Genomic DNA, 123,013 nt, shown 5'->3' on the forward strand with positions numbered 1-123,013 from the left:
CGTTGCCTGCGCCCAAGAGGCAAAGGCCTCCCACGCAGGCAGCACCCGCTCCCACCTGGAAGCCTGTCACGGTTCCTATCATTCCACCATTAGAGTCATTTCATTGGATTTAAGGCGGCAAGTTTCAAACTGTGCCCTGCAGGATGCCAGGATCCCCTAAAGTTCCTCGGAAGCTGGGACAGAAGGAAAGGGGACAACTAAAGGTTACAGGGTGTCAGGCTCCCCCTCAGTCAGATTCACAAAGATGAGAAATTAAAAGCCCTGGAGAGATCTAAACTCTCTCTTACTTATATTATCCGAGATTTTACAAGGCGTGTGTATTAATTTTGTTAAGAGGCAAACATAAACCAAATTGGAAACGATCTTCCTGGAGCACTCAAGCAGGCAGGGGCCTCAGAAGGCATGTAGCATACGGCCTCCTCTTTGCGGGTGGAGTGGGGGGGTGCCCCGCAGAGCCAGGGGTCTGCTGGGGTCTCAGGGTTAGCTCACTAACACGTCCCAATGGGGAGGCCTGCCTCAGTGTATCCAATTAGCTCTTATACCATGTTGCAAGCTGTACAGTTCTAGAAAAATGCATCGGGTCCCCACTCTTATTTCCTTGAGGGCCTGCAGGGGAGGGGCTGCTGAGGAAAGGATGGGGGGGGCCCTCAAAACCAGCTCTGGTCGGGGGCAGGAAATTCCTCCAACTCTCTGCAGGAAGGGGGCCAGGATGGAGAAGGGAGAGGAGGGTGTGGAGACTTGTCGGCCTCTGGCTTCCACAGGAGGGAAGGAGAGACGCCCACACAGGTACTCTGGACATCACAGGTCCTGGAAAGGCTTGGCAGAAGCCAAGTTCGCTTCTTCGTTTTACAGATGGAGAAGCAGGCACGGGCATTATCTTGGCCGCGCACGGAGTCTACAACATCCCTGGTCACCAGGCTCCTGACCGCTGGGCTGTGGTTTCAGGACAAGGAGGGAACTTGGGCTGAAAGAAGCCAGGTATCTCGCAGACAGGGAGGGCGGTCGAATGGTGAGACCCTGGTCACTAGGGCGTTTCACGCCGAGACTCCCCAGTGGGTGTTGGGGCCCTACGTGTAAGACCAGGGGTGTGGATTTAGAGCTATGGTTCTTACAGCTTGGGACCAATACAAGTTTTGTTTTGTTTTTTTTAAGCCAGAAGATTAACATAAAGACTGCCACTTTTTTTTAAAATTTTACCAAGTAAACACTTTATCAAAAATCCCGCCATCTACTATCACTGTCGTTTCATTTGTACACGTACAGGGAGGGCATAATCCCAGGGTAAAGGTTGATTCTATAAGTGGAAAAGATTCTAGTTTTATATAAAACAACAACAAAAAAAAAACCCCCACAAACTCACTACAATTTCCTTATTCTTATCACTTTGTCATATACCGGGGGGACTGGACCAGATCCGGTCAGCATGCGGGAATCTGCCCTGGAGACATGCCTGGTGAGGGTTCTTCCAGCTTGGTAGGGACAGAGTTCTAAACTGCGGTGCCTGAGAATGTGTCTTTGGCCCCTCACACGTCCAAAGCTATTTCTTGTTCCTAGAAGCACAGCGGAACTTGAGACAGAAGCTGAGAATGCCTCTCCCTGTCCCTGGATACAGGGGCAGAAAGAAGTGTCTCGATCGAGAGGTGATGCACCTGTCCATAAAGGGCCAGATGGCAAATATTTAGCGCTTTGAAGCCTCCGTGGCAACTACTCACTTCTACTGTTGTAGGGCAAAAGCAGCCACGCACAATACGTAAATAAATGAGCAGGTAGTGGCTGCAAACCAATAAAACTTTATTTATGGACACAGAAGTTTGAATTTTATAAAATTTTCACGTGTCCCAAGATGCCATTCCTTTGGCTTCTTAAAACCATTTGGAATATAAAAGCCATTCTTAGCTTGTGGGACACACAAAAAACAAACAAACAAACAAACAAACAAAAACAGGGGGCAAGCTAGATGTGGCCCATGGGCCGTAGCTTGCAGACCTCTGGTCTAGACTGGTGTTCTCGCCCTGAATCTGTCACAGATCGGCGAGGTATCTTTGGGTAAGTCCCCTTGCCACTGTGAATGTCAGTCCCCCCACTGCTTACAAACTGATGCAGTCCAGACTCCAGACAAGGGGGCAGGTATCTTCCAGAGACTTTGTGGGCAGCTGCCCAATGGCTTCCACCTCGACAAAAGGGAAAAAAAAAGGACAAATACTCTTTCCAGGCCGTGCCACGTACCTTCTCCTGAGACAGAAGGCTTCTTGGGCTTACAGACTGGGGGTCGTCCCCTCTGCATTTTGGACACATCCGATCCTCGCCATTCCTGGGGACACATGAACAAAGCCTGCTGAGTGAAGCATTCGTGGCTTCTCGGCACCAACCTCCATTCTTGTCGCTGCAAACGCCCAGGCCGTGCCCGGTTTCACAGCTGATTTCAGGTGCAGGTAGGTCCGCAGCCCCAGACCCACCATTCCCAAACTTCAAGAGTACTGGGCACCCGGTACCTTCCCATAGTTCGCAGTGAGCTCAGTTAGCTGCTACACCTGCCCTGGGGTGACTGGAGGCTATCATCACCCTTATCTACCCCACGTAGTGTGAGCCCTTCTGTTTCACGGCAGAAATATTAACATGCCCCCGTCCCCGCTGGAAGAATAAAGTAGTAATGCACTGACTTCCTTTTCTAAAATCTGAAAAAGTCCCGAATTCCAAAATATACCTGAGCCCAGGGGTTCCGGTAGGGATTTGTGGATGTGTGGTTATATTTGCTCTTCCCGGCTTCCTCTATTAGGCTTTGGGTCTCTTACTTTCAGTAATTCTGGATGAGCACAGTCAGAATAAGAAGGGGCCTCAGAGAACAACCAGCCTGGGTTTCCTAACCAGGAGTGGGTGTCAGACTCTGAGCGCAATGACACTTGGATCTATGTGCTTTGAGAAAGCTCCCGAGGGGTTCTGAGCCACAGTGAGAGCCACCCGTCAGGCCCAGCTTACACGGGAGGAAAACGAGGCCTCGGGGACGTATGGGTTGGCCAGGTGCAGACCGATTCAGGAGCTGGGCAGAAGAGACCCGTTGCAAAAAGCCTGAGATGAACCCCCCCAAAATCAGCTTGATGGTAAAAGCAGTCAAGCTTTGCTCCCCGCCTTCCCCCGCCCCCATTCCCCGCCTGGCTTTTCCACAGCCACATCCTCCCCGCTCCTCACAGCCTCCCCAGGCAAAGCCCCAAGCAAAGGTCACGTTGGCGCAAGGCAGTTTGGGAGCACGTTGGCCAGGAAGCTGACCGGGGACAGGCTGCCCTAATCTCTCCATTAGGCCTCATTGTCCCCATCTGTAAAACAGGAGAATAACGGTATCCACCTTTCCTGCCTTCTTGGAAGAGCCAAGGAAACAGTGCTTAGCACACAGCAGGCGCATAATAGTTGCCTCGGATGGGATGTGGATGATCATATTGTCACACCTGAATTATTTATATTGTAACTACAAATATACACGTTTTTACATATTATATACAGCATGTATGATGTATATTATATGTACTTGATACACATGTAAAATGTATATTCTATGTAAATACATGTATCTGTATTTATATGCGGATATACACAATCTAATATACAGAAATAGATAAATATAGATGTGTATAAACATAGACATCTGCTTCCCCTTTAAAAGCACTGCCAGCACACAGTATAAGGAGGTGGGTGGTATCGTGGAAAGAGATGTATTTTATGGCACTTTGTCATTTGCTACGGGAGCTTATGCTCATCCTGACAAGAACTCGCTCGTGCGTTGTTGGTTGGGCCTCGTACCAATCCCGGGAGGCAGAAAAGAGCTTTGCAGGCATTTTACAGACGGAGAAGCTGAGGCTTCGAGATGTTAGGCACTTTGCACAGGCCACACAGGCAGAAAGTAGCCCCGCTGGCTGCAGAGCCCGCCCCCCCCCCCACCCCCTGCCCCGGGTGGCCTTCTGCAGGGGTGAGGACAGCTTTCAGTGCCTGCTTCTCTCTCCACCACCAGTCAGAAGGGCCAGTGGCATGGACTGCATGGAAAGGGTGTGGAAACTGAGGCCCGGCCAGGTGGTCACCTGCCTAAAGCCATCGGTTCCTCTCACCCTCTCCTCCTGTCAGGGGTCCCTCCCTGCCCACCCACCCTTTGCTCCTCCGACCCCTCACCTCACGTTCTCAGAGAGACAGGCAGCACAGCAGAGGGCCCTGGGCTCTGGTGGGTCCGGGCAGGCGGTGGGGGGCCACCCAAAGGGAAACTCGTTCTCATCAGGGGCTGGGCGGGGGCTGCTGGCTGAGCCAGAGGCCATCCCGGGGTCCCAGGCTGGCCTGGGGGGCCCGTCTACGCTCCTCTGGGGCGGGGACCGGGCCTGTAAAGTCTGTGCTGAGAGAAGAGGTGAGTTCTCTCTGGTGAGCAGGAGTCTGACAACTTTATCTTTTTGCTGGCTTGTGTGGTTCAACGTCACGGCTGAGTCACAGCAGGGATGGGGCAGGAATTACCCTTTGTGGTGCAAAAAATCCCCTGGATGGTGACTGAAGGCTTTAGGAGTGTCCAGTCATTCTTTAAAGTGAGAGAGAAAAGAAAACAAGTCAGAGAGAAAAAAGAACCGCGGATTTTCAGGAACTGCAGTGAAAAGTTCCCCTCTCTGAGCACCTTGGGCTGCTTCCTGCTGGCTTCCTCCTCCTCCTCCTCCTCCTCCTGGGGACTTCAGTGGTGCGGTCACAGCCGGTGTTCCCTGGCACCCTGACGCAGCCTAGAATTCTCGGTGAGGGTGCTCACCGCCCCAGTGGAAATCCCCAGGGTTCTGAGGCTGGTTCAAAAATGCAAGCTCCAGGCGCTTTAGCTGTGCGCTGGCCAGAGTGTCTCAGGTAACAGTCACTTCCTCACAGTGGGTCTTCTTAACCTCATCTGTAAAAAAAAAAGGAGTCGTAACAGGTTGTCTCCAAGGCCCCTCTGGGCTCTGAGATTCTGGAAGCCGGTGGCCAAGCCACCGGAGGCAGCTGAGAGGCTTCTGATGCCCCGGCCCTGCCCGTGGCATTCCTCGTCAGTCACGGTGATGACACAGGGCTCTCCCCTCCTTTGAAATTAGGCCTCGGGACCATGATCTGGGCCCTCCCCCCCACAATGCCCCACTCAGGAAGTCATAGGTGGCCACATACTTGGGTCAGGCGCTACCACGTCCTGGCTCTGAGGAGAACAAAGCTCGAAATAAATACTAGGTCGCAGGGAGTTGGGCTCAGTGGCCAAGTGGGACGGAGACCCATGGCTGTGTAGGAACTATGGTCGCTGGTATGTCTTCTGCATCCTGGGCAACATTTTCCTTCCTATTCCATAGAGCAACCTGCTGAGAATCCACTGGCCGCATATAGGCACAGAGGAACGAGATGCCTGGTCCAAAGTCAAAGCCCCCAGTAGTGGAGCATCAGCAACAGGTCTGTGGGACTCTAAGGTCCGTGTTCTTTTACCCAAGCGCGAGGGACAAAAAACAAGGCAACTTGGTGGCGCTTACAGAGCTGGGATGGAGGGCAGGGATCCCAGCCTGTTTTCTCACCTAGATCCACATCTTCCTATCCTGCTGGATTTTGCAAACTTTCATAGTGATTTCAAATCATGGGCTTTGAGGTCTGACAGATGGGAGTTGGGATCCTGGGTCTTCCATTTACTAGCTTTGGGTCCTGGGACATGGCCTTTAACTCCTCTGAATGTCAGTCTGTGCATCTGTGAAATGGGGATAATAGTTTCCACCTTCCCCGTCTGGTGTGATGGCGGAATGAAGTGAAGGGTGGGAACCTGGCGTGGTGCATGGCCCAAGGGGACTGCTTGGAAGGCTTTGGCATGGTGTTCCACTCAGGGCCACTATGCTCCCAGCTCTTCAAGATCAGGGAACAGAATTAAGATGGTAAATTTTGCTTATATAGCGTTTTCACACCCATCAACTTTACTTGAGCCTTGTAAGTGGGCAAGGCAGGTCAGATGTTGTCCTCTGACCCCAGAAAAATTCAACTGCCCCTCTTCGCTGGAACGACATTGGGGCTCCTGGCAAAGAGGGCATGGTACCCTACCACGGCAGTGTAAACTGGGACCTCCCTCTTCACCAGGGCCAGCCATGGCCTGGCCCTCTCAGCAAACGGCCTTGAGGCCTACTTCAGAGAAAGGGAAAGGCAGTCCCTTAACCACATACCCCAAACCTGCAAACTTCCCTGCATCCCCGCCAATTCTCTCTTTCCCTTCCTTCGGCATAGACAGGCACTTACCTCCCATCCAAGTTCTGGGTCCCTCTCTCCTAGTCCCCTTTCTCTCCTCTCGGTCTTCCAATGCCTCCTTTTCTACCAGCTCTTCCATATGAGCATCAAAATATGCCCAAGTTGTTCCAATAATAAAAGTGGAAAATGATCGGTACGGCATTTTAGGGCCACGTTAAGTACTTTCAACTGTCTCAGCTAATCTTCACGTGATCCTTAACAGGCAGGCATTGTCCATCATCATCATCATCCCCATTTTACAGATCAGAAACTGAGGCACAAACTGGTTAAGTGACTTGTCCAAGATCTCGCAGATAGTGTGCGGGGACCCCTGACCCCAGAGCCTGTGCTTTAACCACATGGTCTGCTTTAAACTGCTCTTCACCCTTACCCCAAAGTCCTCCCCTGCGTCGACACTCTCTCCTCACTCTATCAGAACTTCTGGAAAAGACTGGCTGCATGGAGAATTCCTCACTCGAATCTCCGGGAACCATCTCCCCAAGATTCTCAGCGTTGGAGTCACCAAACGCCCGGGGCCTGTCCCGGCTATCCAACCTGCCCTCTGGCCAGCACCTCACACCATTGGTGGCTTCTCCTTTCAAATTCCCTTCCTCCCTTTGGCTTTCGCACCCTCTCCGTGTACCTCCCACCCCCCACTTCTCCGGACACTCCTTATCTTCTCCTTGACCCCTTTCTCTTCTGCTCTGAACCTCCACTGGCCCCATCTCCATGGCTCCACCGCGGGATCTGCACGGTTGGAGTCTCTCCGCGCCGCATACACCCCCTCCTCCCAGCCGTCCACTTGCCCTTTCCGGCGCCCTTGACCAGACCCCTGGGTCTCCGTGGGCTGGCCCCAGGATGGGGTTGGGCGCTCGGCTTTTCGATCCCATAGCGTCCCCCACAGCCCCCTGCTCCATGAGGCCGATGCCGGATTGCCTGTCTGTGCCCCCCAGCCTCAGTCGTGCATCCCTCCCGCCCCCGGGCAGGTGACTGTCGCCTCGCCACCGCCACATCAGGTGCGTGCCCAGTGCCGAGAGCAGAGCGGCGCCCGCCACTCCTCGAGGAGGGGGCGAATCCCCGGGGCTGCCCCCGCTGCCCGCAGGAAGGGCTGGGGTAGGAGTCCGGGGGCGGGCTCCGCAGCCGCGGCGTCCAGGTCACGGGCCGCGCCGGGAGGCCTGCGCCTGGGGAGTCCCCCGCGCGAGCGAGCGGGAGTCGGGGCGGCCCGGGCCCGGGAGCGCGGGGGCGGGGGCCGCCGGCAGCCCCGGGGCGGGGTGGCCTGGGGTGGGGGCGGGGTGCAGTGCAACCAACCTCGGCGCCGCCGTCGCCGCCGTCGCCGTCGCCTCCCCGCGGCCCAGCGGGAGCTTCCGGTGGGGCGCCGGGGACGTGGCCCGGGAGGCGGAAGCCGGGAAGGCCCGGGGCAGGTCCCCGCGGCCCCCGCCGCCCCGGGGGCCGGGCGCCTCCCCGATGGGGAAACTGAGGCTCGGGGTTGGGGTCTGCAGCGTGGGCGCCGGCACGCGGCCACGGCCCTTCTCCCCTGGCACAAATGCGGGACTCAGAAAAGCATTCGCGGAGGAAACGAATGCGCACCTGGGGCTCGCCCCCCTGCCCGCCCCCCTCTCCGGCTTGCCTGAAATCCCGCGTGGGGACGGGACGAGCAGCAGCAACACCCCCAAGCTTGGCTCTCCTGGGTTCGCGCCAGGAGCCGGGCCCAGGGCTCGCGCGGCTGCGGGCTGCCCGGCGCGCCGCGGTCCCGGTTGGCGCGCAGCGGTCCGCAGAGATGCTGCAGAGCGGTTCCGAAGGCACGCGACCAAACTGGATGTTTTAAGGCACCGTGTCTGGTTTCACCTACATACGCACGCACACCAGGCCACTTACCCGCCGTGCGTTTGGGTGCATCAGTCAAAATCGTTACGGAACTTAGTGGAATTTTTAAGAGATACGAACGGCCTTCGGTTTTATGAATTTGACGAAGGCTCCTTCATCACGCCTCTGATAGCTGCAGGGCTGTTAGCTGAGGGAGGAGTGAGGCTGCCCACTTGGTTGGTTTGCTTCGGTTTTAGTTACTGGGAGAGGCATCTAGTAAGTTCTCTTTATGTGTCAGGATCTCTCTTTTTTTGGTCTGATACTTAACTGTGTTTTTATTTTAAAAGAAATTTAATGTTTGTTTGCTTATTTATTTATTTATTTATTTATTGGGGGGGGGAGTGAGCGGGGGAGGGGCAGAGAGAGAGAGAGAGAGAGAGAGAGAGAATCCTAAGCAGGCACCCACCCTCAGCCTGGAGCTGGAGGCGGACCGATCTCCCCAAGCCTGGGATGGTGACCCGAGCTGAAATCAGCCTGATGCTTAAGCACCTGTGTCCACCCAGGTGCCCCCCCCCCCCCCCATGCCCGGGGTTTAGTTTTTTAACCTGAGATGTGTTTAAGCCTCCTCCCCAGGGCAGACCTTCTTCTAGCTTCTCAGGGAGTAGCTGATGCTTCAGGCAGAGAGCTGTGCTGCTGAAGGGCGAGCCTTCAGGTTCTCCCTGGAGGGGACACACCTGCTCAAGCAGAGGGTCTCAGGGGCTTCTAATAGTGGCAGTCTGTGGGAAGTTTGACCAGTGGTGTCCTCTGGAGGGTCCTTCAATCCTGAGAGGAAAGGATTGAGTTTTGCATCTCTGGTTTAAAAACTCATTGATTCGGGGCATTTGGGTGGTTCTGTTGGTTGAGCGTCCGACTTCAGCTCGGGTCACGATCTCACGTTTGTGAGTTCAAGCCCCAGCTGGGCTCTATCCTGACAGCTTGGAGCCTGGAGTCTGCTTCGGATTCTGTGTCTCCCTCTCTCTCTTCTCTCTCTCTCTCTCCCTCCCCCACTCGTGCTCTGTCTCTGTCTCTCTCTCAAAAATAAATAAACATTAAAAAATGTTTTTAAATTAAAAAAACCGATTCCCGACTCTTAGTCCAATCTGGGAAGGATTTGGGACCTGTGAAAGCCATTCTCTGGTCCCACCTCTCTCCCAACCACCTCTCCGCCCCCCAAAACAAAGCAGTGTAAGTGCACCAGCAGCCTGACCTCACTCTCTTCATGTGTCACTTCCTGTTTTCAAATTAATGAGCTCATTTGGTGGAAATTCACCAAGGGAAATAGTTTAATTTTGGAAAGTACCAAAAACTTATCTGTAGTCATTTGGCTTATTCTGGGGGGCTCTTGAAATTGAGGGGGCCTCACCAGAGGACCTCTGAGTGCTCAGGGAATGGCGAGGCTGAAGAAATTGAAAGCCAAGCCCCATGAGGCTGAATCTGACTCAGAAAGGAAACGAAACCTTTTGGAGACCACTCATCTCTACCCGGTAGAGAAAAAAAAATTTTTTTTTTCTAAAAATAAGTTTAAAAAGAAATGTAGTCCGTCTGGCTAAGCCCTAAGATCTGGTGGTCTGAGCATGAGGCCGCGACTGAGGAACAAGAAAGAGAACACAGGGAAGTAGGGAGGGTTTGAGCCTCAGCGGTTCCTTTCACATCTGTATCTGCTGGGTTCGTTCTAAGAGGCACCAAAAGACTTCCATCCTCCACTTCTGCCCCAGACCTTCAGCCACCAGGCTCTTGATATTGAAGTTGCCCTCCTGCGCTCCTAGCCTTTTGAGCTTGTGGCTCCTGAAAGGAGCTATGTGCTGAACGATCAGAAGGACGCTGGGTAATTAAAGTTTTGTGAGCCGTGCTGCACTGTTCGAGCACATGTGACAAGCCCCTTACGTGTCCGACCACCTCCTGGCCTGCCCTATTTCCTAGAGCAGAGATTTTTAATCCCTTCCAAGATGGAGAATAGAAAAACGGTAAAAGCTGACCACGCTCTGACAACTTGGTACTGGGAGGAAAGGGACTGTAATCTTCCCTCTCTCTGCCCCCACCCGAAATCTCTAAGCGATATGCTGTAGGATATATTTATATACTGGAATGAGCGCTGGATTAGAAGTCAGACTTGCGTTCCGTTTGGTTTTTCCTCGCCTCTAACCAGTTGTTTGGGATAAATAAATGAATGCTTAAGTCATAGTCCAAAAAAAAAATAGTTCATAGATTTTTTTTTTAATAGTGGAAAATAACCTTAAAGACCATAGAATGGGTTGGGTTTTTTCAAACTTGTATTAGCTCTAGGACTGTGTCTTTGAATGCTTTCTCTCATGGAACCCAAATAGATAAAAATGCAAGAAGCAGAGACTGTGTCAAACAGAGCAGGTGGCCCGGAGCCTGTGCACTGGGCTTCTGTCCTCCCTAGCCTGACCTCTGGGCTCTGGGGATGTGGTTTAGAAAATCATGGACCTAATGAGATGTTCTCAGGTCCCACATGCGGAAACCGGGATTCTCTCCTGGTCTGACTTGCCTCAGCTGTCCCAGGCTGTTCACCCTGAACTCTGACAATTGTGACTTTGGAGTTTGGAACTATGGAGTTTAGCTGCTGGTGACCCAGGGCATTAGGGGAAGGGAGACGTTATCCTGGACTGGGTCATCAGCCTTCTGGGGGAAGGCAGGATCAGGTGTCAGCCTGAGCATCCGGAGGCTTGGGGTCTGTGGTTATGGTAAAAATGATAACAGTGACAAGAGGGGAACAGATACCCTCAGGGATCCTTCGCACACCATGACTTTTAGTTTACAGAATCCAGGTCTAGGGTACAGGTGTGTGAAGTGGGGCCACCCGACTCCTTGTTCCAGACCAATATGGCAGCTCACCCTCCAGCCCCTTAATTCTGGACATTTCTTTAACAAGAGACACCTTAATGTCTTCTTCAGGGAGAGGAGAGGAGCTGAGTCATGGTGATCCATTTAAAGGTCGGGGGGAATCTTCCTGAGGGCGGGCTGGTAGAGGAGAAGGAACTCAGAGAGTCCATTCTGGGGCAGGATAGAAGGTGTGTCACAGTTGCTGCAGACATTTTCATCGACCTCACCCTGCGTATATTTACTGAACATTTACGTGGTGTTAGGCCATAAGCAAGGCCCCACTCTACCGCTGTGAATGACACAGACATGGCTCCTACCCATCATGGCTACCATCTGGATGTACATGAACCAACTGCGTGAATCCAGTCAGCTAATGACAGCCAACTGGGCATGCTGCTGTTTGTCAACAACCCTTAAAATGTGGAGCCCAGGAGGGGCTATCCTCCCTCTACTTCTAAATACTGAGGGCTCCCGATTTTTCCCTTATATTCCTTCTTTTCGTTGCCAGTAACCTGCCTTGTTCCTCGCATTCACAGCCTGTGTTTAGTAAAAACACTTAGTGAACAGCTTTCCCGTTAGCATTATCTTAATCCCCTCTGATAACTGCTGATTCCTGCGCCAGGAAATGTAATTAAACAGATGATTACAGGCTAGCAGTCACCTAGGAGAGGAGGAGACCAAATTATACTGGGTGCTTCCACCCAAATTCCATACTTCTCCAGGATAACTTCTGGACAAGGGATATCAGTGACAAAACAAAGAAATACACCAAATGATTCTGTGAAAACTTTAGCCTCCCTGCTTTGGTGCGATGACGAAAAATGTCCCCTGAGTTTTCTTCCCTCAGCCTCCGTTAACACTCTGTAGGAAAATTATAATACACTATAATAATTATAATACATATAATTTTTATAATAATATAAAAATAATTATACATATAATTTTTTAAAATTTTAAATAATAATATAAAAATAATTATAATACATGTAATTTTTATAATAATAAAAAAATTATAATACACTATAATTCCTACTCCGTAGGAATAATATAATAGGCAATTTACAACATGTGCCTATTTACAAGTTTTTTTTTTTTTCTTGTGGCCCCACTAGAGTATAGGAGTTATGGGAATATAGGAAATTAGATGCATGAAAGTAGGATTGTATTTGATTTCTTCATTATTGTTGTCGGCTTAGCACAGTGCCTGGCACATGGGAGGCGTTCGATAAACATTTGTTCCATGGGGACTACTGTGTAACAAACGATCCGTACACATTTTCAGGGAAGGCGAGCATCGTTAATGATGCATCATCAGAACACATTTCAGTATCTTAGACTTGGCCGTTTTTAGGGTGTTGTGATCACAGAGGTAGCAAAAATTTGATAAGAAATCTGGGGTTGTTTGTGGAAGGGAGTTTTTAAGTCTGGCGATTTTCACCATCTTAAAATGGTGAGTTTTCCACTCTCCACAGAGTTTCAGGTTGTAAGGTCAGGAACAAAGTGCCTCTGAAGTTCCTTGAATTGCAGGCTTCACAGCTGTCCCTAGGGGGTTCCCAATTATTTGTGGGACTGGCCACTTTGAAACCGCAATGGGGATTTCAATTTATGACACAAATGCCAGTGATACTCATGGGGATAGCGACGTGGTTTAGGCAAAGAGCTTGACCGATGGACCCTTTGATAAGGACAAGCTCCTAAGAGGCCAATAATGAGGAAGGCAAACATCTTTGGATTAATACTAGTCACCTACTCCCTCTCTTCACTGTCTCTGGTCACCTGTGTACCCCGCTCTAAAAGCTTGGTTTTACGTGTGTTAAATTCCTTCTTTCACAGAATCTGGCCATCAAGACTCTCCTAAAGGTGGACACCCCGGGCCTCCAAGGCCTTTTCCTGGGTTACAGACACACTGCTGTGCCTTTACACATGCTTTTGAGAGATTGGGTTTCCCAGGCTCTCGGCTGGTGCAAAACAAGAAAACTGGATGTTTTAGCTCAACGGCAGTCAACCTCAGGCTGAGGAGGGGCATATCCCACTCCGTCCTGAGGACTCAGCCTGAGAGAGAAAAATCAGGCAGTGGGGAGAGCTTTTGCTTAGGATTCAGGACTGTGGGGAAAGTCCCATCCACCCTTGGGCCTCATTTTCCCCCATCTGTGAACTGGGAGAATGACCTCAGAGGAATCCTTCAGGGCAAACCCTTTAGCCACTCACGCCCTGGGGCTGGAGAAGGGGTACCGCTCTCCCACCTGTCTAGGGGCTCCTTTCCCCACCTGGACCAGGACCACCTCTGTAACGGATGCTGGAAGCTTCCACCAGATGCCTCGTCTTTTTGGACTCCAGACTTTTTTTTTTTTTTTTTTTTAATAAGAGAAAACAATGTGAAAAACCTCCTCTGATGACTTTCTTTCAGAGCTCGAGCCAGATGAATTCCCAGCACAAGCCAAGACTTGGCAGCAAGAATGTGGGATGGGGAGTAAGAGGCTAAGAATCACGGCTAGAGCTAGTACTCCGTCGAAATAAGAAAACAATGCCCAAGCTCGGGGCTGGGGAGGGTTGTGAGTGTGGGGTTGGTATTTGTTCATCTCTTCTGACCTTCTTATCTTACAGAAGGGAAAATGGGGGCCCGGGGAGGGGAAGGAGCTTGCACAGCAAGTCACAGGTCCAGAGGGGTCTTCCTCTATGTTCTGGTGCTCTTTTGTCCCAAGATGTCTCAGTAATGCCTCGTCCTGTCTTGTTCCAGCCTGCATGTTGCACACAGTGGGAGCCTGGTAACTATCTGTTATGAGGGGCTTATTTGCCATCTTAAGAGGATCCAGGGATAGGAGGAGGATATCCGTCCTACCATTCATACCTGTAGGTTCCCAACGTGAGGTTTAACAAATCCACTTTTAGCTTAAACCATGAGCCTCTTTGCTCATTTTATTTTATTATTTATTTTTTTAGGTTTATTGATTTATTTTGAGAGAGAGAGCAAGCAAGGGAGGGGCAGAGAGAAGAAAGGAGAGAATCCTGAGCAGGCTCCCGAGTGTCAGCACAGAGGCCGATGCGGGGCTTGAACTCTCGAACCTTGAGATCACGACCTGAGCTGAAATCAAGAGTCGGATGCTTAACCGACCGAGCCACCCAGAAGCCCCTATTATTTATTTATTTTTAAAGTGAGCTCAGGGCGCCTGGGTGGCTCAGGCGGTTAAGCGTCTGACTTCGGCTCAGGTCATGATCTCATGGTTTGTGAGTTCAAGCCCCGCGTTGGGCTCTGTGCTGACAGCTCGGAGCCTGGAGCCTGCTTCGGATTCTGTATCTCCCTCTCTCTGACCCTTCCCCTCTCACACTGTAGCTCCCTGTCTCTTAAAAAGAAACATTAAAAAAAAATTAAAGTGGGCTCTATACCCAACGTGGGGCTTGAACTCACAACCCCCAGATCAAAGGTCGCATGCCCTACTGACTGACTGAGCCAGCCAGGTGTCCCGTGTTTGCTCATTTAAAAAGAACCATAGTATATACATTCAGCAACACTTTCTGGGGGAGAGCCCGTTGTCTTAATCATTTGGGAGCTGTAACTGACGCATTTAGGAAATGTAAAAATCGAATAGGCCAGAAAAGCCATTCTTTCTGGCTGCCATCCTCAGGTACTATCGTTGGTAACCAGTGTCCGGCCACACAGCCTGAGCCTTGGGTAGGGTCCACAGGCCTCTCGGCCCCTCTGACGCCTGCAGCTGGAGCTGCCCGGGGAGGCTGGGGCCCTGGCACCAGCCTCTGCCCAGTGTTGCTTCTCCTTTCAGAGAGAACATGTCTGCACACAAGCCCTCCTGAACCAGCTTGGAATCCCTCCAAGGACAGACCTGGAGACCAGCCAGGAGCGAGGGTGCTCCTGGGAAGGACGCATCCATGGGAAGCAGAGACCGTGGCAGGCTTGCAGGATGGCCAGGTCTTCCGAGGTTTGAAGAAAGACTGGAAACCTGGATTTTTATGCAGAATGTCCTGATTTTTAGAACGCTCCGTGAGCCGAAACACAAATCCAAACTGGATGAGCGTCCCCACAAACTGTGGGCTCCTACTTGCGCCCCCTGATGAAGCCTGGCACACACGAGACCTAGGCAGGCAAGCCCTGCCCAGAGCTCACCCAGACTTTGCACGAATTGTGTACTTACCCAGGTGCAGACCTTGCAGGCACGTGATGGAGAGAAGTCATCAGACGTTTACATACACTCACTATCTCCTACGACGTCATTGTAGTCTGTTAACTTTCCAGCTAAGGAGACTGAGTGTCATCTCCAAAGTCAAGTAGCTAGCGTGTGGCTGGGCTTGCACCCTGGGCTGCAGACCACAAAGCTAGTGAATGGCCACCCAAACCGCCTCCCAGGTGCCTGTACTCCCAACTGAAAGCCTGCTGATTTGCATCCCTTGCTAAACTCAGCTCCTTGCACTCAGGGACTGTGTCTCATCTGTCGCTGCGTCCCCATCCCCTAGCACAGGGCACAGTGGAACATAGATAGTGCTCAATAAATACTTGGTTGGGGGGGTTGTCCTCAGGCAAACAGACAAGTGTGCATAGAGAGTCCCTACGAACCCACGTACAGTCTCCTAACCCTACCATGCCCAGGAACATCTGGACACTCAGCCTCCCACGGGAACACCCCCCTGCCCCCGTCCCCCACCTCCCAGGGCATCCAACTGAGCTGGGCCTCCCTGAGCCCCCCTGCCAGCCTCGCCCAAAACCTTCACAAATCGTTTCCTGGAAATCTCAAGGCGGCTGTGGTGTTCTTTTTCCCTAACTCAGGAGACAACTCAGCAGTTTTGTTTTTCAAAGTCTGGGACTCATAAACCTGGAATCCTTTCTTCGTTTTTTCCACTAGAATTTTCCTTGGCTGGACGCCTCTCCCCAGGGCCTTGGCCAAGAGGTTACGCTCAGCACGCCCTCTGCCGGGCTCGGTCCTCCCAACCCAGTGGGCAGTTGCAGAGGGGGAAAGACGGGACCTGTCTCAGATGCAATCACTTTACAGAGGGGGAAACTGAGTCAGGCGGTGGTAATGGGGTGAGGTTGGGGAAGGTAGGCTCCTTCCAAGTGTGTGCCAATGTGTGCTACAACTAAGTGGCTTTGTGATTTTAAACTTAACAGAAGACCATCGGGGAAGGGAAGGGGAAAAATAGTTTCAGAGAGGGAGGCAAACCTCTAAGAGACTCTTGAATGCAGAGAACAAACTGAGGGTTGATGGGGGGGGGCTGTGGGAGGGGAAAATGGGTGATGGGCACTGAGCAGGGCACTTGTGGGACGAGCACTGGGTGTCGTATGTAAGCGATGAATCACGGGAATCTACCCCCGAAACCAAGAGCACACCGTATATGATGTATGTTAGCCAACCTGACAATAAGTTATATTTAAAAAGAAAATAAACTAAAAAAAAAAAGAAGAAGAAGAAAGAGCTTCCAGAGCTCAAACATGGCAGAAAAAGCTCTCTGCTCTCGCTGGCCTCTGCGTGGGGCAGAAGGCAGAGGTCTGGGAACTTGGTCAGTTTCAACTTTTTCCTTGACTCCCCATCATATTTAATTGGCAAGGAAATCAAGACACGGAGAGAGGTTGGGGGAAGGAGCAGGAGTGACATTCTCTGAGTGTCGGCTCTGTGGTAGCTGTGTGGACAAGGTCTCTCGCTTAATTGTCACAGCAGCCTCCTTGCTGAGGTAAGTGGTTTTGTCTCCATTTTACAGGTTAACGCATAGAGGCTGAGGGAGGTCTCGAGATCGGAAAGGGTAGGGGCAAAGCTGGGGTTTGAATCCGAACCTGCTGTTTTCTTGGCTTTGCAGGCTTCTAGATTTTTCCCATTTGGCTTCAGTGGGCCCAGGGTGAAGATTTTGTGGCTGGGCTCATGGACACAAGGTTTTTATGGCCCTTCTGCTCAGAAAGGGCGGCCCTCCCCTAGGCCTCTCGCAGAGGGCAGCTTGGGGGGCCCCAGGGCAATGGGCTGGGCAGCTCCGTCAGGCTTGAAGCTGAGGGCCCCAGGGCTGGAAGGAGGGTCCTGGGACGAGCAGCTGTGCCAAGACCCCTTAACTAAGAGTAAAAAGAGGATTGGGTGTCTTTATAAACTGAACTCAGGAGAAGATCCAAAGGGCAAGGGTTTTCCTGGAAAAGAAAGCAAGTCCTGGAAGGTTTTTGTTTTGTTTTTCTTCTTAATGGGACCCTGGTTAATGACTCAAGGAAATGAAGAACACATTTCACCAAGAATTAGTCACTGCCTTTCTCAACCCGCCCTCCATCTTGTTGCCCCGTTGGAAACCTTCAGGACTGACTTCCTGCAGACAAAGATCCAAACCCCTTGTCTTGTTCATGTCGGGTCTGGCTCGGCCTTATCTTTCACTTGTCCCGTTTAAACAAACTACTTAGTGGTAATCTATACACTCCTCCTCGATTCTACCACTGGGCATGTGTCCACACAGTTCCCCCTCTCTGAAAAGACTTCATTTCAGCTTCTGCTTGTCTTCCTCCTTCTTTAGGACCCAGCTCAGAGGCTGCTTTCTCCATGGAACCTTCTCTACTGCGTCCAGCAGGGACTATGCTGCCTCGGGCTGGCCTTACGGATACATGTGCCAGTTCTCCTCAGAGACCGGAACTCTTGAGAAACAGTGGTGGAGGCATCTTTGATTCCCCTGTGTGAGCACATGTGTGTGTGCGCGCACGCGTGCACACACACACGCGCGTGTGCCCTTCATACTACTTAGCGGTATGGTGTAATGGCAAAAGCCCCAAGACCCTTGGGGCTGCCTTTAGATTAGAGCTGAACAAATTTTGTGTTGGAGTGAGCTCTTGTGTGGCCCCCTTTCTCAAGTCAAGAAAGCGGGGCTTCTTTGCACCTGAAACTAATATAATATTGTATGTTAATTATACTGAAAGAGAGAAGGAAGGACGGAGAGAGACAGATGTTCCCTGGAGTCTACTCAGAAAGCTTAATATGTGTCTATGGTAGTTTGAGACGGGGAGACAGGGGGACTGGCATCTCACAGCCACCATAGAAATCAGAAGGATGAGAGGGGCGCCTGGGTGGCTCAGTGGGTTAAAACATCCGACCTCGGCTCAGGTCCTGTCCCCAGCTATAGCAGTCCTACCTGCAGCAAGCCCTGTTGGAACAAAAGGTGGAATTAAAAAAAAACATTTTTTAAAATGTTTATTTATGTTTGAAGGAGAGAGACAGAGCATGGGTGGGGGGAGGGGCAGAGAGAGAGGGAGACACAGAATCTGAAACAGGCTCCAGGTTCTGAGCTGTCAGCACAGAGCCTGACCCGGGGCTTGAACTCACGGACCTCGAGATCATGACCTGAGCCGAAGTCAGACACTTAACTGACTGAGCCACCCAGGCGCCCCTAAAAGGCAGAATTTTAAATCAAATTTGGGATTTTGCTTTTGTCTGGGACTGAGCATCTCATTTAGGAATAGCATTTGTTTGGTGATTGAAGTGGTCACCGGACTTTTCATTTCCTGGGAGTGGCAGACAGGTTGGAGGATGCTTGAAGTCTCATTGAAGGGCAGAGAAAGGGCGACCCTCCTTCGGGGGGCTGGGAAATGAAATTAAGTTGATTTATGATTATACACTGTGAGTCTTACTCAATGGATTGATTCTCTTCGCTATTGTAAAGTGGGATGTCTTCTTCGGTTACATTTTTCTACTCACCAGCGTTTGCTTCTATCACTTCTTCCAAAGCAGTTAAGTCCCCGTGCTCCGCCTAGATAAAGTCACTTAACGGGCACTAAACGTTGAGCTGGGCTTCAGGCTTCAGATACCTACCTTGAGGAAGATTTTAAGGAGCCTCATGTCCACAGGCCAACAGACTCGGTATCTATTTTCCTTTGCTGCACGTTCCTGTATGACAATCAAATTCTGATTCTCCTGTTCTAGTAAATGTAACAGCCTTCAGTTTATATCTGCCCTGTGCCAGGTCTTGTGCTTCGGGATACAGAGAGGAGCCCCTGTCCTCAAGGAGCTCACATAGCGATGATGGGACATGGATAAGCCATCAGGACACTCGGTGTGTGGTGAGAGTTCCAGCATAGGTGTGCTCACAGAGGGTGGCTTACTGGAGGTTTCACCAAGTCTATCCCTTTTTTTTTTTTTTAATTTTTTAATGTTTATTTATTTTTTGAGACAGAGAGAGACAGAGCATGAGCGGGGGAGGGGCAGAGAGAGAGGGAGACCCAGAATCCGAAGCGGGCTCCAGGCTCCGAGCTGTCAGCACAGAGTCCGATGCGGGGCTCGAACTCACGGACTTCAAGATCATGACCTAAGCTGAAGTCCGATGCTTAACCAAATGAGCCACCCAGGCGCCCCTCGCCAAGTCTAACCTTTGATGCTGCCACAATGCTTGGCCTGTGGTAGACACTCTGAATCAGACAATTCGACACTTACTTCTCATCCGCACGCAGATGGTCGTTACGTAATGGCAGTCGCTGGCTCTGTGTGCTTAACAGTATCATAAGCATTTTCCAGGTTCCTACCTGTCTTTAGAATGATTCTCTTTCAGAGGCGACCTACCATTTCATAGAATGTGTATGCCATCATTTATGTAATCGTTTCTCCCTTTCTAGGACATCACTTTGTATGTCATGTAGCTCTATCGTATAAAGTACTTCCCAAAAGGTCGGCGCCTTACTTTACAGACCACAGTCTTAGACGCGTATATCCCATGGCTACTCAGTAACTCCACGTGGGCATCTAAAAGGCTTCTCGTGTAAACATAACAAACAGAAATCCTACTTCTCTTCTGTATGGTTTCCTAGGGTCATAGCCAAATATCACAAACTGGATGGCTTAAGACAACAAAAATGTATTCTCCTGCAGTTCCGGAGATGAGAAGTCTGAAATCAAGATCTCGGCAGGATTGGTTCCTCCCGAGGGCTCTGAAGGGGGACCTTTGCTGTGCCTTTTCCTGTCCACTGATGACGAGCTGGCAGTTCATGGCATCCCTTGACTTATGGATGCCTCACTCCAATCTCTGCCCTCTCCTCATGTGGCTGGCTCTCCTCAAGTGTCAGAGTCTCTACATGCTCTTCTCCTTTCTGTGTGTCTCTGTCTCTGTGTCTGAATTTCTCTCTTCTTATAAGGACGCCAGGCATGTTGGAGAAAGGGCCTACCCTACTCAGCAGGACCTCATCTTACCCTGACTAGTTACATCTGCAATAACCCGATTTCCAAATAAGGTAACGTTCTGCGGTGCTGGGGGTTAGGATTTCAACATCTCTCTCTCTCTCTTTTTTTCTTAATGTTTATTTATTTTTGAGAGAGAGAGTGAGCGAGCAGAGGAGGGGCAGAGAGGTGGGGGACAGAGGATCCGAAGCGGGCTCCACACTGACAGCAGAGAGCCCGATGTGGGGCTCAAACTCGCAAACCATGAGATCATGACCTGACCAGAAGTCAGACACTCAACCAAATGAGCCACCCAGGCACCCCTCAACATAGCTTTTTGAGGGGGACACAGTTCAACCCATAACGTCTTCCCTTCTCATTTCCCAAATTTTGATCTTCTCCTGTCTTCCCAACGGTAGCTCAAGTCGAGGATCCATGAGTAATCCTGACTTCTCTGCCTTCATCACCCCATCCCAATTCCTTCCACAAACCCTTCTAGCCCTGCCTCCAAAAATATCGCAAATCCATCAACTTCTCTTCTTCTCCGTTTCCACCATGCCGGTTCAAGCTACTATCCCTTTTCACGGGAACAGCGGCAAGAGCTCCTAACTGCCCCTTTCTCATCCACAATCTGGTCTCATGCCCTTGCTTAGTATTTATTATCTACTGAACAAAGTTCAAACACCTCACCCGTGCTTGCAAGATCCTATTGATCTGGCCCTTTCCCCTCCTCCGAACTCATTTTGGATCACTTGCTTTCTTTGATCAGCTTTCTGGCAGTTCCCTGGAACACTGGCCTCCTTTTCTGGAATACTCTCTTCTGGACCTTCATATGGCTGCCCCTTCCTGTCCTGAGAATCTCAGCTTAAAGGTCATCTTATTTAGTGACATTTAAGAGACCATCCCTGGCCACCTAATCAAAAGCAGCCACCGAGTTATTCTCTACCACAGGCCTTTATTTTAATTCTCTGCAGAGATTTTTGTAAATAGATTATTTTTCTCATTTATGTAGGTATTTATTGTCTTTTTCCACAGTTAAAATGTCATTCCTAGGAGAGCAGGGACCTTGTTTATCTTGGTTCCACCATCTAGAACTGTGTCTGGCACACAGGAGGAACTCAATAAATATTTATCAAATGAATAATTAATCCCGCACAGGAGATCTTTGTGTATGAACTCCCCCTCTCCCTACCCACTATTGGAAATTTATTTTATTATAAATAATCCAAGAGGAGGAGGATTCCTGGATCAAGGGATAGAAACATATTTTGGCTCATAAAATGTATTGCCAGAAGTGGTTTGCAAAGATGTAAGGTCAGTTTTCATTTGTTAGGCAACTTTTTGAATCCCAAGTGCCAAGGTAGTGATTTTTGGTGTGTGGGGGAGGGAGGGACGGAGGGCGCGAGACACAAGTTGGGATGGCAGGGATGGACGGGTGGGTCAGGCCTCAGCGGCAGCAGGGACCAACCATTATTCAGCGGGCCACCCATTCCAGGAGGGTCAACAGCCTGGCTCTACAGACCTGCCTGGAGCCGCACACGCAGGGGGCCTCACCCGCTGCATGAACTTGGGTGCAGCTGCAGGAGCCAGCCTGAGCGGAATAGCTGGCAGTTACACCTGCCTTTTGGTACAGCGGGGCCTAGTTCTGGAGGCCAGGTCGGGAAGCGGAGAGGGTGTGGAAGCCGAGCACACACAGTAGGGCTTGCGCCCGGTATACTGGAGGCCCCTTTGCAAAGGTTATTCCTGGATTGGAGCTCTTCTTCTTAGAACCTGGAGTCTGGAACTTTCGGCGTCTGGGCACCTGCTTTGCACAGTTCTGCACACAGCCGGGCCCATTCAGCAGTGCCCTGCCCTGCCTCCTAAAATTGCTGCAAGGGCTAAAATAGCAGATGTGTGTAAGGCTGGCACATAGTCGGCGTCATCCAAGTGTTGGCCATTACTCCTCCTAGCTCTTATTCCTCACGGGACGACCGTGAGCTTCCTGATGGCAGATGCTATATTTGAGGCAGAAGAGTCTAGTGCTAATGGGTGAGGCTGCCTCAGTTCTAAATCCCGCCTCCACCACCTACGAGCTGAGTGATCACGGGCAAATTTCTTAATTTCTCTGTTCCTCAGTTTACCCCTCTGTAAAATGGTAATAATGAAAGTACCGGCCTCATTGGGTTTCTAGCGGATTGAGTTGATGAATGCAAAAAGCACAGACAGTGCCTAACATATAGACAGCACTTAGTGAGCGAATGGATTTAATGAATGCTCTGATCTGCCCTGAACACATTCCGCAAGGGTAGCCTACGTTTCCCTTAATGACCCCCTACCTTCTCTTTTTTTTTCTTAAGATCTCTCATTGTTGCCTCGTGTTTCTCTGGCTGCCAGAATCCCTCAGCCTTTCCTGCAACCCATTCCTGAAAGGCCCAGGCACCATTACTCTTAACTAAAGTGCTGGCTGTTAAGGGGTTGCTTCCGCTCATGCAAAAATCCTGACTTTATGGGACACTTCTAGAACCTTGCTATGTCTGAGAACCAGCACTGTAGGCATCATCTGGGAAACGCAGAATCTCAGGGCCATTGCAGACCTACAGAATCAGAGCCCGCATTTCCACGAGCTCCAAAACAATTCCTCTTAAACTTTAATGTGCCTCTGCTTTTCCTGGAGATCTTTTTAAAATACAGATTTCTTGGCTCCACTCAGAGTTTCTGTTCAGTAGGCTGAGGTGAGGCCTGAGAATCTGCATTTCCACAGGGTGATGGGGATGCTGACCTAAGACAGCCTCTCGGATCAAAGGAATAAAGCCCAAACAGGAAAATTTGAGGCCCTGGGGGAGACGGCTTTTTAAGACAGCAGACCGCTTCCCAGTCTTTTAAAAGCACGTCAGGCAGCCTCTGCCTGTGGCATCTTAGCACAAAGATGCTTTTGATTATTAATGCTATTTCCATATTTATTCAAAATCCTACAGCTTATAAATTCTTTCATGTGTTTGATCTGATTTCATCCTGCAACCACCCTGTAGATTGAGCCAGGAGAAAGGCTCACCTCGTTTCCAAAAGAGAGGACCGAGGCGCAGAGAGTTACGAGGGGTAGAAACCCCACAGCCGGCTGGCTGCCGTTGGCCACCACAGACTGTGTTCCCTGGGCTGGCACTGAGGTACTATTTCTAATCCTCGAAACCCTCCGAGGCTGACAATGCTACTCTGTCTTCACAGAAGAACGTTCAGGAACATTCCCGAGGTCACAAACAACAGCAGTTCTACTTTTCACCATAGTTACTTCCCCTTAGTAACAGGTCCTGTCTCTGTCTCTTACACACACACACCTGACCACCCCAACTCCAGCCAAACAGAAAACCCTCTTTCTAGGATAGTTCTGACTTCTCACATCTCCTCTGTTGAAACTGTTAGCCCTGGGCCCCACAGGGGCTCTGACCTGTGCTGGCCGGTGAGGCCCAGCTGGTGGGAGGGGACACCAGGCCCTAACAGGAGGGAAGAGTGTACCTCGGTGGCTAAGAGCCTGGGCCCTGGGGCCCAAAAGATGCCCGACCACTTGTGAAGCTGTGTGACCTAGGGCAACGCGGCCTCCCAGACCCTCGGCTGTTTCCTTCCTAAAAGTAAGAATGGTGACAACCATCCCAGGGCCGTGAAATGTCGATAGGTGCTCCACGAAATGCAATCAGTGTGGCGCGGGGCAAGAAACGTGTGAACGTCACCATCTGTGGCGTGCCAGGGATGTGTTCTTAGCCACCCCAATTACATTCGTCATGCCAGACCCTGTGCGCATCACTTTCTGTGGGCTCTCCCGCTGAAATCTCGCAGAAATCCTCCCGAGGGTGAATTCTTAGTGCTCCCGCTTTTCAGATGTGAAGACAGAGGCTTACGGAAGTAAAGCAGATGCTTTCGTTTCTACTAATGACCTCTCCGAGCCAAAGGCACATTGGGCATCCTCGGGGCAGACCTCCCACACCGAATGGTTCCTGTAACACTCCTGGAAGGGGTTAGTGACGGGACACTTGGTCCCTCCATCAGAGCCTAGTCTGTCCTTGAAGGGCTCTGGTTGGAAGAAAATGCTTCTCTGGAGGGAGCCCAAATCAATTTCTCTGTAACCGCCCCTCATCTGCGTGGCGGAAAGAACGCTGGGCTAAGAGTCGGATGCCCTGGGCTGGTGTCCCAGGCCTTCCACTTAACAGCCTTCTGACCACCAGCAGGCTGCTCCTCTGGGCCTGTTTTCCCAGGTGAAAATGAAGGAATTGGATGCGATGGGCTCTAGGTCCTTCCTGGCTTGGACATTTCAGATCATATAATTCGTGAGTCTCCGTGTGTGTTATGCACACATATCTGATTATAATGATGGAAACAGTGAAGGAGTGGACATTGTGTTCCAAGGAACAGATCTGCTTCTGCCAACATGTCTGTCAGGGTGGGGACCCTGCCAGCTGAGAAGAATCCAGAAGGTTCTTAGAAATGGAGTTCTCATCTTGTCTTAAAACAAACCCCTCCCTCCCTCCTTCCCTTCCCCTTCCTGCACTTCTCCACCCTCTCTCTTTCATTCTTTCCTTCCTTCCTCCTCAATTCCTTTCTGATTCAGAACCATAAAGCCACATTTCAATCTCCCCATCAGAGTTAAAGATCATGTCCCTGGTGACTCATTTCTCACATGACACCAAGCGTGCAGAATCAGTTTGTTTTCAGGAGCAGAGAAACCTATGCAAACATGACACGGAGCTGCCTTATGTCTCTGAGAGCCTCTCCCATCGGGCAGCTGAAATCCCGGCTCCTGAGGCAGGCGTTGGGCCCACGCGTGGACTTTCACAGGGGCTCCTGGAATCAGGCACAGATCTGAGCACTGTTTGTGAATGTGCATTTTCTAGGAAAAAGAGTCTATGCGAGAGAAGACAGCTGGGTGCTGGATTGGTAGCTGGGCTTGGTGACCGTAGGAGTTGACCTGGTATTCAGAGTCAGGCTATCCTGTTGTCTGTGTCTGATGTCATGGAACACAAACATCACGCAAAATGGATCAACATGGGAAAAAAAAAAAAAAAAGCCTAAACTTTGCCATAATCATGTTTGAGCAGAAAATAGGAACAGTATCCAAACCACAAAAACGAGCAAACATCTCCCCCTTTCCTGGCTAATGTGAGTGACTGCTACTTCTTTTCCTTCCACTTAGATAAGAAATCTGAGTGCTCCCATTTTTCAGATGTGAAGACAGAGGCTTACGGAAGTAAAGCAGATTACTCCTGCTTCCTGACAGCGTCCAATCCGGAGCAAAGCCTTCCTTCCTTAAACCCTCCCTAAAATAATTCACCACAAGCCCAAATCCTGTAATAAGTCCTATCAAACATCCTTTTCTGAGAAGTTGTATGGTTCCCGTGCTGTGTGTTCTCTTTCATTGCAGAGTCAATGACCTCTGCCTCGTTCGATTGGTTGATGCAACATCTCTTGTCTGTTTTACTACAGTGGCCTCCTGCTGCACTCCTCTGCTCAAAACCTCGCAATGGCTCCCCTTTCCCTCTGAGTAAAGCGTAAAGCAAATACCCTGTCCGTGACAGGCCTGATCTGGTCTCTGTGCAGTCTCTGGCCTCATCTCCACCCACCTCCCCTATGCCTCACTCTCCTTCTATTACACCAGCCTCTTTGCTCTTCCTGTAAGACACCAGGCCTGCTCCTGCTTTGGGCCTGGGTACTCAGTGCTCCCTCTGCCCGGAACACTCTTCCCCTAGGTGGCCACCTGGCTCCCTCTCTTGTCACCTCCAAGCCTCTGCTCACGTCTCACTTTGAAGCCCACTCTGACCAGACCACTCTATTGATAATGGAAACCCTTCCTCAGCTACTCCCCAGCTCCCTTACTCTGTTCTCCTTTTCTTTTCCTCATAGTTCTTGTCCCCTTCAGACAGTCAGGGCCAGGTGCCCAGGTATTGTCTTTACTGTTCATGATGTGTCTCTCCATCTGGGATCGAAGTTCCATCAGGGTGGGGATCTGGGTACCAAGCGCCTAGAGTTGGGCTCAGACTACAATTAGCAATCAGGGCATGTTTGTTGGATGTTGCTGAATAAATTAGCATCATCGGGGCTGGGAGGTAAGACTGGACATGACTTTGGCTCAGGATTCCTCACTGAGGAAAATGGAGTGAGGCTGCCTGTCTCAAGCTTGGCACACTGTCAATTCCACATATTTTCTTAAGACAGAGTTTCCTAAACGTCAATCTTGTGCATGCCAACCTCATGATTTTCCCAAGAACAACCTATACTTTTGTTTACTTAAAACTTTTCCTTAAATAGACTTATTTTTTGACCGATACATTTATTTTTGAAAAAAATTGTATATCGTGGTTTTGAGGTGCTAGTTGTATTTTTTCTAATATATGTTAACACAAACATATAGCTGAATCGCTATATCACGTACCCGAAACTAATATAGCCCTGTATGCTAACTAACTGGAATTAAAGTAAAAACTTAAAAAAAACAAAAAACATCTAGCCATTAAAATGAATAGCGTTCGTTTGTAGCATCTAAATCTTCTTACTGCCTCCAGTGGAAACCTGCCTTATGCTTTTCCCTTCAACCAGAAAGATCCTTCTGCCTCCCTCTCCCTACCCAAATCCCGCCCAGTCTTTAGGAGGTCCGCGGAAAGCCCTCTAGCTCACACACTCACTCACTTCTCTGAGCTCCCTTCCTACTTCCAGAAAGAAATACATGCCTTGCTTACATGCCATGTGGTTTTGTTTTCTGTTTCCCAACATAAAATTATGAGATACCTTTTTAGAGCTGTAGAAAGGCGTTTGAATGTTCCACTCCCTTGTTTACAGACCACCGAAGAGATGAGAAGGTTTGTCCCAAGTCCCTGCAGGGGCAAAGCCAAGACTAGAATTTGGGCTTTCTGATGCCCCATACTCAGCGGGAATCCGCAGACACTTAATGAGTCCCTGTGACACGTCCAGCATTGTGCCAGGCACCAGAGACAGGGGTGAACAGAACAGATCCAGACTTGCCCACACAGAGCGGAGGATGGAGCTAGGAAGCTGCACCCTGAATAAACAATGTACCTGCTTGGAGACATAGTTGCAAGTGCCTTGGAAGAGTGCTCAGGGTGGAGCAGGGACCCCAGCCTGTTTGGGGGGTTGTGAAAGCCTCATTAAAGAAGTATGCTGGTGGATTTCTAAAGGGTGCCGGGCTAACTCAGAAAGTTTTGATTTGATGTTTGAAAGCTCTGAGGTATCGTGGGTTAATTAGGCCACTGTGGCCCAACCTATTTGCCACAGTGCTTGGGGAAAAGAGAGACCCGTGCCTCCCAGCACTGCAGCGGCCGGCTCCATACATCCTGCATTCGGCAGGAGGGGGACAGGAGACGCTTCAGGTCAGCTCTGGAGGGGGGCCTCATCCCTTGCTGGCAGAGAGTCGGGGCATGGTTGTTTTTGCCAAGGGAGTGCCACAATGTGAGCCTTGACATTAACGAAAATAAATTCTCAGCTCCTGGAAGTGGAAAATCTTAGTATTACTTACAAGGCACACTGCGAGCCTCGTGTAGTTCTGCCTAACTGGTAAAATGCAGATTTTACAAAAAGGGAATGTGTTACAGTCACTGTACTGTTACAGCCAGAGTTTATCATCCTGTTTCCTGGTGAGATTTCAATGGAGTTCGTTAAACTATACCTAAGAAACTCCAACTGCATCCTACTTTGGTCTTAGAAAATTAAACCTGACAAGCAATGTGATGGTCATGATGTGGAAGAGGGATGTTGTCTGGACAGAGGGAAAGCCTTGGGGTTTGGTCTCCACTGCTGCCCCTTACCAGGCTGGGAAAATTGCTTCACTTTTCTGAGCTTCCATTTCCTCCTCCATAAGTTGGGGATAATAATAATCCCTGTACCTTGTGAGATTATTGAGACATTAAATGGGAATCTATTGGGAAAATTCTTTCCTAAGATCTAAAGGTCACTTAGGGGCACCTGGGCGGCTCAGTCGGTTAAGCGGGCAACTTTGGCTCAGGTCATGATCTCTCAGATCGTGGGTTTGAGCCCCATGTCGGGCTCTGTGCTGACAGCTCGGAATCTGGAGCCTGCTCGGGATTCTGTGTCTCCCTCCGTCTTTACCCCTCCCCTGCTTGTGCTCTGTCTCTCTCTTTCTCTCTCAAAAAATAGACATTAAAAAAGAAAAAAAAGAAATGAACATCCTGTTATAGACCCTCTTTTAGAAAAGTTTAAACACGGCTCCAAGACCTGGTTAGGGCCCAGCAGGAAGGTCTCCTGATCACCACTTGGCTTCTCCTCACCAGGTGCTGCACTGCGGGCTGCCTCCCAGGGTGATTATTGCTGAGGGAGACCCTGGGGGAAATGGACAGGTGCTGGGAGGGAGCGGAGGGAGTCGTGGGACCCCCACGGGGGGAAGGGGAGCCACAGGGGCGAATGCTCCCGCCTTCTCAGTTTGCTGAGGACTCTGAGGCTGGGCCTTCTCAGGTCTTTGTCTCTCAACTTGCCCATCTGTGTGGGTCCAGCTGGCCTCGCATAAAATAATAGGCCTCTTCGCTTTTTCCCACATTTTGAAAGCAAAGTCAGGTTTTAATGACCAGCTCTCTGCCCCTCGGTATTTTCTTTCAAGCAAAGGCCATGTTATTGTAAGATACTCCATTTCAATGGGGGCTATTCTTTGGTCCCCGGCAGACATTCCTGAGCGGTAGGTTTTAGGAGGTGGTCCAATTTTTATTGCTTCTGGTGTCCGATAACCTTGGAACGGGTGTCTGTCTCCATGCCCCCTAAGGCCGTGTTATTTCCGAAAGTTACAGCTCTTAAAATCATCCTCTACTAAAAGCAAAGTGCCACTAATTCTAAGTAAAGTGAGCTTTCCAAATAAGACCAGCTGTGAATGTTAAAAAGAAGAAGAAGAAGAAGAAGAAGAAGAAGAAGAAGAAGAAGAAGAAGGAGGAGGAGAAGAAGAAACAAAAGAAAAGGAAGACACTTCCACAACAGGAGTCCACAGTGAAAACCCTACATGATTGAACTTCCTCAGGGGTTTTCGCAGCCATTTAGAAAAATGTCTTCAGCAAACTCATCTAAATTAGCCAAGAACGCCTGGCATGATGGGCACATTGCGTTTGTAGGCCAATATTCAATCCAGGTGGACGAATCCAAAGGGTAGAGGTACCTGCCGAGAAAAAAGGAAAATGAATAGCGAAGAGCCCAATTCAAAGGCACTCAGGCTGCTCACCCCATGTGTTAGCCGGACTCTGCTGGGCCGGCCTCCCCCTGGGAAGGGCCACAAACCCTCAAATCTCACGAAGCTGCTTGGGGCCCCACAATTAAAGGCGGGAATGGCATCTGTTTCAAGATCTATTTTTTTAAGAAGAGATCATAAGATGCATATTTAAACATCTCCCTCTTTACAAACAGAACAGTCTGAGAACTTATTGAGGGGGCAGATGTGGCGGAGAGGGGGTTGGAGGGGCGCCTTCAGAAACACCTACACACCCAGGTGCTCAGTCGGTTTGTCCGTCATTGAGTTCCCGGCTACCCTGATGGTTATAAGTAGTTCTTTGTTTCCAATTCTCATTGTTTCATTGCTTCTTGGCCTTTTGGCTAAGGTCAAGTGTAAATTCACATTATTTTATTTATGCTTCTAATGGTTTGTTGGTTAATAGCAGGACACATGAGAAACGTATAGTGTATTTAAGAATAAATTACACCTAGTTTTGAAGGAAAGATCAGAGGGACTCCAAAATGACTTACTTGAAACTGAAATTGTATTTTATCTGGAGGGCTTCTTTACCCATAATCAAATATTGTCTTCCTTTTTCCAGATCAGCGTTAGCACACGTTGCCTTTTTAATGAAGGTGACGTCAGAGTCTTTCTGGGCAACAGCTTCTCCTGAGAGGCACACACATGTAAGGTTATCACATTCATGTTATAATGTCACGATTATAAACTCTCAGAATTCTAGTACCTCGTGGCTATTTACTCAAGAGTATATGTTTATCTCGAGTGGCAATTGGAAAGTGACAATGTCTATATGGTTAAGACTCTGGAATCTGGAATCAGGCTCTCTGGGACAAACCTCAGCTCTGCTGCTTGCTGGCTGTGTGGACCCGGACAAATGAGGCTCAGGTCCCTCATCTGAAAGATGGGAGTGACGATGAAACCCACCTTGGGAAACTGATGTGAGATTAAATGGGTTAACATATATATGAAAAGTGATTAGAACACAACAAGTGCTGTATAAGTGCTTGTTATTGTAACTCCTGTAGAAACAGGAATTAAAAGAACGTCTCTATAGTTAAACAATCTTAATCCCCAAAATACCAAAAAAGTATTTGGTAGCTGGCAATGGACAACTTTGTAGAAAAATGTAAGCCGTGTGAAGGACTTGGAAAATTTTAAGGAGGATAACTTGGGATTCCCAAAGAACTCAGAGATTGGCAAAAAGCTATCTCTCCTACCTGGAATGCATTCCTCCCCATGTTGTCCTGTTAAATTTCTACCCATCCTCAAACACATCATCAATTCTCAAGGTATCCAGTAAACACTCCCAGAGGCTCTTTCTCATAAATATCTCTCTGTCTCTCCCTTACTCCCATTATACTTGAGCTTCTATCACAGTATTTCACCCCACATGTATCTTCAGCTAGGCTGGAAGCTTCTTGAAGCAGGGACTGGGCCTGATTCATTGCTATAGATTCAGGACTGATGATCAGTTATTAAACTCTGACAGAGTTATCCTAAGCATTAAATCCTGAAAATCTTCTGAACCTGTACATAATAGTAACTACATCAATGGCAAACTTTAATTAGTGTTCTTTAACTAGTGTGCACACATCAGCTCTCCTGATGACCATTAAAACATACATGACTTCCCCTGGCAGCAATATCTAAACAATATTCCCAGCACTGTTTACCAACTCAGCCCCTGTCACGGCCTTATCATTATTTTTAAAGCCTCTGGTTATGGAAAATTTCAAGCATATTCAGAAAGAGGGAATAATTAACCTTGGCTCAACAATAACTGATCTTTTTTTCTTTTTTTCCCATTTATATCTTCACTCCAAGCACCCTGTGTTTTGGGGGAAACACCAACTTGTCATTATCCTTGAACTGTATAATTGCTCTCTGTTTTAAATAGTTTAGGTTTTAGTTTGGCTTATTGTTAGTGTGCAGCAATTCTTGGGTAAGTGGTAAATGTGTGATGTTTTGATATTTATAGACATTTAAAATTTGTATATATTAAAAAATAAACACCCAGAAAGAAGAGATAATAAATTATGCAAAATTTTCTTAACATTTCCTTTTAAATGTCATAAATGTGAATCTTCTGAATGGACAGGAGAACAGAAAAGAAATGATATTAAAAAGAACTACAGCTTGGGGGGCACCTGGGTGGCTCAGTTAGTTAAGTGCCTGACTTTGGCTCAGGTTATGGTCTCATCAGGCTCTGTGCTGACAGCTTAGAGCCTAGAGCTGCTTCAGATTCTGTGTCTCCCTCTCTCTCTCATTGCTCTCTGCCTCTCAAAAAATAAACATTAGGGGCACCTGGGTGGCTTAGTTGGTAAAGTGTCTGACTTCGGCTCAGGTCGTGGTCTTGTGGTCTGTGAGTTTGAGCCCTGCATTGGGCTCTGCTCTGTGCTGACAGCTCAGAGCCTGGAGCCTACTTTGGATTCTGTGTCTCCCTCTTTCTCTGCCTCTCCCCGCTTATGCTCTGTCTCTGTCTCTCTCTCTCTCAAAAATAAATGTAAAAAACAAAAAAAAATTTAAATAAATAAGAATAAATAAACATTAAAAAAAATTAAAAGAACTATAGCTTGGGAATCATCTGATACTGCACAAAATTGAGAACAGTCTGGAATGTCTTTTGATTCTGTGCAAGAATCGGTGCAAAATAAAACAAATAACTTGCATTTCTGTAATGAAAAGCACTTGATTATTTCAGCAAAAATAGGAATGGCTTATTATTGCTTATAATGTGAAAGCTGGATGCAATTGGTGCTCAAAAGTTGGGCTGTGAAACGATCGAAGTGCTAAACACCTGTTTTGTCAGAATGACGATCATGGTTCAAATAAACAAACTTTGTGATCATCAATGAGAAAAAAACAGAATAACATGCTAAATCAATTTCATACAGTGAAACATTTGAAACAATAAAAACCAGAAAAGCATTTTATCAGAGTATTGATCCACCAAATAAATATTTGGAAAGTATTATTAGAATCCAACTCTAGTCTATGGCTAACAATGATCAAGCATTTTCAGACTCAAAACTCTTGATAGAATATCAAAAGAGAAAGAAAATCAATATAAACATATTGCGATTTAGATTTATGGTCCTACTTATTGTAAAATTTATATCTACTGAAATGAGAGCACAGCTTTTTGGAAAATCTAAATAAGGTGATAAAATTAAATTCCAATATTTTTTTATTAAACTCTTTTTTAAAATGTTACTTGTTTATTAATTAATTCATTAATTAATTTAGAGAGCACATGAGAGTGGGGGAGGGGCAGAGAGAGAGGGAGACTCCCAAGCAGACTTTGCACTGTCAGCACAGAGCCCGATGTGGGGCTTGATCCCATGAAACATGAGATCATGACCTGAGCTGAAATCAAGAGTCAGACGCTTAACTGACTGAGCCACCCAGGCGCCCCTTAAATTTCAATAATTATTGAGAAAATCAAGTACTTAACATCAAAAGTGTTTAAAATAATGTAAAAAAAAAACCTGCCGACTTCGAAGACTGCTTAATGGGTTTTATTGATATCAAGGTACTGGAAGGAATAACTGAACAACTGTTTGAGAGAATGGAGTCAATGAGGAATATTCATGTGAACTCCTTACTGGTGCAGATGCAATGCCAAAGAGGAGTCTGGGCTTCAGCAAAAATTTGGAAGTTCCCAGCTGTTCAATTTGGCTTTGACTGAATTATGTATCAAGTAGATATCAAGTGTCTCTGGACAATATAAAGATACGAGCCAAGCAAAAGATCACTTTAAATATTGTCTTAATAAATTTAGTGTTTACTACCACATATCTAATACACACTAGACAGAAGTAAGTAATAAGAAGAAAGCTTTAAAAATTGTAATAATGAAAACAATTGCAATAATCAAAATTGGAAAAATATTGGGATTTTGATGGGCAGCTGGTAGTGCTAGAATCGTGAAGGCAGTTTGGAAATTATAAGTTTGATAGATTCACTTTGATACATAATTATGTACACAATTGTGTTATAGGAGCAAATATTTAGAAAGTGGATAGATATACTTTTTGGTGATTTGCTTATGATAGTCTAGCAATTTTGTCAATATCATCTTTAGCTGTTCAAGAAAAGATATTTCAGTTTTGATAAGCTCACAGATTACAGAATGATAAAACCATATAAAAATAAGTAAAGGAAACTACAAAAGTGGAACAAGAGCTGTTATAAAATCAAGAATGATCATAAATTTGACATAAAACAAAATAAAGTCAATTTAAGGGAAAAGCGAATTTATGAAAATATTTTTGTTTTAGTGACAAGAGTTAAAAATATGACAAACTTTTCAGTTTTTTAAAAAATTTATGAAGTCTACAGTTTTGCCTATGACATTTGGAAAACTGAGGGTTGAAGGGGAATAAAAATGAAGAAAATTGGGAAAACTAAACATGGCATTTCAATAAATTGTTTTTATGATTTAGCTGATAATAGAGATATGTTGAACATGAAAAATGTCAGACAGTATCCAAAGGACTAGAAACATTTTGAATGTAATTACTACCAATTTAGCTTGAGCTGAGAGAGACTTCATTACCATGAACAATACTGTCACTATAGGAGAAATTACTTATTGAGATTATAGGTTGTGTAAAGACTATCAATGCAATAAAGATGTAATTGGAAATGTTTGAGGTGGTTCCTCATTGTCAAATCAAAGCTCAGATGGGCAATTCTGTAGTGAGGCAAGCAAAATAAAACTGACAATTTCTAAAAATAAAAAACTTATTTGGAATTATTAGAATGATTTAATGGGGGCGCCTGTGTGGCTCAGTTGGTTAAGTGTCCAGCTCTTGATTTCGGCTCAGGTCATGATCTCACAGTCCTGAGGTTGAGCCCCACATCAGGTTCTGAGCTGATAGCACAGAGCCTGCTTGGGATTCTCTCTCTCCCTCTCTCTGCTCCTCCTCAGCTTGTGCGTGCGCACATACTCTCACTTTCTCTCTCAAAATAAATAAATAAACATTTAAAAAAGAATGATTTAATGAATCATTTGTGTGGTAATTTATGTAATTTGACAAGCAGCATTATAACATTTATAGCTTAGTTTGATTAGAGAATAAAAGGGAACATATTTTTAAATGTTTTATGTGTTATTTTACATACAAGTTCATTTTATTCTATTGGTTATTGAAACTCTCATTTATCTTCACTGAGCCTCTAACCCAAGCCTTTGCACTTCACAGATGTCCTTAACTGGTTTCCCTCTTTCTATTTGTGTTCCCTCCAACAGAAGAAAGCCAGAGTTATCTTTTCTTTTCTTTTTTTTTTTTTTTTCAATTTTTTAAATGTTTATTTATTTTTGAGAGAGAGAGAGAGCCAGAAACAGAGTATAAGCAGGAGAGGGGCAGAGAGAGCCAGAGATGCAGAATCTGAAACAGGCTCCAGACTCTGAGTTGTCAGCACAGAGCCTGACACGGGCTTGAACTCACAAACAGTGAGATCATGACCTGAGCCGAAGTTGGATGCTCAACCGACTGAGCCACCCAGGCACCCCCAGAGTGATCTTTTAAAATCATAAATCAGATCATGCTATTTGCCTATCTCAAACATTTTATTAGCTTCCCTTTGGACTTCTAGAATAAAATCCAAATTTCTAGCCATGCCTTATAAATCCCTGTATGACCCAGCTCATGTCTATCTCTCAGCCTCTTCTCACGCTAGGCTCTCCCTGTCTCATTACAGCCCAGTCACCCGGGGTTCATCAGTTCCCTGATGATTCCTAGTTGCTTGCTGTCTCGGGCCTTTGCATATTTGGTTCCCTCTCTGCCCCGTCCCTTTAATGGCCACACCCCTAAACGATGCCGTCTGTTATCACAATACAGAAGCTTCCCACACTAATTCCATATCTCAAATATAGTGCTGGCTATGATTAATAATTGTTTAATTTGTTTTTTTCATTTCCTTTTTAAAAACACGTGTCTCCTTATATTATGGAATATAAGGTTTATGAAGACAGGAACTCTGGTTGTGTTATTCAAGTTGTTTTCTCTGTGTCTAATAAAATGGCCCATAGTAAGTACTAAATATTGGTGGAGTGAAAGAATAAATGAATGAATTCTCACCAGCTTTGTAGATATCCAGGAGGGTTGCCGTGTACTTAACAAAGACATTTTCTTTGGTGATGGATGTGATACGAACTTTATAAGCTGGTAGAAGAAACAACACAAGAATTCATGCTTAATGTCACTAATGCCGTGTCCAGTAGAAGCCAGAGTTTGTCAAACAAATGAGAAAGGAAGCATAGCAAGCTTTTACGGGCACCCTGAGGTAAATCTCATTTCTTTCAAAAGGCCTTCCTAGATTCTGATAATGACTCATGGTTCCATTCTACTTAGAACCATTTGCCCTCGCCACTGTTACAGAACGGGCTGATCGGGATAAGAGCAATATTAAATTAAAAGACAGAAGCACACTAAACAGACAAAAATATGCCTTTGTTAGATGGAGTGTTCAGATTCTGATCCTTTAAGATTAGTGGGGTCACACCCATGGGGAACGTGGAGGAGATCCTTCTCCATAGGCCCACAGACAGTTTATCTACCATTCAGGCCTGCCCTGTGGGCCTCCTGTCTCCTTGCCTTGATCCCTTGCCTACCTCCACTGGCTTTGATCTTTGGGTTTTGACAGGATTCCGTTTTCTGACTCATCTTTGCTTGGATTGACAGCTATCTGACACGAGACATTCTCTATCCTGGTTTCTCTTCCTTTAGGCGTTACCTTTTAATCCATGGTATTTGATCTCACTTTTGGAATGGGAAGCTTAAAGAGATCTATCCCATCTATGTGGCCTAAGAAAAGATCTCACTTTTGCTTTGGGTGGGGTTGAAGTGAATGATCTGAAAGGTTTGCCCATTTTGGGGATTCTAGCTAGCGAGCTAGATGAATGAACTCATTGTGCCAGAACAAAAGCTGAGTGAATTAGTAGTTTAAAACAGATTTTAAAATGTCCCGAATTTCAGATTTATGTCTCTATGGTGCATATGGGCAACGTACCTGCTCTGGACATAGGTGGAGAGAGGGAAATATTTTATTTTGTTTTTATTTTATTATTCTAATATCAACCCATAGTCTTCAAAAAAGCCAGATAAGCCTTTTCTTGAGAATAATAAACTACATCCAGATTGCATTTATTCTATGTGTTAAAACAGGTTTTTGATATTCAAGAGTTAAAATAGTTCTAAAATGGAGGGAAGAAATAATTTGGTGAAATTTTTATTTATTAAACAATATAGTATTCAAATCTTAATGTGTTTTAAAACCTGCAGTGGGTCTTGGCTGAGTTAGGCAGCTTTTTTAGCTTTTTAAAAAAAATCAAGATGAATTCTAAAAAAAGAAAGACTATAAACCATACCCAATTCATCCTGAGATGGCTGCATTTCCACTAAGAGAGGTCAGTATAATATAACGGAAATGACACTGGAGACCAGGATGCATCCTCATTTTCCTACTGACTTCTTGCATAAATTTGAACAAATTACTGAGTCTCCCTGAGCCTCAGTTTCTTCACTGGCAAAATGTAGATAATTCTCTGTTACCTCAAAGAAGTCTTAGGGGACCCCACTGAGGAGCCATATATGAAAACAGTTGGTAAACACAAAGTGCTGATTAGATGTACTTACCTTTCATTTATAAATAACACCCTACTTACACACACACATGGTTTGAGATAGTGTACAAAATGCTCTCTTTCTCTCTCAGAACAAACACACACACACACACACACACACACACACACACACACACACACACACACCAGAAATAAATAAACACTAGAAACTATGGGTAGAAAACAAGACTACAACCATACTGGGCATCAGATTTAGCTCTGTGCTCCGGGTAAACAGAAGGAGATGCTCCTTTTGAAGCGAAAGATTGCAGTTCTGCATACATTTAAAATGATTTAGTACCAATATTTTTACCTTGTCTTTAAAGGGAGTTTGAAAAAACTCCAAGCCCCCGAACCACCTTTGTCTCTCCCTCTGCTCTATTGACTGGAAGAATATGCTAGTGAAATCTTACATCTTCCTGGCTTCTCAAAAGTTTTCTTTAACTATATTTTAGTTCAGTTTAATTCAATATGTTTAATTCAATGTGATCTATTGGAGTAAAGTGTCTTGGCCAGGTGTGTACATCACTCCAATCATTTTAAATGAAAGTTACATTTCTTTCCTGAAGGATGAATAATTTTGCATGTTAATGCCAAAAATTGATGGCATTTTCCTTCAAGGGAACACATGGAGTACAGTATTCACAGATATAATCATTGTGAAAGGTTGTTGATCTTTCTAACTGATCACGTATTCATAACATCTCATGTTTAATGGAACTCTACATTGAACCTTTGAACTTACCATAGGCAATGTCTGGTTTACAGGCTGTTTCTTTTCTAGCATCTGCAGAGATTGTCAGATCCAATTCTGTCTGCATCTGTCCGCAGTCAGCTGGATTTTGCGAAAAGTGCTAAAAGTTAGGTTAACGTAAAGAAGCAGCCACTCCCTTTGCATTAAACACAGTTCTCATGAGTCCTGAGACAATCCAGTATAACCTTACAAATACCAGACACCTACAACCTGTCCATTTTCTCCTCTTCCACAAAGTAAAACATTATGCAAAGCAAAACCAAAACAGACACAAGCACAAACAAAATCTTGAACATGAAGGCTTAGAATGGGCAGTCACTCCACATTCAGTTCTTTAGAAATGTATATGTTTTCACGGAAGAAAGGAGGAAAATTTTCCCATTCCCTTCCTGCCTTGAAGGAACCAAGATGATAACTGGACTGATTTACGGTTATAAAATGGTATAGTAGGTACCTAAGAAATGTATAGATGTTAAGGTTTCTGAAAAACAAAATAAACCCCAAACCAGCTCAGACCCACATGGAATCGGTTGTTGACTGTTGTTGGGTTCTGGGTCTTTTTCTTGACCAAGAAGACTGTCTTAGGTTTACAGAAGACTGAAGGTAACTGAACAATAAACAGAGATGTCACAAAGTGGGAAGGACAAGGGAAAAAAAAAAAGAGGAGCTAGTGGCTCAGTCTTGAGCCTCTGTTCTCTTAGGTTGTGGTCCTATTACATTAAAAAGACCATGTGAAAAGTAAAAATTTCACATCATGCTATCCCTCTGATATCCAACAATTGTCTAGAGGGTGTTTCTCCCGCTCTGTATAGTAGAAGCTATCAGGATGTTCACGAGTTGTTGAGTAGTTTTATCATATTAAAGGAATCAGCTTTCAATCAGCTGAGATTATATGTCTACTTCTGAGAAATGAGTTTGTCAAATAGCTTCCCCCAGATTAGCCCTGGATTATGAGTGGTTGCTTTAAACAAGCATGCAGCCTAAACATGTTAAATGAAGTTTACCTTCTATGCATTTGCATGTTACTCCTTCACAGACTTTCTGCAGTCTGGCATCGAATGGGTTATAGAACATGGTGCACTGCTTATCTGTGGCAATGAAAACATAGTTAGGAGAAGTGGCTTGATTAACTCTCAATACATTCATGGATCAGTGAGTCTCCCATGGGAACTTGGAGATCACGTATCCCAAACCTTTCGATTTTGTAACTTAGGTGCAGGGAGGTTAAATTGTGAATTGCCTCTCCTGGCATGGGCCCCTTCCACCCTCCCTCAAAGACTTGCCTTTCTATGCTTGAAACTTACTGTTCCATATTTATTTCTTAGAATTAAAATATTTGGTGCTTCCATAAATGAGAGGAAATAAATTGTGTTACACGAGAGTCAATCGAAAGAGCTGTAATTGTTTGGGCTGGAGAAGAACAGGGGAAGTGGGGCTGAGTGTGTTCCATGTGATTCCAGAAGACACAACTAGAATGAATGGATATGAGAGTTTGGTTCATTTTAAGAATTTTTTTTTTTTTTTTTGGAATAAGTAGAACTGCTTAATGTGGACTTGTCTGCCCTGTGACCCAAAGAGCTCTCCAATCACTTAGTATTAGAGGCTGAGTGATCAAAAGTGGGGGTCATTCACTCAACATTTATCAATACGTGTTATATACTGAACACTGGGTTAGATGCTGGGGGCACAAGGACGAAAGCCTTCCATCTGGGTTTGGTGAGAAAGACATGCAAACAGATAACAACAAAGCAATGTGACAACTGCTACAACGGAGCCCTTGGCAAAATGTGATGAGACTATCAGTGGACAAGGTGATTCTTGGAGGATGAAAGAAATAGGGGGGCGGGGGAAATGGGCTTCTCCAAAAACGAGAGATGCGGTGAGTAGTGTAACGAAGGCAAAGTCATCCTCTGCAGAAATCTTCAAGTCAAGCTGATTACCTGGTCTGTGGTATTCATACACCGTGAAAGTAGCAGGATTCAGAAACCCAACTTGAAACAGCTCAAATATCCGGAACCGAACACAAAGGAACTCATCAGAAGGAATCTGTCCAACAAATTCAAGGTTTGAGGAAATTAATGGGAGAGAAGAGACTCAGCATTTTTAGCCTGTAGATTTTGGATAGTGATTGGAAACGGAGAACGGTGGGAGGCGGAACTTACCGAATTCAGTTGCAGAATAATATGTCCATCTTTGATTTGGTAATCAGCTAAGAGTTGGTCTACCCTTTCCACAAGCTAAGAGAGGAAAGTGAAGGCTTGAATTTAATTTCATGATCTTCAAAAACATTTTTTTCTCAAAGTTGATCTTTTTGTTTAAATGCTTTCATCCAATATTGGGATGTTAGACATGGGGATGTAATCCACTATTCAAAAAAGCTGAAAAGCAGCTCCTCTTCTTGAAGAAGTCTGGACATGTTATCATATGCACTCACATTTTGTTCAGACCATGCACACATATGTCCCCACTTTACTTCGGAAAATCAAAGCTTAGGTAGATTGTGGGTTTGGAAAGAATATTCTAGGTGGTTCCATGAAAGTGATATATTAAAAGGAAAGAAAATAGCTTTATCTGTAAAATAATGCAGTAAAGAAAACCAAACATCCATAACCATATGTAAAAGACACCATTTACAGCTTTTAAGTCTTCCTGGTTTGCACCGATTCCAGTAGGCAAAGAGATATCCATCACTGCATGGGAAGATCCCGATGATGATTCTTCTTTGCTGGGCTTGTAGCTAAAACAAATTAGAGATTAGGAAATGCAATAGATACGTGGACAAGATTCTTCAAGAAAAGGTCTTATTTCTTAGTAGGCTTTAATTTTTAATTTGGGCCTCCACTTCCTTGCCTCTCTACAATACATGCATTGCAATCTCTAAATTTTAGAGTTGCAAGAGACTTTTGAGTCATCTATTCTAACTCTTGCTCACTTGGCAAATACTTTAAATGGACCACCATTCTGGAGCTGGAAAACATCATAGAAGTCATTCAGTCCAAGCTCTTTAATTAACTAGTTGAGGAAACTGAGGATGAGAGTAAGGTACTTGTTCAAGGTCACATGACTAGTTCACCCCACAGCTGCATAAACCTCTTGATTTCTATTCTAGTTCTTTTTTTCTAACAGAGCACATTTGAAAAAGAAAATTAGTTCTATATTGGAAAAAGACTCAATAAACATGTTTAGGAAAAGACTGGAAGGAAATACCTAAAATGTTAGCAGCTACTTTCTCTGGATGGTGAGATTATAAGTGATGATCTCTTTTTCTTACCCATGCTTTTCTGTGTTTTCTAAATTTTCCACAATAGATAATTTATTCTTTAAAAAAATTTTTAATGTGTATTCATTTTTAAGAGAGAGAGAGAGAGAGAGCGCGCACAAGCATGGGAGGGGCAGAGAGAGGGAGACACAGAATCTGAAGCAGGCTCCAGGCTCTGAGCTGTCAGCATAGAGCCTGATGCGTGGCTCGAACCCATAAACCACGAGATCATGACCTGAGCTGAAGTCAGGTGCTTAACCAACTGAGCCACTCAGGTGCCCCAATAGATAATTTATTTTAAAAAAGTGTTTGAGGACTATCCTTTGCTAGGAATTGTGTTTGGGAGGAAGCTAAGGAAAAAGGCAAAGGGGGTAAAATGGGAGATTTAGTGTTTAAGTTTTTTTTGTTTTTCTGATAAGAGAGAGAAAAAAAACACTGAACTGGGGAATCAGGAAACTTGGGATTCACCCAGTTCTGCTGAGACATTTCCACAAATTGTTCTCCCTTTCTAGAGCTCATTTTCTTATTTGTAAAATAAACTGTGAAGAAGAATGAACTTGTGTGTTAGTTTTATATTTATAATTCCAAGGCTTCGTTTTGAGTGGCAGAGGTTGATGCTACCATTAAGCAGAATTAGAAGATTTAAAAGGGGGCAAGTTGGCAGGTCCGGGACTGGGGCCCAGGGACAGGGGCAGAGTGTGGTTCTGCAAAGGTTGAGTTTCAGGTCCCAGCTTCACCTCAAGATGCTTGACAGGTAGCCAGACTTTTGAGAGTGGAGCTTAAAGATCAATCAGGATTAAAGGAAGAAACGGGGGAGACAGTGTCGTAGGGGGGCAGATAAATTGATCTCACCTGAAGGACTGAGTTTTAATTAAATGGGAGGTTTTATTTGAGATAGAGGTGGCAAGGGATCTCTTTCCCCCAATTGCACCTAATCAGGGCAGACCCCCTTAGATGTCTTGCATGTAATAGTTACCGTAAAAGACATTATAAAATCTCTGGTTACAGAAATTTAACCCCATTCTTCACCAAATTAACAATTAACAACAGACTGTAAGACAACGTGGAACTGTAAAGTGATATCTGGACATCTCCCCGTAACTGGGCGGGTGAGTATCACCAGAAGCAGAGACCCCTTGCTCACAGATGCAAATCCTCTGTCAACAGAATGGAAAAGGGCCTCCTGAATGGAGAATGTCTATGAAAAGTTGCTGGAGCCTTGATGACTGGTTGCCATGGTGACTGTTTCAACCATGGAACAGAAACCTTCCTTTCAAGAAGCCCCTTGCCTGCTGCCAAAGACAGCAATCTCCCCCAAAGGCATTTTGTTCAGAGAGGAGAGAAGAGAAATCCTTTTTTTCTTCTCTTATGGATACAACAGAGAGGTTATAAGAAGCTAAATACAGGAAAGAGACCCCCTGAATACAGAAACTGTATGCTGGTGTGGTTTTTTTTTTGTTTTGTTTTTGTTTTGTTTTGTTTTTTGTTTTTAATCAGGAGAGAGAATATTGGATGGCAGAGAATTTTTCACAGAAATAAGTACTACACAGTCACTTCTGGACTTTATCCAACCTCACTTCAGCTTTACAGAGCCAAAGCATATTCCACCTGGCTTTTTTGAACATTCTGTTCCGAATTTGTAAAAGTCAAAAAATAGAAAATTCAATATTACATCTCCATTTGCCTTCTTTTGTATGTTAGCAATCTGGAATTAGGCTTCCTGTCAATGAATTCAAATGAATGAGTTTGGTTTTTTTTTTTAAGTTTAAATTTTTGAAAGTGAGAGAGAAAGCATGAGCAGGGGAGAGGGACAGAGAGAGAGAGGGAGAGAGAGAGTCCCAAGCAGGCTCCACGGTATCAGTGCAGAGCCTGATGTGGGGCTTGAACCCACAAACTGTGAGATCACCACCTGAGCTGAAATCAAGAGTCGGAAGCTTAACGGACTGAGCCACGCAGGTGCCCCTCTCATGAATGAGGGTTTGATAAGAGCCTTTGTAGGTATTGCACAGCTGTGGAACATAAGAATTGGAAAACACCTGGGGATGAGATAGTTCGGTATCCTTGCCCTACAGAAGAGGCCCAGAGAAGTGAGCTGGTTTGCTACAGGTCACATGAGGACTTTGCAGCAGAGGCTACCCCCCAGGTGGCCTCCTCCACTATCAGAGAGCCCTCCTTTGCGCCCACTATAGGGTCCCACGCCGTGACTCTGGCTTTGCCCTGAACAAGTTTGCTCACCTCTCCCTGTGACAAGTATTGTGAATATAAAGACAACTCCCCCAGAAGAAATGGCAGTTAGGAGGAAGGGAAAGGGGAACCTTCTTCACAGAAAGACATGAGGGAATGAGGAAGGATGTCTGAGAGGGAACAGAGGGCAGAGACTGGACAGGGATGGAAGGAGATATCGTGAGCAGACTGGCCAGTGAGGGAATCCTGAAGAGAGACAGATTGGGCAAGCATTGGCAATGGCTGGGAAGGAGGCAGTGGGAAGCAGTGTGCTGTTCCTTGAGGTCAGTGGGCTCAGGTTATACTGATTGGAGGAGGTGGCTCAGATCCTGGACTGGGTGTCAGGGTCTGCGGCTTGAGGCCCTGGCTTTGCCACCAACTCTGTGACAACTTGGCAGGCTACCTCACCTCTTTGTGTCTCTGTCTCTTTATTTCTAAACTTTTTTTTAAGTTAATTTATTTATTTGGAGAGAAAGAGAGAGAGCATGAGCAGGGGAGGGGCAGAGAGAGAGGGAGAGAGAGAGAGAAAGAGAGAGAGAGAGACAGAGAGAGAGAGAGAGAGAGAATCCCAAGCAGGCCCAGCACTGTCAGTGCAGAGCCTGATGCAGGGCTCAAACTCACAAACTGTGAGATCATGACCTGAGTCGAAACCAAGACTCAGAGGCTTAACGGACAGAGCCACCCAGGCGCCCGTCTTTATTTCTAAAATAAGGGATTACAATATCATCCCTAAAATCCTTTTCATCTCAAATCTATGACACAACGCGATGGAATTTCTGAGTTATCCATACTGAGTGCTTTGACATCACATGTGATGATCAGTAAAATCAGCAGAGTACCAACCACAGAAATCAGCTATTGAGAATATGAAGAATAAGGAAACAGAGCCCAACAGGAAGTGCTGAGGGGTAATGAAAGGAAGAAGGCAGAAGCCTGCGCTCGAACATGGCTTTGCCACTGACTGATTCACTCTATGTGAGCACTAAGATACGTACACATAGAATAATGGCCCCTGAAGACGTCCACGTCCTAATTCCCTGAACCTGGGAATACGTTACCTTATGCAGCAAAAGGGACTTGCAGATGTGATTAATTTAAGGGTCTTGCAATCAAGAGATTATTCTGGATTATCTGGGGGGGGGGGGTGCCCAGTGTAATCACTAGGGTCTTTATAAGGGAAAGAAGCAGGGGAGATGGTGGCCTCCAGCATCTGGAAGAGGCAAGGAAGTGGATTCTCCCCTAGAGCCTCTAGGAGGAAGGCAGCCCATTGATTTCAGGCAGGACTTCTGACCTCTAGAATTGTAAGAGAATAAATCTGGGCTTTGTAACCATTAAGTTTCTGGTAAATTGTTACCAAGGAGCAACAGGAAACTGATACAGTGGCCAGTTCAGGGCTCTTGAGTTAGCCTGCGGAGGGCTGGTGGCTCTCGACACTGGCTGCCATCAGGATAACCTCTGGGGGTGAGGCTAGAGTTTTGGATAGTTCTAAAAGCTCTCCAGCTGACTTCCATGTGCAGCCTGAGTTGAGAACCACTGGCTGATAATGGCTAGGGAATTTTCTGGGGGAATGGGATCTAAGTAAGAGAGTAGAAGCTGCTTATAAGAAAATCTTTTGCTTTTTCTTTTCCTCATCCTTCTGTCTCCTCTCTACCTTTCTGGAAGACAGAAAAAATAGATATTATAGTGTTTGAATTAGAAGAAGGCCAAATGTGGGAGGGAAAACTATGAGCAAAAATGAAGCTGTTCTACAAAGTAGCTAAGAATACCCATTATGGGGGCACCTGGGTGGCTCAGTCGGTTAAGCGGCCAACTTCGGCTCGGGTCATGATCTCGTGGTCCGTGAGTTCGAGCCCCGCGTCGGGCTCTATGCTGACAGCTCAGAGCCTGGAGCCTGTTTCAGATTCTGTGTCTCCCTCTCTCTGACCCTCCCCCATTCATGCTCTGTCTCTCTCTGTCTCAAAAATAAATAAATGTTGAAAAAAAATTTTTTTAAAAGAATACCCATTATGTTCTGCATTTTAACAAGCACACAATTTTGCATCTTCTGGCCATCTTAAAACTCCAAAAGATGTAAAGAGATAATACCACGGCACAAGTGAGGCCCTGAGTCTGTGCTCCCCTCTGTGGAAACAGGCTTACCTGGCACATGCTACTATGCGTTTGTAATCTGAGTCGCTGTAGCGTCTGTAGCTGGAAGCTGCGCATAAAAAAACAAGCAAACAAAAAATGAGAGTAAACCATTCTTAGCTGTTTTGTGCCCTGTCGCAACAGAATAATTAACGAAAAGGTCCCTGAACACATTTAAACATGATTTTTGACTTGGAAGCTGGCGCTGCTGGTGATTTTAATGGCAATTCATGGCTGCTGACAATACCAATAGCTGTGACAGTTCCCTGCTCTCAAAGAAGTTATGATTTAAGGAAGGAGTTATTGAAGGTAACGTGTTTGCAGAAGGTTGGAGGGAGAAAGGGCCGATGCTTGGATTCACTGGTGGCCGGAAAGTTTCCTGTAGGAACAGGCCTTTGAGCCACAAATGGAAGCTATCAGGGCAGAGGAGAGCATGTATCCTGACCCCAGAGCCAAGGTTAGAGGGGTACTTCAGGGTGCAAGGGGGCTTGCTTTTGGAGTGGAGGAGAGAACCAACCCACCAGGAGAGGGATGTGAAGGCCACAGGTAGAAAAAAAAAAGGCACACAATTACAGCGTGTATCGTTCTGTTTTACCTTCTATGTCTTGGGCTTCAATTTTCAAATGAAAGCTGCAGATTTCCTCAGAAGTACTGGTTTTCTGAACCACAGTTGTTACCTACGTTGGGACGTGTGAACAATAGTCTATTTAAAACAGGACAGGGCAGCCACTCTGGAAAACAGTGTAGAGGTTCCTCCAAAAATTAAAAAGAGAACTACCCTATGCCCCAGCAATTGCACTACTAGGAATTGATCCAAAGGATACAGGAGTGCTGATTCAAGGGGCATATGCACCCCAATGTTTATAGAAGCACTATCAACAATAGCCAAAGTACGGAAAGGGCCCAAATGTCTATCAACTGATAAAGAAGATGTGGTATGTGTATATATATATATATATATATATATATATACACACACACACACACACACACACACACAAATATATATAATGGAATACTACTTGGTGATGAAAAAGAATGAAATCTTGCCATTTGCAACAACATAGATGGAACTGGAGGATATTATGCTAAGTGAAATAAGTCAGAGAAAGACATATATCGCATAACTTCACTCATATGTGGAATTTGAGAAACTTAACAGATGACCATGGGGGAAGGGAAGGAAAAATAAGATAAAAACAGAGACGGAGGCAAACCATAAGAGAGACTCTTAAATACAGAGAACAAACTGAGGGTTGATGGGGATGGGCTAAACGGGTGATGGGCATTAAGGAGGACACTTGTGTTGTATGTAAGTGATGGATCACTGGGTTCTACTCCTGAAGCCAAGACTACACTGTATGTTAACTAACTTAAGAATAAAAAACAAAAAACAGGACAGTGGGGAAGGCATCATGGCTGTACTGTTGCTGCAGGTGAAATGCCCAAAGTATTGACTCCACAATCCAGTACAAATGGGGTGTAGCAAAGACTCATTTCCCAACAGCTGGACTTTCAGCGAACTCTATAATTTGAAACATACCTGAGAAGCCCAAGTAGGCAAAAAAAAAAAAAAAAAAAAAAAAAAAATGACATCTAGCCAGGCAGAATCTTGCCAAATCCCATGTGGTCAAATCTGAGTACTTTACTGTATAGAAAAGTTCCTAAGCCTCTTGTCCTGGAACCTGTATACTCTAGTTTCATGCAAAACACTTCAAGGCCAGGAAGTATGGTTTTCTCCTAACCCCCATGCCACCATAGTAAATGACAAATTACAGGTGTGCAGGGAAGGACAGAGGCGCTGCCAGAAGTAGATATACTGAGAGCAACTACAAGTGACAGAGAAAATGCACAGTCTGTCTCCCCCACCAACCCAACCATGCAATCTCATAAAGTCTTAGACGGAATGGACATGCCAAAGATAAGAGTGTAACTGAAATCATCAGTAGAGTGTTAACTGATGCTTAGAATATGTAGTTCATCTTAGCCATTCGGCAGTCAGTCACACGTTTCTCTAAGCTGTTTGTGTATGTGCATGCAGTCTACAGTTAAAATAATAGAAACTTAAGTCCTTACATATATTCATCAATCTGCAATGATGCTGGAGAATTGCGATGTGACTATGTTACTAACCATAGAAAGCAGGGATATGTATGTGTGTATAATCACATACATGCATCATATGCACATACAACTACAGAACCGTAAAATTATATATATATGTATAATTATATATATATATATATATAATTTCCACAAATACAAAGACTATATACGTACAAGGATTAACATAGCCATCTGCAAAAAGAAATTGTGAGGACCGCTACTGAGACAGCTAAAAAGAACGAGTAAATGAATCCTACTTTAGTCCTGGTTGCCCAAGCCTAGATCTCTGTAACTTTGTGGCAAAGTCCCTAACTTTCTTTCATGTTACTTAGTACAAGCAGACATATGGTTGAAATCGGCTCTCAATGAAATACTTACGTGCACCGTAGCCACGCCATTGCTATACCCAGTACTGACGACGAGGTCATCATTGAGGGGCACCTGGAAAGGTGGATGAGAAACTGTGTTTGTTTTCTTCTTCAATAGGGAGAGAGGACAGAACAATGAAAAGTAGCCTGACACCTGCCAGCTTCCTCTCTCTGGGCTTCTGTGAGATTCAATGGATAAGACAGTGGAGATCCTGTGCACACAGACGCTAGAAGTGCTGGAAATTCCTTTTCCCTTGTCCGTATGAATACCACGTCTTGAGCTCTCCTGAGCAAGCCCGCAAAACCAACACAGCAGAAGCCACTTTGGGTTATGTTTTCATTTATATATGGTTATGATAGAACTGGATCTTTATCTCCTTTTGCCAACGGAATAAATCCCTTTCAGTGCCTCAGGAGGAGGCTCATCTCCTCCACTTCCACTGGTCTTTTATTCAAACCCCGTTGCCCCATCCGGCACCTCACTTAAGCCTGCCAGATCCTTAGGTGCTGACACTCTTCTTCCGTCCTTGCAGGAGGAGAGCGAAGGTCAGGACTGGGTTAAGAAAGCCTCCCCTCCGGAGAAGCTCTGTTGTACAAATGCTCCCTGATGTGTGGAAGGCGTGGGAGAGGCCATCCTGAGCAAGAGGCCCAAAGAGTAGGTTTCTTGCTCGCTCCAAGGCTGCGGGCTGCCCCTTCCCTCACTTAGCACACTAGTGCAAAGGGGATCCGGTGTGCATGAAGAGTTGTCAGCCCTTCCTCTAGATTTTAGTAAATGTAGATAACAAGGCCAATTCTCTTGTTCTCCCTGATGGAAGATAGCAGCATTTACTGAAAAGCCAGTGCATCAAGATGCTGCATGAGGAATGGGTTCTATGAACTTGAGTGACAGATAGGTTTGGGAAATGAATACTGTTGCCCTGCCCCCGTCCCCATGTCCCTCCATTGCCCATTCTTCCCCAGGGTCACCACAATTCCTCACATACATATGAAGGGTGGGGTAGGAATCCTCTATGAACAAACTTGATTAACTTCATTTAAACTAGAGTGTCCCACACTAACTTGACCACCAAACCTTTGTTAGGTAATGCATTTCAGGAAATGCTGGCATAGAGATATTCCAGACTAGATACTCATAGCCTGAGTTTTATACAAAGACAGCGTCATGGGCTGAGTTTTAGTTATTTAAAAATGGCAAGAGGCCCTTACAGCATTAGCCCTGTAGAGAAGAATTGACTGCGGTTACATCTCTGGTGGGCCTACCTTGCCGCTCAGGTCAAGAGCTCCTCATGAGATCTTACACCATTGGCTTGGAATGTGAACCTCTGGTGAAGTCTACACGCTCCCAGAGAAAGGAGACACATTGCCAACCCTGGGGGCCATAAGCACACGTGCCTGCAGAGGCCCAGGCACCAAGCAAGGGCACACAAAGAGCGCACACACACACACACACACACACACACACACGTCACGTGACTGCCAGAAACTGGGACCGGCTGAAGAGTGCTTGCTGTGGCCAACACCCTGTTGCCTGATCGTCCAGTTTTTTAAGAGTTTGGAGGCAGATTTTTATTTGAGGTCTCTGGACTTTCAAGTGTTGGAATAGGTCTATATCTCTGTCTATATATCCGCATCCATACCTATCTTTTTTTTTTATCTGTGGGCCAATTATTTTTAATTTTCGCGTTCAATTTTATTTCTCATGCCTACTTACTTCTCCCAACCATGGATTTGTAGAGCATGTAGACAGTTAAAAACTATTTCCAGTCATCTGTGTATTTAAATATGACCTAAAAGAATCTGAAATGCGGTAATTAGAAAAATATATGTTAGCAGCCGTTTACTAGCAGCTACTCTTATCGACACAGAAACTAGTTCTTCCAACGTGTCCTTTACTTTGGGAAATTTTCACAGGCCATTGAGGTTTTCATAAAAAAAAAAAAAAATCCAGCAGGGGTACATGGGATAAGCTGTCAGGGGACCCAAAGGCCAATCCCTCAGTTTGGCCATACTTTGTGTGTATGACAGGCCCACGTGGAACCACTGGTGGATGTCCACACGTGTCTTCCCTCTCACTCTACCACTGCACCTTTGTGCATACTGTTCTCTCTGACTAGAATGTTTTCCCCCTTTTCTTCACCTTGCTAACTCATCCTGGTTCTCCCAGATTTAACCTGCGCATCTGGATGCACTTGACAAATTCCTACCTCTCACCTTGGGTCAGGAGGCCCTGCTCTGTCCTTCCATGTCCCTACCAAGGCTCTTATTTTTTTACTGTCTGTTAAAACAGCAGTCTCCCCGAGTACCCAGTTTCTTCATACACTTTGCTTTTGAATTCCCAGTGCCCGGGACATAGCAGGTACTCAATGTATTTTTAAGTAGTAAATAGATACATTTGTAAAGTAAGAGGGGAACACATGACTTCAAAGGGCCCACCCACTTATAAAATTTTATAAAAAGTCCTTAATTTACCTCTATTGGCCTCCCAAGGAAATTCGTCTCTGTCATCTTATAACGGTGGAGGTCACCTTTATGCTTGTAAGAGACATTGATGTCCATGTTCAAGTGGAGTTGTTTTATCAGGAGTGAATATTCCGTCAGGCCCTCGATGGCATTAATCGTATCCTGTCAGCAATCAGCAAGGCACAAAAACAGGTTTAGCTCATTTATATCTTCCCTGTATTTACAAATCCGCTTTCTTATGAGAGAGTGAGGATGCACTGACCAGTGGGGAAACTCCAGCTGACTGAGTGAAACTGGTGAAGGGCTCCTAGGTGGAGGTCTCTCCCTCCCCAGTAGGGATGCTGCTGTTGGCAGGGAGAGGAAGGAGGTGTGGCCTCAGTTCCAGGCTCTCCAGGTGTCCTGGGTGCATGACCTCAGGCCAGTCACTCTTTGCAGAATGCCTCCTAATCCTTGCATGACTGTCTCCTTTTTATCCTTAAGTCTCACCTTAGATAACTCCACAGTGAGGCCATAAATACGTTCTCCCTCTCTATTATTCCGTTTTCATTTTCTGCTTCTACCACTGTAATGTAAGATTTCTTGGCATCCATTACATTTAGTAGCTACTGAACAAGTATTTGTTGAAGGAATGAATGGGTGAACTTTATTTTTCTAGGTCTCCTCTTCCTCATGTGCAAGATTGGGAAATGTGACTGACTAGATCAGAGGCGTCAAACACGTGGCTACCCCGTCTGCCTGTGACATGGCATGATAATCAATGGGACACTCTTCCCTGCTAAGCCTACACTTGTCTCCAAGATGAAATTCATTTGCCTCCTCAGATTACATAATCACTAAAGTAACCTTAAAGGACCCCTCTAGCTCTAAATTTTATAAACACATAGAAACACATTCTACGATCATCCAAACATTCAAGGAACAGAGAAGATGCTAACGTTTGAGCTCATCTTTGAAACCAGAGCATATTATACAACTACATAATAACTACAAAACATACATACATAAATGAGTTTACACTGGTAGCTAGGCAAACCGTAACAGTCAGTATTTCTCTCACTTTTTACTCATTTTGGGGGGGAGGGAATCTCAGTACTTTGGTCCACACGGTGGCCTCTGTTCATTACATAGGATGTGATGGAATCACTGATAACCTTACTAGCCCTTCGTGATCATTAAGAATCATAGAGGAAGTACTGGATTTAGAGTCAGGAGATGTGAGTTTTGATTTTGGCTGTGCCACTAACTCCATGAACGAACCTCTTGGGGCTGACTTCCTCCGCTGTAGGAGAAGGGTGTCACTGCAGATAATCTCCAAGGGTCTTTTGACTCTAGTCATTTATTCAGATCTTGGCGGGAGGACGAAAGCATGGGCGACAGAATGAATGTGGCACATGTCATGCAGGAGGAGGGCAAATGGCTTCAGGAGGGTAAAACCAGACAGAGAAATGTTACCTGGGTTGAATAAAAGCCGCCTCCGTACCTCTGCTCTTCAGATAGCCATCTGATGATTGGGTTAACGTAATTTATGTCTTTCAAGCTCAGACTGGTGAGTAAAGCGTAGGCAGTGGTTTCTACCACGTGTGCTGTACTGGGGTTAGGTGTGGATGTGCTTTCCTGTTGAAGATCGTCTTTCCAGAAGCGATAAATGACTGGATCGCCTGAACATCAGCAAATCACATTCATTAATGTGATTAAAAATGTGAATTTGAGGGGCGCCTGGGTGGCTCAGTTAGTTAAGTGTCTGACTCTTGATTTTAGCTCAGGTCATGATCTCACAGTTTGTGAGACTGAGCCCCATGTCGGGCTCTGTGCTGACAGTGCGGAGCCTGCTTGGGATTCTTTCTCTCCCTCTCTCTCTGCCCCTCCCCTGCTCATGCTTGTGCTCTCTTGCTCTCTCTCCCTCTCTCAAAATAAATAAATAAATTTAAAAAATACATGTGAATTTGATATACTTCTAGCAGGTTTCTAGACATTTTTACTGGTAGTGGCCTTCTGATTTCTAGAAGTTTCTTACTCTTTTGTAAGAAGAACTTCTTCAAGGTGACCAGTACATAATAAGATCTCTTAATACAGTGCTCTTTGTCTTTACTCAAAAAGGTCATCCTGCAAAGCCCGCATGTACTGGGGAGAAGCAGTACTGTAAAGGGAGAAGTGTAACCAACTGGTAACCAGTACACCCAGGTTCTAATCTCTGCTCTACTAGGAAATGACCATGTCATTTTGGAAGAATTCTGTTTTGTTCTGTGGGACTCATTTTCTAATACCTAAAGTGTACGTAGTACTTATTTCCTTGTAGTGAAACTCAGATGAGATTCCAGATGTAACTTTTTATCAACCAGAGAGCACCATACACATAGAAAGCTTTATTGTGATTATTGACACGGTGAGATAAATTGGAGAACTTTTCTCCCTGACAGAAAAAAAATCTACAACCTAGAAATTGAGATCACACCCAAAATCTTAGTTCATTCTTTTTTAATCTCCTCAAGTTTAAAGCACTAAAGATAATTTCATATATGTAGCACTTTTCATAAATTAGGTTCTAAATTATATTTGTTATTGCTGTAGTAATTTAAACTGTCACTTTAAGTCCTTTTTTTGTGCAAATTATATTTTAAAAAACAGTGAGGCATATTTGGAAATTATTTTTGAAGATTAGTCAAAATTTTGATGTATCTGTTTACAATTCATAATTACATTATTTACATGACTTTGGGTAATGCTTCCCCTCCCTCTCAGAGACTCAGATTTGCTGTATTCAGAATAAAAGATTTGGTTTTTAAAGATATTTGCAGCTCAAACATTATTTGAATTATTAAGATCTCTTCTAGCTCTTCAATTCTATGATTTTATGATCCCCATCTTACAAGACCCAAGACATTTCTTTTGTGTTATTTTAAAAGCACTGCACAAGTGGTTTCGAGGTGTATTTTATGATTCAGTCATTTTTAAACGATGACATAAATAAAATCTTGTAAACAGTGACACACCTTGTGCTAGATTTATTAAGCTTTCAGAAAACCTCAGCCAGAAGAGGGCTCAGAAGTACCCAACCATATCCATGCTGGTACGGGCACACTGGCCAATGATCACTGCTACCCTCTTTCCATTTCTTTACTCTTGACCTATAGGAAGTGGTATCTTTATGTTTCAAAATGAAATACGTATATAGCCAACTCAGTACAATATAAGCCAGAGTGGAAAGTGCAATAAACTGGTAATCAGTACACCTCTGATAAAAAATCCTCCAATGCCTTCCCTTTTCACTCAAAGCAGAAGTTAAAGGTTTAGTGCTTCCACTGCCCCCCTCCCCTCCACCCACCCAGTACCTTGATGTGAATGAGACACAGGCACCCTTTGCTCTGGGCAGAAGCAGACCCAAACTAGGATGCATGGCTAGGGGGGTGCCCGGGCTGGATTTCAGCCTCAGTTCACTGGCTTGGGTGGGGGCTGTCTACATTGCACAACTGTATACAGGGGTCTTGCAGAGCTCCTGTGATGACCTCCAAGGCTGTATATGACCTTCCTTGTCATTCATGGAGCTCCAGGCACCCTCCTGCCTCAGGCATTTGCACATGCGGCTTCTCCATCAGGAACATTCCTCAAGATATCCACCAGCTTGCTTCCTCACCTCCTTCAGGTCTCTACTCAAGTACCACCTGCTCAGTGAGGCTCAAGCCTGACCACTGTATCTAAAATTACAACCTACCCCTTCTCCTTGTCTCCTTTCCCTGCTTTATTTTGCTTCATATCAATCACCCAACCTATTCACTGTATGCAGTATTTCACTTACCATGTTTGTCCGTCTCTCCATAACTAGAATGTAAGTTTCACAAGGACCTGGATTTTTTTTTTTTTTTTGCTTTGTTTTGTTTTATTTTGGTCTGTTGCTTTATCCCCAGAACCTGGAACAGTATCTGGTACATAGGAGGTACTCAGTACATAAGCTGCGTGAATGAATAACAGCACTTAATATATCGTATTGTGACGGTTGGTTTCTCGAGGGCAGACACCGTGCCTTACTCAACTTTGCCTGCCCTAACCTCCTTCACAGAATTGGCACACTCTACATGCTTAAACGCTTGCTGAAAAAATTGTGTGAAATAAGTCATACCTTTAACCAAAGCTTTCTTCTTCAGGGCTGAGACAATTGAACGAAATTGTGGGTGGGTTTTATCTCCCAGGGAAAGAGCGTAAGCAGCAATGGCCAGTGTAAAGGTGCTCTGGGCTGAGAGGGTATTTTCAAGCAGAAAGGTGTCAGCTTTAGTGATAGCCGTGTTGATTTTCTGGAACAAGAGCAGAGGGTACCTAAGTTTGTCAAGCCTCAACCTGTCAACTGATGGGAACCACCCCCGGGGGGGCACCATCCTGGGGCAGGCAAGGCGAAGGGTGGAAAGAAGACTGTCCTCATAGAAGTGGATGGTGTCTCACTGGAACAGATCCCTCTGGGAGAAGGAGCAGAGCCTAATCTCAGAAGGGGAAACATGCTCGTCCAAACCGGGTTAGGCTTTTTGCCCCTGGCAAAGGGCATCTCTGGAGACGTTTTCGCCTTTAGTTTCTGCTTCCCGCAGCAGATGCAGCCCCTGGGAAGGAGAAGCCAGGCCTAGACTTTCACCACTCCCCCTCAGCAGAGCTGGGACAGACTCACATTTTCAAACAGAGTTTTACTAAAGAAAACCATAAATAGCAGGAAAAGAACCAAAAGCTACCAAAGTGCTTTTTGATCCTAAGAATTCCTGGGAACATCGTCTCTATTACTTGGTCCCGACTTAAGTGCGTGAGGAGGAAGCCGGAGTGATGTCGTGGTCAGCTCTCCTGGCTCCTCCCGTCCCAGCTCCACTGCCCCTCCCTCATGCACCAGTGGGTGTCAGCTTGTCCTCTAGGCCCCTGGGAACTTGTCCTTGTTGACTATTTTGCCTCGTTAAGTATAAATAACAATTCTCTTGGAAAAAACTACAAACATTATTTTGTTCTGTGGCTGAAACCCTATAACCCCCTTTGGGATTTTCCATGTCTGTTCTCTATGCTGGTTTGAAGGACATGTCTCATTCGCTTCCGATTTGTAAGCAGGCACGTTTGGCCTCAGTGTGGGATGGTCTCTCCCCCGATCAGGGAAGCTCCTGCTCCCTTGGAGTCTTTCACATTGATCCACGCAGGCGAATCCTCTCCTCTCTCCCCACAACTTCCAAGCAAATGAAATGGCACAGCCCAAAGAAGCAGACAGGCTATCGTGTGTTCTCAGAGGTTCCACAATACGAGATGCCTTGGGTGTAGGGTAACAGTCACATCCGCATCAGAACATTACCAGAGATGCAGGCAGGAGGCAGAGGAGACACCGCCATTTTCCCATGTCAGCCAAAAGTTACTGGTTCTGCTGTCAGCTCCACAGTTTGCTGGCCTGTGACACTGGACAACTGAATTCACCTTACCCAGGGTCTCTAATACCTATCATAATTCTGAAATCCTTTGATCCTGAAACTAAATTCATTTTCAAGGTGGCCCCTCCCACTAAATGGTTAGGAAACAGAGGATGGGTGTTGGAGAAAGGAAACTCTTACTTACCACCAGGGAGCATATATCAAAAGCCTTTCTAATTCCAATCACAGCAAAGGCTGTCAGATATAAGGTGTTCTCCCGGGCTTCGACAGGCAAGGTACCCTACAAGTAAGCAATGTTTTAAAAACAGAATGAAATGGCGTCCTCACAGTAAAATGACCTGGGTCTAATCTCCGTTTTGAGCCTAATCTCGCCCTCTCCCTTCATCATCAGTCCTGCAGGACTGCTTGCCATTTCTCAGCAAGATCTGGGTCTTTCTTACTTGCATATGTTCACGTGACTTTCTCCCCCTCATCTCCCCCCTCTGAAGCTCCGATTCATACCTCTTCACCACAAACTCTCCCCCTCCTTCAAGACTCCGTGAGGGACACCTGGGTGGCATGGTTGTTTGAGTGACCGACTTGAGCTCAGGTCATGATCTTGCGATTCATGGGTTTGAGCCCAGCGTTGGGCTCTGTGCTGACAGCTCAGAGCCTGGAGCCTGCTTCGGATTCTGTGTCTCCCTCTCTGCCCCTCCCCTGCTCACACTCTCTTTCTCTCTCTCTCTCTCTCTCTCTCAAAAATAAACATTAGAAAAAATTTAAAAACTATTTAAAAAAAAAAGACCCTGTGAAAATGCCACCTCCTCTCTGCAGCACTATCCAGCCTCTGTTCTCCCATGCTATTTCCTCTTAGGGCAGTAACATTCCAATGTGATGCTTATAAGACCTTCCGAAGTGCCCTCTATTTACCTCTCCAGCGTTATTTCACGCCACTCACCCCCTAGCTCTCTCAGCCCCAGTTATTTGAGTGAACCTCCCTCCCTCTCCACCTCAAAGTGCCAGGCACACTGTTTGCGTCAGATGGAACATTCTTCCTGCCTCCCTCCTACGTATTTCCCAGGGTCCTGGCCAAGTCATTTTCTTCAATTCCCCCACACCAGATTAGATCCCCTGCTTTCAGTGAAACTGTATTTCCCTTTTCTTAACATGCATCGCACACTTGAAATAACTTGCTCGTGTCTGACTTCTCTGCTAGATCATAAGCTTTATGGCCTCAGCGACCACATTAGTTTAGTTCACTGTTGTGTCTCTACCATGCAGCCCTTAGTTCCCATTCAGTAAGCGTTTCTCGTATGAATAAATGAACACACACAGTTATATGTAGATTAGTGTTGTGAGTATGTAGAGCCTACTTTCCTTACCAGTGTGTGAGCTTCTCTGTGGCGGGCCATCCTTCCCACACCTCCTCCCAGATTGTGCTCAAAATAGACCCTTGCCTGTATTAGGTGCTCAGTGAATGGTTGTCGAATAAATATGGATAGATGGATGGATGGATGGATAGGTGGGCATCTTAAGTAAAACATTTTTGTAGTATTTTACTCTTCAAATAGCACCTGCATGGTGTCAGTTGCCCTCCATTTCTTGTGGGAGTCCTAATCTGCTATTGGTGCAGCAGAGTACCATTATGAGCCCCATGTTAGCCAGGGAGGGATTGGGTTAGGGCAGGCAAAAAAATAAAATAAAATTTAAAAAAAGGCTGTTGAATCTTAAAGAAACATTCTAAGGAGCAGAAGATACTGTAATGACATTTTGGAGAGATACTATAATTGCTTTGTAATTCAAGTTTATAAGTAGATTCTAACCTTAAACAACACTTTGTTGCAGTTTAACAGACTGACCCCAATCTCTCTTACTAACAGGATGTAAATAGAGTCTCACCTTTCATGACAACACCTTGCAGCCTTGACCTGTAAGAGGGCTCTGAACTTCACATACAGGTTCTCTACCAAGGGTGTGGGGACATATTAGTACATTTTGCCTGTTCTGAGATCTCTAGCACTTACACCCCATGAGCCACCAATGCCTGTTACACAAGATGATGTCAAAGACATCACTCATGTGACCTATACTGAATTTTCTGAACTTTCATATTCTTTGCTTGTACGTGACAGGACTTTCTTAAAGGGTTACGTATGTTTTCTCTTCTTGAAACTCCTAAAATAGGATGAGAACAAAACTCAAACTTGTAAATTAAACTGTTGCTAATCTGTATACTTGGTTTCCTTACCTGTAATTTTATTGGTTGATAGCCCGAATTCTCCTTGAAAGATCCATTTTCTAGTTGACAATTCTCCACCAGCCACAATAAAGTATTACAAATTGAATTTTGGTTCTGTTCTATGTATTTATTTAATTGTCCAAGCACTCTTAAAGCAAAGGCTGTTAACCTTTAAGACAAAATCACATGATGAATATTTAGATGTTCAATCCCTATGGGCTCCCAATTTATAGTGTGTTTTAGTTAAAGCAATATTTATTCTTTAAAAGAAAATAATATTTTTAATCATACAGTTCTGAAGTAAGTTGTCACCATTGCACAGAGGAAGAGAAGATTTTAGGAAGATCTCCAAAAGCATTCAGTCAACAAATGTGAACAGCACATCTTTGGTGATTGCAGTATTGTTGACCAGCACACAAACTAAAAAGTGGTGCCTGATGATTAAAAACAAAATTACTCTAAAGTTAAAGACAATAGTGGTGAAGCAAATAGTTTTGAGTCAGGGCATGGACACATGAACTTGAGACACTGAGGAGCAAAATCCTAAAACTCTAGATTGTAAAATGGGTAAAGCGGTCTAATCTAAAGTCTTGTCCAAAGCCTGAATTTTCCTCCCCAACATTCGTGGGAGTGTTTGCCTCGCTTCTCCTTGAGCCATGCCATTGATGCAGAACTCACCACCTCACAAGGAAGCTTGAACTGTCATGATTACTGAGGTGTTTGGTTTTTTTGTTTTGCTTTGTTTTTGCTTTTTGAAGCAATTTCAGTCTTTACTAAGATCTCTCAAAGAATACATAAGAGTATCTAATTCATAAGCCCACAACGCCTCTACTCCCTCCTCCCGCTCCCGTTCTCTCTCTCCGAGCTGCCAAGAGCTGCCCACTCTTCGGCCCCTCAGGTGCTTTTGAAAGTCAGCCCACTTGACTTTAACCCTCACTTAAGAAATTATTTTCATTTTTCTTTCTACAAGGAATGATGCATTATTCTACGTACTTTTTTTGTATCTTCCTTATATTTCTCAAAAAAATATTTTGAAAGTATTCAGGTACTGACCATTTTCTTCTGTGTATATGTTTCTCTCAAGGAACTTGTAGAGTTGGGTCTGGGAAAGTACCCAAATATTTCTGTGTTTCTGGCTGAACTCAGGCTTGCCTAGAACTCTTGAGAGGTATTTACTGAGAGGTGTCTACTGAGAGGTTATTGTATCTTCTGGGGGGAAAGGGGGATTTTCTGTTCTCTAGGCATTTAGTCCCCAGCTGCTGCTGTGCTGGTTTCCAGTCTCACCAACACCAACCCCTTGCATCCTGGTTGGTATCCTCCAGTCGGCATGTTCCAGGGGTCTATGTGTCTTTTAAAATGTGCCACCCACACATGGTTAGACCCACTTCTAAGGTACAATCCATGGGACTTGATCACTGATTGGATATAGAACAAAAAGGAAAGGGAAGATTCAAACTTTAGTATAGAGTATTGCTGCCCACATATTAAGGAAACAAAAACAAAAGAATGAATTTGGCATGGATTATGTTTGAAGGGCTTTGATTCCCAGATCCCTAGAAATATGGATCTGGAGCTTAGGAAAAAAGTTAGGCCTTGAGACATTAATTAGGGAATCACCTGTGTAGAAATTATGGAAATCATGGGTTAGGATGAGATTGCACAATGAGAAACTACAGAAAATAAGAGGGTCAAGAATGAAATCCTGGGGACTGTCAGTAGTTAAAAGGGCATAATATAAAAGTCAGTTATTCCAGATTGTAAAGTTCTTTTTTTTTAATTTTTTAATGTTTATTTATTTTTGAGAGAGAGAGGACAGAGTGTGAGCAGGGGAGGGGCAGAGAGGGAAGGAGACACAGAATTGGAAGCAGGCTCCAGGCTCCAAGCTGTCAGCACAGAACCCATGAACCGTGAGATCATGACCTGAGCAAAAGTTGGACACTCGACAGACTGAGCCACCCAGGCGCCCCGTAGATTGTCAGATCCTTAAAAGTGTTTCACACAGTTGAATCTACAAGGCACCTGGAACACCATGTTTTCATTAAATATTTCGTCAGCACATGATAGCATTTTTTGAAAGCAGATTGCCTTGTAGCCTTTCAATTAATTCCAATGGTCTTTCCTTCAAATCATCAGAAATAAGGAGGTTATCATGCTTCACTGAATAAGCACTTCGTGAGCACCTGCTATGTGTCAGGTATGTACCAGGCACGAGGAACCCTTGGAACTGCCCGTGTGGAGAGTACATTCTAGCGGCAAGATAGACTACATGTGAGATAAGTAAGAATGTTAGTGACAAATTTTAAGGAGAAAAGGAAAGCTTGGGATGAAATGTTGGGATGAGAATGAGATTAGAACGATTAGCAGAGGCCTCGCTGAGAAGGTGACTTTTGGTAAAGACCTGAGGGAGGTAAGGGAACTAGGCACTGATGCCTGGGGAGGAGCATCTCGGACAGAGGGAACAGTCAGTGCAAAGGCCCTAAAGTGGAAGCATCCCGCTAGGTTCAAGGAACATCGAAGAGGCCAGTAGGGCTTGCGTGGAATAAAAGAGAGAAGTGAGGGATGCAGTTGGAGAGGTGAGGCGAGGCCAGACCAGGTAGGGTCGTTCACAGTAAGAAGTCTGGTTTTTACCCAGGGTAAGTTGGGAAGCTCCTGAACCGTTTCGAGTGACGTGACCTAACTTATGTTTTAACAGGGTCACTCCAGCAGCTGTGTTCAGCATAGACAAAGAAGGGCAAGGGCTGAAGACAAAAGACAAGGGGAGGTTAGTGCAATAACCCAGGTAAGAAATGATATATTACTTGGTCATCAAAAAGAATGAAATCTTGCCATTTGCAACAACATGGATGGAACTAGAGTGTATCATGCTAAGCAAATTAAGTCAGTCAGAGAAGAGTAAATATTGTATGATTTCACTCATATGTGGAATTTAAGAAACACAACAGATGAACATAGGGGAAGGGAAGGAAAATTCAGATAAAAACAGAGAGGGAGGCAAACCATGAGAGACACTTGAATACAGAGAACAAACTGAGGGTTGTTGGAGGGGAGGTGGGTGAGGGGATGGGCATTAAGGAGGGCACTTGTTGGGATGAGCACTGGGGGTCGTACATAAGTGATGAATCACTAAATTCTACTCCTGAAACCATTATTACACTATATGTTAACTAACTTGGATTTAAATAAAGTTAGAAAAAGAAAGAAAGGAAGAAAGAAAGAAAGAAAGAAAGAAACAAACAAACAAACAAACAAACAAACAAACAAGAGTGGCTTGGACCAGGATGGTGTGATGGGGTTGGTGAGAAGCAGCCAACTTCAGGATATGTTTTGAAGGTACAGCCAAAAGTATTTGCTGGATCGGATGTGGCTTGTAAGAGAAAGAGGGCAATGAAAAATTACTAGACTTTTAGCCTGAGCAACTGGATGAATGGACTTTCCATTAAGACCGTTATTCTTTAGTTAGTTAGGCAACCATTTTATGAAAATGCAAATCAAAACCTTTATACTCACCAAGTGCTAGCACTGCCACCCTTCCACATGCTGTAAGAAGAGTCAGCATTTCTGTAGGACATGATGCTCACCATCCCTACGAGGCACCAGAGAAAGAACACAGTGCTTCACTGACCTCTATCTCTACTCACAGAGTGCTTTATTAGCTCCTGGGAATGGTAAACTTCCTTCGGTGCTGGGCAGCACGCATGTGCTCTGTGGCCAACGTTAAATTTCTCAAAAGAAGTATGTGAACTGCTTGAATTGGGAATTATCAAGTAGAACATTCTGAGCTCATTCAAGAAGTAAGGAAGTGCTCTGTAGAGTTTGGAAGGCAGATGTCTTGTCTCTCATCCAGGCATTTTGGTAAGTTAAGCCAAAATGCTACAGAAAATAGTGTTTATTTATGTAGTTGCATCTACCTCACGATTCTCTTTTTGTAGAAATGCTTTTACAATTATGTGTTTGTATAATTCATAAAATTATATATTGGTTTAATGGCACCATTGGTTTAAGAACCACAAGATCTTTAGGTATAATGTGTAAAATGGATTTTTTTTTTTTACCTTCTTTTAATTTTTTCCTCAGGTTCTGGTTTTGAATAAGTGAATTAGTAGAAAAAATGTTCCAATTTTTTCCTGCTTCCAGGTAGTGAAAAACATAGAATACTGGGACAATGCTCATCAGTTCTGCTTCTGCATTCCCCTTGGGGAGGTGGGTAAGAATGTCAATGCCTTCCTGACTCAGAACTGTAGACATGACCTCTCCTATAAGCAGTCCTGTAATAGACAAACAAACAAAAACTCAAGGTAGATGAAATCAATTGCTATCAACTTCTGAGTAATGGTATATTTTAAACAGAGAGCAGACTTGGGGTGTCTGGGTGGCTCAGTAGGTTAAGCGTCCAACTTCGGCTCAGGTCATGATTTAATGATTCATGAATTTGAGCCCCATGTCGAGCTCTGTGCTGACAGTTCAGAGCCTGGAGCCTGCTTTAGGATCTGTGTCTCCCTCTCTCTTTCTCTCTGCCCCCCCCCCCACTCTGTCTCTCTCTCTCTCTCTCTCTCTCAAAAATAAACACTAAAATTTTAAAAAAAAATTTTTTTTAAATACAGAGAAGAGCAACTCTCTCTGTTCTTTCCTTTTTATCTAAGCAATTGAATTCCTTCTTAGCTGGGGAGAGACAAAATAGATCTGGTCAGGAATATGGATTTAAAAGAAACACCAAGGAGCACCTGGGTGGCTCAGGTGATTGAACGTCCGACTCTTGATTTTGTCTCAGGTCATGATCCCAGGGTCATGGGATTGAGCCCCACCTGGGGCTCTGCACTGAACATAGAGCCTGCTTAAGATTCTCTCTCTGCCCCTCCCCTGCTCTCTCTTTAAAATAAAATACATTAAAAAAATTAAAACAAAAAAGAAAGAAACATGAAGAATAGCCTTAAAAATAACCACTCAAATATGGTGGTAAGATGGTATAATGTAGTGGGCAGATTACTGCATAGAGGACATGGAAAATTAGTTGTCGTTCAACCTGATAGCTTTAGACATTGTAGACCCTATTAATCAATTGCTCCCACAAAGGAAAGCAAAAGCCTGGACTGTGAGGGCTTTGTCCATAACTCATCATGCAATGTTGGGCAAACCAGTATTTACACATCCAATAGGATTGCACATGATTAGACAAGTTGTTCCCTGGGGTGCCTGGGTAGCTCAGTCTGTTAAACATCTGACTTTTTTTTTTCTTTTAATGTTTATTTATTTTTGAGATAAATAAAGAGAGAGAAAGACAGACATACAGACAGACAGAATCCAAAGCAGGCTCTAGGCTCTGAGCTGTCAGCACAGAGCCCGATGCGGGGCTTGAACTCATGTACTACAAGATCACGACCTGAGCCGAAGTTGGAAGCTTAACCGACTGAGCCACCCATGTGCCCCTAAACATCTGACTCTTGATTTCAGCTCAGGTCATGATCTCAAGTTTTGTGAGATTGAGCCCTGTGTCGGTGCTGATAGCGTGGAGCCTGCTTGGGATTCTCTCTCTCTCTCTCTCTCTCTCTCTCTCTCTCTGCCCTTCCCACCCTCACACTCACTTGCATGCTCTCTCTCTCAAAATAAATAAACTTAAAAGTTTTCTCCAGTACTAACATTCTGTGAGTCCAGGGCTCTCTCTGAGCTAAAATGCAGTCAGGACATTCTATTATTTTAATGATATGTTATTGACTTATAAAGGCTAGGGACGAGGGAAAGCCCACCAAAGCTTCCTCTTCCGCCAATGTACCAGAAAGAAGAGAACCCCTTTGGGACTGATGTTGTGTTTCAGTAGAGCAGTGCACCCCTGGTGAGGCCACGTGTATGTCGTAGAGCCTTGTCTGGTGCAAGAGTGGTCGCTAAGATCATGGAAAGTTTTAGAGAAGTCTTTGGGTCAATGATAGCCCCCCACCCTCCATCATGGGAGCATGAACCTCTATTTAAATCAGGCCAGTGGAAGAAGACGGTCGGAAAAGTGGTTGGAGGTTTGAAGGTGGAAGGGGTAGAGATGGGTTTGTATATGCTGCTGAGGAGAGAGGAGGAGAAACAGAATAATCACGAGGATATTTGATTGTAGTGCAAAGCATAAAGTGAAATGAGAAATGAAAATGGCATATGTCAATTTACCTTTTACGCTCACTATCCTTTTGACTTTTGTTTTGGGGACCAAATCTAACGGTATCCTGTATGGGAACTCTTTTCGTCTAGTAACGACACCTGAAAATTAAAAAAAAAAAAATTAGATTGGGGTGGTTGGGCGGATCAGCTAGTTAAGCATCTGACTCTTGATTTTGGCTTGGTTCGTGATCCCATGGTTCATGACATTGAGTTCTGCATTGGGCTCTCTCTCTGCCCCTCCCTCCCTCTCTCTCTCAAAATAAATAAATAAACATTTTAAAAAATTATTGGATTTACACAGAATTCTTGAGGGAGCACCAGTAGCAGATTATTTATAATATACCAGCTTCCAAGGAATTGTTTTAAAAGACTCTTTTATAATAACATTAAAATCTAAAAAGGAAATTAAAAATAATCAAGGATTTTTATCAGACCCTAGGCTTATATAATCTCTTTAAATAGAGCATTCAATTTAACTGTAAGCTTCCTGGTCATTACAAGATAGGAAATAAATAGGATATATAAATTTTATCCACCAGAAAAAAGGAGCACGCCGTTTTGTCCAAAGAGAGAAAATTATTCTCAGAACTGAAAGCTAAAAATAACTAAAGTAATTCCTTAGTCAAGGGTACATGAGATTATCTCCTTTGGGAAACATGCCCTGAAATTCTTTCCAATCTCGCTTCATTTAACTTAGACACTTTTGCTCTATGCGCAATAACAGAGTTTTAGCATACCTGTATCAGAGCATTTTTCTACTTTAATCGTTGGTTTATTTCACAAAAATGACATTTATCATTCTATTGGTAGAACAAGCACTCTGCTGAGCTCTTAAATGCATTGTTATACTGGATCTTACAACAATCCTGTATGCCAAGTCTATTGTCATTATTTTTATTTTATAGATGAGGAAACTGAGGTTTGGAAAGCAACTTGCTCAAGGTCACAGAGCTGTGCAGATGGGGCTTGGATCTGAGCTCAGGAAGTGTTACTGCAGAGCCCACAGCAGTCATCACAAAGAGACCCCCCCCACACACACACACACTATTGTCTTGCCAAGAAAGCTCTGAGGGCAGGAACCATCTCTTATTAAATGTTGTAATCCCAGCATTTAGCACAGTCCCTGGCACAGGGCAGATGTTAACAGAAAATAGTGACATTTTGCCATTCAATGGACAAGCCAGAGGACTTTGCAGAAGAGACAGGAATGTTCCTCAGGTAACTTCTTTCTTCACTAACCTTTAATAAATGCCGAGGATATAATATTGAAATAAAACTCAGTGAAGACATTTAAGAGATTTGCGGTGTGGTTGAAAGAGCATGGGGTTCAGAAGGAGCTCACTCTATACGTGACACGGGGCAGGACACTTCAGCTTTCTATGCCTCACTGTGCTCCTCAGTTCAACAGAGGCAATCACATTTTCCTCCAAGGGTTTTTATGAGGGCGAAAGTAATACAGACAAAGAGTCTGGCAAACAGTTCATGCTCAATACATTGTACTTAATGACAGTAGGCTCTCTGAAATTATCTAAATTCGATCCCCCACTATTTTTCCACTGATGCCCACCCTTGACTATCTCAATTCTCATTAGCAACTGTGCTCCCAGATGGAAAAGGTACAGAAGAGAAAACTAAAACTAAGAGAAGTAAATTTTACTCTTTGTCAGAAAGCATGATAGAAGACTCATCATCACATAAGAAGCTGGATGCCAGAGGTGGGGCCCCTGGGAGGCACAGTCGGTTAAGCATCCTACTTCAGCTCAGGTAGTGATCACAGTTCCTGAGTTTGAGCCCTGTGTCAGGCTCTGTGCTGACAGCTCAGAGCCTGGAGCTGCTTTGGATTCTGTGTCTCCCTTTCTCTCTGCACCTCCCCCACTTGTGCTCTGTCTCTCAAAACTAAATAAACATTAGAAAAATTGTAAAAAAAAAAAAAAAAAAAAAAAAAAGGTAGATGCCAGAGAGATTAAAACATTTACGAGTTAAATCTATAAAACCAATAGTATACAACATTATCTTTGTGAACTAAGGGTGGGGAAAGACTTCTTAAAGATTACCCTCCAAATATATAACAGCCTTAAGGTAAAATTATAATGAATTTGACCGTATCAGAGTAAAGGATTCCTGTTAAAATTATTGCTCAAAAAAGTACACCAGAGACAAAAATCTTAGTATATGTGCTACCAAAGCAAGCACATCAGAGACAAAAATCAATAGACAAGAAAACCCAAATGGCAAATAGGAAATAGGGCAAAAGATAAGAATAGGTAATTCACAGAATAGGAAGCGCAAATGGCCCATAAACATATGGAGAAAGGTTAAAAATCATTTGTAATCAGAAGACTCTACATTAAAACAACGAGATACTGTATGCCCAAGCGGCACATTTTATAGATGCAGGTAATAATACCAAGGGTTGGTAAGGATGTAGGCAGATGACAAGCTTTATGCAATGCTGGTGGATCTGAAAGCAGCACAGTGGTTCTGAAGACCAATATGACAGCTGTAAATAATATTCAGGATATGTATGCCCTTTGACCCAGGGGTCACACTTCTGGATATACAGTCCAGCTAAAGGCTGATGCGGATTTGTAAAGGGAGACATGTAAGGATGTTCAGCATGGTTTATGGTGGTGGAAAATCTGTCTCTAAGAAAAACTGTGGTGGAATAGACTCTGAGACACTATGTAAGAAGCAGTGACTATTTCTTTAAGACAGAGTGTTGCGTTTACAAACTGGCGACATAGAATAGGATGTAGATAGAATAGGATGTAGACGAGGATTTGAGTGCATGTCAGGAAGAGAATGGAACTAAGAGTAGGGGTCAGCAATGCAGGGAGAAAACACGAGAGGGGCCTGCCCTGACCTCCAACGATGTGGTGTGCCAGGAAGAGAGGAGGGCGAGACGGGCTCCCTGCAGCCGAGGGAAGAAAGGATTTGGAGGCAAAGGGGTCGTTGGGGAGAGAAAGCAGGAAGTCAAGATGAGGGCTTGTGGGACTGAGTTTCCAAATTTAGTTCTCATTTTAAGCTGATGTCATGCAATTTTAATTACTTTACAATTTGCTCTGACACTTCCTTCTCCCTCACTGACATATAGTTTTTCAAATTTTCAGTGATGTTATTGTCCATTTACTTTTCCAAATACATCTTAGCCTTTTTTTTTAATGGAATTTTAGGGGCATCTGGGTGGCTCAGTCGGTTAAGCGTCAGACTTTGGCCCAGGTCATGATCTCAAGGTTTGTGAGTTGGAGTTCTGCCTCTGTCAGCACAGAGCCTGCTTGGGATTTTCTTTCTTTCTCTCTGCCCCTCCCCAGCTCACACTCTCTCTCTTTCTCTCTCAAAAATAAATAAATAAATAAATAAATAAATAAATAAATAAATAAATAAATAAATAAACACTTAAAAAATGGAATTCTATAAAGTATCATACTGGTATAGAAATTCCAATATATAAATATTGGAAGTATTTAATAAAATCTCCAAACTCAACTGGACAGAATTACTTGTCATCTTTACCCTATTTAGCTCTCCAGAAAGTAACAAAGCTGCTTAAATCTAAATTGTCTCAAACAATAAGGGAAAAAATCAGATGGCAAGATTGGAAAGAGACATAGACATATTATTTATTTGATCAAGATTTTTGATGGAGAGATTTATCTCCAGATAAAAGATCAATCCCATCTTGTGGCCCTGATGTCCACGCCTGGGATGTGTAAGACAGGGCCATTTTGGGCACAGGAGGCATTAAAGGTACAAAGGAAGGAAAGCCAAAGGACCCAGTGGCTCTGAGGGTTGATTTAATTGCATGAGGCCCCAAACCTCAGGATTTGTAATATCTCTACCCACAGATCCTTCACAATGGACAGGCTGGAAGAAGGTCTGTGGGAAGATAAAATTAAAGAAAAAAGTTAGCATATGCATGTAGGATGAATTTTTCTTTTTGTTACTCTGTTGAAGTCATCCTTAGTATGCTTATGATTCTCAGCTGATTTAAATGTAAACGTCTGAATTCTTTGCTTTCTCAGAGGAAATGTCTTTCTTGATGTGTAAGTAAACTTTTTTTCTCATTGCTATATGACTGAAAGAAAGGAAAATGATTCGATGCAATAATAAGGTAAATTTTAACCATTTACTAAGGACTATGGAAGGCTATCTTCTTTGTTGTTGAAAAGAATTGTTAGTTGAACACATTCTAAATTTCATATATATATATATTATAAATATAAGTATTTATATTTACATATTTATTTCATGTATGTATATACTTAGGCCTTGATTAGATGCTCAAATGTTTGCAAAATTCTAACTGTGAGAAGATTCAGAATATCTTTATTGATGGGTAAAATCAGGGAAGCAGGAACAACGAGGAATGGGTTAGTTAAGTGATTAATCAGCATTTTTGTGTTTTCAAATCATGCATGTTAAATTAGTACATAGATGACTTTTTCTTAGGTGTTCTTTGGATTGATAGCTCTATAAGAAAGTATTGTAAATTATTGTGATAGATACAAAATGACTAATATATAAGAGAAATCATGCAATTATTACTATTTCAATGCTTTGCACTAAAACTAATGGAATTATTTCTCTTTGTTCTAAACACGTTCAGATTACAGTATAACACATGCTATGAAGAATGTCAATGAACTAAGAAGTGGTATTTCTGATCCCATACAATTAACATTAAAAAATTTTTTTTAATGTTTATTTTTGAGAGACAGAGTGCAGGCAGGAGAGGGGCAGAGAGAGAGGGAGACACAGAATCTGAAGCAGGCTCCAGGCTCTGCACTACCAGCACAGAGCCCGACTTGGGGCTCGAACTCACAGATTGTGAGATTGTGAGATCGTGACATGAGCTGAAGTTGGTTGCTCAACCAACTGAGGCACCCAGGCACCCCCAGACAATTAACATTTTAAAAAACAGTGTTTCAGGTTACCTATACACTTGAATTTCTAGGGCAAAAGATAACATATAAAATACAAAATCATTTTGCCTACCATAAATACCCCTTGGGTCCAGAGTAACACCAGCATAACTTTCCTTTTTGACACCTTCTGGCTAAAAAGGCAGAAAACATTCAGTCAAGAATATAATTAAACTTAACTCCCTCAGTTAACTTGTTCCTCATTTAACTGTAACTTAATTTGTTCACTGGATTTTGGATGCCCCCTTCAAATGACAAAAGAACATAATTAAATTTATATGACCTGAATTCTTGGATCAACTTGACCACTTTCTGATTGAAAAATCATTTTTTTAAAGGTCAAATATGTTTAGATATTTACATTCATACATGCAAGGATAAGATTTTCTGGCTATTTTCATAATAGAGCAAATACTTAAATAGAAGTTATTATAAGCCAGGTAATTGATCTAAGTGCTTTGTATGTATTAGCTCATTTAACCTCAAAAAATACTCTATGAAGTAGATGATATTATTACTCCCATTTGATAGATGAGGAAAATGACACATAGAGAAATCAAGAAAATTATCCAATGTCACACCGCTTGTAAGCAGTGGAGCCAGGATTCAAACACAGAGAGCCTGTCTTCAGAGTCTGTGCATGGAAACACCATGCAAGGATGCATAGAGCATGCCTTGGACAAAATAGGTCAGTACATGTTTACTGAAGTGATTTCATGGCTTAAAACAGAAATCAGAGAATGAAGACCCAAGAAGGCCCAGTTCTGTCATTAACTAGCCATGTGACTCTTGGTGAGAATCTTAATCTTAGTAAAATAACATGAAAACACTCAACAGACTATGTGGGTAAATAGTACTCTAATAAATGATAGTTTTCTTTTTTACCCTGTTTACTCATTTGTAAATGGAAAATTTCTGTAGACTATAAATCCTAAACTGTAAATGCATGGGCTGTATCTTATCTACTGTTATATCTCCAATACCTGGCATAATGTCTGGCACATAGATTTTAAGACCTTCTGAATGTGCTAGGGGGAAAAAGCTTGAAAGGCTAGATACCAAATTGTTAAAGCTGTATATCTCTGGGTGTGGGAGTTATCAGTGATTTAATTTTCTTCTCTGTGGTTTTTCAGTATTCTATATTTTCTACAATAAGCAAGTATCATTGTTTTATTTAAATTTTAAAACACTATGTCAGACTTAAGGAAAAGTTATGATAATAGTAAAAAAAAAAATCTGAGATAACCTCCCCCCCAGTTTCCCACAAATGTTACCATTTTATTACATTTACATTATTCTTCTCTGTGTTCTTTCTGAACCACTTAGTGATAAGTTGCTGACATTTTTTTCAGACTGAAAAAAGTTGGGTTTTTTTGTTGTTATTGTTCTTTTCCTTTCTTTTTAAAAATTTTAATTCCAGTGTAATCAACATACATCATTATATTAGTTCCAGGTGTACAATACAGTGATTCAACAATTCTATACATTACTCAGTGCTCATCACGGTTAAGTGTACTCTTAATTCCCTTTCTATGAAAAAAGTGTTTTTAAAAAGAATCAGAAAAAGCATATTTTTCTTACCACCACTCGTAATGTTTTTACTAAGATTTCTTTTCCAAGTGAAGTCTCCAGTGAAAAGTTGATGTTGTGGAGGCCGATTTCCAGGGGAAGCACGCTGAAGGTCACCAAATGACTGGAGGAACCTTCTACTCTCTGGGACAGACATTTGGAGGGATTTATGCCCTGGTGGCCAATGGCTTGGCTTCCGGATGTACAGATTCCCTCCACGGCAGACATTTTAACACAGAACTGAAATATCACCAGTAAACAGTTACATTAAAACACTTTATGATAAGGAAAGTATGCCTGGACCATGTTTGTCTGGATACAAACTCTCCCTGATATTTTTACAGTGTTAAATAATCCCTTAGATTCTAAGGCAGAGGAGAAATGTGTATCAAAATCCTTATACAATTTAAACTAAATCCTCAAGCAATTACTTGACACTTGGGGTCTTATAATCATAGAATTTAAATATATTTCAATGTCAGCGGCACCTGGGTGGCTCAGTTGGTTAATCTTCGTTTCGGCTTGGGTCTTGATCTCATGGCTCATGAGTTCTAGCCCCCATTGGGCTCGATGCTGACAGTGTGGAGCCTGCTTGGGATTGTCTCTCTCTCCCTCTCTCTGCTCCCCCACAGCTTGTGCTCACTGTCTCTCTTTCTCTGCCTCTGCCCCTACCCTGCTCATGCTCTCTCTCCCTCAAAATAAATAAATAAACTTAAAAAAATATTTTGATTTCAGATATCTACTTTTTTTGCATCATAGTATGAGGGTGATCAATAGAAAACATTCAAGCATAGCATATACAACATTAGGAGAGTGAAATGGAAATATGTATTCACAGAGGAATTGGTATTTAATCTGTTGGTAATTACAGTTTATTTGGGTATATTAAAATGGAATTTTATGGCATTTAGATTCTGCTATATACATTCAGAAATTTGATATAACCATTTCATTAAAATATTAATATTTAAATATTCCAAAAGTTATAGATTAGCATATTTTTTGAACTTATGATAAAAAATTTTAGAAGCTAATTCAAAATATGCCAATGGGGTACATAGCTTTCCCCTCAGCATTTAGAGAGCATGTAAGCAAAATTTTTGGAAACCGCTGAGAATGAAATTAGAGCTTTTTAAAAAATATAGTTATTATGTGGATGGAACTGGAGGGTATCATGCTAAGCAAAATTAGTCAGAGAAAGACAAATATATGACTTCACTCATATGAGGAATTTAAAATACAAAACAGATGAACATAAGAGAAAGGAAACAAAAATGATATAAAAACAGGGAAGGGGACAAAACATAAAAGACTCTTAAATATAGAGAACAAACAGGGTTACTGGAGGGGTTTGGGGAGGGGGGATGGGCTAAATGGGTAAGGGGCATTCAGGAATCTACTCCTGTAATCACTGTTGCACCATATGCTAACTAACTTGGATGTAAATTAAATAATACATAAATTTAAAAAAATAAATAAAAACTATAGTTAGATTTTTGGACACACTGAGTTCCCATATAAAGTTTTGTGACTGTGATTTTCAAATGAAATCAGTCACCCTATTGCATAATTCTCTATTTAGCTGTGAGCGGCAAAAAGAAGAGAAATGGTGGGTCCAACCATGGTTGGAGTTTTTCAGGGAGTGTACCCAGGAGTGAGAGAGAGTTAAGGGAATTAACATGACTTTAACTAGTGTGGTTTATTATTATAGTGGTAGTTTATGGATTCTAACCTGAACAAGGAGCGAAGTAAAGACAGCAGAGGGCTAATGGATAACAGAGGAGTGAGGAAGTCAAGGGATTGGAGGTTTCAGTGATGTGCAGACCTGTAGCTACAAAGTAACGGTGCGATGTCTGAAATAACTTTCAGAGGGGACCCGGACATCTACAAAGCAAAGATGAGCATGACTGGTAAAGACAGAGAGAAGGAAAGGGCTGTTAGATGCAAGACGATGAAGAAACTCAGAATCCAGGGACATAAATGAACTGCCTGTGAAGCCCTTTCTCTGAGCCTCCACAGTATACTGATTATCTTACAGACTTGTATTCTTCTTTAAATTGGAGTTATAAGAATACATGTCTTAAGTCTGCCTTTCTTCATCCCTTCACTGAGCTGAATTTTTGTGTTTTGTGTGTGTACGTGATCATTCCATGAATAGAATTCATATAAAATCAGAGAATTCTTCCTTTTTCCATTTATCTGAACATACCATAAATACCTACTCACCTGCATACCAGACATTCTATAGTTGTAAACAGTTCCTTTCAACTGGATCTGCTCCCCTCGCACAACAGAATATGGTATATTCACTTCCAGGAAGACATCTTTGAACACCTGTGCCTTGAGAGTATCAGCAACACATATACCTTCGGTCCAAAGGGAAAGCAAAGTAGAGGCATATTAGGGAATTCCTATTAATGCCTTGTTAGTACTACTACACCTAAGAATTGCTGTCCTTCAAGGAAAAAGGAATACTGTATCATATTTTTCTGTGTACTGTCATGTCCTTGAATTTTCCACTCATTGATCTTTATTTCAATAATTGTTGGTATTAACAGAAAACTTCATTTCTCCAACAAATATTTAATTCTATTTAAGGCATGAGAATGTTTATCAACTGAAGTGCCAAATCTCTTTTTGGATATGCATTATTGGCTCTATTTAATAGGTATAAAATTTTGATTGTGGAAACCACGATTTTAAAGAAATAAAAAATACAAACAGATGAAACCAACCCTGAAGTGATTTATAAAGTACCTCCACTAAATCACCACAAAAGGGAATTAGCCCAAGGGAAAAGTAATACATTTGCTTCTAACTCTACTCAAGCTGCCAGTCACTGAGAAAAACAAAGGAAATGGGAAATGGACATTAGCATTTATAAAATGCTCGTCAATATGGTCAGAGATATGGGCATATCCAAGTCTTTTTGTAGTATATTAAAAAGATATTTAACAAATGACACCACTGAAGTCCTGGGTGAGTTTATAAATTATAACAAAAAAACCACATTTTGCTAACAAAATCACTCCTTAAATGAGCATACAACTTAAGTTTGCTTACCACTATTTGAAATGCCAACACCTTGAATTTCCCAGGTAGTTAGAGAATCAGGTAGCACAAACTGCAATTGGCTTCTGAAAATTAATGTGTTAATATTCAAATACAGTGAAACATTGAGTAGCCCAATTTGCCCCCATTCACTAAACAGAATGTTTGCTGCCTACTACTTTAGAAGAAAGAAAAAATTCACAATAAAGCAAAATGACGTCAGGTGTTAAGGAAAAATCAAACCAGAAAAATATATTCATTAAGTCTCCTACTTGTTGCTTGTTTTTAAATATTTCACTTGTATGAGAATTCAAATTCAGAAAGATGCCTTTGAAACACCGCAAACTCAAAACATACAGAAAAAATATTTCTCGTGTGCTATGTTCTAAAATAGGGCAGAAAGGTAATGCATCTTAACGGTGCTCATAGCAAAGTCAACATAACTAAGAATTTCTTTTTTTAATATATATTTAGGGAGAGAGGGCGGGGTGGGGGAGGGAGGTAGAGAGAACCCCAAACAGGCTCTGCTGTGTCAACATGGAGCTAGACTAGGGCCCCATCCTGAACCGTGCGTGACCTGAGCTGAACTCAAGAGTCAGATGCCCAACCGACTGAGCCACCCAGGGGCCCCCATAATGAAAAAATTCTGGTTAAGATTAAGCTTATACATTTATTTCTTTGATCCAACAAATAGCTGTTGTCCACCAACCTTGAGTCAGGCATAGCACTAAATACTGAATATGCAGCACTTACGAGATAAAAACCTATTCTCAAGTAGTTTATAGTCTAGTAGAAGAGACAGTTAAGTAAATACATTGTAGTTCATTGTAATAACTGTACCAATAAATCATCTAAAAAGTTCAGAGCCAGTGTGCATTGATTCAACAGATTTATTTGAGTGCCTCTAACAAGCTGGACCCTATGCCAGGTCTGGAATATAAAAGAGTAATCTGAATTTAGTCTTTGCCCTGAAAGAATCCTTCTCATGTGGGAGACAGCAGGTAAACAGGCCATTATAACACTGTATGATATAGGCAACAGGGTTGACTGGGAGGGGTAATTACCCCAGTCACTGATAGGGTGGGGGAGAGTGGTGGGAAGGCTTACCAGAGGAAGTGCTAGCCCCGGGGGAATGTCAGCTGAAATGGGTGACACTGTGGAGGAAAACTTAGAGGAGACGAGGGTAGAGACGAGGAGACCCATTTTAAGACTGATGCCAGTGTTGGGCCTTGGGGCTTGAAAAGTCGATGCTTAGAGCCCCCAAGGGACAGTGATGCTCAGGGACTCAGCACTGTTCATCACTGTTTCCAGTGCCTGGGATAGAGTAGGCATTCCCTAAGAGTGTGTTGAAAAACAAGAAGAGAATCTTTCTTCTTATTAATCAGTATTTATTTTCTAATACAGATATTTCAGGATGAAAATGCCTGCTTAATTCTCTCTCTGCCTCTCCTCTGTTCTCTCTCTCTCTCTCTGTCACAAAAATAAATAAATATAAATAAATAAATAAATAGATAAATAAATAAATAAATAAATAAATAAATAAATAAATAAAATGGGGCACCTGGGTGGCTCAGTTAGTTAAGCATCTGACTCTTGATTTCAGCTCAGGTCCTGATCTCAGGGTTTGTGAGTTTGAGCCCCGTGTCAGGCTCTGCACTGTCAGCATGGAGCCTGCTTGGGATTCTCTCTCTCCTTCACTATCTGTCTCTTCCCTGCTCTCTCCCCGCCCACCCCCCCCCCCAAAAAAAAAAGATGAGGGAGAAGAAGAAGAAAAAGAAGAAAGAAAGAACAGAAAAGAAAAGACAAGACAAGATGATGGCTGCTCACTGCAGCATATAGCACACATTTGAGCAAAGGCTTACTGAAGCGGGATGAAATTAAATAGAATAGTACCCTTCCTTACCAAGAGTTAATTTTGTCCTGGAAGTAATGACTAGAGCAAAGCACACATTAAAAAAAAAAAAAAAAAAAAAAAAAGGTAAAGCAAATAAAACAAAATTTAACCAAATGGTAATATTGCCTTAACTCTTAAATAAACTATTGGGAAATGGGTAGTTTCCAGATTTATGGCCATAATATTTGCATTTTCCCACATTTTTCAGAGGAAAGTCAAAGAAGTATAATACCTTCTGGGGACATGATGAACTTCCCATAACCAGCTTTCTGGAAAATAGCTCCTTATTTCTGGCTTGCTCACTGGTAACAGGGTCTTTATATCTGGGGGGAAAAAGTATATGTGATTATGAAAAAACAACACGCATTTTATTTAGAGCCAAATTTTAAAACGTGGACAGACATTAATCTATAACTTAAATATTTTCTGAAAGGTCAATGAAACATTTTGTTTAGTGATTTTCAAATAGAGCTTTATTAATTTTTTTTAATGCTTATTTATTTTTGAGAGAGAGAGAGAGAGAGAGAGAGAGAGACAGAAAGCAAGCGGGGAAGGGACAGAGAAAGAGGGAGACACAGAATCTGAAGCAGGCCCCAGGCTCTGAGCTGTCAGCCCAGAGCCCAACACAGGGCTTGAACCCACAAACCGTGAGATCATGACCTGAGCCAGTCAGACGCTTAACCAAGTGAGCCACCCAGGTGCCCCCCAAAATAGAACTTTATTTATTTTTTAATAAAGTTCATTCATTCATTTTGAGAAAGAGAGGGTGCAAGCAGGGTAGGCACAGAGAGAGAGAGGAGAGAGAGAGAATCCCAAGCAGGCTCTGCACTGTCAGCACAGAGCCCAATGCAAGGCTTGAACGCATGAACTGTGAGATCGTCACCTGAGCTGAAGTTGGACGTTTAATGGGCTGAGCCATCCGGGCGCCCCACAAAATAGAACTTTAAAGGTCTTGGAATTTCTCCACTAATAGTACTGAGAGAACAAATAAAGCACAAAAATATCTTCAATGATTTGTTTCTTAAATTGCTAAATGTTTAGTGTTCCTGAGATTATAGAAGATACTCATCAATCTATAAAGTTATTTGCATTTTTTCTATTACAGTAATTGTGTTTATATTATAAAATAAAGAAGGTTTACCTAAGGGAAATTTATTTCTACTTCCCTTAATAAAATGGACAGAATTTCTGCTTCTGTCCAAGATGCACTGATAAGAGTTACTCTTTTGCCTTAAAAAAAAAAATCAAGAAAGAAAAAAACCCCAGGAACTAAAAACACCAGGCACGTTATATAAAACAACAGTTTTCAGACATTAGAGCATAAGTGACCCAGGGCCATGATTCCTGAGAGAAGGGACACTGGTTTGTTGAACCCTGAAATTGTCCAGGTTTACTGTCTGCAGGCAGTTTTCAGGCTGCAGAACAGGGAAAGAAACCCATGTAGACCTTTGCAGAGTTGCAAAACCTGTAGGAGTTTTGGGAGGCCAACCTGTCTAGAATGAGGGGCAGAGCGGAGCACCAGAGAGGTGGGGTGGATTGGGGGCAATAGCAGAAACTCAGTTCCATGCAGTGGAAGCCAAACCAGATGATTATAGTTGAAAAACCGGACAATGAAAAATATATGTACTAGGTGGCTTGTGAAAATGCTCCTTGAAATAAGCAAACATCTGAAAACAACCTAAATATATCTAATAACATGGTTTTTAAGAAATGACCACAAAAATTTACGTTTGCAGAAATATATCCATTCGGATGGACGCTGTTTAAGACACACTGTTAAGAGAAACAGATTCTGAAAACAGGAGCTGTCATTCTGCTTTTGTTCCTTTTGTTTTGATTAGATATAGATGCAATGAAAGTCCTGAAAGTTCTGGAAACATATCAATGAGAGTTTTCTAAATCCTGAAAATATATTTTATTGAAATGGAAGATTTAATCTTTTGTGTAAGTACACTTAACCTCATGCTAGGTTTAGAAATTGTTTGCTATATTTGGTCAACATAGGCATCAACAAAATTTTTAATGGTTGTAATATCACAGAACCCTAGAATTCTAGAACTCAAAGGCATGTTGGAGATCATCTAAGCCTACACTTCTTGCTTTAAAAATGAGGAGGTTGAGGCTCAGAGGAGATACATAATGATTCAAGTTTATAGAAAGAGCTGGCCTTACACTTGCCCTTGGGTCTTAACTGTGGCCCCGTGCGCTCTGTTCTCTACTACATATGCCTCCTTTGATTCCCCAAAACAATAACTGATTTTCTTCTAATGGGCATTTTTTTTCCTAATTTCAATTAAAAATTTTGTTCTTTTTTTATGTTTATTTATTTTTGAGAGAGAGGGAGAGAGAGAGAGAGAGAGCATGAGCAGGGGAGGGGCAGAGAGAGAGAGAGAGAGCATGAGCAGGGGAGGGGCAGAGAGAGAGAGAGAGAGAGAGAGAGAGAGTGAGCATGAGCAGGGGAGGGGTTAGAGAGAGAGGGAGACCCAGAATCTGAAACACGCTCCAGGCTCCCAGATGTCAGCACAGAGCCCAACGTGGGGCTCAAACTCATGAACTGTGAGATAGTGACTTGAGCCAAAGTTGGCCGCTTAACTGACTGAGCCACCCAGGAGCCCCAGTCTAATTTCAATTTTAAATAGAACATGAAAACTGTCCTTTTTTAGCAGAACAGGATCACACAAAATTCCCCATACTGAGCAGAATTCTGATAGAAAATGTCAAACTCACGCAGCCTTCCCAGCCGGATGTTTTTACTAAGATCCTCATCACGGTGCTGCTTTGCTATAAGACAACATTCCTTGAAGATCCTGATGCATCTGGGACCTAGCGTAATGCGGGCAGCACGCTGCTCACAGTCCTCATCATCGTTACGGTAGGCTCCGTCGAGGCAACATTTCTTGAATAGTGTGTATTTGTATTTAGCAACTGAAATAGTAATGATGCAAATGTCCTTGATTATGCACAGAGTCGTAGCACCCCAGGTTCAGAAAGGATCCTGAGGGGTCCTTGGGTCTACGGCCACATGACACTGCCCCCATCCCCGGGACCCGTAGCAACAGCCAAGGCTAGGTGAGTGACCCCCCACACTCAGCTGGGTACTCCAGGAATGGGGAGAATGTGGTCTCACAAGGCAGATCATTCTCATTCATATTAAATGTTTAAAGAGCTTCTTGCAATTAAGCTAAATACTGACTTTTGACACTGGCACCTTGGGTTCAGCACCCTTTGAGTGAAATAAGTTAATGGAGAAGCCTTCAAATATTTGAAGATGGCTATCAGCACTGTATAAGTGCTTCCTTCTTTAAGCCACATATCCTGCTTTTTAAAACTTTTCTTATAGGATGTGGTTTGTGGAACTCCACTGGTGGCATCGTAAGAGCTAATATTTAAAAAAATATTTTTAACGAATATAAATTTGAATGTATAAAAATGAATATGAATAAAAAAATTTTAATGTTTATTTATTTTTGAGAGAGAGAGACAGAGCATGAGGTGGGGGGGGGGGTGGCAGTGCAGAGGGAGAGGGAGACACAGAATCTGAAGCAGGCTCCAGGCTCTGAGCTGTCAGCATAGAGCTCGCCTTGGGGCTTGAACTCACCAACCATGAGATCATGACCTGAGCCGAAGTTGGACACTTAGCCAACTGAGCCACACAGGCATCCCAATAAGTGCTCATATTTTATCATAAGTGCCCAAACTACTCAGTGTCTTTCATATTGTTAGAACTTAGAACTAGGGTTGGAATTAAAATAACTCCTATATAGATGGAAGGAATTCTTATCTTACTCTAAGCATGATTATTAGTTGAACTCTGGCCACCGACTTTCAGTTCAACATTCGTCCTCTTTTAATATCACCAGTGATCATATTTCCATTTAAATAATTGTTCAAAAATAATTTCTGTTAGACTGATTTCCCAAAGAATAATCCAAAATACTATCAGCTGTTAAATACACGGAATAGAAGAAATACGTTTCTAGGTACACTCCAAAGTTAATCGAATCATGATTTTGGTCAGAAGAAAATGGAAGAATATAATTTTAATTGCCAAATGAAGTCTATGCAGAGGAAATATTTGTAACAAGTAAAAAGTTAACCTTTTAACTTTAGAGATAGAAATAATACTTATTTTCCTCAGACTGAGGTTATGCCAAATGAAGTTGTAGAGTTATTTGGATTAATATTTCTGAGAGAGGTAAGCTAAGACATCTGTACATATCTTTCTTTTCATCCATTCCATTTGGATTAGGAATAATTAGATAATGGTTTGTTCTCTCCAGCTTTTGAATAATAGGATCATAACCTTTTTATAATTGCATCAAACTTTTAGAGTACCTTTCTCCTCTATTTTCTTTTTCAGCATTCTCTTTGGCCTGAGAATTTCTTTGCAGGGCTTATCTGTTAAAGGAAGAAGGAGAAGGAGAAGGAGAAGGAGAAGGAGAAGGAGAAGGAGAAGGAGAAGGAGAAGGAGGAGAAGGAGGAGAAGAAGGAGGAGAAGGAGAAGGAGAAGGAGAAGAAGAAAAAGAACAAGAAGAGGAAAAAGAAGAAGAAGAAGAAGAAGAAGAAGAAGAAGAAGAAGAAGAAGAAGAAGGAGAAGAAAGAGAAGACAAGAAGAAGAAGACAAGAAGAAGAAGAAGAAGAAGAAGAAGAAGAAGAGAAGAAGAAGAAGAAGAAGAAGAAGAAGAAGAAGAAGAGAAGAAGAAGAAGAAGAAGAAGAAGAAGAAGAAGAAGAGGAGGAGGAGGAAGAAGAAGAAGGAAAAGGAGAAGGAGGAGGAGAAGGAGGAGGGGAAGAAGAAGAAGGAAAAAAAGAGTTAAAATGACAAAAAAGAAAATTCCATGAAATTATTTAAGTACTTAAAACATTCATAAGTCATTCATGTATTCCACAAATTCTGAGAGCCTGTGTTTGACTAGGCACCATGCACAACACATCTTAACATTTATCTTACCTTAGAGGAGCTCATGATCTAGTGTCCTCTAGTTTGACTTGTTTGATCCAAGTTTGGCTTTGAATCCTGCAACCTCTTTGACCCACTGATTACAGAGAAATATCTAAGCATTTAAAGTGAGCAAAGTTTTTGTTGGGTATGCTACTTTTATCATTTGCTCTTTGTGCTCTGTTATTATGAATAACAGGTCAAATATAATTATGAACAGTTTTATAGCCACAGAAAGAATATGATTAAGATGTGGTCCTTGTCCTTCAAGAGCTCACAGTGCATTGGCTGAGGCAAAATACATAACGAAATGGAAGAATATTCAGTGATGCCCTGCTACTGTGTTACTTATAAATAGAGCTAGTCGCCACAGTATTCTCTCTGTGAAAGGAGGAGGGAATGATCAATTCTGTATGGGGAAGAAACCTTATTGAGGAGGGGATTCTTTTATCGGCTTCTCCAGGCTAATACAAGGGAAAGCAGTCCTGATGGGGAAAGGCCTAAAGGTATAAAATAAAATAGCAGAGAGCCACCCCTAGAACTACACTTGGGTCTGCACAGCTTAAACCTCAGGTAAGATAGAGCAAGACAAAAGATAACTGGAGAGAGCTGGGGAGAAGACTGTGGAAGATCCCTGAGGACTACACTAAAGATTTTGTACTTTATCTTGATGGCCAGTAAAACATTTTGTACTGGGGCGTTACGTAGTCATGTCTCTCTAAGATGAGCATAGAGAATTTGTGGAAGACAATTACAAAAACGGTATCAATGTAAATTGATCAATGTAAATTTCAGTAATCATTTTGAAGAATAAACCAAAAAAAAAAAAAAAGCTGAACATTTTACCATCTTCTCGGGTGTCATCTACATTTGCGTTGGTGAGAAAGAGGAGTCCAGCCAGATGGAATACATCTGCATTGTTGCGGCCACCACCTGCCCCACAGCCCAGGTCGCTCGTCTCTAAGACTTGAAATACCTGTCCAGAGGTGGTTAGCTAATTTAATAATTCTTAGGAATTAACTCAAGGCAAAATGTGGAGTCTACTTAGATGTATAAATTATTTCCCCGAAGAATTACAGGTACTGGTTGTCACATGGGTAGAACAAATCAGGCCATCGTTCATCTGTCAAACGGCCAAAGACCAGATTTCCCAACTTCATTATTTTAGTGTGTCCTTTTATATTTATAAATACACACACATTCAATATGAAAACAAGAACTAAGTTTTACACTTTGGTGAGAAGATTCTTAGGAACTAACCCATGGTGTGTTGGACATAGAACGAATGCTGTGGTCAATATAAGATCCAAACAAACAAACAAATAAATAAATGCATGAATGACTAAATTAACAGACAAATTAATTTTTAAGTTGCTAAAAAGAAATGAGCACAACCTCTTATGTTTAGAGGAAGAAGGCTCTAGGTTCTAAGTGGGTGAGAACTTGTTTGGGGAAGCTTATTCCAGTTTTAATTTTGATCCCAAATGTTTTTTTTTTTTTTTCTTTTCTGAATGGTTTTAACTGTATAGTTATCTTTCTTTTTTGTTCAAAGAAATTCAAGCCTACAAAACAGTTAGCAGGGCATAGGGGAGATAAATGGGAACTTAGGGGAAGTGAATAATTCTCACATTCTTTTGTTCCAGATTTTAATGAGAGTAAAAAAGAAAACAAAAAACAGAAAAGTCTCCATAGGCTGCCTATCCAGTCTTCCATTATGCTGCCACTTTATAAAGCCCCCCGCCCCCAGGTTCAATCTCAAAATCGTCCAAATTGATGGCACTTTTGTCCCAGGAATATAATTGCCATTATGGTCATATGCTACACTTGGAAAAACAAAAAAGGATGAATCAATGTTTTAGAGACTAACATGAGGATAGCTTACCTTCCTAAGAGCCATTGTTTTGAGTATATTTACAGAAGAGCAGATCCAGTCTTCCCTAATTCTTCCCCACAACCTACCCTTGGGGCCACACTTTGTGAAGCATTATACAGAGCCACCCCAAGACCCAGCAACCAAAGCCATGCACCACTTAACTCTTTCCAGAGGTTTCTTGGCTCTTCTCTGGACTCCATATATAGCACTGTCCACTGCTGATAAAGCCACCCAGGAATTTGACTCAGTTGCCATATTAAGAGATACATGTTGGCTTGGAGAATATGACGCATCTGCACTTGGAGACAGATGAACCTAAAAGATCATTTGAAAAAGAAAAGACAAGGTTATTTGCATGAGACAAAACTTCACAAATAGTTATATTTATAGTCTCCTTTATTCAGAAGAAAATTTGATTGTGACTCATAATTTGTGGCTTACCTGGAGCTGATTGCCACACTTTTCTTCGATATTTAACCAGACTGAATCAGACACCAACTCTGCTGTCTGCTCTCCTGTGACGATGTAATAGACCAGGAGACGGGCTGAAGGAACCATGTTTTGTGTCACTGGAATGTTTATGTTTTGATAGGATAAATCTGGAAGTTTCTCTCTTGTGCCAAAGTGGACAATTTTGCCCTTAGATAAAATCTAAAAATAAACAGCAGTAGTGACCATGTTAAAAAACAAAAGTTTTGCTTTCAGTATGGAGCTTGGAGACGGAGTAGAAAGTATGTTAAAGAGAAAGAAAGGTTCCTGGTTAACAGGAACCAGGAAAGGTCAGGAACCTTTCCGTTTACTTAATTCTTTTCTTTCTCACAAGTCAGTTGGATAGGAATATTACGCCCACTGTGTAGATTGATAAAGGGACTGGGGCTTGGGAATTAACTAAATGTCATACTGATTTTAGCTCAAAATCACATAACTAGGAAATCAGAGAGCTAAGAGTTGATCCCAAATCTATTTAAAGTCATCATGCTGTCACTAAAATCTCTTTTGTTTTATTGATTAAAACAAAATAGATGATGAATAGAGTGCATCTTATTTGGGAATTAAGGTTTTTTTTTAATTAAAAAATTTTTTCTTTTAATGTTTATTTATTTTTGGGAAAAAGAGAGAGACAGTGCAAGTAGGGGAGGGGCAAAGAGAGGGAGGGAGACAGAATTTGAAACAGGCACCAGGCTCTGAGCTATCAACACAGAGCCTGATGCTGGGCTGGAACTCGGGAACGGTGAGATCATGACCTAGGCCGAAGTTGGATGCTTAACCAACTGAGCCACTCAGGCGCCCTTTTTAAAAAATTTTTTAATGTTATTTATTTTTGAGAGAGAGAGAGAGACAGAGTACAAGCAGTGGAGGGGCAGAGAGAGAGGGAAACACAGAATCCCAAGCAGACTCCAAGCTCTGAGCTGTCAGCACAGAGCCTGATGTGGGGTCCGAACCCATAAGCCGTGAGATCATGACCTGAGCCAAAGTCGAAGCCTTAATCAACTGAGCCACCCAGGCACCCCTGGGAATTAAGTTTTAAAGCCAGAGATTTGGTTCTGTATTGGAGACATATGGTTAAAAAACAAGTTACAAACCACATGAACCCAAAATGTCCTCAAACTTAAATTGTCCTCAAACTTAAATAGACTGCATATGTGGTTTTGGTACATAGTTCCTAAACAGGTCCCATAATTCTTCATCCATCAATATGATCTGTGTTCCTCATTTATTTTTTTAAACTTCTTTCTCAAAAATGTTGAAAAAGCTATCACCACCTGTTTGGCCTGGCCACTGGAATAATTCATTCCATTTCTTTGGCAATGTCAGGAAGCCCTTAAGATTTCCCCCACCTTCTGTCCTAGGTTTCACCTATAGGCTTGATTGGCCACCTTTGTTTAATATAAGGGATGTAATAGGGATGTTGCTAAAGGGTAGAATTGGGGTAGATATCATATGACTCAACTCTTAAGAGCAGGATTTGAGTCTCCCTTTTATGCCAGTGAAATGCACATATTTGAAATAGGTTTAGGCCTGTAATCTTTGGCCATGAAATAGAGCAGAGGTAATGTGAAAATTTAATCAGTCTCTGTGGAGTAATCAGGCTCTCTTAGGCGAAGGGCGTATCAGATAAGGAGTCAGAGGTTCCCAGTTCAAATAAAAAAAATATTCCTCTTCCAAGCTGAGTGACCATGGTGAGCGTTTTAACCTCTCTGTTCCTCAGTTTCCTCCTCTGGGAAATGGTCATGAAAATCATGACCCATCTCAAAGGTTTTAGAAAACACTGATTATCAAATTGAATTATGTCCTTGAAAGTACCTTGTAAAAACAAATATAAGGGGTCATTCTAATGTTCCTCTGTAAGCAAAGAGAAATGTTCAAGGTGGGGGAATAGATAGTTTTAAATCTATCATTCCTGTACTTACCAAGTAATTATAGTGAGTTATTTTGTTAATATATGGACTTCTGGGGGTAACAATAATATTCAGATATTCTCCCACAAGCAGAGGTTTATAGTTTCCAGTCCAGTCAATATAAAGGTAACTTTGGCTGAGCGATGAATACGCTATTGCTTGGTAAACTTTGCCAGCTTGATTTTCTTCCGGAAGAGCTGGGTCATCAGTCTTGACCTGAAAAGGGAAATTTCAAAAAAGACATGTGGACTGTGATGAAATATTTTTTATGAAACATACCTTGTAAATTTCTTTCTTTGCTTTATAAATTTCTAACTTTCACAACACCAGATGCTAAAGAGGAAAAAAAAAACAAACCTCCACTACTCCAATGTTTGTACAGCTGTGATATCAAGTAACTTTACAAAGACTATGGACAATAATTGGAATAATATGGGGTTATGAGCTATGGTGGGAAAGTCTGGTGAAGAGGAGAGGCAAAGATGCTTCTGGAACAAATATTGGCACCTTTCCTGAAATGTCATGGAAAGTTGGGGACTCCTCTTCCCATGGGTTAGCAGGGATTGGGGGTAAGAGAAGGGTGGTAAGAGGAGGCCTTGAGGACTGGGGACAGGAGTGAACATCGCACAGACTTTCTGGTCCAGTTTCATTGTAAAGGAGCAGCACGGAAGTGTACTTATAAATATGGAACGGGGCAGAAATGATATCATGGCTAATAACCCCTTTGATAGCAAAGGGGTTATTAGCTCACACTCTGGAGTGAGCTATGCATTGGTTTGCATCCCAGAGCCACCATTTATTAGCTCTGGATAAGTTAATCACAAGAGAGGTTAGAAGCCTATATTTCCACAGCTGCAAAATGGCAAAAATAATATTCTCTAATTCATAGAGCTGACTAACTGGGTATTAAATGTGTTCAACAGAAAGCTCTTAGCATTTCCTAAGTGCTTAGTAGATGATAGTGAATGTATGCATGTCACTGTCATTAATGTGCATTAACTAATCATTTATGGGGCGGGGGGGGGGGGCGGATTGGGAACTTAAACATTAGTTGCTGAGAGAGAAACCTGTTAACTGAGCTCTAAAGTAGAGTGGCTCATGCAGCTAGGAAAAAGGGAGACTTCCATGTGTGACCCCTTTGTGTCCCTGAAAAAAGATAAGAAGTGAGGGTGAGGGAGAGAATGTTTCTACCACTGACTTCCACTGCTATACTTATTCCAAAGCTATACCTATTCTAATAAAGTCTTGCTAATGTAAGAGAAAATCATTAATTCCCAAATAGAAAATGATAGATTTATCTTCCTCAAGAACCAGGCAATGGATTAGCATATTGCCTCTGGTGCCTTCCCCCCCCCCCACCCCCTTTGAATGCAAAATTGCGGATCTGTTCTCTGGACTCATGTTTAAAATCTGCTGCATCTGTTCTGCACACTAGCCAAAACACACAGTCAAAAAGCACACATTGTCCCAGAAAGTCCAACAGGAGAATTCAGCTCACGTTAAACTCCAACATCCTTGCTCCAGATGGAAGATTAACCATAAACGAAGCTACTCCATCACTGGAACGTGTTACACTTTTCTTCGACTCCAAGTTAGACATCTCTTGGTTTACATCGACCGTTTGTGCGCTCAGGGTCACCGGGACCCCTCCTACCAATTGGTCAAATGAATCCTTAACCTGCACCTGTTTGCCAGAACAGTCCAGATCCATTTCAGCAGCTCATCACTTTTTTTTTTAAAGCGGAACAATTCTGAAATAATTTTTCTTCTTCCCCACCAAAGTATAAATTATTCACATTTAACTCAGTAGAGAGAGGCATGGCCTTAGATTATAGAACGGCCTAATTCTATTTAGATACTTTAAGCACATACAAAACTTGCTTTAGCTTGGTAAATCTTTCTCTCTTAAAAGCCAGTGACCCACAGTGAATATTAAGTAACACATTTTAATTATACTAAAGTTGAGTTTTAATAGCAACACATTTCCAAAGAATAAAAAAGTAAAACACTCTGTTCTAGCTTTCTAAGTTAAGAACAGGGAACAAAAATTTTCATCTTAAAAATGATTATTTTTTTATGTTATAAATTATAACATGTACTATATATAGTGAAATATAAAATACTAAATAAAATATAATTAGAAAGTCAAATGAACACATTAACGCTATACTACCAATATTTTAAAAAGGAAAAGTAGAGGGAGGAGAGAAAATAGTAAAAAGGAAGGAGGAAGCAAAGAGAGAGAGAGAGAGAAAGAGAGAAACAGAGAAGCAAGAACAGAAAGAGCCAAAATGGAAAGCATGGCGAATAACACAGAGAGAGGTGAGACAGGTGTATGCAAAGACCACAGGGGCAGACTGAAAAGCACAGAAATGCAAACTCAGATAAGACACATGGGAAGTAGAAAATGGGGAGAGAAAGGGGTTTTATTTTCAAGGAGTGATATTTCTGTTTTAAGGCTTTTGAAGAACATGCCACCAAATAATTTTAAATGTTAGCATTATTTTTACTTTTTAAAAATTTTTACTTTTTATTTATTTTTGGGAGAGAGAGAGAGAGAGAGAGAGAGAGAGAGAGAGAGAGAGAACGGACATGAGCAGGGGAGGAGGAGAGAGAGGAAGACACAGAATGTGAAGCAGGCTCCAGGTTCCAGGCTCTGAGCTGTCAATACAGAGCCTGGCGTGGGTTTTGAACTCACGGACTCTGAGATCATGACCTGAGGTAAAGTCAGACGCTGAGTCACCCAGGCGCCCCAAACGTTGGCATTTTTTTTAACTATAAACTTACGGTGTTTTATTTACATATAACTTAATGTAATGCTTTTTAAGGGAATGCCTAGCACAGGCTACCTGACTACTTGCTAAATACCGGCACTTGCCCTACAGGCTGAAATCACTCTGAGGCTGAAGCTGGCCAGCAGTTTCCCACCTCCTTTTGCATCTTAAGGAGCAGGTTTTACAAATGAATTCCCTCTGTGATTCCCTTCTCCAGCTTCCCTCCCCTGTTTGCCATCCCCATGCTCTCTGTAAACAGAAAAAGAGAACCATATTCAGCAATCTTCCCTCCTTCATCTACCTTGATAGAATACGGAATCCCGGGCTTCATGAAAAGAGGAGTAGCAACCAAATTCAGTTTGTAGGGAGAGAGGACATATTTGATGCCAGGAATTTCTGCCTCTTCAGAAAATCCACCTAAAGAAATGACATGCATCACGTTGACCTTTTTTAAGAATATGCCAATCCCTACGGGGATCTGTTTGACCTGTATATGTCTCCACAGACTTATTCACTTACTTGCTCCATTCCTGCACTCATTCATTTATCAGTAGTCTTGGTTCAAAGGGGGTAGTGCAGAGAAAAGTTTAGACCTCAGGTGTTTTCCAAAGCCTTATATCCAAGGCTTGTGCAAGGAGAGCTACAGGGTTGGACTGGGGAGGAAGGTGAGGAAGGGCCACCACTTTTTCTCAGTGGCCTGAGTTTCAGTTGAATATGTACAAGGGATTATGGAGAGAGGGAAAGGACTAGGCACTAAGCTTTGCAGGGATTCACCTGTAGAGCACAGGGATATGGAGAGATATGGAGAGGAAAACAGAAAAAGAGTGCCTGAGGTAGAGGGAGCCCTGAGAGTCCACTGGCAGGGGCCCAATAACATACAAAGCTCCAGTATCCCCAAAGTCCTTTCCAATATTACATCCGTAACACCCATATGCATATCCTATACTTCGGCCAACTGGATAATCAGCCAGATAATCTCAAAGATCAAGTCTTGCCTGCTACCTGTGGTATGTCCTCTCTATGGATGGTGTCCCACTTCTCCCCATCTACCATCCCTGCCTCAAAACCCTACTTATCCTTCAAGACTGATTACATTCAGGGTGCTATACTTGGTTGCTCAGCAATCATCTAGGAGCTCACCTACCTCTGAAGGTCAGTAGCATTAAGTACTTTGCCTAGAGGGCAAATAGGATTCCTGCTTATAACAGAATTCTTCGTTTACCTTACAGCCAATGCTAGTTTGTAAGCCGCTTGAATGCTGGGATTACACACATTCATATTTGTAAGCCTGTATGTTTAGCAACACTCTTTGAATATCTCATAAATGTAGCTTAAACTGAATTTATTTGAAATAAATTGAGAAAAAATAAAAGTAAAAAACAAACATTAAAATAATGTCGAAAGTAATATCCTGGGCAAGGAGTATCATTCTCCAACATCTATCAACCATTTGATAAATACAAGGTACTCAATAACTGGATAATTATCGCCATTCTTCATTCTACTACCCTTCAAGGACAAATACAAAGAGGCGGAAGGGGCCTTAGGGATCATGTGGTCTAACTCTCATTTCACCACAAAAAGGAGGGGCTAGTGTGGTTACATAACTTGTTCAAGTTAGTTTGGAGGTTTAATACAAACCTGAAAATATAAAGAACATCAGTAATCAAGACACCAGAAGTAAGACAAATTGACCGAATTTGGAGTAATATTTAATGACTATTACAAACCACTGGAGTCGGGGTTGAGAGCACTAAATAGTTTTAAGGATGCTAAGAAAGTAATAAGTGGAAAGAAGGAGGAGGAGGAAAAGGAGAAGAGGGAGCAGGAGGGGAAGAGGGAGGGAGGGAAGGAGGGAGGAGAAAAGAAGATAGAGGGGAAGGGGGAGGAGGGGGCTAATACCTTATATGGTATTCACTAGCTGACAGGTATTATTTTACGTGCTTTGCATATATTGACTCTCTGATCCTCACCACAACCCTATATGTATGCTATTATTGTACCCATTTTAAAACCATTATCTCTGATTTTAGATAGAATTCCTGAATATTACAGCTGAGAGGGGCTTTAGGTGGTATATTCGTTGTACGGATAAGGAGACTAAATGATAATGCAGTATCTTCCATTTGCATAGCATTTTATCACACATTTGTACATACCTAATGTCATTTAGATTTGTATTCTTACCAGGTGAGAACATTGGGGTGCTACATGTTCAAGTCACATAGCCTGCTAGGCTACTCAAGATGTCAACTGGGCAGTGCTATCCCATTTTTGCACATGGGGTGATAGAGACCCAATGATAGAGTGGCAGAGCTCTACTCTAATCTGTTTTTAATGATATGAAAAGGAATATTTAGCTATGGAAGAAAATAAAATATGAAAGAATTTTAGAAATTATTTATACTTTTAATATGCTGTCTAAATATTATTCAAGGAAAAAAAAAACTTACCTGTAGACTCTATGACTGTGACACCAATATAAAGGTACTTGTTGTTTAAATCTTCCAGACTTTCATAGGACAGTTCCTTGGTTGCCATTTTAGAGTTAAATGTGACTTGAGCAATTCCATTGATCAACTTTTTGAAAAGGGAAAATGAAAGAGGTATTTCAGAGAAGAAAGAGGTATTTTAGAGAAAATGAAAGAGGTATTTTCAGAAAGAGGTATTTCGGTTTGTTGGGGCACCTGGGTGGCTCAGTCAGTTAAGCGTCCGACATCAGAGAAGGGAAAAATTAACAAAATCTGCCTTTATTACCTTCTAAATAGAAGGCAACTGTCAGAGGAGTAGTTTATTGTCACCAGTAGAGTCAATGATTGAGTCTACAGTTGAGCCCAGAATACTATTTTCTAACTTAATTTGGGTAGATGTATAGGAAGAGTCTTAAACACTATATGGTTCAACAAGGTTGGTTGTTGTTGGTTTTTTGTTTTTTATACTAGCTGACACAGATTCCTTCTTCTAATCTTTGAGTTGTCACCCATGTTTCTGGGCCTGCTTTTAGTTCACTTTTGCTCCTGAGAGTTTGTTGGGTTCTATGATATTTAATTTGGACTTCACTGCGTACACATGGAAACACTAACTTAAAAACACCCAATGGGTAAAGGGACATAGAGTTAAGTCATATCATATTATTTAATTATTAACCACAACAGTGAAATAGATGTGGCCTTATTTTTCTTCTAAAATCCAGTAGCTTGAGGCCAGGGACTTTTGTCTTATTTACCTTCAAATCTCAGTGTCCAGCATAAAATCTTACATTAAAAAGAGGTGTCTGATTTATAACTTGAATAAATAGAACTCTTTGGAAAACTATAGGCTAAATACAAACCACAAGATGATACAAACCACAAGAATATACAAGAATCAGTAGAATGTATACAAGAATATACAAGAATCAGTAGAATGACATGAGCCCTTATCATCTGAGGTATAGTGTCAAGAACACTGAACAAGGGATAAGGGGACCAGGGCTCTAGTCTGAGCTCCGGCAACCACTAGCCCTTGACCATGAACAAATAACTTCCCAATGAGTTCATTCACTCAGAAATATTCATAGAGCACCTGCCATTTGCCAGGAACCAGGTTGGCTCTGGGCATATAATGGGAACAATTCAGACCCACAAAGGGTTCAGTGTAGAGGATGAGAGAGAAGCAAGTAAACCATTGCAGTAAAGAAGGGCTTCTCAGTATCAGCCCTGTTGACATTTTGGACAGGATAACTTGTTGTTAGGGCTGCTCTGCACATTGTGGGAATTTGGCAACACGCTGGCCTCTACTCACTAAATGCCAGGAGTACCCCCCTCCTTCCCAGCTGTGACAACCACAAATGTTTTCTGGACATTGCCAAATGTGCCCTTGGGGGTAAACAATGTCTCTGGTTGAGAACACTGTAATAAAGTACAAAACATACTCCAGTAAGGGAGGCTCGAGAGCTGGCAGGGGCAGCCAACCTAATTTACGGGAGTCAGGGAAGACTTCTCAGAGAAAGGGTGTTAACACTGAGACTTAAAGAGTAGGAAGGGATTAGCCAGGCCACAAAGAGGCAGAAGCCACAAAGGGACAGAGCATTCCCAGGCAGGAGCGGCACTGCAAACACCTGGAGGCAAGAGAGACTAGTGAGAGTTCCAGGAACTAGTGACCCGAATAGGAGAGAGGGAAAGGGGAAAGAGCAGGAGACAGGCTGGTGAGGGAGGCTGATGTCACGCAAAGTGGACTTCATCCTGAGGCTCAGGAGAAGCCAAGAGAGCATTTTAGCTTCGACTTGCACACCTGTGTAAAATGGGGGGTTGGACTCGATGATTTGGAAGTGACTTTTCTCCAGCCTTTGTGATGCATCTTTAGGTACAAGTGAACGCACGTGTCTTAACATCTTACCATTGTGTTTTGCATGGCTTCTTGCATCATTTCTTTCTGATCATCTTTTAAGTCGTCTCTTATTCCGAAAGTGACATAAACTTCAGCCTCATTGACGACTTTATTATAAAAATATCTGCCAAACAATAATGCCATAGAATTGTTTTGCTAACATGGTTACAATAATAAAATTCAGATCAAATGTAACAACTCGAAATTACATAAAGCACTCGATACACTTTAAAGTGTCTCCCATCCCCTATTATATCTCATCCTCATAAAGCTATAATAATAAAGCCGAAGTGCGGATTTTTATGACTCTGTGCTAGATGAAAAAAACGGATCTTGCTTGAGGAGATCAAAAGACCTCAGGTCCGGGATCAGGAAACACTGCTTCCTTGATGATTTTGGTATCAGTGAAGCACTGTGCCCTACCTTCTTTGACACCTTTGGAAGCAGCACGCTCAATCTCATTGTTAGAGGAGATAAGTTCTTTTTTAACATTCTAACTTTGTATTTCCTTTTTTTAGTTTAGAACTAAAGAGAGGCTAAAGGAAACTTGCTGCATAGAAAACAATACTATAGCTAGAGTTAACCTCCCTTATCCGTGGTCTGCACACGTAAAGTAAGTTCCTCCATTAAAAGAAGTCAGTTTGTTGGGGTGCCTGGGTGGCTGAGTCAGTTAAGCGTCCGACATCAGCTCAGGTCATGATATCGCAGTTCATGGGTTCAAGCCCCACATAGGGTTCTGTGCTAACAGCTCGGAGCCTGCAGCCTGCTGTGGATTCCACGTTTCCCTCTCTCTCTGCCCCTCCCCAGCTCGTACCGTGTCTCTCTGTCCCTCAAAAATAAATAAAACATTAAAAAAAATAAACTACAAGAAGTCACTTTGTTAATTCTCTGTCAGATGAGTCTTTATGTTGGTTTAGACTAAGTAACACTCTATTTTAGGAATAAATGCTACTAAGAAAGGCAGTGTAGGATAGGGTTGAAAGGCCTGAACCCTGAAACCAGACAGACCATGGGACTTCCTAGCTGTGAGATCTTGGGCAAATTACTTAACATTCATGTACCTCTGTTTCTTCATTTGTAATATGGGGACAGAAATAGTAACTATCTCATAGCGATTTCATAAAGATTAAGTAAGCTAATATATACAGAGTACTTAGAAAGATGCCCAACACATATAGTTATGCAAATTGGTTATTGTTACTAATAATGATATTATATTGTCATTTTTAAATGACCTGAGCTTTTGTGGGAGATTGCTTGCAAAACTAACTCCAGTTCTCCACTGCCCCATATATCTACCACCTTTGGAGCTCCTTGTGGGTAAAAGGTGTAAAAGAAATCTGTTTCCTTTGGGCTGGTCTTGTAATTTGCTTTGGACAAAAGAACGTGGTAGAAGTGATGGACTTTTATGCCTTCCATATTCTTTCTCTGAGCATTGCTGCTACTACAGACAGATCTGCTGGATGATGAAAGATACACATAGTCCAATTATCTTTGTACTTTCAGTCAATCTAAGTCAACTGCCAGGCATGAAAATAAGACCTCCCTAGACCAGCCAGCCCCCAGGTGAGCTGCCAACTGACCCCAGGCACACGGGGGAGCACCGCTTACATTCAGCCTGGCCCAGATCAGCAGAACTGCCCAGCTGTGTTGTAAATGGTTGTGGTTTTAAAGCATTGGGTCTTGAAGAGGTCATGCAGCATTAGCTGGTTGATTAAGCCATTAAAAAATGATGAGAAGTAAACTCTTCACATCTCAACCCCAATATCCTTATGTCATGCTGGTTCCTAAACACACACATTGAACTTAAAACCTTAGGAGTTTTTGCTGTTGAGTAACCAACAAAACTAAAATCAGAATCAGCAAAAAATCAAAACAAATAAACTATAAGCCCAATGTTTCCTCAGTCAATCCCAAAGTCACGAAAAACACTGCCAGTAAATCACAGATCTCTGCAATATATATGCAGATTAGATCAACACATTGTACACCTTAAACTTGCACAATGTTACATGTCAACAATATCTCAATAAAGTGGATGGAGGAATCACACTTCTCACTTTGGGCAACTATCACCAATAAGAGTTAGCACTCAATTTAACTGGATGATCTGGAAAAAAAAAAAAAAAAAAGAAAGAAAAAAGAAAACTTTCTTACCTTGCTTTTATAGTAATTTCAAAATCATTGAAGTCCTTATAGCCAATGAAACTATTTTCTGGTTCTATTGAGACAGAAAAATGTGGCAACACTGAAAATAAAAACAAAGAGGCAATTTTACCATTTAAATTAGAGTAGCCTTCTTTCCGGTATAGTTAGACAAGCTGTGACATCAATACAACATCCACCTTGCCATCGTCATCCTCCTTCTCATCACTGTCAGCAATATCTCTGGGACACCTCCTACTCTACCCATCAGAGGTTTATCCAGCTCTGTGTACCAGAAGCACTTTGCTTATACTTTGATTACAGCATTTATTCACTAAAGTATAAGCTCCTTGAAAACCAAAAAGGCTATACTCTATGTATCTTTGTATCTCTCCCCCTCCCACGCTTCTCATGAGCCTTAGACATAGTATATGCTCCATGAGTTTTGTTAAGTTTAAAATAGAAGAGGAAAATTCTGGCTGATTTAACAGTTCCCTTTTTTGTCTTGTAGATAAACCCATCCAGTCTCCAAATTCCAACATAAAACTTTGACTTTAGTCAAGAAGAGAAAGCTTATAATTAGCTAAAAGAAAGAACATTCATGCAAAATTTAAAATTAGGGTAGACAGGAAGGAGTTCTTTCCCTCTCTCTGTCTCTCTCTGTCTCTCTCTGGTATCCTGATTGCTCAAGAAAAAAGAATTTCACCTGTCAAAAGGGCACTGCCTTCTCTTTATACTAAAGCTGTGTACCAGGGCTTATGGATTCTTTATTAATTTTTTCTTGAGGGAGAGAGAAAGAGAGAGTGCTCGAGTGGGGGAGGAGCAGAGAGAGAGAGAGAGAGAGAGAGAGAGAGAGAATCCCAAGTAGGCTCTACGCCCAGTGCAGAGCCCAATGTGAGCTTGATCCCATGACCATGAGATAATGACCTGAGCTAAAATCAAGAGTTCAACGCTCAGCCAACTGAGCCACCCAGGGGTCCCATAGATTCTAGTTCTATTAACCACCGAAACTGTTAATAGAAAATTGGGTAATTGGGGCGCCTGGGTGGCTCAGTCAGTTAAGTGTTCAACTCTCGGTTTCGGCTCAGATCATGATCTCATGGTTCATGGGATTGAGCCTGACATTGGGCTCTGTGCTGACAAAATGGAAATAAAGAGGAATGCACTTTGTTGCTCTAGGGTGCATTCCCTATTTTACCAAAGATGAAGGCAGGTGTGTTCTCTCTGATATGACATGGAGGAAAACATTTCATCCTTTCATCTAATACCTATTTGCTATGTGGCAGGCATGCTCCTATTGACAAGGATATCCCAGTGAACAGAAAGATACAAACCTTGTCCTTAATAAGCTCATTAGTCAAACAGTAAAGACAGTGGTAAGCAAATAATTACACAGAAAAACACCTATACCACAGTTATGAAAACCAATATACATTACAGAGAATCCTTCCCAGGAAAGAGAAGTTAGGAACAGATTTGCTGAATAAATGGCTTTTCAGCTGAGACTTGAAACATGAGTAGGAGTTGGCTAGGTAGTGGGGGAGGGGAAGAATGTTCTGGGCAGGTGGAACATTGTGTCCAAAGTCACCACTGCTGGAGGGAAATAAGAGGATGAATGGTATAAAATGAGGCTGCAGAGGAGGTAGGCAGGGGCCAGCTCAAAATAAGGATTTTGATTTTGATTAGCAAAGGAACAAGGAGCTATTGGGGACTTTTCAGTAGAGAAATAACATGATGAGATTTGCATTTCAAGATTATTTTGGCCAATACCAAGTGAGAATAGCTTGGAAGAAGGGACAGCAATTAGGAGACTTTTGCAGTAGTCCGGGGAGGGGGGGAGCCTGGTGATGAATGGATGAGGATGGTCTCAGATGGTAAGAGGTGGATGAATTCTAGATATACACGAGAAGCAGCAAACATACTTGGAGGGAGTGGGATCAGGTAGGCTTATAGGTTATTGAGAGGCTAGAACCTTTGAAATTGTTTCAGCATAACAAGTTATTTTTTGTCACTGTTTTGTTTGCCAATCGTTAACATCTGTGGATTTATTCTCCATATTATTATGAGTCTCCTGGAGGAATAAAAAATGACTTCAAGCAAAACAAAGTTAAATTTGATATCAAAGCACATAAATACTCTAGTAAACAACTATAAGAATGGAAAGATAAGCTATTTATATGTTAATTATTAGTCCATTAATACGATTGATTTCGAAATAAGAATATCTTAAGTTTTCAGATAAATATATTAGGGATTAGTGAGCCAGAAGGAAAATAGCACTGAACTTGGGGGATGCAAACCCAATTGCTCTCGTTCTCGCACCAGTTGGTTTTAATGACTTGAGTAAATCATTCGTCTTACTGGGTTCTGCTCACTTCATCTCAGCCTACTTAAGCTTCTCCTAAAATCATAATTTTTGACCGTCATTAGTCAAGCTCCCTGGAGGACTAGGTCTCTTCTGGCTCTCTGATGAGGAACACAAGTCCAGAGAGGTTTGTGAGCTTATTGGAGGGTAACAAAGGCATGCTAGAGCCAGAGCCTAGGCCTTCCAACAATGAGCACACACCCCCTCCCCCCGTCCCCGCCCCCAGCCACTGTTTACAACCATGCCAGCCGGGCTGCCTCTTCATCTGGGACTGATTCTGCCGTAAGTTCACTAATGGAAAGCATTAGTGCACAAACACTAATTTTTTTACAGGTAAGCTTTTAATTATCACAAATTACCATATTCTTTAATCTCAAAATATGCGGTTGCAGTCGTTGAAAAGTCCTCTTTATATTTAGCTCGGATTGTCCACACACCGTATCTGTGGAAGCAAAATATTTAAAATTATGGAAGTCATCAAGTAGTTTTAATTTGCCCAGAGGAAATCCAATCGATTCGTGTTTTAAAGAGGAGAAAATGGGGCGCCTGGGTGGCTCAGTCAGTTAAGTGTCCGACTTTGGCTCAGGTCATGATCTCACGGTTTGTGAGTTTGAGCCCTGCGTGGGGCTCTGTGCTGAGGGCTCAGAGCATGGAGCCTGCCTCAGATGCTGTGTCTCCCTCTCTCTCTGACCCTCCCCCGCTCATGCTCTGTCTCTCTCTGTCTCAAAAATAAATAAATGTTAAAAAAAAAAAAAGAGGAGAAAGTAAGTAGAGATGGATGCATTTAGCCTACATAATGTATTTTATTTGTGTAGAACTTTAAGTAACAAACAAATAATTGAGCATTTTCAGGACAATAGAAATTGTTTGGTAATTAGTTCTTCATATATTGTTATTTTTTTCAGGAATTTTGTCTTAATCTAGTCAATGACTTTGATTTGAAGAGCTTGTGAAACTTGAGGATTAACTTAATTAATCTAAACCATAATTATACTAACATAATACTAAAATCCGCACTATAGTAGGACAATGTTTGTAGAAAGATACAAGTCGAGCTTACCCAGATGATACAGCGCACACCTCACATAAAAGAAGTTATGGTTAGAGACACAGCATGGTTCATTTAAAGAGGAAAATGACCTGGGTTTAATTAACAACCTCTATTTAAAAATATTTACTGAGCACTGGAGAAACAACTGGAGATAAAAATGAACAAAATGGAAGAATTTGTCTTCATAGAGCTACAGTCCAAGAGATTTGTAATTCCCACTTTTCCATTTACTGGCAAATTGGATTTGGGCAAGTTGCTTAACCTCATTTGTGAAATGAGAAAAATGCTATTTATCTTGCATGTTGGTTATGCAATCAATATACTTAATATTGTGACTATCATCATCATCATCATCATCATCATCATCATCATCATCAATTCAATGAATATTTGCCAAGTGCCTGTTATGTTGAAGTGCTAACGATGTAACAGTGGGCAAAAACAGACAATAAAGAGGCATATAAATAAATGTAACATTGAGGTAAGTACCATGAAGTAAATAAATAAGAGAGTAAAAAAAAAAAAGAGAAAGAGAGAGGGACTACATTAGATGGTGCATCCAGGAATAGCCTCTTTGAAAAGGGAGCATTTACTTTGTGTCCCAAAGAATGAGAGGAAGCCAGCCTTGTGAAGAGCAAGGTGAAGCACATTCTAAGCAGAGGGAACACCATGTGCAAAGGTACTGGGGTAGAAAAGTAGTGATCGTGAGGGGCTACCATGTCTCATATAAATAAAATCTGTTAGGGAGCAAATGGCACAAGATGAAGTTGGAGAAATGATAATAGTTATAAAATAATAAGATCAGTTCCGTGTGATAGAGCATGTAATATTTTCAAGGAAGTATGCATTATAAAAATTAAATCCCCAACTTCACTCACATTTCTAGAACATCTTCAGTGAATTAATTGCAAACAGCAAATTAACTGCAAACTCCCTTCCAGAGGTCAGAAAAATGACCATAAGGAGATTTTGCTTTAAAGTTGTATTTAGCCATTTATTTTTTTTAACTTTCAAATTGATTTTTTTTTTAATATGAAATTTATTGTTAAATTGGTTTCCATACAACACCCGGTGCTCCTCCCAACAGGTGCCCTCCTCAATGCCCATCACTCACCCTCCCCTCCCTCCCTCCCCCCCATCAACCCTCAGTTTATTCTCAGTTTTTAAGAGTCTCTTATGGTTTGACTCCCTCCCTCTCTAACTTTTTTTTTCCCCCTTTCCCTCCCCCATGGTCTTCTGTCAAGTTTCTCAGGATCCACATAAGAGTGAAAACATATGGTATCTGTCTTTCTCTGTATGACTTATTTCACTTAGCATAACACTCTCCAGTTCCATCCACGTTGCTACAAAAGGCCATATTTCATTCTTTCTCATTGCCAAGTAGTATTCCATTGTATATATAAACCACAACTTCTTTATCCATTCATCAGTTGATGGACATTTAGGCTCTTTCCATAATTCGGCTACTGTTGAAAGGGCTGTTATAAACATTGGGGTACAAGTGCCCCTATGCATCAGCACTCCTGTATTCCTTGGGTAAATTCCTAGCAGTGCTATTGCTGGGTCATAGGGTAGATATAAGTACACTTATTTGTCTTACTCTATTATAATTTCCATGAAGACACGGACTGTAGATTATTCATTTCCATTTTGTGTATTCATTCCCTATGTGCTTTGCACATACCAGGAAGATGCTCACTAAATATTTATTACATTGAATTCATTTTATTACACTGAGCAGTTTAAACTGTTCTTACATCCATTTTTAAAATGTTTACTTATTTATTTTGAGAGAGGGAAAGAGAGAGGGAGCATGGGAGGAGAAGCAGAGAGAGAGAAGGAGAAACAGAGAATTCCAAGTAGGCTCTGCACATGGGGTTTGAACCCATGAACATGAGATCATGATCTGAGCTGAAATCAAGAGTCAGATGCTTAACCGCCTGAGCCACCTAGGAGCCACCTTAAATCCTTTTCACAGGAGGCCTAAATAAATAAAGAAAGAAAAGAAAAAAGAAAAGAAATGGCTCTGAGAACACTCTCCCTCCTGAAATCTGTCTTCTGGTAGTCTACACAGACAAAGACTACAGAGGACCAATATTTTTATAACTCTCAGAGCAAGGCATGGGACCATACCAGCCTTTTAGACTGATAGTCTCTTAGGTTCCTTGAAGGGTAGAGGGTTGATGGTTTTAATGAAAAAAAAAAAAAATCCTGGGGACTATTTTTGTCTCTCCCAAATTTTTATTTCTATATATAAAGAGGATTGATGAGAAGTGGGAGGTTTTTGTTTGCCAGAAACTGAGCCTCACTTCTCATTAGACTTACATTTTGTTTCACACTTACGTTGTGCCCTTTTTGTTTAAGAACATTTTTTAGGGTCTTTCTACTTTTTCATTATTTATTTTATTTTAATTCCAGTTAGTTAACACGCAGCGTTATAGTAGTTTCAGTGTATAATATAGTGATTCAACATTCCATGCATCACCCGGTGCTCATGACAAGGGCACTGTTTTGCACAGCCTCCTTTCTTTCACGCTTACACCATTTATTAGCACTAGGTGGCTCCATTTGACTGATTATCTGCCTCACAACCAAAAGTTCCAGATGTGCTTTTTAGAGAAAACTTATATTAACAAATACTTTAAAGTACTTAGGATTGGATGGAATCTTGAAGTCAGGAAAAGAGATGATTCCGGTATAATCATTTTCTTCCATAATGTCCACTTCTGATCCTTCAGGATCCTTTGAATAAAAACAAACAAACTCAAATCACATAAGCCACATTAAACAAGTCAATTGATTTATATTATCTTTGACTTATGGAAATATTTACTAACGAATATCTATGTTTCCAAATTAAATATGAAGGAGGAAGATCACTTAAATGTTGTGAAAGGCAAATATGGTTCATTTAAGCTCCCTCTTTTTAACCTCTCCTCCATGTCCTGCCACAGGGAGAGGGAGGGAGAGAGAGGGAGAGAGAGGGAGAGAGAGGGAGAGAGAGGGAGAGAGAGTCAAAGAGAGAGAGGAAAGGAGGGAAAGAAGAGGGAGGGAGGACAGAGAGAGAGAGGGGGGGGGGGGTTTATATTGGTGTTCGGCATATCCTAGTCTCAATTATCTGGAAGAGACTCAACTTTCTGTTGTAATAACTAAAAAAAGAAGTGTAACAATAACTGATGTTATAACTAACCAAATGTGAACTTACAGGTTTTATAGGTACCACAACCCAAATTCCATATCTGTTCATGTGAAGTTTTCCAAAGCAAACATGCTATAAAATGCTTTTATTAGCAAGACATTTTAGAATTGTGCCCTATGGACATTTTGAACTTGATTAAACACCCAAAATGGTTAATCAAACTTGAAAGTTTTCGTAAAGCTTCCCCCATAAATTTCCTTCTATGTGTGGGTTTGAAAATTATTGAAAGGAGGGTTTTTTTATTTTCTTTGGACTACATGTAGGGGTCCATTTTGACCTTAATCCAGAAATTTACCACCATGTGCCATGACTATGAAATTCACGGCCAGGATTTTAAGGTGTTTTTCCCTCGAGGTACAAAGGCCTATTCTGAACAAGAATCAGGATGGCAGCTAAATATCTTCTGTGCTGTTCTTTATCCCTGGAGTTCGTCCCACCCAGTGCTTCCATGATGATCTCTCTTGAGCACTATTTTCGGGACACTTCCTGTATACAGATTCTCTGTGGCTCTGGGATCAGATTCCTCAATCCTCTCTTCTTGGGGCAGCTTATACATGGGATGACTGGCATCCAGTCTCCCTTGTGCCAGGATTTTTCAGCACTGAAGCTCAACTGGGAGAAATAAAATAAAATAAAATAAAAAGCATCTTGTCCACATCCTCTTGTGTTTTCTGACAGAAAAAGGGCATTTGAGCTGACACTGCCTCTCCTCACTCTGTCCCCTCCCAGACTCCCAATACCACTTGGCCAGTTTATTTGCGATCTCATTTCTTACTCCCTCCTGCTGCCATTGGAAAACTCATCCTGTTCCCTACATAGGAAGTTCTCCACTACTTTTACAAATCTGTGTCCACTCTTTTAATTGAAACCTGTTCTATTCCAGAAAAGGATCGCTTCAGCCCTCCCTCTCACCTCCATTTAGCCTTCCCTCTGATCTCATGTGCCATTGGCCCTACTGTATAATTTGTTTGGTTTATACTCCAGTGTGGTTTTGTCCTGTAGTATCTACTCCAGTATGTATAGCTATTCCTCAACTCAAGTCTTGGTTCCAGAGGAAAAGGCTCATAGTTTTAGGACAAGCCAGCCCACACAGACCCATTATAAACTGGTAAATTCACATTGGCTTCCTAGTGGCTGTCAATGCCACTCTCACTGGCTTCCTCTCCTCACCCTCATTCAGGCAGTCTGAGGGGCCTCTCTCTGCATTTCTTCTGCTGCTGCTACCACACCTCTCCTTGCACCTAGGTTTCTGCAGCAGCCCAGCATGGGATTCCCTTACTGCACATCCCTTCACTTCTACTGTAGTGGTGCTCATGACTACACATTTGCCCTCCATTCTTTACCCTGGTCTCTTCAGTAAATCCGCAGGGGTTCTTCCCTACAACCTGCTACATCAACTCTCAACTTCCAGGTCTGGTTATTCAAGCCTCTGGTGCCCTGTTCTAACTTTCAGATCTTATTGACCCCTCTCTTCCCAGGGATGCCTCTGCTCTGGAATCAGATTGCTTTCTTCCTGTCCAATTCCTTTCACCTCTGATTCTGTTCTCGGTTGTTCCTTTCTAGCAACCTGCCCATGTCTTCTCCACCACTCTCAATTTGGCTCAATTGTTACAGGCCTAGTCCAAATCTCACTTCTTCCTTGACCCATCCCTTGGCCATCCTAAACTCTTTTCTGGACTGCTGGAGTTTACAGTCTATATCAATAGTTATCAGCCACATTCTTGGCACACTCTGATGTTTCACAAGTAAATCGTTATCACATAGTCAGAGGTTAAAGTTTGTTAAAGGTTTATGATTTTTGTAAGCTATACAGCATTCCAAGTTATCCCTGTAGTTCACTCCTTCTTGTGTTCTGGTAAGGTTTTCATCTTACAGGGTTTTTTAGTAGGAGAAAAGGGGCTGCAGCCTATTGTGAAAGACCATGACTAATATACCTGCTGTTAATGGGTGAGTGTTACTTCCTCACAAAAGTTTTATAGGGCTGTGACACAAACTGGTAAGACCACAGGAGGCATGTCTTCTATTATGCATGTTATGGCTGATAAAGGGTTGATAACTACTGATCCTTACTTATCTCATGTTTTAACACTATTTTTCGCATGTGTTAGTATGTTACTAAACTCTAAGGTGTTTTTTTTTTTTTAATGTTTATCTATTTTGAGAGAGGGAGAGCAAGTTGTGGAGAGGCAGAGAGAGAGTGAGAGGGAGAATCCCAAGCAGTCTCCCCACTACCAGCGCAGAGCCTGACGTGGGGCTCGATCTCACGAACCGCGAGAGATCATGACCTGAGCAGAAATCCAGAGTTGAATGCTGAACTGACTGAGCCACCCACGCGCCCCTAAACTCTAAGTTTCTTAAGTGTAAGTGGCCCAGATTATAATTCTTTATCTTGAATGGTACAAATAAAACATCTCAGATGTAATATTCAATTAATAGTCAACCAACTCTTAGTGGTTGATTGATGCATTTTAAGAAAGGAATCATGAAGGATACATTTAAAGCGTTTAGCTCAAAGTCATAACTGCTGAAAGTTAATTTTTATGAGTTTTTTTTACATATATCTATTGTCGAGGTATAGACTTACAATGTTATACTTACAGAAGATGTTCAATAACCGTTTACCAAACATTGAATGAGTTAGTGTGGGGTTAGGGCAGAGTTATGGAACCACATACCTAATCCTGAAGATGAGCTAAATTATTATTTAAATAAATAACATACTTACGATGTAAGTTAAGACAGTTTCTCTTTTGGCTGGTTTCAGGTCATCATTCAGTGAATAAACTCTAACCTTTACTGTAAGAATAATTGATATTATCAAAACCTCCATTAAACACAAGAGTATTTTGATTTTTTTTACAATAATCATCCTTAAAAGAGATGAGTATAATTAAAAAAAACTCAATCACAAAAATCTACACAGAAAAAATCCATATTTAGAAGAAAGAAAAAGTTAGTTTACAGACATATACATTACTGAAGATTATTTTCTTTTAAAGAGAATTCTCTTGGATGTCTTTAAAGAGCTACTTTTCCTAGTGAAAGTAAAGTACAGGTCATTTTGTTAAAATGTATATCCATACAACTTTTTGGGGAACACACATTAGGCCACTGTTTACCAAGAATTTCATGGTAAATAAAAAAAGAATTTCATAGTGATCTCTACCATATGGTTATATGGGAATATAATGTCTCGTATAAGAGTTGAAGATTTCAGTGGAAAATTAGGTAGTTTGATTTCAACATTATATACTTTTGCACTTATAAAAACCAGCAAGGCCCCCAAAGTATCCCTTATTGTTGCTAATGGCAGCTTTGAATTGTGTGGTATTAGATTCATTGAGCCAGATCCTACCATTGTTCTGTCATTGTTGAATGTGTAATGGCAAGGGCTCAGGAACAATTAGTTCTCTTCATTTGTTTTCGCCAGCTAATAGATCCCTCCCTGCCTTTTAAGCAAATGCATCTGCTTAGAATTGAACTCTTAACTGCTTGAGACCTGCTGATCTAGTTCCTTCCAATACGACATATTGTAATTTCCCTGATGTTCATTTACTGATGCTCAAATCATTTCATGACCAAAACTTTAGCCACAAAATAAAATTGAAGTGGAGCCATAATCCTTTTAAAGGGTTAGTATTATGCAAAGCTCTACATAAAGAAGCCACATTAAGCGCTCTAAAATTGGTTTCAATAAGGTCAAAGCAAAATGTTCAGTAAATCTGCCCACCCCCCACCCCCCCTCCCCCCGCCACGCACACTCTGCTGTCCCCCTTGCCCTCATCCCCCTTCTGCCTCGTGTCCTCCCTTCTGCATTAGGGACATACCCAGTTCAGACTGAGTGTCACTGGGATGCTGCCAGATGCAGTATGTCACAAAAAGTTAAGAGCTCAGGCCCTGGAGACTCTGGAGGTCAAAACTTTGGTTTCATTCCTGGGAAGGTCGCTTCCTAGCATGCCCTGGAGTGAGAGACTTAATCCCTCTAAATCTTAGTTCCCTCATCTGTAAAACAGAACTGCTGGTATCCATTCTGTAGCATTGTGAGGGCCAAATGAGACAAAGCTGTTACACAGCCTGGTGCATCATAACTACTCAACGAGTGCTTATTACTTTTATTTTAGTATTGTTATTTCTACAACTGCTACATATCTACTTTTTACCCAGTTGGAGTCTAGATTAGAAAATTAATCTTGTCTTCATGGCAACAGTGTATTGGAGGCAAGATCAATATAATTCTTTAGTACCAAAGATAATGGCTTCTTAGGTTTTGAAAAAAGCGTATTGAATGCCTTCTATGTGTCGACACGATGCTAGACTTGGAGATAGGGCGGTAAGAAAATCAGACATGGGGTGGAGGAGAGAGCGAACCCGTGATATCACAAGTGTATGTGCAATCCAGGGTGAGAAGCACTACGAAGACACTGCCTGGCTTTCTGAGAGCATAGAAGAGGGAGATCTGAAGCAGTCATAGAGGTCAGAGAAGGCCGTGCTCTATGGATAACATGTGGGAATCGAGTGGGTGTTAATAAGGCAGGCGGGGGCGGGGGGGCATGCATGTACCAGGCAGAGATATACAGGCTTTAATATGGGCAGGAACGTAGTGTGAGAAAGCAGCTAGAAAGAGGTCAGTTTGACTGGTTTCCACAGATGAGGGGGAGCATGGTGGGTGATAAGGCTGGAGGGGAAGGCAGGACACAGGTTGTATGGAATTGAAGGATTTTGGTTAATATTCTGAAGTCCTTAACCTACAAAGCCTTGAAGACTTAAGCCTTTAGCCTTAAAGATGGTTACACTAAATCCCTCAAGGATCTTCAGATTAAATGTGTGGATCAAGACATGAGAGCTAGAAATAACAAGATTTAATCAGTTCTAAGAGAATTACTTTTAAGTAATTTTTTTTCTTCTGTGTAAATGAGGCTTTGTGCTATTCCACAGATCAAATAGTAATGGAAAACACTTCCCTAGTGCTTACTCTGAGCTAGGCATTGTCTTAAGTGCTTTATCCATATGAATTCACTTATCTCTTACAACGATTCTGTGAGGTAAGTTCTAGTAGTATCTCTATTCTACAGATGAGGAAAGTGGGGCTCAGAGAGGTTGAGTAACACGTGCAGGGTCATAGAGCTCACAACAGCCCAAGCTGGGGTTTGAACCCAGACACTCTGGCTCCAGAGTGTCTAATCTCCTAAATTAGTCCTTTGATATAAGAGGAGGACAAGGGCAAAGATATGTCTGTTTCTAGGTATGATTATGTTTTAATGTTTGTTTTTGAGAGAGAGAGAGAGAGAGAGAGACAGACAGAGTGTGAGTGCATGAGGGGCAGAGAGAGAGGGAGACAAAGAATTCGAAGCAGGCTCCAGGCTCCGAGCTTCTAGCACAGAGCCAGATGTGGGGCTCGAACTTACGGACTTCAAGATCATGACCTGAGCTGAAGTCGGTCGCTTAACCGACTGAGCCACCCAGGCACCCCAAGGTATGATTATGTTTTAAAGGGCCCAAGCTTTATGGGCTCTATGTACATACTAAGTCCTCTTCCTGGAGTCAAGAGATGCTATTACTCTGCCAATGACCATCTGTCCAAGCTGACAGCAATATCCCACCCTTTCTAGGCCTTTCCTTTCTGAGCTTGTCTGAACAGGAACCCCTAGTGCAGTGGTCACAGTTAGGCCTGTTCCTTCCTACTACTGTCATCACCAACATCAACCAACATTTAGCAAGTATGCACTGTGTGAAAAGCATTTCCACAAAGCTGGCTGGTCCCTCTACCCTTCCCCCTGTCCTTCACCAACAATAACATTATTGAAAGTCCATAAACTCCCCTCCCACATGTAGCTCTCTTATAATGCTATCTTTGATGTACTCAAAAGTTAACGATGGTGAGAAGAAGATACAGAGGAGTCAACTGACTGCAGACATGTGACCTTTATTCAGTTTTGAGAGACAGAGAGCAAGCAGGGGTGGGGCAGAGAGAGAGGGAGACACAGAATCTGAAGCAGGCTCCAGGCTCTGAGCTGTCAGCACAGAGCCTGACACGGGGCTTGAACTCACGAGCTGTGAGATCATTACCTGAGCCAAAGTCAGACACCCAACCAACTGAGCCACTCAGGCACCCCTACACTTTTTTGAGTTTTACTTTTGGTTCACTGGGAATAAATCCAGTCATCCATCAGTCATAGAATGTTGCCTGCTATCCTGCCCTTTCTCCCACTAACAGAGGAACCACGAATATGAAGCAATATTCTATTAGAAACTTTCTTAAGTAGAGTCCCTCAGAAAATTAATATCCATATATCTGTTATCTAATTTATTCTTTGCTGAATCATCTGATTCCCTAGGGTTGGATTTGTTTTCTGAATTTGAGGAATAGCTCCAAAGTCAAAGGAACTTTTTAAAAAATGAACATGGCTCCATAATAAATTATTTTCTCATTTCCAAAATTATATTTGCAATTACATCTTCTACTTGTTTAATAAATAAAATATAACACAATATTTCACAATTTTTAAAAAAGCTTTTTTCTCCATGGAAACAACTAATGGGGCAGATTATATAATGGTTCATTTTGTACTTTCCATACGAATTTAAAAGTTATACTTAAATGGTGTATTTAGTAATTTCTATATAAATTTTAGATTAAAATGCTATTTATAAATATAGAAGTCATTGGGAATTGAGACTCTTTTGATCAAGTGGGAAACTTGTGTCCATTTAATTTCAAGTGTAAAAAAAAACTCTACAGTATAATGTTAATCCCCCCCTCTCCACCACAGAGGAAGAGGCATCTTATACCCTACCTGACTGTTGTGGAGTGTAAACAGGCTTGTCTGTATGAATGAAGAGAAATCCATTGTCATAGGTTATTGGCACTTTTTTTGATCTTGAAAAATGCTTCGATACAACTTCCAAATATACATGTGAAACTGGGTTCTGTCCTCCAGACAACTGTTTGGGTTGTACCTGTTAAAGAAAATGTTGATGGACTATAGTTTTTAGGTTATAAAAACTGTTGATTTTCTGAGTCCTACTGTCATTTCAATAGAACAAAAAAATGGGTATGAGTATTTAACCATTTAAAAGTCGTAGAGGAGACAGAATACTGAATAAATTTTACCCAAAGTGTGTCATGTCAAATATCATAGTCAGGATTTAGCCTTAAGCAATTAAAAGTCTTTTGGTTTCCATGTTTCCTAAATTTTATATACCCTTAATAAAGCTGCTACTATAGAAGCTTCTTAACAAACGTTCATTTCATCAGCTCACTGGATTAGCCCGTGCTCTCCAGTCCCTCAGTGCCACATCCTGCCTGATGTTCAGGACACTTTGTACTCTCTCTATCCTTCTGCTCCCACGGGTTGATCTGCCTGCTTTCTCATTTGGTGTATGTAATTGTAATTACTTTACGTATGTTTGCATGATATGCAAATATAATACATAAAGAGTAATAAAAGAAAGAAAAGTGTTTCTATGAAAACTCAGGCTTTGGAGACATGGGGTAAAAGTTAATCCCTAAAACCAACACCCGTGGAATTAAATCTGTGAGATCACTGTCAAAGTTTGGAAGACAGTAAAAACCTATAAAGACTGCACTCAGATTGCTTTACAAGTGTCTTTACATTCTTTCTCCGCTTTAAAGAAACAGAAACTGTAAACAAAGATGATTTGTTAAAGGTTCAATGCATAATAAATAAGATTTGACACTCCAACCAGGGTGCCCATGCTTAAAGAAAAGACTTTGGCACAACATCAAACAATTGGCAAACAAAGACACATTACGATGTAAAATTAAATGCCGAAGATATGCATCAAATTTTATGATTGCCTACTTAATCTACTCTTTGAATTAACTATCTAAGTCTGCTCAAGTCATGAGCACTTTCTGTGATGATGGAAATGTTCAATATCTACATTGTCCGATATGGTAGTCGCCAGGTCACATGTGGCTATTTGAGCACTTGGAATGTGGTTATTGTGACTGATGAACTGAATTTTTTATTGCAGTTAAATTTGATTGATTTAAATTTAAAGGTAACAGCCACACATGTGTGGCCAGTGACATCAGATATAAGAGTGTCTACTGAAATTAATTGGGAAATTAATTTTAATTCTTAATTAACCTAGTAACTGGAAGTATTTAAGAGATTAGAGGATTTGCAATCAAGAACATTAATGAAAAAATTCCTACATTTGGTTACAATTTATTTAGATCAGTGTTTCTCAAACTTGAATAATATACAGACTCCATTTAAAGGATAAAATGTGGGGTGCCTGGGTGGCTCAGTCAGTTAAGCATCCAACTCTGTTTTGGGTCAGGTCATTATCTCATGGTTTGTGAGTTCAAGCCCCACATCGGGTTCCGTGCTGACAGTGCGGAGTCTGCTTGAGATTCTCTCTTTCCCTCTCTCTCTGTCCCTCCCCCTCTCACTCTCTCTGTCTCTCAAAAAATAAATAAATAAACTTAAAAATTTTTATAACGGATAAAATGTTCTGGAGGACTCTCAGTGCTGACTTTTTATTGTTTATAATATAATAAAAATTTATTTTTATTACAATGTTACTTAAATATGTAAAACCTCAGACCAGTGTAATCTTCTTATGCTTATGAGTTTTATATAATTATAAAACCAAAACAGATTTATGAAATAAATTCAAAATACTGAATATCAATATAATTCTCATCTTAAGCTCTTTTGCTTTTTATTTTTATTTTTTTTAAATTTTATTATTTTCAAGTAATCTCCACACCCAGCGTGGGGCTTGAACTCATAACCCCGAGATCACAAGCGCACAATCTACCGACTGAGCCAGCCAGGCACCCCTCTAATCTTAAGCTCTTTTAAAATTTCAAATATAAATTATTTTTTAAGGAGCTCATTTTAAAGAAACACTGGTCTAAATGAGCTTCAGAGCCCCTTCCACGTCTAGTTGTCTTTGATTTTCTGGTTGTTTACTTTAGAATCTATATCAGAATTTAAAACAGCATTTTGAGCAGGAAGTAATTTTTAGTTAGAATTTTAAATAAGAAATGGCTGCAAACACTACTCTAACCAAGGTACACTATAATATCTTCATAGAAGGAAAAGTTATTTGATCCAGAATGATACAGTTTGTCAATGGGAGCTGTTTACTCAGGTAACCAATAATTTTATTAGTTTGGGAAGCTATAATTGCAGAATATTGGAGTTCAAGCTAACAAATGTTCTATAGCATCGTTGGGGTTTTGTAGGCAGTGCATTACAGATCAAGATGCACATTCATATTTTTCAATTTCTTTGTAATGGTAATTTTCACAGTTAGCTAGTATTTTCACTTCATTTCCAAATATTTTTGCATTAGTACAATTTTACTTTTCAATACGATCATTACAATTTACATGCATTGCTCAAAAATCAGATACAACTCTTCTATTTAGAGTTTTCTGTTTCATCCATATTATCAGGGGTGACTGACATCATTTAATAATTACACAGTGGTGAGTGATAATAAATGGCCAAATCTCTACAACATTCAAAGTTGGTACACATTTTGTTGAGAATATTCTGTATGTATAAAGAAAATGAAGAATAAATACATACTGTTAAGACTGCAGAGTTTTGGAATTTATTCTCCATGGATAAAGTAACATAGCCTGAAGAGTAACTAAATTTTTTATCAGGATAACTTTTAAGAGAGATTGTTGCATCAAATGCTTCGGTGTATCCATAAACTTGAATTACAATGTTTTCAGATGCTCCAACACGGAATATTTTTGGCGCTGAAATGACATACCTGTTGAAACAGGATAAAAAAAGGGCCGTTATCTTTAGGTGATTGCATTTCGTCATGTTTCTTATTTTTTCATCTCACTTGAGAAATTCAAATAGGCACATTTTCTCAAAAGTGGTATTTTTAAATCAAAGTTTATTAGTGATCTATGATAATTTCGGCATGGCTTCCAAGAAGAAGAAGCTTGGAATTAAGACTTGAGAAACAGAGCTGGAGATTTAGTTAGCATTTAGAAAGGTACTAATAACACTTTCCCTGAGCCGCTGCAGCAAAGAGAGACTCTGAATGCTGTTGACTGGAATATGTACCTAAGGTCAATATATTTACTCAATGAAGAAGGCGACAAAGGCACCAGGGATTGAATTCCAGTCTGTCATCTACTGGTTGAGTGACCATGGTAAAGTCACTAACCCTTTCTAAGACCAAAATAATTTACCTGTGAAAATAACACCTTCTTTACCAGCTTGCAGTAAGGACTAAATGAGAATATGTATATGAAAACACCTAGCGTGCTTAGTACTCGATAAATGTTAAGTTTCATTAATTTGACTAAAATGAGTTAAAAGCTATTCCCAGTATTGTTTTTCACATGGTTTATACAAGAATGCAAATGAGTCTATATAGATTTTTGAAATAAATTTTTTAAATGTGTGTATTTTCATTGGTTTATTAAAAGAACACTTACAAATATAAACTCTTAGTTATATTTCATGAAAGTGGCTAATTTGGATAGCGAGAGCCATATGTGTGATTACACAGGAAAAGAAAAGTGTGCTCCAACCCAAAAGGTCACAGTGACGGACTAATTCAAGTGGCCGAACAGGCCTGGAGACCACCTGCCACGGCACCTGGCAGAATTATTGCGGGCCCCTGTCAACAATATGACGTTTAAAAAGTCAGGAAGTCTTTGGTAACAAATGAAATTAATTTGGAAACAATTAAGTCCTTTTAAAGCATCTGGCAGCAAACAAATTGTAAAAGAGGGGAAAGATCTCCAGATTTCCAACCGTCATCTGAATTCCTCAAATGCTTACCCAGGAAGAGGAGGAAATGAGAAAAGTTAAGTTTTGCTGATAATAAGATACATTTCCTGAAATCTGTGCTAGGTACTGTTTTAACAACTAGATAGATAGATAGGTAGATAGATATACTCACTTTGTGCTACAACCACTCTGTGAGGAAGATCTTATTATTACTCCCATTTTACAGATGAAGAAACTGATAATTTACTTGCCAAAGGTCACACAGTTAAGTTACAGAATTAGGAATTGAACCCAAGCAGCCCGTTTCCTGGGTTAACAATTTCAATTGCTATACTAGACTAGATAGCAAGAGTTATGCAATCTGAAAAATCTAGAAAAATACGCTATTTTAATTTCAGCATTCTCGTAAGTTTTATCTTTTTCAGTTTAATATTGTTTTAATTTTGAATTGTCCATGTGGTGGTGGTGGTGGTGGTGATAAGACATAAAGTATTCAGTATTTAGAAGTCCCTAAAAGATGGCTTTGGAATCACCCTTCATACAGATTCTGGTCTTTATTGGCTTGTCAGTACCACAATCTATTTACATAAAAAAATCATTCTTAAAAAAATATATCCTACTTTTCTTATTTTCTTTCAACAGTTTAAGAGGGTCAGGCCAGGGACGCCTGGGTGGCTCAATTGGTTAAGTGTCTGGCTCTTGGTTTTGGCCCAGGTCATGATCTCATGGTTTGTGAGTTTGAGCACCACGTTGGACTCTCCACTGACAGTGGAGAGCCTGCTTGGGATTCTCTCTTCCCCTGCTGCTACCCCACTCGCTCTCTCTGTCTCTCTGGAAATAAATTAATTAATTAAAAATATTTTAAAAAGAAAAGAAGATCAGGCCACTGAGCTTGCAGAGAGGCAAAAATATGACTTTGGCCTTTACCTGGAATACTCTTTCTCCAGATATTTGCATAATTTGCTTCCTCTCACTTTCTACAACTTTGGGGTAAGGCCCCATCATTTCTTTATCCTCTGACTCTATTTTTTTCTTCCTTGTACTGATAGCCACCTAATATTATTCATTCATTCATTGGTTCATTCATCCACCCATCATTTGCTTCTCCCACTAGAATGCAAGCTTTATACCACCTATTACATCCCCAGTGCCTATCACATGGTAGGTGCTCAATAAATTTTGTTGAATCAATCAATCAAATTAATTATATTGTTTGCTATGCTGTAAACAGCACACTGTCATTTTTTCAGAGAAAGAAAGGAGATGCTTATTAAGGGCCAGTACGGTGTAGTAGAAAGAATTCAGAATCATGAGACCCAGGTTCTAGTCCTAATTCTACTACTAATTTGAAGTCACTTAATCTCAATCTCCCTGAACTTTTGCCACTTGCCTCTCAAAAGCGAGTATATAAAAACTACCAAGGGAAGGGGGTAAGACTGTGGCCATGTGAGAAAATCAGATAGGGGTGGGAGAGTGTTGTAAATTTATGACATCTTGAGTATACATTTATATTTATATTTTCAATATTTATGTATACATTTATGACAAAATGAAAAAAAGAAAAAGCAAACCAAAGTGGAAAAAAAAGAATCCTTAATACAAGCCCTGCTTTTGTCTCCCTCCAGCAGCATGATCTTTGGCAAGTCACTTTCCCCTCTGTCTGGGTTTATCCTTATATGTGAAATAAGTAGGTTCAATTAGATACTTTCCAGTTCCTTTTCAGTACTAAAATGCTATTTCTAGATACAAAATCATTTATTTATTTATTCATTTATTTATTTATTTAGAGGGAGTGAGAGTGAGCACGAGCGGGAGAGGGACAGAGAGGGAGACAGAATCCCAAGCAGGTTCCACGCTGTCAGTGCAGAGCCTGACCCATAACCTGAGTTGAAATCAAGAGTTGGACGCTTCACTGAGCCACCCAAGTGCCCCCAAAATCAGTATTTTTTTTTAAACATTTATTTATTTTTGAGTGGCAGAGTGAGACAGAGCATGAGCAGGGGAGGGGAAAAAAGAGAGGGGGGACACAGAATCTGAGGCAGGCTCCAGGCTCTGAGCTGTCAGCACAGAGCCCGACATGGGGCTTGAACGCATGAACCTCGAGATCGTGACCTGAGCCGAAGTCAGATGCTTTACTGAATGAGTCCCCCAGGCGCCCCCAAACCAGTATTTTTTAAGAAATACTTTAAAATGCACAATATTTCTATAACACCAAAATTTGTGAAGAATTAATTCATAAATTTAGAAACAGTTACAATAGGTTTTCAAATCACAGTATTAGAATTGACCTCAAAGTAACATGTGCTTTACTATGTACAATAAGTACATGGAATATACAAAGAAAATTATGAACCAAATAGAAATAAGCAATCAATGGCAAGAAAGTTTATTCTCTTGAGTTTATTTTCTGCTCTTCTGAAGAGGAATTCAAACAATCACTTATGTAGATTTTTATAAATAACAATCCCATAAAGCTGCTGTGTTGTAAGCCACTCCTCAAATCAAAATGCTTCCATGACTTTCTCATTCAGAGGTGAGACTATTCACCAGGTGCTCTAGGAAGTAGAAAGTTATTTTCAAATTAGCACCATCTACTGAATTTATTTTTCACTCATCACAACTAAGATGCATTGATAAATGAAGATGGGTTCTTTTACTTACGTTTGTTCCTGTCCCCAACTTTTACCCAGGAAGATTAAAAAAACAAGTATGCCCCAAAGGCCCATGGCTGGAGGTATCAGTAAACCATGGATATAACCTTTTTGAAGCTACTCTCCTTTTAAATAAACTGAGATTGAAGAATTTGGGTACATTAGTTTACTGGTTAATTATTAATGTCAGAAAGAGGGACTTTTAAGTCGGAAAACTAAAATCAGAACTGAAAAACACCCTTTAATGCCCAGATGCAGAGGTAGGAGATCTTTTAGAAAGGGATTTAGACCTAGAGATTTATTTTGATTAATACAAATAAGGAGATTCTAACATGGGAATTTGACAGTAGAATGAATGGCTCAAAGCTAGAAGCCAGTAGATCTCTTTGCCTTTGGCCTTATCCCTTTTGACCAGGACACCTGCTCTGAAGTTGTATCAATCTGTGAGCATGCCTCTGATAAATCTATATGCTCTGATACTGACAGAGACCCACCAGGATTCAGTTTCAAAATGAGATGATTTTAGGATAGGTCTGGTTTAGACAAGGCTCATGAAGTAATCTTTCTAGAGAAATCCTGAGTGGTCGTGTCATTGGCACTGGAAATGGCCTAAGGATAAGACAGGTCTTCAGAGAAGCTCTATGGAATTGTTCCTTGGTCTGTCCCAGTCCAGAAGATGCTGAACATTAGGTAGAGGAAAGATTGTGATAGGCAATGAAAATGCCATGCTGAGGACACTGGCATTGTTTTCTAGGAAATAACCCATCAAATACTTTTCTATTTAGCAGGGAATGGATATCCTCCAATATCTATTAATTCATATGACACAAATTCCAAATTTGCATTCATTCAGATGCAGAATATCTTTTTTTAAAAATAAACTTATGTTTATACCTTTCAATGAAGATTTTAATAATTTTAATAGAAGAGCTGAAGAAAAAAAAAGCTTCCTATAACAAACAAGTCTATTAACTTAGAATGAAATAAAATTTTATCCTTGAGATTTGTATGTTTTATGTTTGCTAGAAAAAATTTTATGTACAATCTTCCTTATATTTGTACTCATCTACCTTAGTACCTAATAGGTACTTTATTCTAAAGTAACAGAACCAATTTCTCTAGACATTTTTCAGTTATTCAGATGTTTTAGGGTCACATTGGCATTCCTTGCTTTGAATTAATAAGGTTTTAACCTTACCAACATTTTAGTACTAAACTCATTAGAAAAATGTCACACAAAAGAGAATTTGATATACAAATTTCACTAAAGATATTTCTTGCATGTTATTGAGGTGATAAAAAAAAAATCTTCCATGATTGTCTGACAATCTAGTACATTTATTTCAAAAGGGAATCTGTGAAATGATTAAACTGGGTTACGAAAGATGGGTCAAGTTAAAACAAACAAAGTCCTTTTGCCATCATTTTCGGGAAAAGATACTTAGGAGAAAGCAAGAATACTCAAATCATCGTAGATATCTGTGTTTTAAGCCCAAGGAAGTTTGCTTGTATTATAGAATCAATAGTGATAAATGATATTTGCAAACATTTCCAAACATTTCCAAACATATTGGCATATTTCTGTGAAAGAAAACACTTTTTATTTTTTTTTAATTAAAAAAAAATTTTTTTTTTAACGTTTATTTATTTTTGAGACAGAGAGAGACAGAGCATGAATGGGGGAGGGTCAGAGAGAGGGAGACACAGAATCTGAAGCAGGCTCCAGGCTCCAAGCTGTCAGAACAGAGCCCGACGCAGGGCTCAAACCCACGGGCGGCGAGATCATGACCTGAGCCGAAGTCAGACGCTTAACTGACTGAGCCACCCAGGCACCCCGAAAACACTTTTTAAAATAATGGATCTCAGAGGTCCCCACTAAAACCAAAATTCAATTCACAGATTTTCAAGTGTGTTTGAAACTTTTTAACTGCCTTTTAAACATGGCTCAGAGGTGGATTCTTCTTCACAATGTTGCCTTTCGGGGGTAGTTTTTAGCTTTTACACAAATATGCAACTCTAAAAGAGGAGAATCCAAGTCTGGCAGAAACTTTGCTGGTCATCTGGCCTTCCTGCTAATGCCATGTTGATTCTACCCTCAGGACAGAGCCCACATGACTTCACTTAGTTCACAAGGCCCCTCCTGATCTGGATTCTACTTGATTCTTCAGCCTCAATGTTGCCCTTCTTCACTCCAGTCAAATAGCGTAATTCCTTATTATTATTCTCGGAAGTCACCATGATATGAAGGTGTTCCTACCACCTAAATAGTCAGCCCAATACTATCACTATTATTCTTAACTTATTTATATCCTCAAGTTGGTGTGTCATCAGAAATATGGGATATATATGGGTTAGTGCTACCAGCACTGAAGAATGCAGCCCACTCAGTCTGTTTATAACAGCCGCATGAGAGGGAATATTGGGGTACAAACTACAACTAATTGGGAAACTCATATATAAATATCTCTCCTTAGTCACTTGTCTTCCTATATATTTAAATGGATTTTTAAAAGTTTATTTATTTATTTTGAGAAAGAGAGAGAGTGAGCATGAGTGGGGAAGGGGCAGAGAGGAAGAGAGGGAGAATTCCAAGCAGATGTGGGGCTCGAACTCACAAGCCCTGAGATCGTGACCTGAGCTGAAACCAAGAGCTGGGCACCTAACTGACTGAGCCATCCAGGTGCTCCTATTTAAATGGATTTAAAAAAACCACTTAGCTACAATAGTTTACTGAAACAAAGTCTTGCCAAAAATTCCAATGTGTAAAATAGTTGGAGTAGAGGTGCTTTGAGAGAAGCACAGTGGGGTGCAGGCTGTCTGCCTGTCTCCCCCAGGTGCACCCCCAGGTGGCCCTTGAGGAGGCTTAATGGGAACTCTGGGGTCCCTGGGCACATGGTTTAAAAATTGTTGACTTAAAGTACCAACAACCTCTTCCAAGCGTTCTTGCTTCACTTGGTCCTTTCCCGTTACTTCTACTAACATCTCCAAGTCCAGCTTGAAATTAGTTTTTCAGTTGATCAGGACAAAGGAGAAACTAATCTCTTTTTCATCTCGTGCCCAAGAGCCACTGCTTTAGCTGCAAATTAAAATTCCTCTCCCAAGTGACTTGGGCTGTCAACACCAAGTCCTCTATAAGTCCCTTGTTCCTTCACAATCCTGTGCTTGTATCCTACAAGACCCCAGGACCCCAACATTGCTCAGCAATTCACCACAAGCTCCAAGAGGCCTGGTAGAGGATAATGGAAAGGTCGAAACTCTAGGTATATACCCCAGAAAATGTGCACACATTTGCCTAAAGAGACTAGCACAGGAATGCTCTTTGTAGCATTATTTGTCATAGCAAAATTTGGCAGCAACCTAGAACAATAGAAAAACGGTAAATACATGACTGTATTTTCATGCAATGGAAAGCAATGTTGGCTGATAAAACCAACCTGCAAAATGACACAAAGACCATAATAACACGAACATAAATTTAAAAAAATGCAAAGCAATGTTATGGCCTATAGACATTTACATCAGTAGTAATAACATAAACATGATTGTGAAAGATAAATACTGCATCAGGATAAACGGTAATGTCTGGGAAGGGAAGGAGAATGGGGGAAGGGGTAGGAAAAGGGTACACAGACTGTATCCCTTATGTTTTGTTTTAAAGGAAGATCTGAAGTCAGTATGGCAATATTTTATAAATAATTCAGGGGAGTTTCGCAGTAGTTATACTGGTGTTTGATACATCACTCACTGTACTTTTCTAAAAGTTTGAAATATTTCATTGAAAAAAAAGAAAGGATGGTTTGAAGTGAGGCAGGCTCGAACTCAAATCCTAACTGCCTATCTAGGGATAGGATCTTGACCAAATTAAGATCCACCTTCATTGTCTATAAAATCAAATGATAATTCTTCATAGAGCCGATGGGAGAATGATATGAAACATGTATGTAGTTCTTGACACATAGCGTGAATCTGAGAATGGTCACTGTTCTTCTTATTGGCTAGGACAGACTTATGACCTACTCTTTTTTTTTGGAAATATGTGCACAGCATCATGGCAATCTGTATTTGATACAGTTTTATTTTCCTGGCCGCTGTCGGGCAGACCACAACACCAACGGTAGCATGACTCTCAGGATGAAAGGTTATCTTTATCATCGAACCCAGCAGATTTTGCTTCCCACTTCTTTTGTTTGCAAATGTCAATTAAAGGTCTGGGATTAGATGACTAACATCTTAAGAATCTATCTAATTGCTACATCCTGAGAGTCTGATAGCCTAACTTAGCAAAGGAGCACAAAAAGGTTTCCATGGACCAGAACCTTTTTAGAAGGCATTTAAAGAAAATTTTCTTTTGTTTATGACATTGATTTCCATTAGCAGATTATGTGTACCCTACTATTTTCCTTATAAACCGTAAGAAGTCTTTGCTCAAAAAGGTCCTCCTCACTCTGACCCTTATGAAAGATACTGTTTGAAGCATTTTCTTATTTCGCAGGAGGAGGTTTAGTAATTAAGAAGGAAAGCCATAGGGGCACCTGAGTGGCTCAGTTGGTTAAGAGTCCAACTCTTGATTTTGTCGGCTCGGGTCATGATCTAACCGGTTCATGAGATCGAGCTCCATGTCTCTCTCTCCCTCTCTCTCTGCCCTTCCCCCACCTGTGAGTGTGCACACACTCTCTCTCTCTCTCAAAATAAGTAAATATTTTTTTTAAAGGAAGGAAGGGCATAAATGTTAATTCACCATCTCAACAAGACCTATTGAACTCCAGTGAATTTTAATAGGTGCTTTGTGAGAGCCAGACATAGAGGACATGTTCTCAACTTTTAAAGAACTTATCCAAATAATGACAACGTAATAGCCACCGATTACTAGCTCCTAACATGTATCCATTATTGCAATAATGAAGTTACACAAATGGTCTCTGATCTGCACAACCACTCTGAAGGGTGCTATAACCTTCAGGTCACCAATGAAGAAACTGAGGCTCAGAAAAATACAGTGGTTTGCCTCAGGGAACACATCTAATAACTAGCAGAGATGGGGATTTGATTGTGGTAGGGTCAGTAGGAAAAAGAAGAGAGACATACCAAACCAGGCTGCAGTCTTAGCTTCTCTTTGACCCCTCCTCCAGCTATTTGTAATTGATTCTCCATTTTATAAACTCTATAATTCTTTATACAGCCTGATCCACACATTCTGATTTTTATTTACACACCATTGTAAATTATAGACAAAGGCTCAAAGGTACTACACGGGAATAGGTATGACATTAAGTGAAGGACTAATCTGACTTCTGTCCGGTTCTCTCTTCCTCATGGGGTGCTGAGGTAAGACTAGCTGATCAGACAACCAGGCAGATGGTAGACTGGGGAGATGACCTGACAAGGCTAGAGGTAGGCACAGCCAGAGAACAACCAGGTAAGCCACACCCTAGGAAACACGGCGATTCAAATCCAAGGATGGATGATCTTGTATTTAGGTCCTTGAGAGAACCCAAGTCAAAATGACCCAGCTAAGGCATTCCTGAATCCCTGCCATTACCTAGCAACACTAAACTTGTACACTAGAATAGCTGTTTCTCTAAAGATACAATGCTGGGGAAAGCTCCTTGTGCTCAGTACCACCACTAATGGGCACTTGCTTACCAGTCAATAATTCCCAAGCATACTCTACGGGTGCCTGGGTGGCTCAGTCGGTTAAGCGTTCGACTTCGGCTCAGGTCATGATCTCGCGGTCTGGGAGTTCGAGCCCCGCATCGGGCTCTGTGCTGACAGCCTGGAGCCTGCTTTGGATTCTGTGTCTCCCTCTCTCTCTGACCCTACCCCGTTCATGCTCTGTCTCTGTCTCAAAAATAAATAAAAATTAAAAAATAAAAATTCCCAAGCATACTTTAAGTTCTTAAAGAGCAGCAGGTTCAGACAGCTCCTTGAAAGCGCCACCTGCTGGTAGTAACTTAACCTCATCCCAAAGCGGACTGGAATAATTTGTGCTGTGCTGATGGCCAGTGCTAACACATAACACCTTCTCCAAGGTAGACTCAGACTTCCCTTTTCTCGTCCCTTCTGAGAACTAGTTTCTTCAGTTCCTGGAGAGAGCAATGCCTACCTTGCCTTCTTATAGGAATGCTGAAATGTGATATCCCTGAGCATTGGAAATCATATAAACATGTAAGGAGTTCTTATGATTATTTTTTTAAGCATCTTATCTCTCCTGCTTTATCAACTTCTTTCTTTCTGCCTGCAAACATGCAGAAGTCTCCATTAATTGGACAAAAAAAAAAAAAGCCAAATATCACAGAACTTTTCAATGGATTTTTCTCCAAAAATCACTGCTAAACCTCTCAAAGGCTTAGTCTGCTCCCTTTTTAGAATTTTCTTTTCCTCCATTTATCCATGGACTCCCCCTCACCAGACTGCTGCACAGATATCTTCATGGAAGTTATTTAGAAAGAAAATAAGGAATGAATAAAATGATTGCTCAGCAGCAGAGGCCACTTGATGTTGGTTGGCATGATTTGGCATTGTTCTCATTTTACACACAAAGACCCTGATGATCAGAAAGGGCTCAAAGGAAGGAAGGGGGCCTAGAATCACACAGAAAGAAGTAGCCAAGGCCACCTGTACAATTTGAGGGTCCCAGTGTAAGATGAAAATGTAGACCTGCTTATTCAAAAAGTAAGAAAAGGTGCGGTATTAAAACATAAAAACCATTTCTTCTGTGGTCTCTTCCTCAACTTGCAATGGTGTTTTTTACTTGCTATTTTTAATGTCATTCTAAGTCAAGCAAAATCAAAGGTTTAAATTAATGGCGTGAATTTTACCATTCATCTTCATTTAGTGCGATGCTAGTTTTAAATGCTAATACAAGGGCCCTTAATTCATATGTAGAATCACCAAGACCACGCAGTTTGTTTTTCAGATCTCATACATTCATGTATACTTTGTTCTTATCAGAACATTGGAAATGCAGTGCAAAACAAACTCAATTGTTATTTTACTTTTTGACATGTGTGTATTCTACCAACACTCTCTACCTTTGCTTACTGAAGAATAAGAAAAGCCTGAATGGAAAAGGAGCTATGGGTTATCCTGTATTTCCCCTTCCTTCTGTGTCATCATATTTAGTTCAAGTCATTGGCTAATAACATGAACAAGAAAGAATATGATGAGTTTCCTCTGTCATTTGTGTTTCTTAGAATGCCATTGTGGTTGTTGTTTGTTTGTTTTTGCATTCAAACCAAGTTCTGGCTCCAAAGGAATATATGGCCTCTAAAGGCTGTCAGCACCCTGCTTGCTGAGTCATAGACATGACATACTTACTTTGTATTCACTTTGAGTCTCCCTAAACTGCATTGTGGGTCCACTGGTATTCTGTGTTCATGGGGTATCGTGAATGCTCTATGTGAATGGGGTGAAAAGGAATGGTGGGCACATGTGTTTGCACATATCTCCTCTGTTCACCTACATGCTCCATTTCCCCATCAGACTTATAAGACACAGGTTCAAAGATATAACTATTAATAAATTCAGAAGTGTGGGCCCTTTTGAGTGCTGGGCCCTCTGTGACTACACAAGCTGCATGTCCACGAAGCCAGCTCTGGAGTAGCAAAGCCAGGAGCAGAGCCATATAGGACTCCAAAGTCTCTTAACATCACATGGAGTCTCTTCAAATAGCACAGGGCAAGTAGCAAAGGGATTGCAATCTGGGAGGAGAATGATAAGGAGGAAGAAGTGTTTGGGAAGATGGTTGTCAAAAGGACACAATAGCTCAGTTACTTTAGGCAGACATACAGACTGGCATGAGCTAGGAGATATGACCTGGAAGCAAGCCAGCTCCCAAGGGTTGGACAGACAGTGTCCTAGCTTGTAGATGCTTAGAAAGCATTCCTTTTGGCAGCCAGCATCTACAGAGCACTTTCAAAACGAGGCAAAAGAGAGGCAGCCAGTGTCAGGGGTCTAAGAAAGTAATATCTTAACAGGTAGGTCATGTTGGGATGCGTTCCTCAAGAGGCCAGGCAGAAAATCACATTAAGATGGACTATTGGCAAATAGGTAGGACCTACCTAACTATACGGCTGAGGTCAGGGGATGGCCACGATGGAGGCAGGGTCCCTGATCAAGAAACAGACCAGGAGGGGGGAGTCATCATTTAATAGGCACAGAGTTTTTGTTACAAATCATGAAAAGGTTTGGGGTATAAATGATACTGATGGTTACACAACATTGTGAATGTATTTAATACCACTGGGTTGTATATTTATGAGTGGTTAAAATAATATTATGTTATATATATTTTACTATAATTTTTTTAAGCTGCAAAGAAAAAAGACCAGGGAGGAGGCAGACATTCAAAGATCAGAATTGAGGCATATATAATATGAGCAAGGAGAAGTAGATGCCAAATCCTATACCACATGTACTCAGCATTTAATAACATCTTGCCTCTAGACCACATAGAATCACTTCTGGGAGTTCTGCACTTTTCCCTTAAGAAAATAAGATCTTGGGGGATGATGGATGTGATCTGGCTGGGGTGAGGGTAGGGCCTCTTAAAAGCTTTTCCCTATTCTGTTAGGGGAGCAAGAAAGGCAGTTCAGTGTGGACATCTCTGGTGGCCTCTTCACTTGCTTGGACAGGTTTCCTCATCTGAGCAGCTACTATGCCAGCTACTGTGGGACAGAACCTGGGGCTGAGACCATAGGGGTCTGGGAAAGAGGGAGGGCTAATTCTGCCACATAAGGGGGGGATCCTGTGCACCAAGCCCTGGCACAGGCCATGGGTAAGGGGCACCTTGAGAACTGCTAAGACCATGGTTTGGGCTTGGAATTGTCTCTCAGAATTCCCCAAGGGTCCTTGGAACCCCAGCCCCAGGTGCCACATGGGATCTAGCTTCAAGTGCACTTGGCGAGAAGGCCTGTATTAGCATCCTAGCTCACCCTTTTAAGAATAATGTCCTTCACCCTTGTGAAATTGGTGGAGTGCATCCCAGGTATCCCTGGCTTAGGAATGAAGGATGTGGTGGACAGGGATGGGAATGTTGCAGGGGGTGGCAAGAGGCTGGGATGAGATAGAGAGATGACTGGGCTGTCATTAGGGATGGAGAGAGATGAAGGATGGCTTAATCAGATGGAGAAGTCTGATAGCAGGAATAATCTATAAAGGATGGAGAAGAGAAAGAGAGAAGAGAGAATTGAG

At 42.2% G+C, this 123,013-nt stretch overlaps 2 protein-coding genes across 6 annotated transcripts in view; both read right to left on the bottom strand.

The window, feature by feature from the left end:
* Positions 1-7,657, bottom strand: part of TRAF1 (TNF receptor associated factor 1) — a 23,503-nt gene extending 15,846 nt beyond the window's left edge. The window contains exons 1-4 of one of the 5 annotated variants that reach the window (XM_042964325.1): positions 7,537-7,657; positions 4,640-4,894; positions 4,486-4,546; positions 2,227-2,311 (exon numbers count right to left, since the gene is read on the bottom strand). In XM_042964325.1, the coding sequence (XP_042820259.1) occupies positions 2,227-2,295 (69 nt within the window). In that variant the 5' untranslated portion in view covers positions 2,296-2,311; positions 4,486-4,546; positions 4,640-4,894; positions 7,537-7,657. Of the gene's footprint in view, positions 1-2,226; positions 2,312-2,704; positions 3,131-4,155; positions 4,895-6,240; positions 7,409-7,536 lie in introns of those variants that run through there. The other 4 variants (XM_042964323.1, XM_015543083.2, XM_042964324.1 and 1 more) reach the window with 4 other exon arrangements.
* A 20,887-nt stretch (positions 7,658-28,544) lies between these two features.
* On the bottom strand, positions 28,545-113,896 carry C5 (complement C5). Its single transcript, XM_007094347.3, has 41 exons — positions 113,832-113,896; positions 109,998-110,190; positions 107,220-107,382; positions 103,151-103,221; positions 99,877-99,968; positions 96,535-96,617; positions 93,823-93,913; positions 91,675-91,789; positions 89,751-89,877; positions 87,599-87,714; positions 86,022-86,207; positions 84,536-84,739; positions 82,566-82,775; positions 82,287-82,439; positions 81,098-81,227; positions 79,650-79,712; positions 78,042-78,239; positions 75,547-75,637; positions 73,433-73,506; positions 72,596-72,735; positions 70,382-70,609; positions 68,874-68,934; positions 63,888-63,977; positions 61,796-62,008; positions 61,251-61,326; positions 57,753-57,912; positions 55,710-55,805; positions 54,262-54,433; positions 51,600-51,805; positions 50,157-50,309; positions 47,698-47,760; positions 45,809-45,890; positions 45,226-45,283; positions 40,239-40,341; positions 39,767-39,841; positions 39,545-39,650; positions 38,609-38,692; positions 37,596-37,685; positions 35,307-35,390; positions 29,730-29,868; positions 28,545-29,148 (listed from the first exon to the last, which is right to left on the bottom strand). The coding sequence occupies exons 1-41, from the start codon at positions 113,894-113,896 to the stop codon at positions 29,010-29,012; spliced, it is 5,043 nt and encodes a 1,680-aa protein (XP_007094409.2). The 3' UTR covers positions 28,545-29,009.
* Positions 113,897-123,013: the final 9,117 nt, after the last annotated feature.

The sequence above is a fragment of the Panthera tigris genome, chromosome D4 (genome assembly GCF_018350195.1).
Source record: "Panthera tigris isolate Pti1 chromosome D4, P.tigris_Pti1_mat1.1, whole genome shotgun sequence".
NCBI classification, from domain to species: domain Eukaryota; kingdom Metazoa; phylum Chordata; class Mammalia; order Carnivora; family Felidae; genus Panthera; species Panthera tigris.

Bases quoted from the DNA above. Each gene is read 5' to 3' on its own strand.
- C5 (XM_007094347.3), bottom strand. From the start codon at position 113,896: ATGGGCCTTTGGGGCATACTTGTTTTTTTAATCTTCCTGGGTAAAAGT. The intron at 78,240-79,649 runs GTACTCTAAAAG...TTACTATTTCAG, and splicing joins AAAGAAAATAGAGGAGAAAG to TTGCTAAATACAAATACACA. The intron at 29,149-29,729 runs GTAAGTCATTTT...TTTTCTCGGCAG, and splicing joins AAATACAATTTCAGTTTCAA to GTACCTCTACCCTTTGGATT.